The sequence below is a fragment of the Calliopsis andreniformis genome, chromosome 3 (assembly GCF_051401765.1).
Source record: "Calliopsis andreniformis isolate RMS-2024a chromosome 3, iyCalAndr_principal, whole genome shotgun sequence".
NCBI lineage: Eukaryota > Metazoa > Arthropoda > Insecta > Hymenoptera > Andrenidae > Calliopsis > Calliopsis andreniformis.
In genome coordinates this window covers 28,257,475-28,401,653 of record NC_135064.1, presented here as the reverse complement: position 1 = coordinate 28,401,653, position 144,179 = coordinate 28,257,475, and the positions used below count along the sequence as shown (strand labels likewise).

The 144,179-nt window shown below is 46.2% G+C and overlaps 1 protein-coding gene across 1 annotated transcript; it reads right to left on the bottom strand.

Annotated features, from left to right (window-relative positions):
• Positions 1-69,500: 69,500 nt before the first annotated feature.
• Positions 69,501-140,458, bottom strand: LOC143177372 (uncharacterized). Its single transcript, XM_076375246.1, has 4 exons — positions 139,769-140,458; positions 119,079-119,264; positions 69,665-69,767; positions 69,501-69,589 (listed from the first exon to the last, which is right to left on the bottom strand). Exons 1-4 carry the CDS (start codon positions 140,456-140,458, stop codon positions 69,501-69,503), a joined length of 1,068 nt encoding a protein of 355 aa, XP_076231361.1.
• Between the last annotated feature and the right edge of the window lie 3,721 nt (positions 140,459-144,179).

Sequence of the window (144,179 nt, the reverse complement as noted above, 5' to 3'; positions counted from 1 at the left end):
CTGGCGACGATATTACCGTGGGTAGCGGATCGATAGGCGTTCCAGCGCGATTCAGCGCGATTCAGCGGCGTTACAGGTCGGGCGCGGTAATTAACCGGTAGGGATCGCGGTGCCGCGTGGTCAAACGCCGATGCAGCCAGCCAGTCGCAACATTTTTGCCCTCGCGAAATTGTCGGCATTCGATCGGAATTCTGTCGAGAGCGAACGGCGTTCACGTGCACAGGAAGCCACCGCGATTGGAATCTTCCGCCGTTTCTGACTCCGTTTAATTTTCATATTTTCGTGTCCTGCTCGTTTTCTACCGCTCGTTATGTCGGCTTTCTCTGCCTCTATTGCGATTTCGATTTTTTCGACTTCGCGATTATTTAGATTTCATTTCCTTTCATTTGCTCTCTAATGGGAATCTGCCACTTCTACCTTAATTGCACAATTTTGGGGAAACTTCGCAGTATGACTGCTGTAGAATATGTCCAACTGAAAATGTTCTTCGTTAATTAAGAACACAATGGTTATCCTACACATCCCATGATAAAACGTTCGAGTCGCCCAAAAGCGGTGCGATAAAAACGACTCGGTTTGAAAGCAGAGGTCTTAAAAGAAATCACCGTGGTAAATGGTCAGTGGGAAGGGTCGAGGCAGGAAGAGCGTGGTCAAGGAGGAGACGTCGGCAATTAAACGAATCGCGTAGCAAGCACGCAGCGCCAGCAATTAAGCTCACGGATACTGCTCGTAGATTTTCGGCGGTCCCTAAAACACGCGATACACTATCCTGGCTCGGGTGCGCTGGTTGTCGCAGGAAGCCAAAAATTGCGATGCCAGGTTCGCTACGCTGGCGACGCTCAGCCTTCGTGCACGCTGCATGCCCAGAAATTTGCAATACGAATTAATTAGGGAAAAGGAGCCGGCGCTCCGGCACCGTCACGGCAATTAATCGAGTGAAAGGTATCTCGTACGGTTTCGCGCGGAAAGGCCAGAAAGGGTAATGACAATTTTGGACGAAGTTGCTCTCGGTGGAGGAATTTTCATTTTTCAGGGAGAAAATATGAAGAAACGACTGTTTATGTTGGTATTAGTATCAAACGATGAATTTTATCAAGATATGGAATGAAGCTTTACTGTACCGAATACGATTAGAGTTATAGATAATATTTTATTAGGGATGCCGGAAAGTAATGTCGCTTCGTAAATAAAGTTCGCTCAGAAAAAAGGGACATTACTTCCTGATACCTCTAATGTTGTATAATACGCTGATTGCCATGAGATAGATCTCAGAATTTATAGCAGACATTACAAATAATTGTAGTAAAAAATTTCATTAATTTCATAAAATTCGTACCCTTGTAGATTTCATTAAAAATGGTGAAATCTGTATATAAAGATGATCCTATATATTAAAAATAATAATAAGAGAGGATTCTTAATACGTCATTTGCTCGAGAGCACATCCGCCAGAGATTCGCGATCCGGGACCAACGCCATGGAGTGACCACTATATTAATTCGCATATTAACACTTTGCTACGGTAACTGCCGTACAAAATCACTTCCTCCTCGGCATGGGAACACCTGCCGAATGGCCCGTATCGTTCCATGCGTAACGTTCGATCTCACGTGAGCGGCAGACATTCGCCACCGTGCTCTGCAACCCGTTCATTATCGCGCCTTGGCCGCTCGTATCGAAAGAGAATGATACGCGAGGAATAAGCAAAAAAAAAAAAGCAATAGTTGCGTGCCGAGGAAGGATGTGGGGTGAATTAATTTCGCTACGTATACATGGAAAACTTATGATTTGCAATACTGTGTAAGGTTTGCTCCAAAGCTAATGAATTGTTTTATTTCGGAACTCAGATCGATCATCCTGGTCAAAAAACAAATACTCTATTTAAACAAAAGTAGGTGAACACGAAGTATATAACTCGCGTAAGATCTTCCTACATTTCTATAGAAAAACAAAGATATCTCACCTCGGGAGCTCCTCTTCTCAAGGAAACCAAAAGTTAAATGAAAAACAGAGCACAGGGTGTGCATGCAGCACAGGCAGGAAAACTCGACGCGATAAATGATGCATTAGCAGATCCAATAAGCCTCGCGCGTTCGGTAAGGGAACGAGGCGTAGCGAGGACACGCGAGAGCACGACTAAAACGAGTCTCCTGGTTACTTCTCGTAAGCAGTGGCTCCTTAACTCGCGGCAAGGTCGATAACGGTTCCCGCGCGCGTTCAAAGATCCCCCGGCCCGTCTCGAAAGGGGTGACTGCGTGTACACAGGGGTTCCCGAGGTCTACGCCCTCTTTGGCCGCACCCCTAGCCAGGATTAAGGGCTCCCTCTCTCTCCCAGCGGTCCGTGGCTGACGAGGGGCGGAGTGCCGCGAACGTTGGAATGTTTTCGGTGCGGCGTATCTGAATTTCATTATCGATAAATCGCTGGCTGGACAGCTAGAATTTTCTGCCCCTCGCGTGTCGTTTCACGGATTCCTCGCTATATCCCCGTTTCCGGGATCTACGCCTGTCGTTCTTCCCTCGCGCTTTTGTCGGCCCATTTTGCGTGCGTGCTTCCATCCTGCCGGGCACTTTAAATTTTCATTTAGCTTTCACTGCGTTACGTTCCCTTTAAAACTCATCAAAGAACTCTTTTAAACGAAAATTAAACTTCAACTAAATGCAAACTGTAACAAAATTCAATTAACAGATCTGTATATTCTGAATTAACAAGGCAAATTTCGTATACAATAATTCTTCAATGTTTTACGTTTCTCTTTCATTTATAGATTCTACACGATTTTCGAACAGTAACGTAACTTCATTAGATTTTAGTTTAGATTCCGCTGCTGAAATTGCCGACGTTATTACGCTTGTTTCCTCAGAAATTTTCGAATATTATGAAAAATATTTGCGATTCCATTTATTTCTTTTCTACTGTTTTTTACATTTTTTGGCCAATCGATCTACAATTTGGAAATTTTAATATACTTTGAGGTATTCATCGAAAATGCTGAAAATTCCTGGTCTTCTCATCGATTCGGATGCTGGGAATTCGTGAATGGTGAAAAATGCTGCACGGACGCTCGCGCGCAAGGCCACGGAGCTGATCGTTGACCGACCAAGTCCAGCTTCATCGTCGACGATCACGTTCGGTTAATTATTTACGTCTGCTCGTAAATTACGCTTGTCGAACGGTGGTTATTGATGAGATTGTTTCGTAAGTCGATTATAAGTTGCACGCGCGTTTACCAACGATTAAGTTCGCTCGTGTGTGTCGTGCAACAGCCTCGACTATTGGAATTCCCTGGGAAGAGACTCGAGACGGCTGATCGAATCGAGCATTTTCAATTTTTCTACGTCTGTAATTGCCGACTACTTGTTATTTCCTTCATTTCGAGAAATTCTGTAATCGAAAACTTATTTCCTTTTTGATTAAAAGGTAATGAGAGCAACTAACTCTTAATCACGGTTATTATTTCCATTCTGTTAATTTATTTTACTAAGTCTAGCCCACTACCGATAAAAAACTTACAGATTAATGCCATAAACTGCAAAATTGCTACTAAATTAGTAGCTAATTATTACTCGAACACATTGTTACATACACGCACACGTTTTTGCACCGTTTGGTAGCTATTAATAATCCCCTTCTCTTTTCAGCTGCATTCTCAACTTCATAGAGTGGGCCTCCGTTACAAAAATGTCTGCAATACTCTTATCAATCGAACGTTTCAATTTAAATTGCGGCGTTCCTCGTAAATGTCAATACCAATCAACTCCATGTGAAAAGAGGAGAAAAGAGTCCGTAAAAAAATCAAGCAGAAAAATTTAAAAACGAGTTCAAAGTTTACACTCGCACATCCATGGCGTCCTTTCAATCCCTAAAATTCACGCAACCTATCTGTTTACTAACTTCAAACGCGTGTCGACTTCAATCTCGTTGCGTACAGCAAGAATACACAGACAGGAACACTGGGCCACAAGTCAGCGGAACGCGTGGCACAGGGACGAGGGGGTAGTAAACGCGTAACCAGCCGATTACAGCCCCTCTACCTTCGAAGTCGATACTCGCTCGTCGACATCGACGTGCACCCACGGAAATGTTTTTTTTTTCCTCCCACGTGGCAATTCGGTCGGCTGCCCGTATCCAAGGGTGGCGATATTTCGGGGGTTCGCATTGTGGCCGCGAGCACCCGCGGATGACTCATTATTTTCGGCTAGCCATCCTCATCCTTCCAACTCCCACACCCCTTGGACGTCGAGGAACACGCACGCCAGCGAAAATACGGCCAGGACCCAGCGATAGGAGCAGAGGGAACGGAAAACACGATTGTGTGTTGGAATCTCGATACACGAGGACCACCCCCCACTCTCGATTTCACTTGGCCGCCGTATAATAATTTCAATAATCCCAGAACCCCACGATGCCCGGGATTAATACCTATCCCGACTGACGGAGAAACCCTGGGAGGGGGAGGGACGGACAAGTGGTTCGTATTGAAAGAAGGAGAGCGCCGATTAATTTCAACTCGTTGCACGGTCCACCTTTCCCTTCTGCCTCTTGTCTTCTCTGGAAAAAGAGCGGAATATCCTTGGTTCCTAGAGGGATCTTCCTTTCTGCGTTGCTTTTCTTTCGCCTTTGATTAAGGGCTGGGATGGAAGATAGTGAAGATGGTCCTTGGGAGGATTAATTGTAGGGGTGAGGGTTAATTGATTACAGGTGTTTGAGATGCTTTTGTTGCTGGGTTTTTGGGGGTGAATGATGAGGATGGCGCTAGTAGGAAACAGATGTCTAGGGTAACTTAACCCGAGTAATCAGTACCGATATAGGAAAAATATTTTTCAAAATGTGTCCTACAATTTTATTCACAGTAGGTAAGTAACTAGAGTAGAAGAGCAGAAGGAAGAAAAGAATTGTTTGAGAGAAAAGTATACCTATGTATAGGTACACCTGACTCTAGAACCTCGAACACACTCGACCAAACCCAAAGAGCACTCCGTTGCGATTGGCTTTCGACACACAGTAAAGACACCCTTGGAGCGTGGCAGAGAAAGGTGCCTCCCGATGAACGGGATGCAAAAAGGAAAAAAAAGTTACGTAAACAGGCGAGCGAATCAAGTAGGGATAAGGGAGCCTTTACGTGGATGAGATTCGATCCCACGTGGAAGAGGCGAATTTGGCTACCTAATTCGCGAAAGGGGATGGTAGCGTGAGCGGTAGGAGGTTTGTGCGCGTGTCCCTCGCTAGCCAGGATCTACGAAATGGGATTAAGCGTATCCTGCGCTTCAAACGCCGCTTTATTCACCCCTCCGCGTACGGCGACGAATTGACAATCGACGGAATTGATACAGAGAGCGCGGTGGGCCACGTGTAGCCACGAACCGCCCCCAGTCACCCCCTTCGACGCTGAAAATTGTATCTCGACGTCGCGCATCGACAAAATTCAGCCTCTTTTTTCACCCCATTACCAAATTTCCGGAAGAACGGGACGCAGAGGGGCAGGAGAAATTTATGCGCGTCGAATGTTCGATCGGTTGAAAGGGATGCTCTCTTCCTCTGGCTTAATCTTTAAATTGTGCCTCGTAAAAGTTTACGCGCCTTACGCGGCTGCGATTCGATTCTCGATGACTGCTTTCATCGCGATGCCAATCGTGCTGAGTGCTCGCGGCCAGTTGGAAATCATTGCGGGGGTGAGAACATCTGATAGGAAATTGTGCCCTGAAACTTTGACGTGACAGAAGCAGCGTATACGTAATTAATAGTCTTAGGGGAAGTTAGAAGTTAGCAATATAAAGAAATAAGAAGATATTGCAGAAGAAGGTAATTAAATAAAACTCTGCAAGATACAAAGGAAATACTCATTCTTGCTGGATAGGTAATATAATAGAGAGTGCGTGTTCAAGCCTCTGATAACTATTCCGATTAAATAAATAAAAATTAGCTATTATCATTTCAGCTCCATTACACAAAATAGCAACTTCATCTCAATTGCTCACATAAATACATCGATCGTTATTTCAATAGCCACTGTCTACTCCATTAGAAATTGCATAGGTAATAATCTTCAGAATAATGAGAACATTCTACGTATCTCGTGTTTGATTATGCTCCTGGTAGAACATCAACCTGCCAAGTAGAAGAGCTTTGAAGTCGAAAGCCAAGCAATTCGAGCAAAGTGAGAAACCGTTCTCTTGCGTTTGAAACGATAATGGGTGCCAATCTCGAACGACACCGGCTCTCGTGTGTCGTTGCATCACCTCGTCCGACGAACGCAGTAAAGATGACTCAATATCTCTGGCGATCAAGGTGTTTACGATTAAATGCAAATGAGAACGAGCGGTGAGAAATTAAGGACGAATCACGCTTTGCTCGAGCCGAGAATCCTTCTACGTCTGTTTACCTGTCGCAGATTCAGATACAAGGAATCGAGGAGATGCATTTGAAGTTGTGTCGAAATTGTATCTCTAACTTGTGTCTGTTCTAATACATAGAAGGTGAAAGAGTGATCCAATACTGTCTGAAACATTTCCTGCAGTTTTGTCTTAGCCGAACTGATTGTTTTTTATTCCAATTCGTATTTAAGGACATGACGACTGACAAGCCGTCACTGGAAGGTTCTCAACCCTCTCGTCTCACGTGAGTCCCTAATCTCGGAATAATTATCAGCGACCATGATGCGTAGAGGTCGAAATTGAGAAGGAATTGGATACGATAAAATCAACTCACACAATTCCGAAAGAGACATCGCTAATTGCATCCGTGATCTTGTTCCAAGGGCTCTCTTTCAGTAATTGCAATACAAAATGAGGAGATATCCTATTATAACAATCCTAAAGCAATCAGATCTTTAATTAAAATTAAACGGTTCGAACAAACGAGAATAACAATTATGAATTTTAGCTAGTTTGCGATAACAGTTTCAGTAAACCTTGCACGTATAATTGTTTCGACGTAATTAATGAAACCAAATTGTAATGAATACTTCCAATAATTATTGTGTAACTGGATATTGACTGTACCCGCAGAAATAATTTCTAAATTTTCAATAACTGTGTCATGTTGATTGAATTTATAGATAATATACGAACCGTTGACAGCCGTCTTGGTAGTTCGATTACCAATAACGTTTACTCACTAATCAGCAATCTCATAGAAAAGCGGTTAAAGATGCAGTCAAAATAAACTCATTCGTGCTGAAACCCATCGCAAGACCATTAAAAAATAATTAAATTACCTATAGGAGGTACTTCCTCGTGTCTCAGGTATGCGTCGATAGCGGATCTCAGACTCCTCTGTACGGTATATCGAGCAAGCTCGCGAGCGTTCTCCATCAGGAATGCCATAAAAAGGGGCCGTTTCAGAGTTTTTAAGTAATTCGAAGCGGATCTCTGTTCCCAGGGGCGGCTGAAAGCGATCTACGGTCGACGGAAAGGTCTCGCCGTAACAACTTCGTCGAGGACTCGAAAGGCTTTCATTCGTCGCGGGATTCGCGGATGCCCTCTTCGCCGTGGAAAAAGGGAGACGCCACTTAATTAAAGCGGCCAGCATCGTCTCGAAAGAATCGGCCAGAGTGCCACTCGCGGCGGTCCTACGTTCTCGAGGAATCCCTCCATTCAGCGACGAAGAAAGCACTGCGTTCTCCCGTGATTACTGAAACCACCGACAGCGGACTCATTCAGGACTCCCCTGAATAAATATCGTGCACGGTCGAGCTACCATGTACGTATGTGTTTCTTGCACATTTATCAGGGAAACCCATCTCTTCGCGATGCACGATTTCTCCAATTTTTTATCTATCTTGTTCGTGACAGTGAAGTTCTATGTAGGAAACAAATGTAGGGCAGATATGACAATTTTCTACGTTCAAGAATGTCTTTCAGAGTTAATTGGTTAATACTTTATGTTACAGTGTAAGATATAGTAATTACATATGCGGGCAAGACTTGACCTTCCTGTATATTCTGGGAATGCCACGAATAGTTGATATTTGATGAGGAAACAATGGTCTGCTGCTTTGTGAAGAACACTTCTCGCACACAAAGTGCTGCAACTTAACTACTTCCTCCATTAGTACACAATTATTCGTATTTCTAATTGCTAAGTTATGTAATATGCTCTTCTTGGAAGCGATTTAAAACATGCTTTTAATCAAACCTATAATGTCGTTTCCAGTAGCCATAAAGATGCTTGTGAAAGATCAAGCACAATACGAAACATGTTGAACTTTGACTTCAATAGACCAATAGCTTGCACTAATTGCTGTTATAAATATTCATATATCAATACAATTTAAATTAGAATTACAATGCCTTATTACGAAATTTCTCTCTCTCTCTCTCTCTCTCTCTCTCTCTCTCTCTCTCTCTCTCTCTCTCTCTCTCTCTCTCTTTCTTTCAGTTCTGGAAAAATGAAACTTATCCCACTAGAGAGGTACATTATCAATATGAGTACCAAGCGCCGCCACGTCGTAACGCCAGCGTTTAATCCACCGAAGGCCACGACCTGAAAGAAGATAATGAACTTCCACGAGAGAAGAGAGTGTTCCGCGGTGGTGGTGAGCAAACCGTTTTGGACAGTCGACCGATTGGATTCCGGGGGAATTGTGGTCCGCGAAGAGGGTACAAAGCGACCGAGAGAAAAAGAAGAGGAGGAGGAGGCCAGGCTTTTGATCGTCGTCGGTGATGGTGCGTCGCCGTGGCACGGTGAAAATCCGATTTGTCAGGCAATTTGTCCCGCGACAAAATTTAAATCGCAAAGCGCATTTCGCCAGGCTATGCGGCCTGGAGGACGCGGCAGGACGGGAGGCAAACGGGTGTCCTTGCCGTGTGAGGGGGACTCAAAGTGGATTCGAATAATACGCGGGTAAAACGTTGCCCACGAGGGTGAATCCGAAATTCGGCCGCGCGTAATCGCATTTCCTTGCGGACAGACACTTTCAGTGACAAAGCGATAGAAGAGGACCGTCGATATATTGCGTTACGGTGCCGTTTAATGTCGCCACTTTCGAAGGAGCCACTTTGACATGCAAAATTTCACTTCAGTGGCTGGTCAATAGACCTCTGTTGAATTTCGGGACCGAATGGTCTAATTCAGTCGATCTGATCTTTCATTTACCCTCAGTATTCAGATTAATGTATGTTGTGCGTATGTTCAAGTCCTAAGTCCTTTAGTATTTGTAGAAAACTGTAATTGTAAAATACCTTGTTGTACCATACTATGCTACGTTATACTATATCAGTCCTATTAACTAGAAACGCTAAGGAGTTTCTGTAGCTCCCCCTGCCGATAATAAATTCAAGATTGAATTTTTCGCATTTGTAATCTGACCTTGTGTATCCTAACTAGATACAAGACGTGCTGATTAGACGCGAAACAGTCCGTTTTCCTTGCCAGCGATGTGAACAATGAAGCAAAAAAGGCAGTCGTGGATTGCTAATGAACTACTTACCATGCTCGAATGTTGTCGGGACAGAGCGGTTCGGTGCTCGATCAACGATTAACTTAATCACCCGGTCGTCGCGATGATCCCACTCAGGGCTAAATGATTATCCGTAAAGTTACACCTGTTACGATTCATACGACGTCCGGTCACGAACGCGAAACGAAACGCGACTCGTTGTACGCTGACACCGTGTATATAAACTTGATTGCAATTATCGTTAAACCGGATGATTCTCGTTACAGAATAGTCGATGTCGATCAGTTTATGCTAATTACGATTCGACGCGCACTGGAGCTTTACTGCTTCGGAATAATTGTCCCTGATCCTTCGTCCCACTTATGATCTCTTCTCCACGTATTCTATTTTACCATTTCATAGTCTCCTCCCTCTCCATGGCTCTATTCCTGTCCCTGTTTTTACGTATTCGATTTGTGTCTCTGTCTCCGTCATGAACTTTTGTCGAAGCTCTCTGCCCCTTCGCGAGAGGATTTAATAAAGTACCTTCGAGGAATCATCGGGCAACTTAAATTATGACCAGGAGACGCGCCCTCTGGCCAGGGATTTATCCCTATTGTGCGCTGCCTCGCCATAATCCCTGGTCCTCTCGCTGTGACACTTGTCACCCGATTTTATCGTGTCGTTAAACGTCCTCTGGACCCGGAATCGACATCAACGCCGCTTAATTGTGTATTTATTGCCTCGATGGAATCCCATCGTTTGCAACGCGCTTCGTCCTCAGCCTCTTCCATTTACGATCGACGCCGATTGACTCTGTCTAACTCTGGATACCTTGGAACTTCTGGAAGGCGTTGAACAGCCCAAAAGATTTTAAAATCTTTTACACGATATCACAAATTTTTAGATAATTTTTCATTATTTTTCTCTGATTATTCTCTGATAAGTTAAGCATACACGTAGTGATGCACGAAAGACCGCTAGTCTCAGATGCAATCGTTCACAGGGAAGGCTCAAAATAAACTCTTAATGTCGGATTCCATGGCATTGCCAAGCGTGTAAACATCATGCTGCGCTGAATCTTATACTATGAACTTTCATTGTTCGTATTAAAAGCCGCGATAAAAATATTGCACTAGTGGATTCAGGAGAGAAGATTACTTATAGAAAAAAAATACGAAAAAGAAGCAAAACTCTTGGTATTCTTTAGCAAGGAACGTGTTTGAAACTCAAAAGCGAGACGACACTTAACTTTCGCCAGAAGCATCCACCCATTTAAATCCAGTTTCCCTCGTAAAATGAAAGGACGATCGCGGTCGCGCTAGATCGCCGATAAATCACTATAAGTTTCCCATTACAGTGGCAGGGAATAGTGGATACTTTCGACGGTTCGCTCCGGGGGCGGAACTTCATGGTCCCAGAGCGATCCTCGGCGGTACTCGCTGTCGCGGCGCTCGTTACACGACCGCTGTTCGTGATTTAACGATCGAAAATTGCGAGACGGCCGAAATTTTTGGCTGGTATCCCGTTACCGAGGCGAAATTTATTAAAGGGAGCGCGCACACCATGCTGGCCCCCATTGTGGACCGTGCTTCGTAATTAAGACCTTTCTCAAGGGGCCGTGCGCTAATTATGATTACTGGCGCGTGCGCGTGTACGCACGCTCACTCGATGAAAATCGAAACTGTTGACCCAGAAATGGTTTTTCGTTTCAGCGGTGATTCTGGGTAAAAGTGCTAAAATAAATGCACAGAAACTGCTGCCACAGAAGAAAAACGTTCTCTCGTCATGTTTTTCTTAATTAAATGTAAATATTCGTTTCTGAAAAACTACAAATCTATATTTCAATGAAATACGAGCATAAAAGAAGAGAGAAAATTTTACGTTGTGTGAAATTTTTTAATAATAAATGGAGCACATTAAAGAAGTCTACCTTTCTGAGAGCGCTTCGAAGAATCGTAACTGCAGGGAACGTTTGTCGAAGAACGTCGTGAAGTATTAATTTTTTACTCGAACCCGGCGGCGAGTCCTTAATTTCAACGTGCACCTTTAGTCCATTAATTATCGGGGACATACCTCGCCTAATGGCCTACATAAAAATCTTATGATGTCCTCGATTAAGGAAGGAGAGGCACGATAACAGCGCCGATACTGGTCCGATATAGGCGCTCACGCGATTATAGTCGCTGCTACCTCGGTCGTCATCGTCTCGCGGCCAAATTGCTTCGTACAAATTGATATTTACGGTTTATGTTAATGACATTTACGTGGAATCGAGCCTTTAATAAATTCTACAGTATTAATCCCTCTCTCCCGCTATATTTCTTCCTTTCGTTTTTTCTAGAGAACATTTGAGTGTGATTGTACAGATTCAAATGTTACCAGAACGATTCGATTGATTTGTTAACTTTTTATCGAACGATAACAGGCAAAAGCAATTAACATGTAGATCATGGATGTTCCGAATGATTCACTATGTAGTTGGTGAAAGAAGAAAAGTCGTAGAAGATGGGTCGTGCTGACAATGAGATAGAGAGTCAGCTGTCGTGAGAAAAATTTCAATAAAGATATCGGTGTCATAAACCAGCACTCAGGATCCTTTGACTCGACACAGAAGAAAGGGGAAGACAGAAAAAATTTGTGGGCAAACGAAACCACCTGTCGCATGGAGAATTTCATTAAAGATATTCGCCTCGTAAACAATTAATTTGGAACCTTCGAATTACTGGAATAAACGGGCAAGATGGATATTATTAGAGATATCAGTGAATTCACCTGTTCTATAAAAACTTTCATCTACGGACATCTAAGAAATCAGCAGAACGGATGTCGTTGCTAAATAAAGGCTGTTCAACGTAACTTTCATCTGGAGGCGCTGAAAGTTATCAAATTATGTAATCGTCACGGGCATCCTATTATTTCGCAATATTCCACAATACATTCTATTTTACGACAACTGTTGATACACACTTTTTATGGAACAACTTTTTCCAGGAACGGAAAGATAGCACAGAAGTAAGAGATATCTCGAGATTCCAGGGACACGGTTGTCTCATCTCCCCCGAAAAAGCGAGGCGAGAAACAAGGCAGAAGGAGTAGTCGAGCTGTTTCGCAAGCTCTGTTCGTGTCCCGAGCAACCGTGTTCGCGTTCGAGAACGTCTCTCGATTTTCATTCCGCTTCTTTCCGCTAATCGTGACTGAGAAGTCGTAAAAAGTAAGGTCACTTTACGAGTAGTCGGAGATGGGAGTGCGGATACGTTCGCAGAAGGGCCACCGGTACACTCCGCCGTGTCACGGAAGGTGGCGAGTTCATGAAAAATATGCATCACGCGAGCTGCCCTCCTCCGTTACACAGGTGCTCACAATCTCTCTCTCTTCTTCTCGCCCTTCCTTCCCTGACCCTCTCCTCTCTTGGAAATATACGTACTCCGAAGATCGTAAAACGAACGACCCAAATCTGTCCCGCGTGCCGCGAGACGATGCACCGTGCGATTTTAATACCCTTATTACTACAGCCAACCTGCCACCGTTGTCGATTCCTTTCTTCCGTGTCTTTCGTCGCGGCTGATCCAGATAGACATAACTGTCCATTACCTGCAAATAGGGAGATACGGTGTTCTTCGCGTAATTGAATGTTTTTTGACGGTAATGGGGGATATTTGACATTTTTCTACTGGGACAGGGTTAATTTAATATTTTGTATATCTCTACAAAAAGGAAAAGAAATCTTTTCACCAAATTTTCCTTCAAAAATATCTGAAAAATTGATGATTTCAGACTTTCACGGTCCAGCGTGAAACACAGTTCTGACTGTTGAGGTTCCTAGGTGAAAGCCGTGTCCTTTTGAAAGAATTATTCCAACGTTTCGCTAGCGTTGCAGCTAACTTCTTCATTAAGGGTCAAGAATCACACTGACACTCAATTAACGTTTTTTCAACGACAAGATATTCGACTAACCACGACCCTGCGTTGTCTGTTGTCGCTGCTTAGGGTCGCTTCGTGATTGAAGATCGTTGATTGGATTACGATGACCCAAGCTGATCGCGTGGCTGCGCGATAGAGACTTCAAAGGACCTTGATGGCACGTCTCGAGATCAGTTACGCATCTCTTTGCGTAAAAGCGTGAAATTCATCGATAACTCTTGAACACGGCATGCTTCGTCGAAGCTTAATCGATCGTCACGTTGCAATATGCCGTATGTTAGTGAACCTGTCCGACCAGTAGACATAGACACCAGAGGACGTACTCTTCGATAATACCACTTGCGCTGCCTATAGGAAGACCTTAGAGACAGCTTTTTGTTGAATCCTATGATGTAAGATGAATCGGGACAAAGGGAATAGTTAATTTATTTTGGAGACGCGGGATAGACTCTACAGGCTATAGCAATCACTAAAATTCGATTAGCCTGTGAAAATCCCTGATATTTCCCAGCAGTTTTATTATCGCCTCCGGAATGACTATCATCATCCAGGAGGAAGAGACAGCAAGAGGGTAATGATATAAATCCAGAAAGATAGAGAGAAAAAGGAAGGCGGAATTGCGTAGCTGTCGTGTCTCAAGATGGACGAAAAAGGAGCCCGTGTCGTCGGTACAGTTTTTGCCTCCATAAACTCGTTCTTTCTGCCGGATCACCTGGTGGTAGGGAACCCTACCGCCGCCGTAGCACCGTGCTACCCGGGTTTTACGACTTTTCCAGAATTTTAACGACCGCACTAAATGCCCTCTTATGAATTTTCTCTTCCCGATGTCGTGGAGTATATCGAACCATTAAAATACGGGGCTCTAAACGGTTCGTTTAAGAGCCGATAAACGGTCGGGAATAACGAAATCCTCCGTTTTCACGCGGAGATGATGTCTCCTCCTGGCTATCGACTTATTTCGAGAAGTATCTGTGTCACAGTAATTTTTCTCGATGCTTTCATTAACTTTATATAAGGGGAATATTCTTAAATGAAATTATAATAAACCGAAGGGGACCGAGTGCCTCTACTTTTCTCTGCTCTGTTTTATCGTGTTGCGGTAGACATCATTTTTTATAATCCCCATCAAATAATAATACACTCCTACATACATTATTAAATGACCAGCACGTTCGAGTTCACGATGACATAAAGTGGTCGAAAAGCCCCGAGCAGTAACCACAGTAACGAACCTCCGCATCGAGACTATCAAACGCACCCCCACTGACACAATGGAGAATAGAGAGTCACCCTCCGTCCGGCGTTTCGCATAAAAGGCGAAAAACCGAGGGGCGCGTCACTCGCGTGAACACGCGTGTCTCGGTGATGCGCACAGCCGTGACATCCGCGCGGATTCCACGCCGCGAATTCCACGTGCTTCTGTCTCTGCCGTTAAATTATTCATTTACGCGTGTCGCGGCCAGGGGGTTGAGCAGGCCCAGGAGGAGGGGGAGAAAAACAGCGGGGTGGAAAAAATGGACGGGAGGCCGTGGTGCGAGAGGAACGCGGTTCAAGGGAGGCATTTCACAAAAGGGGGGCGACGGAATAGTGTGTAATTGAGGCGAGTGGAACGAGATAAATAAAGAGAACATTTTCGAATGCTTAATGAAGTAAGTCCGCAGCAAGTTTGCTGTATAATGTGTCCTGAAAAGTAGAAGGAAAACATGAGGTTTAAGTACTTTAATACCTGGGCAACAAGTAAACCGCAATGGTGTTTACGACGTACATAATTCCCGTTCTATAATAAAATACTGCGAGTGTACTGTCTTTCCATTACAAAAGATTATTTGTATCCATACAGAAAATGTATAATTTGTCGCTTTGTCAATCATTAACTTCAGAAACGTATATTTTAGAATTACAAAAAAAGTTGGATACTCGATCGAGTCCTAGGAGGAAGAAAATGATTTGATAGTAAAAGGAAACCGGAATGTCGCGTGAAAGTCCCGGCAAGCGGGGATGAAAGGGCGAGCAGAGAGAAACGACACGAGAAAAAGAGGAAGAGGAGGCGACACCCCAACAATGGCAAGGCGGCACGCTCACGCGGTTCCGCACAATGCCAGAACGCGGCGCACTGTCAAAGCGGTGTCAACTGTCGACCCGTTCCATGGGGTGGCAGACCGTGGAGACACAGAACACGGGATACAAACGACGCCCTCGAGCCACGAGACGCGCCAACCGTGAACGCAAGAAAATCGTCCATCCGTTTCACCAGAGCCATCAGGAATTGCGAGAAGCCATGACTCGAGGAATATTTATGGCGAGCATAGTATTTCAAGGCGTTTACTTTTCATTTCTTGTAAACTGATAGACTGAAGAAGTTTATAGCTCTTACGAACTGATCTCAAATTTCGTAACACCAGTGTACTTATTGGTTACTGGTGAATTGACCAGTGAAATGCAGAAAGGCAAGGCGCGTAAGGCGAGATCCACTCGAGTGGCTTCGTTCTGGGCTATATCTTATTGGCCTCCACAGGACTCGCTGGTTCTCGTTTCAACAGCGCTGTTCTAGGATTCCAAAGAACTATTGTACATATTACTATTCCTGAGTCGTTCTTGAGAGCTTGATCTGTCACCAAAACACTCAGTGTTAAAGGCGTACAGTGAAGAACTTGAACCTTTGCTGTCTTTGCGAAGTGTCTCCCATTCAAAGAAAGGTCGATCATAGGAAACAACCATATTCCTTCCGCCATCCAACCTGCCACTATACCATCCACGCTCAGTACAATGGATGTTGCCTCCGTCCTGGGTGCCTGTGCTCCAGCCGAAAACGCGTCTTGGTTTCGACAAGTAAGAAGAGGGGTGGCAGCATCGGAGGGAGGCAAACGCTGATAGAGACGTCAAGGGGCGCCGCGACACGATCACGCTCGGTCTTGGGACGTGACGCTTGTATGCACGTCGGCTGAGTGGTCGCGCGAGCGCGGCCGCCCATGGATGCACCTCGCCGCGTCTGATAATGCATTAACGCCGGTGGATCGGGAATATTAGCATAGCATACGCCCATCGCATTTGAATTGAGAGGCAGAGCGGCCCCTCGACGTGGAAGCAGAAGCGAGGAGAAGGCGTCCCAGCGTCTCTTTGTCATGCTAATACCTGGGTTCGGGCATCCATCCCCAACTACACAGAGATGACTCTGCACCGTTTACGCTACTCCGCGACGGCGTCGAGAAGCAGGACCGAGCGGAGCTTCCGGTCGTCCGGAATTTCCTGCCGCGATGAGTTCGCGCGTTTCCTCGACCCTCCTGATACTGCGCGACTCGGTTGCTCGGTTCGTTCTCTTATCTTTAGAGACCTTGTATTTACGGATTGCATGGAAAACTTTCAATTCTGTTTATGTGGGACGAAAGTGTTACTAAAACTGGAAGAAAATGGATTGGTCTTTATGCTAGCTGGCGAGGGGTAGTGAGTGCGCGTATTCATTCTGGCCGAGTCGATTCATTAAGAGAGTACTGTAGCTAGAAGTGGAAGAGAGCAACAATGAGACTTCGAGAGCTGACCCTTCGAGAGAAAGAGAATAGTCAAAGGGTGAGGTAAGTTAACGAGTCAAATGGACAACTATACCACTTACAATCATTTTGAAATATTTTCTAGATGTCATTCGAACTATGTGTCTTGTTATACACCTATTCCGTATAGCGTAATAAATACACAAATGATCAATTAAATTTATAAATTACGTCGCGTGTCGTGATCCCATGATGGCATGTCGATCCTTACGATCGCAATTAATGGCGAGTAAATATCGTGGGATAGATGTCTCCGTATTGGTATGCATCGGAGGCGAAATTGCAGCTACGGGCTAAATGGGTGGCTCGCGAATCAGCGACCTTAGCAAGAAAGTTTCCTGTAGTCGTTCCCTAACAACGATGTATTCTTTCACACGCAGGGAGGGATCGATGGAAATATTGAGCTCGACAACGTGGGAATTTACAAAGCCACGAAAGAATATGCCAAGTTTGTATAGGAGTTGTATCTACCGTCCAAGGGAACTTGCGGCGATTTCAGATATTCTATACTTCAAAGGTGGAAACTCAAGATCAATTTCGAGTACTGCTTCGATAGGATCCTACAAATCGAGGGACAAAGTGAATCTATATCGTCAACTGTCTTGTCTGTGTGGGAGAAGATGAAATAGAGAAAGGGAGATAAGTGAATGAATAAAGTAGAACGAGTGAGAGTAAATGAAATGGGAAAATATTTCGTTCATTTAAGATACTAACAAGTGATAGTAAATTGAAGCGAGTATTCTCAATTTTGAAGAGTACTCTTGTGGATGTAGAAAAGTACAAAAAAAGGATACAAGAGGAATGTTTCATTTAAAGAGAGTTGTTGCATAATGAAACTTGAGACCTCGATACCAGCTTGAGTTTCGTCCCAACCAATTTATACACTGTCATTCAATAGATCCACTCTCTGCATAAAATTAATTACCTAGACATTAATCGAGGAATGCAAGGTAGAACTTGATGTGACGTGATATGACACAACGATTCTCTGTAATTATTACGCTGCGATTCGAAGTTATACTTAGGAAGCATAAACCATTACACCATGATTGCTGCTTGATTGAACACGTCTCGTTACTCTATCTCTCGAGAGAAGACCACGAGAAGCGATTATAAAAATATTCTAAATCCGATTAATTATAGAGGACAAACTTAAGCTAACGCATCTCTTCAACCTATCAATTTTTATCATAGGAAGCTTTTCTTTTCGCTGATAATCGTCGTAGGATTCCCAGAAATGATCGTAGATTAAATAACAAGGTAATTGAATGGAGGGGAAGTCGAGGAGGCGATACACACTCTACAGGTTGCATTTGAAGGTAATCGGTCGATGCGAGGCACGGTGACAGCCCCAGCGACTCGATCGGCCATGTGTTTTGATAAATTGCTTGTTCGCGCGTGCAGAAGCGAGGATGAGTCGCAGATACCTGCGTCCCGATAACGGCGAACGCGTAAACGCAGATAATTAGTCGATGTTGATGATAGGTCAACCCCCCCGGGATATGATGCATCCACGCTACCCGACCTTGGCCCACGAGCGACGACCCACGGGAACGACTGCGTTAACGATACCAGGGGAAAGGAGAAAAAGGAAAGTAATTGATTCCGCGCGAAAGGAAACAGTTACAACCGCGAACGTGCTCGGGATTGAGAAACGAGACGAGTTTTTTCCACCTGGGTAATTATATGCGACTCATTAACCAAGCTGCTCGACGCGTTTCCTCGCTCGATTTTGTAACGCTGATTTAATCCTCTTCAATCTTCAACTTTGTCAATCTTCCGACCGATAATCATCGTCGAGTTTAATTTTCAAATAAATCTATAAATAAATACCTATCTAAATGAGTACTTCAACTGCAATGAAAAATTGTTGCACGGCACATGCGTGAAGAGATTAATAATTAACTTGTACAGGCTGAGGCTCCAATCCTTTTTTCACAGCTCGTATATGTGATACATTGAATTGGTAATCTTCCAGAAATCCACATTTTTGGCCTAAACTTTCTATGCCTAAAATTGATGAGATTTCTAGAGAGCCTGCTCCATTTGCCTTTCCCTCCCTCGAAATTTGTCGATGAGAAAGATTCGAGAAGAAACTCAGGATATTAAGTACCTCGGGATTTCCAGGTGAACGATCCCGGTTGAGCGCGCGACTCGCTAAGGAATTGCCTCGCATCTCGAAAGGCGCCGCCGCAAAATGCCTGCCAGTCGAAAGGTTAATTAGCAAATAAATAATTATAACGGCGCGAGATTAAATCAGCGGCTCTCTGTCGGCGTGGCAAGTAGAAAGCGCGACACTCGGCTCTGATCAGGCGTGGCGAAGGGAGGAATAAAATAACAGCGGCGTGCATAAATAAACGGGACTGTCGCGTGGGTGCGGCGCTGTCGACGATGTCCGGTGATCCGCAAAGTTCACCGTTTTTCTATTCGAAGAGATTATACCCGCAATAATTCCCTCGTGAACGGATTCAAAGACCGCTCTTTCACTTTTCCCAGGTGGACGCCTCTCAAACACTCAAAGCGCTCTTGCTCGACACTTTCGCGACACTTTCGAAGCTGCACAGTTGTGGGGATACGAATAAAATGATCGCAAATGTAGAACGGATGAAGCTTCTTATGTAGAAAATCTAGCACAAATTCTCCAATAAAAATTGTATGAAATAAAAATAGGTGAAAATTGGTATTGCAGCTTTTAAAATAGGTAGGTATAGGATGAAGGAGGACCCGCAATAGAGGGCGGAGCAGGTCCCGTCATCGTCGCGCTCCACGGAGAACGCTTTCGAAAGGGCTTTTCCATAGGTGTATGGTATCAGAGCTCCTTATCTGCCAACGGAGGTGGCCAGTGGCGCGGCAAGGGCCAAACGACAAAATCAGATAACGAAAGAAGCGGAGACAAAGGAATGTGCATTAGCCAACCCGTCACTAATTAACCGATCTTCCATTTTCGAGGATAGGCGTGACTGGCGCGGCTGCCTCTCCTCGATCTTCCCGTAATGACAAATCCCGCATAAATTACGAGTGCCAAGGTCGGTCGTGATCGGTCACGCCTTCGTGTCTGCAAAGGTATTTGCCGATCGACCGTGCCAGATACTTCTCTCTGTTACGTAATAAACACTCGAACGTCTTCGTGAATTTTCTTTCCTCTTACAAGAGAATTAAACTTGACTAAATCTCTCCAAGTGTAACATTTCCTTTTTAATGAGTCATTACGGGATCTACCAGCTTGTAAAACATGTCAAACTGAACACGGTAGTAGATAGGTATGTACGAATTTCCTTCTGTAGTTATGATACTATATGAAAGTTTTGGAATGCTTTGAAAATTTTCAAATATTTAAATATTCAAATATTCAAATATTCAAATATTCAAATATTCAAATATAATGGAATTTTCTGTTTGAAAGTGTATGAAAATTCAGTGTGAAAACTTCCGGGTACGTACTACTTGGAAATCGCTTCTTTATGAACGTTCGCAACTGCAATTTTCTATGTAATTACGTCGGACTAAAAAAGTCCGACATAACGCACGTGCGCAAAGAAAGGTATTGGATTGAAGAACGAGTCATCAATCTGTACATCACCCTTTCCTTAAAAAAGCGCCTTAATAACTAGGTGTTGAAGGATCCCCACGTGATCTAGCTTCTGCATGGAAACACAGTAGTGTCGATAGTCTCGCGTGATGAATTTCGCGAAGGCGACGACGCTTCCCGGTTATATCAGGAAGACAGAAAAGCGGTAAAACGCCTTTGACGCGTTGCAGACGCGCAAGGTAAGAACGAAACTATGAATTACCATCGAGCAAACCTTCGACTCGTCAAAATTGAGATTTCTACGGCTGTATGAGTTCCCGAGCTTGTCACGATCGCTCTTAGTTAGTTCCGCTTACCTGAAACAGAAATAAGGGCAGAGACATTAGAGACAGAGGTTCGTGATGCAACGAGTAACGTAGGCGGCGGTCTGGTCGCGCGTTGAAACATTAATCTTCGCGAAACGCGCGCGTTTAATGAAATCTACGGTCACTTCTGTCGACGGAGAGCGAGCAGCCGACCCACGCGAACCTTCCGTGTTCACGCGCCTCGGTAATTTTACGCCGTGCCAAGCAATGACAGTTTCTCGACGGAGAAGAATGTCGAGGTGTGGGTGCTCCACCCTGAGAACACAAAAATACAACGTCTCCCTATTGCACTATCGTCAACAGTAGGCGTTTGAACGTTGACACTCTGGTGAAAACACTTGCAGGGACTGAAACAGTTTCTCAAAACTGACAATATTCAATGATCTTAGAAGGATGATTTCCGATGTAAGTGAACTAGAATTGTATTGTGGTTGTAAAATGAATCAATCAGTAAAATGAACATGGAGCATTAGTACAGGTGAAGTCACAGGAACATTGGAAAATGAAAGTTTCAGCTTCTTACAGGATCACGATTATTTATTTATATTAGACAACACTTTCACACGATGTCTCAATTGACCACACTATATTTCTAGTTTAATTGTAACTTGTTAGAACCGCGTACGCAGTGAATGCGTCGAATCCTGTCCCTTACATTGAGCTGGAGCGCGTGATCAGGTAAACGGACCACCCTCGTTTCGCGTCAGGTCGGTCCAATTGTTAACAGAAGAACGACACTTGTCGCTGGTTTGTGGGACAAGAGACACGCGCAGGCGGGCCAAAGCGCTTCGTGGACAAGTGCTCGTACCTGAACAGGTGACACCCCGTGACAGTTTCCGGGCCAGGGGATCTATAGAAGGATCGAGGGGACACGGACCGCTTTCAGCCGATTCGAGTCGAGTCACCGCGGCATTGTGAGCCCCGACAAGCCAGTGACATCTCACGTGCACGTCAACGATCCGCAAAAGCGTAACAGGATTATCCCCGGGGACTCGGAAAGTCGAGCGCTTTGTGGTGTCCCCGACGACACTTCCCTGCCCTGGAATGACAGAAGGACAGGAAGATTAAGGATTGCGCTGCTGTTGACGATTCCTATAATGGGGATCCTTGGGCTCCAGTGGTGCTGTGCAATCTGCTGCACCTCTACGAGTAAACCAACTTTTAAGTTTCTTTACATGTATTTAGAGTATTACATTTTCACAATATACATAAGTATCTTATTTCCGATTAATTCATCTCATTTTTATGAATCACCGTAGCTGATGAAATCTACAAATATTACGAGTCATCCTTTTTTTAGTCATTACTCCACGCGTTCAGATCGATCCCACTAGCGTCAATAGCAAAAGGCTCGTGCAACATTAGCACTCAAAATACTCTGAAAGAGAGTGTACGAGAGCACAGATGCTTCCTACGATTGCCGTCTGTTTTCGCGTGTGAACGCGTTTAATTGTGCGTGAGTCGAAGCGCAAGTATGAAATTGCCAAGAATGAGATAGTAGCAGGACGTCTTCCAGCAGGCGAACCTGAGCGCGGAACAACGCTCCATCGAGCGCGATCGTCGATCTTGTCGAAGGCTCGCTGCCGACCAGGCTAAGCGGATAATTATTTCAGCCTCCTCGAAAGCTCCTTTCCTCGGTCCCTTTTTTACTTCGAGGATAACGTTTTTGGTGGCATTCAAGCGAGAAAGCAAGCAGCAGGGACGATTCCCTGAAAACGCGGATGATTTGCTTTCCATGGGGATGATTTGATTTTGTTCATGGTTTTGACGAGTCCGATGTCATTTCTGAGACGGGTCGCTGGTATGGCCCGGAGCAAGTCCTGATGTTCTGTTGGTTTAACGTCGTTGTAAAAGTCGAGTGGAACTTGAGTAGATAGACAGCACAATTATGCTCTGTGAAGACTTCGATACTATGCGAGGCAAGGAAAATGTTAGGGTTTAGAGGCCATCGATCAGGAGCACTCGGTAAGAAAAATCACAGGAAGGACGCAACAGTAGACGTTCACCATAGTAATCGCAACCTTTTATTCGGAAGGGATGACGAAGCTGGATATCGACGAGTCGAAAAAAGGGAAGGAGAAACGGATCGAAAGACAGTGATGAAATCGGTCGGCCTAGCGATGACGGAGCGCAGGAGAAGAGTCCCGACAATTAACTTAAACGAACCGAGAGTGGCGTGACACGTACTTTGTCGCGCACGTCTTCTGACATCAGCCACCGTGGGAGAACACGTCCATGACGCCCGTCACTCGTGTCCACTTCGGTACACTTTACCGTTGATTCATACTGCTTCGCGCGTGAACGACCGCAACATGTGCATCGCCAACTACGAGCCTTTGAAATTTTCACTAGAAACGAAATAGGAATGGATCAAGAGAAGAGGAAATATGGAAATAGACCTTCCTTAATTGCTTCATGAAACTATATACTCGCAGCATTTCAAGTTATTACCAAATTAATTTCAACTGAACTTTTCAACTTCTACTCATAATTCCCACAGCTCCAATCGATTTTCAACAATAGCTCCGACAAAAGACAACGCGTCTGTAACCTCTCCCTTGTATCGTTTCATCTAAATTGAGTCACGATATCGATACGTCTTCTGCAAGACGAAGAAGGAGTCGAATGGGCGGAGGACGAGGGAAGGTCGAGGGTAATCGATCACTATCGAAATCAATGTATGCCCTTCGATCCTCGACGGCAGATCGAGTCTCTCAGATAACGCGAGCAGGCATGGAGATTTTAGCGGGAGACTTTAAAATTTTCGATGTCAGAAGATTCGATCGGCGCTGAGAACCTTCCGTGACTTTTTCGTCTCGTAAGTGGCGTTCGAACCGAAGAAGAAAAGATGCGATCAGGAAAACGTCTTCTGGTTTCTTCCTCGCGGTAGGACGCGATTGTTGGATAAAGTTAGGAGGATTAAAAGTCGCTGTTAAACACGGATTTCCAGAAAGCGAACTTCTTCACGGAGCTTCCCTGCCGTTATTTTCTCAAGACGAGTCGTCAACAAGATAGAAAATTTATACTTAGATCATAATGAATATTCATTCGACTGTTCATTAAAAATAACCACGGAACGTGCAGCATAAATTATTTAGTAGTTTCATCGGAGGAAGTTCACGGCGATATTTATTCGTCACGGAAAATTGTAAATTTTTGCGCTAGGCTTTCTGAATGCTTAATTTGTGATACTTTCCTCTTGTTAAAGAATGTAGAAAAAGTATAAAAGGGCGGTCTAATCTTATGTATACCTTCAACAATGAATGTGATAAATCCTATTTCCATTTAACAAGTCAGTTTATGTATACGCAACATTTTCTACTCATCAGCACATACCTTCAATTACTCTACCATTACGTCTAAATACAATTTTTCCCAGCTCGCGTCCCCATCGACAACCGCAAGTGTCGTTTCGTGGAATAATCCTATGGACTAAGAAATCTCGTAGGAGCCAATTCTACCCAGGACCCAGGTACGATAATCGATTATTTCGGGACGGAGCTACAAATCAAATTTGCATCCCTAATTGGTTACCGACTAGAGGTAGAGCGGGGGCAACGATTCGTAAAAAGGACACTATGTCACAGTCCCACAGTAATTTAAATCTCATTATATTGGCCCGCGGTTTGCGGTTTTTGCGCCAGCGGTTCTCATATCACAAGAATCAAAGAAGAATCCAAACGTTGATCGAGTGAAGAATGTTCATTCAAGGCGTAATTATTCCGAGTTTACTGTATTTTCACTACATTCGCGTGGAATACCGCAAATATTGAAGTTCCGTATCGTAAATATTGGCGAGTTTCGATCGCGTCTCGCCGCTTCGTACCAATCCAGAACTCCGATATAGTTTAATATCCCGTCCTTCCGCCGGCTTCCACCTCTTTTTCCGCGTTTTTTAGCGCCGTGAGAGACCCTGCCAGTTGCTATGTACGTATCCATTCCGACGTTATTGGTAATCAAGCCGGGGATCCGTGCGCACGTATAACGACAATATGAATTACGGTGGTTCCTGGCCGGCGAGGATTACACGGGAATAAGGCCCAGAACAACGTCGGGACGTCCCGAGCGACCCGCCGACAGGGAATGAAGGGTCAGAAGGGGGGAGAGATCGTGCTGCGACCAATCTTGCGAAATTTCGTGCCGAATGATGTAATTTCTGTGATGATCCGCACCACGCCTCGTTCCTCGCTACATCACTTGCCAAATTCCGATCGTAACAGGTACGAGGCCAACCAGGGGATCCCGCTGCTGTGCGATTATTTAATATATTAGACACTCCAAAGATTCTGTGTACTAAGTATTTATTTTCAATGTGTTATACCTGAAAGCCTCGTGAAAGTTGGACCATCAAAGCCTCAAATCTTTAGTAGTAGGTAGGTAAGTAGTTCGAACCGATGAACTAGGAATACAGTAAAGAATTTCAGCTCCGCCAAGAGTTTCCGTCTTGAGAAGCCACGAAATTCTAATTTTTTGTAACGACTCTAAAACCATAGATCAATACTACGTACAGAAAACAGGGGGCACGTAAATTGGCCGTGGGCACCACAATCGGTTGGATGGTCAGAGTCACTCGGAGAGTCGGGGCTGGCATCTGCATTTGGCAAATGAAAACTTAACGAGATTCGGTGGAAAATTTTTGCTCCACTATACCTCCTCTCCCCACGGACGTTCTTCAAAGTGACACGTGCCACCCGGCCCTCCGATGGACGCGAGGCTCGCGTCGTCTCCGATCGCCCCTTCCACCCTCCACCCCCTATGTCCAGCCACTTTTGACATCGGATACATTTGGTTGGAACAACAGACCCGAGGCATTTTCGTTCCCGATTAGCGAGCCGCGAGCCCTGCGGGCCATCCCCCCTACCAATCGACAGAGGCATTCCCACGTAATTGGTTTTTACGTAATGCTAAGCAGCCAGGAATTGCACGCGGATTTGTTTTCCGTCGGGGTGAGCTCGCGATATTCTGATCAAAGCCTCGATCTCGAATTAATTAAATGCCTCCTCTCCTCGGTAGGGTGGCTCCTTTTCTTTTTTCGACGTCCACTGAGCACACCATCCCATTGCCGCGCGGGAGCTTCTACTCAGGGCAGAATCGAAAGTTGCGAAGTAGAATTTTGAAAAGTTCACGAGAATGAAACGCGGAGCTATCGTTGTTTTTGCTTGTTCCGTTGGAAAATTGTTGGAGGAAATCAATTGCTGTTAGAGAATCCAATCGAACGTTGATTCGATTCGAAAATATTCGCAGCGTTTCTTGGATATTTTTCTTAATATCAGATGCTATAGAATTTAATTGATACAGTTAGGCTGATGACATCAACCCAATTAGAAAGAAATGGTAACTGTTTTATGAACAGAGAAAGAATAAGCTTTTTATTTGTTGAGAAGATTACAGCAGGCGGTAGACATCGAAATTTGAGGGAGAAAAAGAGGGTGAGAAGAAAAAAAGGTGGAAGCACCCCGATAAAATTCTATTGTGTTGCTGAGGAGCGTTTAAGCCTCTTGGTTCTCTCTACTTCACCCTCGATTCCTCTCCTTCCAGTCACGGCAGCAACCCCTCTTGTCGCTTGTTGTCGCAGGCCTTTATTAGCCTTCCCACCCCCTCCCTGGTTAGGGATAAGGGTGATTTTTTATTTCCCCACGACTTGACATCCGTCGATCTCTCTTTTCGTGTCTGCCACTTGTTGCTCCGGTGTCCCAATGCTTCTTGTCGCAACACCGACCAGCCCCTGCTTCTTTTTCGTCTCCACCCCTTATCCTGATCCCTTCGCCAGCGCGGAATAATATTTGTACTCGCAAACGTGTCGTTCTCTGGTAGATCCATTATATTTACCTTCCGATTAACCTTCGACTCGGCAATTATCGATATTCAAACACTCGGCTACATTCGAAGAGTATATTGAGGGTGTTGATATCCAGGGTGTTTACTAGGGGCAGAGGATCTAGCAAACGACTTAATAGATTACAAAAATTCACCTTTTCCACGCTAATACTTACACCACAGCAGACTATCTGGGCACCATTTTATGAGGAAAAAATTCAAGCATGTGCAATCCTCTGTCGAAAATTCCGACACAGGACAATCGAAGGGCCCGCGGCGGGCCCACACAAAGCTCCGTGGAAGCCGGTTGGAAGCACTGCGATGCGCTTCCGGCGAGCAAGAGAGGAGGGTGAAAGAGAGCAGGAACGAGGGTGGCGCGTCTACAGACGCACAAAGTATGTGGCCTGAACGTAAACGGAGTTCGGATGCGGAGCAACCCCCGCGGGGCGACTTCTGTGATCGGCGTTCCGTGTAATCGGCAAGTATGCAGATGATTAAATTTGCAACATCATCGCGGCAGCTAGAAAGCGGATAAAGGGCTCGGACTTGGGGCCTCCTGATACGCGTCTGCATCACGGCCGTTTGACTCGCGGTTTGCCAAAGGAACATCTTCCGGTACTAGGCTTAAGATTTCTAGACTTGGCGCAGCTCTGGCCCGGTCAGGGAACTGTTTCCGAGAGGCAAACGAGCTGTAAGCATACGGATAATCGGAAGCAACCTTCGCGACCCTAAGATTTGCAGGTTCGTAGCTAGGTGGGCGGGATGCACGCTTTGGGACATGATTGAGTTTTAGTTCGAGGCAGTGGCTGACTTAGTGGTTTCGTGACCATCTCGATGCTCTTCTAGTGATTTGTGATGCGATACTGTTTCCCACGGGGAAGTTATTGGGTAACATTTCTCTTATACATACCAAATAATAGCTGTTCAACAGATATGCATTAGCCCAATCAGTATCACTGTTTACCAATTTTTTCACTCGACGAATCTCAGAAGGAGAGTTTGCCATGTGCTGGACTCCCATGAAAGCATCGCAAAACCCATAACATGGATCCATCAAACCGGAATACCGAAGCGAGGAACAACGTCCGTATGATGCAGCGACGCCACTCGAAAATCAAACATCGCGGCTAAAACGCGCACCCGTAATACCCGAGACCCAATCCCCCTGCTGGAACATGTCGAACTTCATCATCCTCAAGATTTTCCCGATCCCATTCCGAGCGTCCCTTTGTCCGTGCGTCATATGAAATTCCAGAGACACGTTGCGCACCGACCGAGAAAATATGATATTCTCTAACCCACGGCGGTCGACGGCAGAGAAGGATGAGGAAAGGACCTAGAAGGACCTAGTTTCAGCGAGCTGTTCCGCTGTCTCTCCCCATTGTCTAGGTGCTCTTTCTCCCCGTGGCCTCGCGGACTCCAGGTAACGTCATATTCAATGGCCCACCAATCACAATATTTTTGACGAGTTATGTCGGCGCATAATGGCCCCGAAAGAAGGGGAAGTTTTTCCAGGATGAAAGTTGCGGGCCGCATTCATCGGCGTTTGGAAGAACACATGCGGCTTCCAGGGCGATTCGTGGCCCGGGGAGGAGGCCACAATGGGTCCTTGAGCCCTTAAAAGCACAAAGACACGCGCGTCCCTCTCTCTCCGCCGCCGTCTCGGACCTTTCCCCTCGTTTCGTCTCTGTTCCGACGCATCCTGCTTATCCTGCCAGCCACCCGTACGTCCCTCGGGATATAGACGCTGCGGAGCGTGCGTAACGCGCTCACCGGCCCGTGAGTTATGAGGGAAACGCGCGCAATATTAATATTTTGTATCATCCTTGCAGAGCCGCCTGCAAGCGGCGTCCTTCGACCGGGATGCAACCAGGACCCTCGTCTACTTTTCGTCCTTTGTCGTATCCCGATGTCCCGTGCCAGTACTGTTTGGGGCATCTTGCGCTCTGGATTTGCTCTTTGAACTGTTCTCGGATCTCTGCAGGTTATTGCTGCCTCTGTGGTCCTTTCATTGCATAAGTTGGACAAGGAAAGTAATTTTAATCGAAGTAGTGAACATCTAAAGGATTGGAGGAATTATTATTTCGGCAAAATATGTTACTGCTACAGGCAACACAACTTTCCAAGTTTAAATTTGCCTCGTTTCGGTGAAACTTCGTTCACATTCGACTCGGCAGCATCGATTTCCTGCAGAGGAGACCGGTCACGCCGCTGCCTTGTTTCCCCCAGGGCAGGGGCGGCAACGATGACATCAGACTTTCCTCGCAAAAACAATGCACAGAGGATGACTGTGTCAGTCTGGCCGATCGTAGGAAATCGCGCCCCCTCCCCACCACCGTCTTCTCTTCGTTATTCCGTGGCCAGCTGAAAAATGAGCGAGAAGGTGGTGGACGGGGAAAGAGCGTGGAAGGTGTGACCGTGCCCCGCCTTCCGACGTGCTCGCCACGAAAGGAAATTACGGGCTAAACAGTACTTTCACCCAGGGCCGGTTATTTGTATTATTTCTGACACCCTGGGTGCCATTGTTTCCGCCGGGGTCGGAGGGGCGCGCGCTCGCCGCCTAATGACGAGCATGCTGGCCCGCAAATCGGCAAAACGAGCCGATAATTGCGGCTTTCGTTATTTTTCCGGGGGCCCGGCTGAAAACTCGCACCGTCATCGCATTCCCAATTTGTATCGATTGGATTCCTCGTTCTTATTCTCCTGCCAACTTCCTTGCACCTTTCCTCCGAGGGGTTCCTCCTCTTTCTTCTTGTCTTCCACTCGTCTTCGTTACGGTGGACTAGGTGGAACTACTGCTCAGGCGTTTGTCGGCTTCAAATATTTCCACCGGAACGGACCGTCGCGCTTTTGTCGCGGAATCGAATGCTGGGACAGGAATCTCTGCCTTCGATGTTCTGCTCCAATAGGGAACACCTCCTGATCTTTTTCTGTACACTTAGAGTTTCATTCCGTTTAGTATTAGAGTTTAATTATTAAACAGAATTTATGCCGAACCCTCTTCGGTACACCTGTGTTCCCAACCTTACGAACCCCATGTAACAGATGTTCCTCAACACCAGAACCAAAATACACATATGTACACCATTTTTGACGAATTCGCGAGGGCTCGACATCTTGCGTGCTCCGTTTCCAATCGGTAAATCCACGAATCGTAAGAGGAAAACTGCAGTACGCAAAAAAACGCCCTGCGTACCATTGTCTGGGCGGAAATGAAGACAATCCCAGACGAACATATCACAAAGGAAAGAAATATGACGCTCAGCAAGCACGAAGGCCGTGACACAATTTCGATCGAATCTCACATTTTTCAGAAACGCTTTCCTTACACAGTTTTTCAATATACGTGTAATCTATTGCGTTAAATTTTGTATTGCTATTTCAGCGGATCCTAGTTGTATATAAAAAACGAACTCACTGACTGATCTTCAAACTTGTTTGAAGTCCCCAAGTCTAGGAGGATCTTCCAAATCGTCCAACGATCGCGAAGTCTGATCATGCCAAGGCAACGAAAAAAGTGTTGGATCGTTTCTGCGCGTCATCCGCAGAGGTTGAGGCCTTGAGGTGGACAAAACCAGCGGTGGTCGGGACCACAGTAAACGATCGTTCCGTTGCGGATCGATACGAGCTCCTCTGGGGCTAGCGAAAAGTGGAACGAAATAATTCAGCGGCGACGGCTACGTGTTCTGGGCGCAGCGCGAAAGAAGAGGGAAAGGAGAAGCGGTGAGTGGACTCGGGGGTGGGGAAAGTCGTCGGAATAGCAAGAATGCGGCCCCTGATCCTCGACTTCTGACAAAATTGCTCTGCTCCGGGTGACACCGCGTCGCGTAATAGTCGGTTTAAGTCGCATGCCTGCACGCAAGCCCGCCAGGCGACACTTTGCCTAACGATAGGTTGCGACTACGAGTGCAAAGACGACAAAACCGAGGCAGGACTCACCGCTGAGCACGCTCGCGATCACGCGACACCGGTCTTTTAATAAATCGGTACACCACCATCGGTCACGTTCGATTTCGCCGCGTTTGGGAAATATTATGGTTTCCTTTGACCAGCTGTCGTTTGGTCAGCCCCGCGTAAAGGGATTTAATTTTGGGTTTCGTCCTACACGGACGACTCCAGCCTAAAACGGACGAGGGACTTAATTTTGGGTTTCTTCTTTACCTGGGATCGTCGAAAATGGGGAGGGTTTCGATGTTCGGATGCCACGTCGAAATGGGAGAAGAACGAGCTGAGAATGTATGTAAATTGAATGATACAGTGCTTTCGAATCGGTTAAAGTTCGATGCTTAAAGTACGTCAAGTGATAGAGCAGTAAGTTAATGGCTTAGAAGAAATTTAATTTATCGGTGACACTAATTTATATAAAATTCTAGTGTCTCGAGATTAAGTAGATAATATAAGTAAGACGCTGCACACAAATATTTACTTTCACTGTCTCTGAATACTGCATGTCTCTCTGGTTCCTTTAAGTCTTCAGAAAACACCATAAATGTAAGATGATCTCCTTTAAACATAGCATACATCACTCCAAATTAGTTACAATCAACCTACAGACCCAACTCGGTTCGTTCAACATTTCTCATGACAAAGGCACATCGTCTGATTTTCTAACAGAGTCAATTAGTCTCGAATTTCCCTTAAAATGCAACAGGGCTCACCCTTTCAACGTAGCATCCAAGACAGCTCGCGCGAGATACACATGGGTGGTCGAGAGCGGCGGGCGGCTTCAAGGAAGTGTCTCTGGCCGCTGTCAACTTGGTTACCTATGAGAAAATCGAGCGAGAAAGCGGTTGTCACGGGGCTGTCAGCCGCGTAATCGCGCAGCACGTGGCGAAAATACCCGCCAACGTGACCGACCACGACGTCTGCAGGTTTATCGTGACAGATGTTTCGCGTCCCAGCGACACTCTTGTATTTCTGTCCCGGCCAGAGTAAACAAGCGCGACCAAAGATCGTTGTACAGAAATAAATCTCGCCACGATGAAGACAGAGCGAGTTCGTCGATCGAGGATCAATCTAGGGCCACATACTTTAACATTTCAGAGATTATTTTTGGTGGGTATTATTCGCTGATTAGTTTAGCTGTCTTCGCAGTTTTCTTTCCTCCAGTAAAAAATGCGTATGTATCGTGAGGAAAAAATCGCTTCGAGATTGGTCGCCTTCTCGGAGCAAGATTCCCTGTTCGTTTACGTTATCGTTTCATAGAGGCGTGGAGCTCTTTAGAATCGCGGCCCCTCGGCGTCTATTTCTGTGTCATCGGTACACAAACCTACGGGCGCGACGAGGGACGGGCCGGGAGGGACTCGAAAAAACAAATTACAAATGATTCTTGACGGGAGGGCTCGATTCGAGTCGCCCTCGAAAGTGGATATTTCCGAGAGGCTGAACGGGGAGCGACGCAAGCACGTTCCCCTTCACCAGGATATCTCGAGGACTCTATTTCCGTGTCATTGATATTACAATGCTCGAAAGCGCGGACCAACGGAACACGAGCCGAGAACACGAATTATAATGACACTACATCGGCTGCGGCTGTCGGATTCTTTCGAAGCAGACACGATGTCTTGAGCCACCCCACGGATACTTTCTTCCACTCGATCCACTTCATTCAACTGTTGTCTGTGCTCTGCGCCCAGATTTCAAATATACAAAGTTGTCAGTTGCACGTGAAATCGATAGTAGCTGATATCGAAAACTAAGTCAAAGTTGACTCGAAAATCAAAGCTTCATTTCAATTCAATTTTGTTCAGATGCTACAATACTGTTAGTATGGATGACAAAACTGATGGAAAAATAAAAGAATTGGAAGAAGCCTATCGATTTCAAGAAACCTGAAGCGTTTCAGTGTCTCTATCGCATCACTCACTGTTCAGCCGTCGAAATCTGGCGGACTCCGAGTTATTTGATCCAAGGATCACTGAGAATACTGACCATGCTGAATGGTTCAGAAGCTGGTTTACATGCGGCGACTCGTAATCCTTGTAGCGAGACCTCTCGAGGACTCTTCGCTGGTTCCACGAGAATGTTTACATTTGTCTCTCTGGTAGCGAAGCGCGCGGCCTCGGTTACACCGTGAACACAAAGAAGGTTTTATAGTCTGGCTCCGTCTCCCGATCCCCTCCCCCACCCCTCGGCTCAATGGACGTAGAAATTCCACCCTCGTCACGGCGTGTCGCGACTGGCGACAAAACACCACAAAGCGAGCCTTGTTAATTACAGTCGGCGTGACCGGCCCCCATCTGCATCCGCCGAGGACCGTTTTCCGAATACCGCAAAAAGTCCCTCATTGAACGAGCATCGTGATCCTATCGGTACCCTGTAAACCTTGGCGGAAATCAATTGCAGTTCCTCCCTTCTTAACGCAAGAAGCCATCTTGGTTATATTAAGAATTCAACATTAATTGGAATTGCTTTTTTCCTCTAAATAGAGTGGTTTTCATGAATACTGAAACGAATAAAAAATTGGGTTCTCTAAACGAATGGACTGATGAGAGAAGAAAAGGAAAGTCAAAGTAGGGCGGAGTACGAGACGAACTGACGTTGCACGAGCGTTGTCCCACGATAAAGACCTCGTTCCCAGCGTGGTAATTATTAGGATCGTGGGGTGGGCGGCGGCCACCCGCCGCGTCGGACACGAATTCCAAAAGCTGATCGGCATACGTCTCTCGGAAACGGGAGGTACGAGTGAGACAGTGGCTCGAGGGAGGCAAGGTCGGCGGCGTGGCTTTGCTCCGGTTTGAGACAATGCGCCTCCTGCGGCGACGATCTATATAAATCGTTTTTGGGGGCGGCAGTTTGTGGTTATGCGACAGTATGCACGACCTGCCGCATAACTGATCGACAAAGGGATAGAAAATGAAAGCATTTTGTGGATTGAAGGAAGTAACACTTTACATTTATCTTGAAAAACCTGTGTTTATGGAGACTTTTGGATATTAAATTGAAAGGAGTATACAATTTCTTTAGAATTTTTGTATAAACAGAAAACAGCTGAAATTTAACATTTTTAGGACTGTGGGGTAAAAGAAGACTATTGAATAGAGTAGCCACCCACCTTAGGCGCCTAGCAGGGCCACCACTTTCTCCAAAACGAATTTCAGAATATTTAGCCTCCACAGTGGTACCAGCGCCCTCCACAGAGCAAAGCTAACGCAGAGACAGAGAATAATTCATCGCGGACTGAAAAGGGCATTCTGGAGCAGACATTCGATCATCCAGGGGCAGGGGGTCTGGCGGCTCGATTTTTCGAAACGAATAAACCGGAGCATTGAAAATCCAGTGAATTGCGTCTGCGGCAGCGGCGACAGAGGTCGAAAGGGAGAGGCCGCCGAGTCGGTAGCCATTTGTCAGGCGACTTGGTCGGGCTACCCTCGGCCACGCGGCATCCCCTTCAGCAGGGGCGCGACGATTAAAAGACAAAAGGTTCTCGCCGTGGTGTTCTTTCCGTTCTCTTCGCCCCGCGTGTCGGTCCATTCAGCCGCAGAAAAGGGCGAGCGCGGGTTTTGTCCGGGACAATGCTCGACTCGCCGCCGCTGCTCGCTTCAACCTCCGTGTTTTAACAGTGTTTCCAAACACTCCCACGCTGCCCCTCGCGCCACAGGATACGCTTAACAATCCGATATTTGCACGACGCGAGCGGGCTTTCCTGGCGACTGGTTCGTTGGAGAACTCTGCATAGAAATTCTCTGCGAAATCTCTGCATTTCACCTTCTAGTTCCTACTGGTTTCGTTGTCAAAGGGAAACAATTACACGTATACTTTGCCTAGCATGGAGAGACCGTCTATCGAAGTCCTATGGGCCAAAGCGAGCGCACTCGCCACGCCACGAGACTGTTTCGTAACGGGACAGGCCATGTGCGGCAGCGAGATGGAAAGCGGCGAGATTAATCTAAATAGCCGGCAAAAGGGAAAAGAAAACTGCTGAAGAAATGATTAGAATAATAGCCAGGGAGAGGTTCGGGAAAGGCTGGCAGCCAGCTGAAGCTATGGTAATGCGCTAGAGGACACGGGCTTGCACGGATCCACCGGGATAAGCGTTCACGGGAGATGGCGCCCGAGGCCCACGGGCCCTGCGAGAGTACGGTCCGCGCCAAAAGAGACCCCGCCACCTACGAGACAGAAATGCACGCGCGATGGAAATTCCTGGGAATCGCACCGAGGGCCCGAGGTGCATGCAGCCTGATTGCTGGTTCTCTGCGCGTGGCGATGCATTCCACTGTCCCTGCTCTTCCTCTGAATCAGAAGAAGATGTATGGCCTTTCACATTGATTGCAATGTGTCTTTGCTGTAATCATTGCTAGGTACAATTGCTGGTTTGCGTGGGTTAGATTTTTTCAAAGGAAATCGCAGGCAGTAGGGCTACGGGATTAAAAAGTGATCGTGGAGAGCCTCCACCAAAGAAAGTGGAGATGGAGGATTCTTCATTTGTCTTCAAAAAATGATAGTGGATAGTTTAGAAAGTGTTCAGAAGAGAAACTACAGTGATGGAAAATGTGTTGAAGCTAATACTCCGTCTACGTCTATAAAAGATGAATTACTGAGCTGCTTATTGTGCTGCAAACCTTCCGAACGTCTTCCCCCGATTCGAAGCGATTCTTCTCCACCCACGCACTTCTAATCTAAACGAGACATTACCTATTTTCCCTATCCCATTTACTCCTTGTCAGCTTCAAGTCAGTTGTTCCATTACTTCTGCCATCACTCATGTCAAAGCCTCTCCCAGCAACCCTAACCTCTCGACGCAAAGACAAAACATTGAGCAAAGTCGTCTAATCGAGCTTCCTGTGGTGTTAGCAATTGGTCGAGTTTCACCTAACCCTCGCGACCGAGGGAAAAAGAACAGAAGTAATGAATTCAGCAATCTCGGGGAATCTGCGGAGCGACTCGCGGAGGAATCTAGAAGCAGGGTGGCACGGTGCATCAGAGACTCTTGTGGGTGGCTGTACGCCGAGAAGAAGGTGGACAAGTTGAGTCCTGGGTCTCTGAAAGCGTGGGCGGGGCGGAGCACGCATAGCTCCCGGCCTCTTCTCTCTTCTCTTCTCTTCGTTTCCCTCCGCCTTCCACCTCGTCCACCTTCACTCCCGACATACCACCTCCTTCCTCGAGCTGGATGTTATATGTGCTCTCTCCGCTCCGCGTTCGTGCCCCTTTCTCTCCCCCGCGGCCACCCTCTTTCTCGCTCCTTTTATTTCCACCTTGTATCCGGGGCTTCCACTACCGTTTTTCTCTCTTTGTTGTCTTCGCCCGTCCGCTAGGATCGAGGATGACGTCGGGACTTTAATGCTTCTAGGGCATACACCAGCTCGCGGAGGACGTGCATGAAGCGTCGCGAGGGTGTGCGTGCCGTACATGGAAATGCGCGCCTGTGGGACTCAAGGGGAGATTACCCGTTCCAGCCCAGCCGTCTCCCTGGAACGCGGATCCTACTGAGAAAACCGAGAATGTCCGGTGGGTCCTGCGGCTCCGTACCCTGTCTTCTGACGTTTCTACGACTGCTTGATGGGTAGTCAAGCGTAAGTGGATATTTATGCTGACAATCTATGAAACAACTTCCAGTTTCTTCTTTTCGTTTAACCGAGGCAACAATGTTCGCCTTCTGAGGGAGGAAAGGGGTACTTGTACAAACGGTGCTCGTGAGTTCGTGACACCGGTGATCCTTATTACAGACTGGAACTGTCGAAACAGCCAGGACAAGCCTGAAATTGACGCAACTTCGTTGCATCCGTGCGCCAGAGATTGCTCAAGTTCGAGTTACTGCCCACCATTTCGCTTTATTAACTCGATCACCCGAACCTGAAAAGGTCACATCTTATCCGGCGATATCTATTAATTCCAGTGCATTTTTTCGATCGAGAAAAGGCCCGACGTCACGACTTTTTCTAAGTTACGACTTCGTGACGACGAACACAGAAGTAATAATCTTAAGAAATAGAGGAAACGGTGTAACCAGATGCAAAGAGCTCAAACACGTGGTTCCTTCTTTTACTTCTTACAATCTGCCACAGAGAAACAATCGAGAATTATTTGAAACAAAAGGACAAAACTCTACACATCCTCTTACAGTACTTTACACCGCTTAACATCCCAAACAGGCACTTGTTCTCTCTAGCAATCCCTTTACTTATCAGCCCACCTTTCGTATTACTGAAAGGTGAGCAGAAGGAAGGAAGCGAGACGACTGTTCACAGCAGGAAGCTATTACCACAGGAATACGGAGAGCCAAGTCGAAGGAACAGAGCGGTGTTCAGCGGCGGGAACGCGGAAAGCTGCGATCCACCGCGGCGCAGTTACCGTGTATATAAATATAATAAATGAGCGCAAAACTGGTCAGGTGTTTGCTGGCTAACGAGAAGCAACACGAGAAGGCAGACTTCCGCGAGGTTTCTGAGGTACGAGCTGCTGGCGATGACCGGGGCAACGGGCGGACCCGTTGCCTACCCGTTAAGCTCCGCGAACTGGTAATTAAACCGAATGTTAATTGCGTAATCGCAGACCGCGCGAGCGCGAGCTCGGCACGCAAGGTAGCCACGATCGAGCGATCAGCTGTTTGCCGCGCGCTTGCTTCTTCCCTCTTCGATTCGTGAGCCACGGCGCAGCCGATACCATCGCACCGCTAGTGTTGTGCCCAATTCAGCTGGGGAATCTCCTAGGATGTAGCTCTTATCCTAAACTTATCGTCGATAGTCTCTTATTGACGTATCCATTACTACCTCTCTTATTCTACTCTCCAGGGCTTCCACAAAGAAGCAAGACGCAAGATGGAAACAGTGTTACAGTTGCTTGAGCGGCGCGAAGCGGTATGAAACGACCAAGAAGCAGCCGAGGGGAGGCGAGCAGTGTGGCGGAACAAAATCGAAGCAGAGCACGAGCAGAGGAGTCGAGGCAATGAAGGAGCAGCCACCTTCAGGCCTGGCGAACCTCCCTTCCTTCGGGGCTCTCTGACGTAATCGAAGAAGCCCAGGCCAGCAGATCACAGATTAAACAACACTCGAGTCCTTCTCCTCGATAATTACCTAGGCCAGGGTAATTGCTGCAATCCGGGAACGGCACGCAGTTACCGGGCAGATAATTCAGCCAACGGGTGATTTCGAGTCAGATTGCCCCGGCCAGAAGTTACGTTATACGCGCGAGCCTCCACCAAAGTTGGAATTGGTTGTGGCAGAAATTGAGAGAGCGAGTGAGACAGGCAACCCTGGCCGCCGTTCTCACACCCCCGTTCGCGAATGCAATCCTCGAGAAATCGCCGTGGATTACGCGTTCGCACCTGCGTGCAACCGATGTCGATTCGTCACGAAATCGTCTTTCTAGGAGGGATGCACGCTCGCGTGTGTGCGTCTTGATGCTATCGGCGAGGGTGAGGGAACGTTAATGTCGAAATCGTCGCGAATGAGGAACAATATCTCAGGCTGAGTCGTGGGATCGTTCCCTGGCGAGGTGTCTGTTGAAGCTAATTTAAAATTAAGAAATTTAAATAAATATTAAATAGTGTACGCAATTGCATCTGGTTTCCAAATATTAAATTGAAATAAAAGTATTGCTACACATATAGCGCTTTGAATAGGGCCAGAGTTATTAAAGATTGAATCTCGTAATTATTTCAGATAGCGTAGGATAGCTGACGATAAATATAAAGGCTGGTTGACAGGGCCGCGCGAAAAAGGGCCCTAAATAAATAATGGATCGCACTTGGTCGAAACAACAACGCGCCGATCGATCTTTGCGCTAATATATTCAGCCTCTCAAGGCTACGACCCAGCCGAAGACAATATTTTTAGGTTTGGCTTGGTCATCAGTTTGTAATTAAAAGTTCCCCCGATGGGACCGCGGCCGGGGCCCGTGTCATTATTTTGAACCGCGCGGCGCCAGGACCCAGTATCTCATCCTTCCCCTAAAATACAGCGTGGACCAGAGAACTGTCTAACGGGTGTCAAAAATATTCCACTCGCAAATTACGTTCAGTCTAAAATATTTCATGAGCTTTAAAGCTTGAGTTCCATACCCCATTACACTTTTATATCGAAGACCATCTACCTCACCCTAGTGAGTCAATTAATCTCATTTATATTTTATTAAAAATGAAGGTAGCTGCACAGAGACATATTTCTCTTGCGTTACTTGGACTGGCTTACGAAACAGTTTATAAAAGCATTTCTCATTCCGAAAAGAGTGAACGATTTGGCTGCATTGAAGTCTGACTCGAAAATGTTCAGCACCCGATATAAGGATAGCTCAGGGTGCGTGTCCAGAGGCCTTCTTTAAAAAGCGTGCACAGAGATGGTCGGAATGCCGGCGAACGCTTTATTTACGGCCAGTGGGACAGTTTTTAATTTGTTCTCCCTCGGGCGAACGGGGGATGTCGGTGAAAGGAAGAGGAACGAGTGCAACGTAGGGGACGGAGGAGCGAGAAAGGGACAGGTAGAGGGAACGAGGTCCGCGGCTCGATGTTCGAAGAGTTTTCGACCTGTTAGTCGTTAGAAACCGAAGAGAAGGCGTTTCTACGATGCTGCGGCGCGACCTGAAGGTTTGGGGTCTGAGAGGCGGCGGCAGACGCTAATAAATCCTTAATTATAATTGCGCGGACGCGTGACGAGAATAACTCTCTGATTTAATTATCGGAATCGGTGGTCGTTATAGGCGCCCGACCATCGACTTTTCGATGCGACGCATAGGGTCAGCGGGTCGCTAGTTTCCGCGGGAGAGGGGGCCTTATCTCATCTTTATGTTTGTTTAATTTGCCCAAAGTGTCGACCCGTCGACCGCCTCGATAACTTCACAGGAGACCACGACGTTATCGGTCACGGTCCCGCGGACGGTGCATGGAAATTAATCCGTGTCACGCGATTATCGCACTGTCCAACTTAATTTTAACGAGCTGTCGCATCGATTGTCGCAATCGTGTCGTATCAGCTGTTTTTCGACGCGCGGTCTGTCCGAGTAAACAGATACGAGGCACGTGAAACTCTGCGCTCGAGGAAAATCCGAAACTCCTCGGATGATTTTTAAGTCTTGAAAATTGCCAGCATTTTTGAAACAGAATCTAAATAAATGTACCTCAATTAAAATCAAGCAGAGTAACCTATTTATGTAGAACACTTATTATTTGGAGGAGGTTGATGATGTACCAATAGTGCCACCTTATTTTTGTCGAAACAGAATAAGTGAAAACCTAAGCAACCCTCGAATTTAACGACAAGGATCGTAACCCAAAACAGAGGAAGCGTTCTCCATAGTAGAAGGAGGCTGCACGGGGCCCATCCGTCCGCGGCCCGTAATTAAAGCCGCCCCGTCGTCGAAATCGCTCCAGTTCGATTTCTACTCGCAGCCGGTCGTCGTAAATCAGCGGAGACAGAAAAGGTCAGACCAGGTCGTCGGAGAGACGTCGTGGCCGATCGTTCTGCTCGGTGAATTGCCCGAAGCGCGACTCGATCGAGAGTGGGCCTCTCGATTCTGGGGAACGAGCCGCAATTAGGCGCATTAGTTTTTGCGAAATCGTCCAGTCGCGCGGCAAGTAGATTGACAGCGAGCGCAATCTACGTATCGGAGGGGAAAGAGGCGGGAGACGAAGAAAAATAATAATTACTCGCGTCGCTGTCACTCGAGGGAGATCGAGCCGAGGTACGATACCGAAAGGACCTCGGCTATCCGTCTCTAGCCACGACAGGGCTACGGATGGGCCGAGGGGAGGCGTGTCCCCTGATTATTATAATTATTCCAGCGCTGGCGAGGGGCCCAGGGACCGTAATTAACGCAACCGCGGTCTCGGGACATCTTGACAGATCCGAATTCCCGGTAATGATAAAAAATAGCGGTCCGTGGGCCACGGGCCTGTTCTCAATTACCTCTAGGAGGACGCTGGTGGAATTGACGAGGCTGGAAAACAATTCGCGCGGTATTTGGTCCCAGACTCGATCCTCGAAGGGAGGAATCTAGTTTCGGTCGGCCCGTCCGCCTGCCGGCCTGGCAATTAACCGGCCCGACCCGACCAGCATCATCTCTGGGATCGTTTCGATCCACGCGTAAAAAAGGTGTCGCCTAATGATCTAGAAAATAACTCGGAATGGGCTTAGGGAATGACTGCTAGAGAAACGTTCCATCGTGAGAGGACTTTCTTTTTCTTCTCAAGAAGATGTAGCTGGTCATTGTAACTTATCGTTCTATTGACCTACTGTTTATTAAATTGATAGAATATTTCACCATCTCTATATTGAGATTTACTCAAACAGTGCCTGTGCCTCATCGCTTACTTATCAACTGTTTTCTAATTGATCATTAATAAACTAAAAAGTTTCCTCCTGCCGTTGGGCCTTCAACTCTCATTTCACGCAATCAGGGGCCTCCACAGGCATTCAGAGGCGAACGAGCGTCACCATCGAAGAAACTGACGTTGACCAACTTCGCTCGCGACGACCTTAATGAAAACCACTGGGCCCACTGTCATTAAGGGGACTCCGTTCCCTTTCCCTTCGTGCCGCGGTCTTTGTTTCATTGGCTGGTGTCGGGGTCCGGGAGCGCGCGGACCGAGGGGGAGGAGCTGCGGGGGTCCGAAATCGTCTGTCATCTCCGAACGACTAATGGTCGCTTCACGCTGCTTCATTATATTTTCTAAATGTAAATTCGTACACGGTCCCAGGGTCTCTCTGTCTTTCCAGTACAGCGCCCCCAGGGCCGAGAAGGGGGCTGGGGACCTTATAAAACTTTTGGGACTCTGCTGTTCGCGTTCGCAGCGAGACGGGGGTGAGAGGCTGGGTCCACCCGCGGGCTAGAGTCGCGCATCGTTGATTGCAGGCGACAGTTTATGGTCCTGTCTCGTCCCGCGGACCAATTAGCCCCCTAGCTTCCAAGAACAGGCTCGTGGACCCCCCTTTTCTTCCTCACTGTGCAGTCACGAAGCTCGTTTTTTCATTTTACGACCCCGACGTTAGCGCGACCACCGTCTCGAGCCTTTTTACGCTTCGAGAACGTTACTTTGGAAGAGTTCGCATTCGGTTACACGCAAATTACACCGTTCTGCATCCATTAACCAGTTACCGTAAGAGAAGGAGATAATTCGTCACGAGAGTTCAACGATTACAGTCCGTACAAATTAGTTACTTTGTCAAAAATTAAGGAACAATCGTTTCAAATATGAAGATCCACCATTCAATCAATTCGTCAATGTCATTGAATTCCAACCCCATGTGACTTACAATTAGAAGAAGGTAAAAGATTGCACCAGATATTCACAAGGTTTTGGAACCGTTTTGTCTTCTCGATAACACCGTTGACTCTTCGGGTTCGTAGAGCGTCGCCAGCGAGCAGGAGGAATTCGCCAGAGGGGGAGAAGAAAAATAAAAGAGGACCGAGGGTGGGAGAAGAAGAAAAGGAGGGAGACGAATCGCCCGAAGCGTGGTGGACGATGCGTCGCGGCTATTATCGGGCCCCGGTCTTTTTGCGAAGCGGACCGATCGGTGGGCCATTGTCTCGAGATGATTGCAACACGTTCGGGGCTGCTTAAAATATAGGGACCGAGCCTCCCCCTCCTCTAACCCCCTGTCTCTCTGTCCCCTTTTCATCCAATTCGACCTCCCCCTCTTTTCGGGCCCGTCGAGCTGCAGCAGAAGCGGGTCCCGACCGGGCCACAGAGACACACATGGAAGGGCGGGCACCTGTGCCCCTCCCTCCGCCAACATCACGGAGAATATGGGCCCTGGTTAATGGAATCGTCTTGGATCGTAATGTCGATTCCTCGATTTCTTGTCATTCTTTCAAGGTCCACCTTTACCATCTACTTACGTACGTACGCTTCAAGATTACTGTTGCGTCTTATGGATCTTCTTTATCTGTTTTAAATTTAAATTTGAATTTGCATTTCGAAGTATGGAATATTATAAAGTTTGAGCTGCAATATACAAAGCAGAATTCAAATCTGATAATATGAACCATCTGTTGCCTGGTTGCGTAAGGAAGATACTAAAATCAATCTAAGCGTGGTACGCGGACAACGAAAGCGATAGAGACTGAAAGAAAAAAGGAGAGCAGCAGGAAGAATATCCATCTCTTTCTGTTATTATTCTTAGAGGATGTTCGGTTCCGTAAAAAGGGTCTGATTCTCGATCAGGGCACAGGGACACGCAGAATGGAGGGCGGTACCTTTCCAATACTCTCTTTGCTCCTTGCCCTTTTCTTCAGGAGACCGGGAGATCTAAGTTAATGAGGTCGCTGTTAGCAATGGGCTCGACGCGTCACGAATTCCCTTCAATTTCTTCAATATCTATTCAGAATTGTTCTTCATTGTTTTCATCAGGTCGATAATGGAAAAATTTCAATTTTAGCTAGAATCATGGAGCGGGAAACCATTCTCTGCTATCGCTACATCTTTCTCTTCCCCAATTCCTTTTCGGGCCCTTCGAGACTCGATTACTCTTTTCTTCGCTTCTCGATTCCGCTCGTACGGGTCCCTGGGAGAGTCTCGCGGGCTATCTCGACGACAACACCCAATGAACGACCGCAGAAAAACTCAAGCAATTTGAGTCCCTCCGTTGCTTATTACCAATCGCCTCGTCAGTCACAAATTGGCTTGCCGGGCCCTGCTCTCGGCGTACGCGCCCCTTTGGTCAGCCTCTCTCCACCTTTTTCGTTCCCTCATACCGCTGCTTCGTCTTCGTCTTCTTCTTCTTCTTCTTCTTCTTCTTCTTCTTCTTCTTCTTTCTGTCCGCCCTGCCTCGTGCTCCGTTCTTCCTTCTTTCGGTTGTTTGAACGAAGAAAGTGGCTACCACACACGCGGCTTTGGGCCCCAGGAACCACATTTGCAAGTGAGATTGAGTACGGCAAGGTTGACGAGACGTTTGCACGTTCTTCCTCGCCGAAAAGCTCATGGGGAAATCGCTCTATCCCGAGAAACTCCCTTTGCCTTTTAAATTTGTGCTTAGGCACTCGTTCCTCTTTATCTTCTTTTCGAACACTTCCCTCAATGTTTTAGTAGAAAAATCGTGATACTATCTATTGTATTTCGTGCACATTTGAGTCACGAAAATTGACGTTTCTGGGACTGGCAACTGTATTCTTGAAGTCATTCGTTAAAAAGCCAGAGTGGAACATAAAGCCTTAAACTTCCTTTAAAAGGCCACCAAATTGTTCATGTGTCCTCTTTATTGGCACAAACGGCTCAATCAATTACTGAAGCCGCGTAATGGACGAAGTTGTAACGTAAATTCGCCACAATGTAGAGCGTGAGCATCCCCTCGCACGCGGCTGCCACGCACCGAGTTAGTTTATCGGGCCTGGCGGGACCGGCAAGATGACAAACCACGGATTGGCCAACTTATTATTGGTTATCGATCGCTTATTTATTCAAATGAATGCAGATTACCGTGGCGGGTTTTCAATGCGCGACCAGTTAGCGGGCGCAATGAATAAATTGCTACCGGGCGCTCGCGCGCGCCACTACTTAGCGTCGTGCCCCTTCAAGGTCCAACGAAGACCTACCGATATCCAGCTACACGTACACAAATTGACGTCAATCAACCTCAAATTTCATTTCCTAGACTACCTCACACTCACTCTCGGTATTACCGAAGCAATTAGTTGAAGTGTTCAAGAATATATGTTGCTTAAACCTCGCGAAGTTGTGAAATGCATTATCGAGCAGCATGATTCAGACTTAGAAGAGACTTTTGCTGCAGCTTTGGTGTAGCAACTTCCTTTTAACGGGATAACCTTTCGATGCAAGGTTGCTCGTGTTCTGTGGTCCTCGATTTTTTCATTTCATATTTCGTATACCTTCTGCAGGTGACAATGGCCCATTCTTGAAGGGGATTGACGTGGAGACAAGCGTATTAAGAAGAGAGGCGCGAATTCTTGTGCTCTTGGAAGGTCCATTCCTCATCCAGCGGTCGCATCAACGTCCCAATACCCTTCCCCGCCCCCTTGTCGAATCTCGGCGAAGTCAGGCACAGAAGTATCGTTCGGATGCGCATCCCACGCGCATGAATTAAAGGCCGCGCTCGGCTGGTTAGTCTTGATTTATCCCCGAGCATCGGTCTTCCCTGGTTCTTTTGTTTCGTCGCCGGCCTAACCCCGTCCCCTCGCGCTCGTCTATCCACCGATGCCCTCCACCCCTGTCCGTAATAATCCCGCGAGAACTCGGCCCTAACAAATGCGCTGTTTTCAGTATACCGTCCAGCCAGTCATCCCGCAGGACCTCACGACGTGCCAGCCATTAGTCTGACCAGGAAACGTGATGGAAAGGTTCGCTGCGTGCCGGCCTAACGCCAGCTAACAAACATTGTTGTGACTTCCACGGGGTGAAACCGGGTATCCGTCATCTTCCTGATCTCACCTGGCTCCCACTGCCTCCTTTCTTTTCTTCGCGAGTCGCTCCTTCCCCTATCCTCCTCTGCATCCATATCTTCCTTCGGTTACCCATCCTTCCCTCCTTTTCTTCGACGTGTTCCCGCGTCGTCCTCGTCCACAATCACCGACGCATTGTCAGCCTTAAGAGATTGCCCTCTGTGCCCGAGAGTTATGCGGCTGGAATGGTTACGCCTCTTTCCAGGCGCGCCGAGACGCTTCTGCTAGTCGGTAACCTGTTGTTTCTTCGGATCTCGAACCTTGCTTCAGGAATGTCGTCTTTTTGGAGGACGATTCTCCTGCGACCCTTAGGGCAAATAGGCGGGTTTGGAGAATGACAGTCTTGCCAGATCAAACTCTAGAAGGCAGAATTGAGCACGCGACTTGAACACCAGGTGAACAGGTGAAGAATATTTTATAGTTGCCTGTTGCTGATTTACTAGTTCCTTTTGCTCGCCTTCGTAAATAATTCTGTGACCTTCTAATGGATAAGATCCACTTTTCACTGAAATCCACGAAATTTTCAGGTTTCGATAACGTTACATAAACAGAAGCTGGAAACAACAGTGCTTGAAAGAGAAATAGAGATTGCTGATCGCGTATGGAGGAAAGGGGAAAACAGTCAATAAAGCTTGAGGACGCTAATTAGAGAGCCATTAAAACGATAAACGATGACACGCGGTTGACGCAGCTTGAACGACATGCAGTTAGTTGTGTCTTCTGGGATAACCCCGGCCGATAAACCTCAACGATACTCCCCGCTGCACGTCGAATGGGCAACGTTTCGCGAACAACGACGGTAGTGTCAACGCACGTGTCTCGCATCAGAGCGAATCTCAATCCGCCTTTGCGGCGCAGCGTTCCATGCTTTTTGCTTGTCCTCGCAGACCTCGCAGACCTCGCAGTCTCTTTACTGTTTCTTGTCCAGCGGAACTCGGCAACTACTGTCCTTGGCTTGGGGCCACGCAAATGACACCAGCACATTAAGCTCTCTGAATCGCATGTCGTCACACGATATTTATTATTTCATGGCTTCATAATTGCAGAGAGATAACTATAACTTCGATTATCCAGAGGAGCGTAAAGATTAAACCTGAAGTTTGAACTTTAGACGTCTAAGAGTTTTTCTAATATTACGATTAAGATAATGGAGTCTGATAGAATACTCTGCTTGTCGATATCCACTTCCACCCTTTTGGTTCCGTTTCTCACGCCGCTGTCGGAAGACACTAAGCAAGTGATAGCTTCGAGTCGAATGACTCTGCCGATTATTGAAATCTCCAGCGATCACACGGCACACCGAAGGCGCCGCAATTGTTTCGGAGCGAGAGCAGGCCGGTCACTCTCATCAATATGGAGTAGCAGAGTACCCAATCCGGCGGCAGCCCTTGGCCAGCCCTTTTGAAGGTTACGAGGCGGGCAGCGGACTGTCATTCCTTTGATTGGCTTTTAGAGAGGGCCACCTTCTTCCCTCGGTCCTTTTGTTTCTTCTCCCTCTCGTTCCACCGACTTCTCAGCCGCCCTTTCGCTGCTTCTTTTTACTTTCAATCTGGCGACCACTTTCGGCCGAACAAGGGACAGCGGCCTTTTTGCTCCGATACTCTCGTCCTCTGTGTCCATCACGCGAGATCTTGCAGCACTGCTGAAGAAGGGGTTGGTTAATGATACTTGTCGAAGCTGAGTAAATGCTGAATATTTCTCATGAAATGGTGGGAGACTTAATGAAACTAAACTAGAGATGAAACTGTTATTCGGAACAAAGGACTTTTATCGAAAAAGATCAGTGATTTGTGTCTAAACATTTGAGGTGTTCCAGCAACGCATTTTGGAGGTCGACTAGTCGAGGTGAAACACCACCATCTGGCAGGCCTCCATCGCATTCGATCAGCGTGGCGCCGCGCCGCACCAGACGCACACGCGTTTCTTTTCTTCGACTGTCAGGATTCCGTGTAATCGCGTAACGGGCGCGTGCTACGAAACAGATAGGGATCTCCGTGGCCATCTCGTTCTAGGGGCACGGGCCAACCTTCCCACACCTTCCGATCTACCTGACCTACCTACCAGGTACCTATGCTAACCTTGATAACCCTGGCTAGCTCCACGCAGTTGCGTCTACCAGTTCGGCCTTTTGTCCTCTGGTCGTCAAACACGTGTACGCTTCAACGAAGGACGGGTGTTAAAAAGAAATATGGATCTCTTCAGATCTATTCGTGTTCTCTTTTCAGGGGTTCCTACAACCGCTTAGAATTTTATTTTCTTCACCTTAAGCTTGCGCTGTACACGTGGAACACTTAACATTGATAACTCAAAAAAATAAAATGTACAATTTTAAACTACTAATTAGATATGCTAATCGAGATTTCGCGTGAAAATATTATAGCAAGGGTTTCTTAACCTGTAGTGAAAATTACAAGTGAAAACTTCCGAGAATCCCTACAGCTATGTTAGGATCCTCGAAGATCCCAAAAGAGCATACCGTAACTGCAAGGAGGAAGAGAAAGAAGGACCAGTCGTCAGACAATCAGGATCGCGCCTCGATAATGCCACGCTAAAAATCAAGTGGCAGGCTGGGTAGCAGATGTTGAGCCGAGGGACGAAAAAAGGAGTGCCTCCTTTCAGCGCTTCGCGCACACGGACAGTAGCTCCGAAAGCCGTTTCTCGCGAGATAATTACTTCATCGACGCTGAAAGGAGGAAAGAAAGGAGCAACGAAACCAGCCAGGTGACAACTCGATCCCCTTCCGCGCAGTCATGCCTCTGCTTTGCGAGGAAGAGAGGAGCGGCGCGTGAAAGTCCAGCTTCGATGCACTCGAGCCTTTTTCTCCCTCCCGATCGCGGGACGGGAACGTTTCCATCGGCTGAGAGAAGTATGCGTTCACGTCGACGGGACGACTAATGACGCCACGAGAATGATCCAACCCCATGTGGCTCGAGCGTGTTGCGCAGTCGTCGGCTCGAACAAAAAGAAACGAGGTTGACTCGACCTGGAGGAAGGTCCGCGCCCCCTGGTGACATTTCCCATTCTTCTCGGCACGCCATTACCGGGTCAAAGCTGCCGCCCCCGCGGGACGTCCCGCGCCCACTCCACACCCCACCCCTGCATCCCCTACCAGGCCCACTTTTCACCTTTTCTACGAGAATACTCTTGTCTCTGTTTCGACGGTCTAGCTTTCGATGGCCCCGCGGGTCATCGATATTCCACAGGCGGGCCGATCGTTTTTCGGCTCCCCTTTGTATTCTTTTTGTCCCTTGCTTTTTGCTGTTTCTTTCTCTTCTTTCGGGAAGAGGATCTCGCGACGATGTTCGTATTGAGAGGAACGATTTTTTGTAAGGAACCTCATCCGAAGAGTCACCTGAGGGTACGAGTCCATTAGAGTCCTTATGTGATAGAAGGAGTAACTATTTCAGAATTAGCTTCTTTCCACGAGGACAAATGAAGAAGGTCTAAATACGTCCCTGGAATAGAGAACTTTGACAAACCGAGAAAATCTGAATAGGTACGTTTTGCCATTTAAAGTCATACCTCTCTCGCCTCCCATTTCCATAACTACCAGGGTTGTTCCCTCGGCCGCAGGCCTCGATTAACCCCGCCACGCTATTTACCATTCACCTGTCACAATGCGCATCGATCAGCGTTAACCGGGGCGGAGAAAATGCTTTTATCATCGCGCCGTATCGAGTAGCGGGAATCACTTGAACGAAGCAGCTTCGAATGTCGAGGAATCAAGCGAATACGCGACGTACGCGCGCATCCGCAGGGTGGAGATGCGGCGTGGCGCGGCGCACAAGGGGATGGCCCTTCATTCTCGTTCGTCGGCATAATAATACAGACGGCAGCGAGCCGCTGGCTCGAAAAGCGAAAACCGCGAGCGAATCGCCGCCAGTGCGGAGAGGAGAGGGTTGTAATGCATGGGATTATGCGGATCAATGAGCTGTGGCCCTATTTATGGCTCTATCAGCAAGGACCTCGATCCCAACTCCACTTCAAGCCCTTTTTTTCCCTGCGTTGATGCTTCTTGCGTGACTATTCGCGGATTCGAAATCGAACGACTAATGCTGCGATAACGTGATCCTGGAGAATAGTAAACACCAACTTTTCGGTATTTATTAGTATATTTAGATTAAAGTAATTTGTGAAATGTCTATGACAGTGATTAATGTTTAACATTTGAACAGATTAGAACATATTAGCATTTTGACATTCGACAAAAAATTATTCTAGCGAGAAATACAATTCCTCAAGCCTGAGAGAAGATTATAAAAAAGAAAAATAGAAGTTTGGATAAAGACGTCCATCTTCCAGAGAGAAGATCAATTTTCGAAATGTGTAATTTCAATATATCTTCTGCCAGTTTCTTTCTCTTCCTTTCCGAGTACTCGGGACACATCACCTTCTTGTTAGAAAGTCAAAAATCAAGTGAGTCTCCCCTTACAACGCGGGACCAGAGTCTCTTAATACCTTTATTATACGAACGATCCTAATATCTTAATACTGACCAGGCAGGGAGGTATACGTGAGTTACACGAGGGTCTAATGGTCGACTCAATTAAGACACCATTAGACCAGCGGCATTTACATGTTAACGATAATAGCCGTCATGATACATACCCCTGGAATAATGTTCCGTGTGTACGCGGTCTGCTCACCGTCCGGAAGTGTACGCGTCGCCGTATAATTTCTTTTAATGGCCGACCTGAAACCCTTCCGGGCACCGATACCCGACCGTCAATTTGCGAATCTTGTCTCTCGCGGCGGTATTAGCGGAACACTTTGTTGGTTCTCTTAATTGTCGAGCAGTCAAGCGCGCTTTTACGACCTAGAGCGCACGATGTTCCATCAAGCTGGAACGAAAGACCCCCTTGCTCTTAGCTTGCGGTAATTGGTAATTTCTGTAACCCGAAGCTACTGTGTTCCTCAGTTCCTGAGGATTGCAGAATTTCGAAAAAATTTACTGATTGAAACGCGGAACATTTACGTCATTGATGCCCACTTATAGGCGTGTATGAAACATGTGTCCAGAACTCAGAGAAACCCTACTTCGTTGTGAAGCGAAACAGCATAGGTCAGAACCTTTTTCGATTCAATCTTCTAATGCAGGAAATATAAATTCTGCATTATAGATTTGGATGAACGTGTAACCTAAAATTTTTGAAGTTTTGAAATGTTGAATTTTTAAATGTTTTGCCTCACAGACTCGTTCGATAATATATCTGTTAATTGTTAACGATATCATTATGCCGATATTAGCCCGTAACACAGTAAGAGGTTCTTCGAACAACCCCCGAATAAAAGCCTCGCGACTAGCATGAAAAGAAATTGATGAAGCCACAATTTATCGAAGCGAAAAAATCACATTACCCGTGGATCAATCGAGGGCTTAACGATCTCGCTCTTCTGCCGATGGCCAATAATTTCCAACGACCCTTAACGAGCCGCTCGACTCGCTGCCGTGTCCGTCAGGTGCAACGTAGGTGTCGTCCTTCCCTTTTTGCGCAACAAAAGCGACTGCGCTTTGTTAAGGCTCGGCATCGGCCCACGCAGGCTCGCGGAGATTATTGTCGATGGCGAACAATGGCCATCGGGACGTTGTCTCCTGCTAATCAAGCGTCGCCGCGCTAATTATCGAGTGCTAATTGAGTTGCGGCCGGCTCACGACCGCCGACGGCGTTCTGCGTGCTCGAGCCTTGAGGAATCGCCTCGGCTGGCCATCGCGTGATGATCGGGTATTTAGTGAGAAATAATTGAACGTCTCTCTTTGTACAGTTTGAAAAATTCAGGACTGCTGTCTCTGACTTACGAAGCGACTGTGACGATTGAATCCATGGACTTCGAGGGGCTACCTTTTATGCGACTATAATGAGAAAACGAAGACGCTGGACCTGTTAGAACTTTCATCTTGAGCTGTCTCCTGCAAAAGTGAGAAGCATTGCTGGTTTTGTAATATATGGCTTATTAGCGAAAAAGGCGGAGGCTTGGAAAAATTTGCCTGAGGCGATTATGACACCAGGATGCAGAGGGTTGGCAATCGATGAATGCGAATCGGAAACGCGTGGGTGCAGTTTTCCTCGTCAGCGCTTATGCAAAGCCGGTCTCTCGCGGTGGTGCAGCCAGTCTCCGTGGTCCTTGAATAATGCATGCGATATTCGCACGGCCGAATGAAATACACGCTCGCGTACACAGGTACACGCGCGTGTGCATGTCTGCGCAGGTTTTGGCGAGTCCGCAGGTGGAACCGCACGGTTATTAGGATGATTTATACGAGGTGGACTGTCGGCTGGAACTCGAGGAGTCGTCCAGCCGAGTCTTACTTCGGGGTGGCGTGTCCTGCCTTCAACGTCGTCCGCCTCCCGGTGCTCTTCGATCCTTTTCCCCTCCGGGACATGCTAAGTCTTTTATACACACCTTTCGCGCCTAATTCTCGTTTAATTCATGGTGCTTCTTTTTGCGGTCATTTGCGACGCGTGGATTCTTACAGGCTGAAATTTTCAGCAACGTCTTTCTTAAGGGCTGGCTGTCAAGATCGACTTCTATGCAATGTGCAATTCATCTGGCGTCCAACGTATCATTTAAATCCAATTTCGCACTTATTGAAACGTAGCTCGATGAAAATAGTATGCTAAGAGAACTTGAATATTTATACGCTGATAAATACATTGGGGGTTTTCATATTTCTGGAGCAAACGTCCCTTGAATTTAATGGACGAAGTGTGTGTACTGAGAACAGGAGAAAGTAACAGTCGTCACGGAAGCAGACGAAGAAGAATATGGGAGACAAGAGGGGTTGAAGTATGGTTGGGTGGATGGGGTGGTAGGTAGAAGAACGCTATCATTAGAGACACTCGCAAAGGCGGAATGGAAATAACAGTATATGGTAATACCGATGACGGTTACGCACGCTTATTGCCATAATACTCGATAATAATTGCCAGGTATGCCACCGTGTATCAAACGACGTCCGGGTATGGCGTGAACGTCGAAATGAAACGTCCACTTTGCAACGTTGTAACAGTGAGCCAACCCTCGACATTACTGTGAAGATCTTTACGCGAGATTAAAATGAAATGTATCCCTTCATAAACGTAATTACCTTCAATGTAATTGTTTCAATTTTGATCATTAAGAAGTTTAAATAGGAATCATGGGTCAACCAGATCTCTAATTTCTTTAGTATTGGTATTTACTACGTGTCCTCAAATTTTCAAACTTTTAAATTTTCGAATTTTCAAATTTTCGAATTTTTAAATTTTCGAATTTTTAAATTTTCAAATTTTCAAATTTTCGAATTTTTAAATTTTCAAATTTAAAAATTTTTAAAAGCTAAACTTTCAGATACCTTTTTAAGCTTACAATTCGCTTGGGGCAACTTGACTCACAAAATTTTCGTTAAATTTGGAAAACTGTCCTAACCAAATCGAAATCATAAACAGTGTGACAAACACCAGTGCAGAAAATAGTAAAATCAGGACGTTTCTACTGAACAGAACCGAGCTCTAATCAAACCCGACACAGATATGTTCCATCATCGGATTTGAAAATGCCAGAGGCGTGCAGAACATATGCCGCATGGTGTTGTTAATCCTAGAAAGTCTGAGTTAAGCAGCTTGAGAGTTTGGAGAGTTGGAACGCGTAAAATTGCACAGGGATTTGACCGGGTGAAGTTATTAATGCTCGCAATATCGTTACGTGGTTATTTAAGGGATTCGCGGTTCGCCCGCTAACGAATCGCCGTTCCCTTTTTATATGGGAAATTAAAATATTCTGTTAAACCGTTTGAAAAACTCGAATGCAGTAGCTACGTACCTTCAAACACGATAGAGGAACGTAATTTTCCAGTGAAAATCAACGGATCGAAACCCTTGAAACAACTTCACTCTGTGAAGTAGTAAAATAATAAATATTTCCTAGTGTACTGATACGTTACACAATTGCGTTTACGTAACACACGTTATAAACCTTTTATAGTAACAACAGAGTTCTAAACAGTTTTTCGTAATTTCTGTTTTAAAGGGTTTAATAGATACTACAGAAATATTCGAAATAACTGAAACAATAGGCAGATCTGCAGCAAGTTAGAAGCAGAAAAAAATGGTGGTGCAGAAAGCAAAGTTTGCCATTGAATGGGGGCGAGGAGGTCGCGAAATCACGGCCACCGACAAACCGAGACGGTTTGCTGGAAATTTTTTAGCTGGCCCTGGTGCAGAAGGACTGGTCCGCCGGTCTAGAGTGGAGTGTTAGCGCGATCGGGAATTTTCGCGAAGGATCGTTACAAAACTTTTAACGGGTTCGAGAGGAGGCACTCGAGAGCTCGCGCGGCAGTCTCGGCTTTTCGCCGCAAGTTTTGCGTTACCGTGGCCGACCTACCCCTCGCCACTCCCTCCTGGACTGCATGCCAACTTTCGAAGAACAAAATCAATTATGGAACGGCCGTTTTTATGCGCCGCCAAGTAGTGTGGGGAGAACTCGGAAGGACGGGGCGGAAAAAGGAGAAGAAGGAGGGGCGAGCCCGCGTGATTATCGGCCGAACTTGCTCAACTAAAGTAATTCGCCCTTGGCGAGTCGACGCGTATTTGGGATTACCGGAGGATTATGCTCGCTCGCGGTTTTATTTTTCTCCGCGAGGAATAATAGACTTCGACTGGACGAACGGTTTCATCGATGCTAGCTTATCGGGCTGCGATTATCTCGTACCGTCTCATCACCGCGAACGTATGCTTCGATGAGAACAGTTCCTTTCCAGCTGGATTTTCATCTTCCTCTAACATTTTTCCTCCACTGATATTCGAGGACCACGATAATTATCTACTCATTTTTCAAGTTCGAGTAGGTACCTATCTATATTTTGGAAGCTGGGTATTCGGAGCAAAGCGAATCTAATTTCGTTCAATTGATCCATTTTCAAGTAATCATCGAAGAGGAGCTTCAACGCCGCGCTAATTATTGAGCCAGAGTTCTGGATCCAATTTGCGAGCGTCTTAGATCGGTCGATTTACCAGCGGATATGCACTGTGGACAGCATGTGCTGGGAGTAGATAAGAGAAATTATCGTTAAAAACACGCCAGCGTGTCCGCTCTCCGCTGTCGGCTCCCTCGTTGCTCCGGCTCATCCTCAGAGGCCCTATAAGCGGTCCCACTTACGTTTTTACTGGCCATAGGATGCGCTCGAATCAAACTCCGTCAGCTATTATCCGAATAGACGAGGAGAATTGAAGATAATTTGTTCGCGTATGGAATTGAATACCGTAAAGGTGAGTCATGAAAGGTGACCTTGTTTTTGTCCCTCAAGAATAGCGATTACAGTACAGAAAAAAATTGTCTAGGTCGTGACCCATTCCTCTGGCTAGACCTGAAGTAGCGTACAAGTTCTGCATAATGACAATTTAAAGCGCGACACGCTGGTAGCCTTTTGACTTCCGCCCTGGTGAATCGATTCATAGAAACGCGAGAGTGATAACGACTGCTAAGCATGCCGCAGTAAGTCGTGTCGCAACAAGCTACTAATTACTGGCTGCACAGTCCACGACAGAAACGGTACCATCGTTACCAGACAGTTATTAACTGCGATTGACGGTACACTACTCAACGTTCTCCTTTATGCCCGTCTCATGGCGAAATTACGTGTCTTCTCATAGGCGTAAGTATTATTAACTACTATTTTTGTCAGAAAATAATTTCAATAGAGAAATTTGCCACCTCAAGAAATGGAAGGTATTAGGAGGTACCATTTTCGCCTCGTTGCGTGCGTCTAATTGCTACGGCAAGTTTCGTAGTGGAAGAAGATGGATGCAGCTTCGATTTAGAACGACGCCTACGCCAGTGTGCGATGATAATGCGAGCACAAACGGATCTCTGTCCGAGCCCATCCATAATACATCGCTCCGGGCACGTTCTCCCGTTTTTTGTCACTGAATACGTTGACGGATGCGTGAAAGGAGCGGCGAGCCCGAAAGACCCAGAGTTCCTCTTCTTTGCGCGCGGAGAACGCGGATTCGACGACTGTTCACCAGAGATCATTATGTCGAGAATATCGAAACGATGTCATATTCGAATTTTAATCTTGTACTTGAGACATCCTGGAGACGTTCATTAGGAAATTTTTATGATTTTAATATATATAATAAATTGGAAACTCTCTTTTTTAGAAGGCAATAATTGGTATGTCCTATATACCAGGTATATAATAGTTGACTGGTTGCTTAAACGTGTTGGTGCACGAGATACTCTAAATTATTTACCGACACCGACATATAAATCGCGATAAGTTACACCAAATGAAACGATAAGGTGTAATAACTGTTGCAATATCACCGTTAATGATCAGTTTCCCCATCTGGTCGGCCGCATCAATGAAATTTAACGCAATCGAACGATTAAGCAGGTAGACCGTTAAACCGGATCGTATTGCAAACGAATTATCTCCAATATTATTTAGATATCTGACAGGCTAGTGGATGGCCAACACGCTCGTAATCCGATAGAATCTTCAGGTTGCAAAATCGCATATTTCACAGTCTGCTCGAACTGGAACGATCCAACAGTAATGGTATTATCTACACCTCGTATCAATTGTAAATATTGAAACACACATTTGCTATTTCTGATTTAACCTCTTCAAACTTCATTCATTAACCCTCGTACTAGAAACTTCAATCCTATCGACAAGAAACGAATCCTATATAAGCACACCCAAGTCATCCAGAAGCATCACTCCTCGATATCCTTCCAGGATGAATAGGTACATAGTCTCACAGACGGGGCACTGTCTTCTTCACAGCCCACTCTTTTGTTATCCTTGATCATCCTTCGAGAAGAGCTTAAATTTCTCGGTTATCTAGAGGGTCGAAATTCGTCTGTGTCTCTTGTAACACGAGGATAGTGTAGCAATTGCACCCTAGCTGTTGTGTTTGTTCCAGAGCGTATTGCTCGCTGGTGAACACCCCTAAGGCCAGCAAACCGCGCGTAACTAACCTCACGCACGCTTCGCGTATCGACGCAACCGTACACTGGCTCCATTCATAAACAGCGATCATACATAAACGAGCTCTTACGCTAGACGCGACGGGATAGTGCTGCATTTCAAGAATTTTATTTTACAGCAAAGAAAAAACGATACATTCATACTTTCCAAGTATTTCAAATACTTAATTGAAATTTCATCCTACTGTATATCAATGTAATTGAAAAGACTTCTTTTTAACAAAATACTTCATTGTAAATCTCCGGCCATAGGAACGTGTTCTCACTTAAAAAATCATCAAAGACAAGGGCTATTTTTGTTATGAGCTCCTCAATTGTCTCCAGATGAAATCCTTCTTGACAGTAGCAAGTCCCCTGAGCTTTGTCAAACGTTGGGTCAATTTTTCCTAGAGTTCTGTGAGATCTCCATTTGGGGTATGGCCAGAGGGCCATCGCGTCCTCTCGAAGACTTGACTGGAAAGCTGATATCTCGGTCGTTCGCGTTTTTTTCTTCCCGTTGGAATGTCAGAGAAAAGGGATTCTCTGTTGTCGACGGGTGGCGGGATTTTCGTTGGCGGGTATTTCCTGGGGGACCTGCACTCTGTCAAGACGAGTTTATCCGCGAAGCGACGGGCCGCGGCAGCGGTCTGTTTACACCATAAAGCTGGTCGCGCGATCGAACGGCCGTGTTATATTAGGTGCTGCGAAGTAGGCCGGTTTCGAGACTACCGGCTTCGGCCGAGATCAACTCCGACCACGCCGATTATGTACCTTCTCCGCGCTGACAGAGTTTATTTGGTTATCGCTTGTCGAGGTATTTCCTATTTGGTGTTCTTGGGACTACCAATCGCAAATAGCGCGAGATTCCAGAGTCTCTCTCAACAAACTCGCTCGCTGCGGAATTTAGCTTCGGATTCACCTGGTTTGAATATCCAGTGGCAAGAGGCTTGAGATTGGCTGCTCCCTTGAGGAATGCCTCAAGCAAATTGCCCACTGAGAATAAACGTGGCATCTGGAAATTTATACATGTGGTATCGCACTTCCGTATTCCTCTTTCATTTACTCTGTATCAGAGCAGAGAATTAATGTCGCTGAGAGATATTTATTATTGCAGAAGAACGTACAAAACGATTTCACAGTCGAGAAAAAGCCTCTAAAAAACATTAGATAATATAAAATAATTTCCACCGCTCGTTGAATACGGTTAGAAGCTGCTTGAGTTCACTTTGCAGGTCATTCTCGCTGTCTAAATCGCCTCAAGAGAAATCAGTAGAAGCCAGAGCGTTCACGCGGTCAAAACGACAGACATCTGGGAGAAATTGTTCCACTTTAGCAGGTGATAACCGTACAGCGGAGCCGATAGTCGAGCTTGGTTCGGGGAAAGATAACCATCAGATTTACGACATTTCGCGCAAGCGTGCTCCCCGTCCTCTGACGCAAGCAGCGTCAGTATCTATTGTGACCGAGGAGCCTGTGCAACAATGAGCTCCAGGGTTGGTTCAGCCCTGATTTTCGTAATGCTTTCGGAGTTGAGCCTCGTCGTCCGTGTCGAGGATTATCGTGGTTATCGCGGCGTACACGACGCGTTGCGACGCGCGCGTCTGCCGCCACCGTCGCTTCAAAAGTGTCGAGCAGGCAATAATAATTAATGTTAGCGCGATACCGGGTTCATCGAGCGACACAGAGTGATCGATGTCATAGGCCGGTTGCCTCCGACCGATAACCCCTTCTCGTGACATCGCCATGCTCGCTTATCGTTTCTACGAACTCTCGTTGCATACCGAATTCTTTTCTCCCCGTCACGACTTTCTACGACTGAGATAGCAGCCTTTTCTGACCGACCGAGCGTTACGGAAGCTCCCCTTCGATTGACAGCCTGCCTGCTTTCCGTCTCGGAAGCTCTACGTGATTTCCAACGCTGATAGGTGGGAAGAGTTGCGACGGCAGTGCTCCGTGACCCTTGGTCCTTCGCGGATATTGGTCACAGATGCAGAGAAGCTTGTTATCTCGTGCAGCTTATAGCCATTAGAAAAAGTGATCGTCTTGTAGTCATACGCTATGACGCTTATACTTTGGAATATAAGTTAATAAACGATGCGTTTTACTGCATTACAATCTATACCCAGAAATACGTCCGCGATAAGGTGTGACAGAGATGTGCTCGCAGCGATGACTGCAAAGAAATTGAGAGTTCCTCGAAAAGTAAACGACCTGAAATCTTCTTTAATCGGTCGCTTTGATGGGTTACGACATTGCTTGACGTTTCGTAATTGATAACAATTAATAGAGAGATATTGACGTTCGAGTATAAATGCTGCATCATATTGTGAGTATGTGTTATTTAATAAAAGTTGCTTTTCCTCCTTTCCTCGGATGAAAAATGACATTAAGGTTCAACAACTTATCGATGTTTGCTTACATTACTAAAGGAAAGAATAGACAGAGGAACCGCAATCCACGAGAAGTTCACTATTCGACAATCCATCAAGCAGGCAAGTTCGCCGAAAGACCCCTTTGCCTCGGGTTCTTCCGGTGATATCTGTTTACAGGAAGACGATATTCTATTAAACGGGGCCAAGTAGTGTCACGTCGGCGCAAGGTCCCAGGAGGATCAACCCTTTGGCCTGGCCCCTGCATAATCCACGAGCCCGTGGAGACGCAGGAAATTAGAGGCCCCTCTCTTGAATCCGGCGCTCGTCGAACCGCCGACAGGGCAAGAGGGATGATTTAGGGCAGAATTATCAGGAGGAATCCAATAACGAGGACCGCGGAATATGTACCGCAATGAATTAAGATTCGGACCATCCCCTACCGAGTTATGAAGAGAAACGAACGAGAACGTCGATGAATGGCCCGAGGCGATCGCGCGTTACTCCAACGCGAAGAACCACTGATGATATTAAAGAGGAGAGGGGCTCTTCAATGTTCTGCGTCATGAGTGGTGGGGGTCCAAGGGAGGAATACTACACAAGGAAACCTTGATATTTGCTCCGATGACTATATCCACTTTATGTCAAGTTTGTCTCCAATTATCAAAGTTCTGTTGCCAGCTCCTTATGAAGGTTTGAATACTTATGAGATGTATTATTCTGAGAATCAATAAATCCAGGACCTCATGCAGGGACACTTGTATGTTCGTTCAATCATGAACCTACGTTCCTGAGATCAATAACGAATGTGGAGATCGTCGGTTCGAGGCAGGCATCGGGAAATAAAAGGACCCGAAGTTGTTATGACAGTCAGCAGCGGGCAATCCATCACCGAGATTTGGTCTCCACGGGCCGACCGCGGACCAACTTATCCAATATTTAAGGTTTTGTCCCTCGCGGCCAGCCTGATATATCACTCGCATTAATATATATTTGCGGGGGAGATAACTTCGACTAGAGTGTTAGGGAGGGAGGAACGAACGGTCAGTCGCATAAACGCCATCCAAGATTCGCAGCTCCTTTGCGAATAATAAATAGGACGTTATTTATTGCTCATAGTCTGGAAAAATGAAACTTAGGTTCTCTTAGCTGTGACAGAAGAAAAGGCACATAAAAATCGGCACCTTACAATTCAGTGTACGAAACATTGATCGAAGTCTAATTGAATAACAGGAGTTTATGTAAAAAAGAAATGCCCCGTCGATTGACGCCCAATACATAAATCACGATTAAAGTTCTATCGCAAGATCAACACGCTCCTCAGTCTTATGAATTGTTTCGTAAACACTGTCGTGTTTCGGGGAAAGCTATTATGTATCCGTTTTCGTGAATCTTCGAGGATGATGGGATCCGAGGGAGGGAACGGTGATCTCCGGAAGTCGGTGTAATTGCAGGGTATCGTAATTACAGGTCGTCCGGAGTGATACGGCGCGGCGCACGAATGAAACAGTAGTTTTCGGGTTGACAAGAGACGGCAGCGGTGCAAAAAGAGCGCACACACGCACGACACGGTTAGGCCTACATTATCGAATGGCCAGCCAGGGCAGCCGGTGAAATTGCGACCGCGCAAGGAATTCCTCTGGGCAATTAGGTTGTCTGAGAAACGATAAAATGCAAATCGGTGGCAATACTGCCCTTCCGTTTACGAGACCCTCTCTTCCTGTCGCTCCTTTTTCTCCGTTGTCGTTCCTGCTTTCCAACGACTTGAATTTTATTGACCGAGGAACACGAGCGACGAGACAGTGAAATTGCTAAGTTGACGTAACGAACATTAACGGGGGTCGTGATTGAAATTGGTCTAATCGTAGGAAGCGATTGTGGAGAAACAGCTTATTACTTGCTGGGCGATCGACGCTACCGCGGCGAATCCATAAATCTATCATCACGGACTTAAATATTCCGCGGAGAAACGGTCGGTCCGAAATTCATAAGCAAATCGACGCGACGATCGTAAACTTTCTTTCGCGTTTCGCGCTGCTGCCACGGCGACTCGGTTTACAGTTGACGCGCGCGCCGAGTTGCCGTAACGAACTCCGTAATAAAACATAAATGATCTCCGAAGTAGTTTATTTGGGGAACGTAACATTTCCAGAATTTTATAGACTTCTTCGATCGTTAAATCGAAACGAGGCGCTATCTGTCTATTCAAGATGAACTTCTCCCTCTCTCGTCTATGATTCCATCTTTCAAAGACTGTCTATTTTTTCGTTGGACATCTGCGTACCATAATCTACTCTAACGATCGACGTTGCAACTTTTATCGCGTCTTCCTCTGGCTCATCGAATAGCACTGATACTCGGACCACACGCGATACGAGGAATACCGATGGGAACGATCTATACTTCATGGAAACGTTCACTCGCCGAGCAGGACATACCTTTACTGCTCGTTAACGTAACTTAATTACCTGGACGATAATGACGCGAGTATCAGAACGTAGCACTTCGCCGGTGGATTTTCGGACTTGGCTACATTTTCGTTCGTTTTGAGTTCGTCGAAAGGGCTCGACGGGCGTTGAACACGCGAAGGTGTTTCTTTTTTATGAAATTGTACGGGCTAAGCTAAATTGTTGGTTTAAAACTTCGAATGCGTGTGGTATTCGGGTGAACAAGGAACGATTATGTAGCAAGAACGGCTGACTTTGCACGACCACACGCGAACTAGCGTCTGCCAGGTTGCCGTTCGTGCGAAAGTGGACCAGTGAAACCAGAGACACGTACTCATGCAAAACTACGTATTTGTTGTACCTATATTTGGCACAGCTAGATTACGAATACCTACTTGAGGAACGAATTTTTAGCCTTACTCGACAATTTTAAAGAACCGACAATTATCTCGGCATCGAGGAACAATTTCCACTTTGATCCCTAACTGGTGAAAGGGTTAGAGACGACGAAAGGAAAAAAAATGGAAGGAGCTAGCGGGAAAATTCTTTGGAGTCCTGACATAGCCCCGAACTCGTTAAGATCGCCGGCAAAAGGGCTGCGTGTAGCTCGAAAAGCACCGGACATAACGCTAACGCGGCGCATACAAACGGCCGCTAATGGCGCGGATGGCTTTTGTTGTTTTTAATTAACCCTTTCTTTTAAGACGACCGAAGGGAGCGGTGAAGCCGCGGAAAAAGGGGTTGAAGGCGCTCGTCCCGTCTTCTCCTTTCCCCTAACCCTTCCCGTCCCACGGGGGGTGTAAATATGCGGGAAATTGCACCTAGGAGACAGCCACTGGCTGCCTGCAATTAAACCTTCATCTAATTAGCCCAACTGATTGCTGCTGGACCCGCGGGATCGACCGGAACCTAGGTCGACGTGTTTTTCTCGAACAATTTCACAACGAGTGTTCGCTGAACTTCATTGCGAAACAGAATAAGTATCATTTTTCTCGATTGACATTCCTTTTACAGGTTGGAGGAGGGAAGGACGCTGCATTTGTTTGTCATACGTGCCAGCGATACGCTTCGAGTGGAATTATTGCGAGAAATGTACCGAAACGGTGCTCCGATTGATAAGCTTATTTTAACTCTCTGGTAATTAATTCTTTCGATGCTCGATGAGTGTCAGGGAAATTTTATCTCACACGCTGGACGGATTGCGCCACTTCTCTGACGACAGAGCAAAGACATCGCGTCGAGTGGTTCGCAGTTTTATAGCTTGAAGAATATTGGACTTAACTTTATGGTACAATAGAAAAATATTCAAACTCTGTTTTATCCTGATACGCAAAGGACAACTTGGAATCATGATCAAAAAGTCCCAAAGTAATGCAACCATATCTAGTATCTTTTAGTATAGAGACAATAGCGAAGCTAGCCTGCATTTTAATACCTGGCGGAGTTGTCGAACGGCGCCAGAGGATCCGAGAAGCGGTCGCGGCGTCCTCGAAATGGTTTCAGAGTTGATGGTAAAAGGATGAAGAAGAATCGCGTTAGGAGTCGGCGCTTTGTCGTGGTCACGGGACTGTCAATCACCGGTGATAGGAGGCGACACATTAATCTCAAGAAGAGCCCGTTGACCGCACATCGCCCTCTCCCCTTCTGCGGTCAAATAGGCCCCGCGACCTCGCCTCTCGCAGCCACACTTCTTTTTGCTTCTCACAGGAATCATCTACACTTGTTTTCTGACGCTTTGTCGTATCCGAAGTCCATGAAAGCCTATGTAACTTCAGAATACTGGAGCCTCTGAAAACTCCGAGGGAATATTATACCGATGCCCCTACTGTAGGAACTTCATCCACGTTATGGTTCGCTTCTCGAGGTCTCCCTCATTCGCTCGTGGGATTCTCTCGGGCCATACGCAAGAAGAATATCCGATCGCGTAACAGCGACGTTTGCAAAAACTGACCGGGCCTGACAAATGCGGTGGGAGGCGTAGCCGGACGTCTTTACGGATGAGAAACGGACGGAGGGGTTATCCGCGTTATTAAGTGCCACGTTTCCAGCAGGAATAGCGCCATTTGTTTGGCCAGATATCGCTCAGACTAATTCGCATTTCGCTAGACTAGCCGAGACAAGAGGAAGGTGTTACCGCCGCTTTCTTGGCATCGTTGATGCACGAACGAGTGCCTCGGCGAATGAGCTGTTACCTTCTTTGACGGGTAAAGGCAACATTTTCTCAGCGAATTCGCTTTTGAAATATTCCCAGTTTTTAAGTCAGCGAAGCCTGCTCAAAGATCTTCTCAGAATGGAGCTCCCTCTCCTGGAGGCAGAGTTGACGTTCAGAACTATCAAACAAGCTATCTTTGGAACGGAACTTCAAACTATCTATCTTGGGAATGACGAAGGTCACTTAGCGCTAACGTTGAAAGAAAGAATTAATAGTCTCGAGAAGAGATCACGCAACTGGTCCAGGTCGAGTGGAAGCCTTCGATGAAACGAGAACTAGAAAATAGAAGTTGACGTAGTTTGAAGTAGGTATGATACCTACTATAAGAAAAAGATAGAACATTCAGAAAATAAGGATTTTGATGGGTAAACTGTGTAAGCAAGAGCTATTTAGCGCTTGAACTCAGGAGGAAGAGTGAAGAAGCGAAAAGGAAACAAAGTGGAAGAGATTTATCGGTCCAGCGTGTCGTGGGCCGCGAATACAGCCGGTTGGGTCCGAAGGCAGACGCGCGCGATTCGGGCCACCCATCCGGTAGATCGCACCGCGATAAACGCATTATTTAATTACCGTGAGTAATTACCGATTATTACACGCTGCGGCCTGTCCCGGCGCGCTCTCTGCCATTAATTACACGAACGATCGGACGAAACGCTCGTTACGCAGCACTCTTTAATCGGCTGGACTTCGCGTGGCCTTCGTGCGCCACCGATCGCGATTGGCCCCACTCGGTTCTCCTTTTGGGTCCTTCGCGCGACAGCCACGATACCTTCGTCCATCTTTTCCTTCGGGGAGCGGAATTAGAGGGCTGCTGGGGTTTATAAATCATACGTGAAAGCATTAATCCACCGTCGACCTTGGGAGCTAAGAGATTCTGCTTGCGACTGGTTGAAAGGCGATCTCCAAGGGGCGGAAATTTCAAATTAAATTAAAATTAACGCGTCTTTTGCTTTTTTCCCAGGCACTCGGGATTAGAAGATCGTTTAAATGCCGAAGGAAAAAAATTACAAGACATTGTAGACGTATTAACTACAGAAGGGGTAGTTACTCCAAAGCAATTGCAATTCATATGTCAACCTATTTTATCAAAACCTACTACAAACTCCAAGGAAATATATTACAGTCTATCCTTCCAATCAGAGAGGTCGCCTAGACTAGAGTTGCGAACGATCTCAAGGACCACGCAGCAATTCTCGGGATTAGGATTAAATATTGATGGGTAGCTTGATACAGATTAATGTGGATTCGCCTGGAGCTCGATCTTCTCGCGCAACCCGAGAGTGATTTGTCTCTCGTCTCCGTTGCTCGCCAAAAGGAGCGACACAGGCCTATCCACCCCTCGATCGTTCGTTCCCGACCGAAGGAGAAAGAGGAATGTCTGATTGCCACCTCCGGACGGTCTACAGATCGTCGAGTCCTCTTATCTGCTCCATTTCTCTCTTTATCTTCTGATCCACCGTGGCCTTCACAGCTCTCTTCCGACCTCATCCTACCACTTGGCCTGTTATGATGAACAGTGTCGCTAGGGAGGGCATTTATTCCGAGATATACCCTCCTAGGGGAATCTATTAGCGTGCCGGGATATGGATGCTGGCTTATTTACCCTCGCGATAACGTCGAATTACTTTGAAAGGAAATATGCTGGAGTGAATGAGCAATGTTTATTGAAGAAATAAATCGGACAAGGCGGATTAATCCCCAGGCTTTGAATGTGAAAGAGTTGCAAAGTGTAATTAATATCTTTTCTGTTTCCAGTTCGTCTAAATATTTTTAGGTATTTCCACTATTCAAATTATAGTGCACTGTTCAAAAGTAGAATCGAGCCTACATTAGGTATTTATGCAGTAAATCCTCCTTTGAAGAAACGAACGTGCTTGAGTCCCCGCAATTTCAAGAATCTTGTTTCTCTTCAACCCCTTCTTTCAAGTCCAACAATGAAGTGTAGAATTCTAATGACAACGTTCATGCAGAAACTCAGAGGAATCGCAAAACGACCGTTTGACGCGAGGAATGCGTGGAAGCGTCGCGTCGCAGGTTCTCAAGCGGCTGACGGTTTACGGAAGGCGTCGTGGCGCTATGGGGAGGACGTGGGGGCGCGGAGGCGCGGGCACGGGTCGACGCGCGTGTCGTCGCTCGAAGCAGGCAGTGAAAATGGTTTGTGCCAGAAAGTCTCGGATAAGTTAAACACGGGCCGCGGTCCGGGGGCGTCGTAAAGCGCCGCGGCGCCTTCGTGTTTACGCGGAGACGTCGAGGCCCACCAACCGCGTCATCCCTTTCCATCGACACTCGCTGGCCGTCTCTCTCGCGCGACCGCCGACTCCCATCGCCCCGATTCACTCTACTTATTCCGCGTCTATTTTCGACCGCGTGACAAATCTCTATGCCGGCCGGATTTATCGAGCGACATTCTGGCCCGTGCCGTGCCCATATGGTAGCCACGCGAGCTATTTCGGGCGGCGAGGTGCGATCTCTGCCTCCCTTCGACAAGTGTAGCCACTCCGATCGCTAGCGGGAAACGGTCAGGTGCGGATGTTATCCTGGAACTGGCCAAATTGTTTCCCAAACTTGTCAGCTACAAAATTCTACAGCGCCTTCGAGACGATTCTGGACGAGGTTTAAGAATACGTCAGAGTCGATAGGAGCAGAATCAAGCAGGAAAAACAACCAAGGGAAATATCAGTCGACGGGTCTAACGGTTCTCAAAAGACTTAGAGGGAGTTCTTCCTAGTCAACGAATCGGACAATGATTTACGAGCGTCCATTCCGTCGCTGGAATTTGTCAGTGGATGACCATAGGTGTTCCTTTGACCTTTCAATATCGATCTTCCTTTGTATGCTCTGGTATCCATGTATCTACGTATCAAAATCATAGGAGAGAGACTGGAAAAGGGCGAAAGAGAGAACAGTCCGAGGCGGCGTGGAAACCACGTACCCTTCGCACGAAGAAAAACTAAGTCTTAATAAAGCTGAGCCAAGATAAATTGGTACATTAGCATCTCGACCATGATTCATGGTGACGTTCTGTGGATGGTGGGACGGGGCCGAAGGGAGCATGAAATATTGTCATTAGCATTGGTTTCATATTAGAACATATAGGGACGCGTTTTAAGCCTTAAAAAGTGCGACGCGACCAAGTCCTTAATGGGGTGAAATACACCCCGAGGAATCTTTCGCGGTGACTTGTACTTTTGTTTCCCATCTGTCCGAACATTGTTTCTCGTCAGCCGTGAATAATAGAGGAAATGAAGGACGTAGAACTAATAGACATAGTTAAATTTTTCGAAGAACAATTTCCAGATGGTGTAATTTTCATTTCAAAGATTGAACTTTATGTGCCTGTAATCTACCGAAACCCAGCCTTATTTCCATATAATTATTTCCCAGAAAGTTCCTGTCAGTCCTCAAAAAATAATCAAATCCCCGAAATGATTTCCGTCCACAAATCACCAAAATCCCTTGCGATTATCTAAACAACGTTTGTGTCCCGCTAAAGGAGGCAATTACAGGCAAATTTATTCGGCGTTTTCGTGTAAACGTGCGAGACGAAGATTCGATGTTTCGATATTAAGCGTGGCGAGCACGCGGCCGCCTCGACCAGCAGGCGAAACAAAGGGCGCGACAGGGGGTGAGCAACCCCTGATCCAGTGTAATTCACGGTTTGCCGGTGCATTTATTAACGGCGCGCCGTGTCACTCCGGGCGACGCCTTTTTAATGATTTATCGTGCACGCGCCGAGACGCGTAAATCCCTTTCGCAGGGCGAGACTTCGGTCAGGGCGTCTTGGTTCGCCCGCGGCCGCCCTTCCTTCATCTTCCAGCTGCCGAACGCCCGATGCAGATGGAAACGCAGATGCTGCCTTTCAACCCTGTCACTGGTTGCCTTGTCTGCGCACCGCTCCGGGCAAACCCTCTTCGAATCGCTAAGTATAAATTTTGGTAATGTATCTGATATGCGAGGGGAGCTATTGTACTAGAATCGGTGAGTCGAAGAACAGAACAACTCCAAAATTAGCCATTTTCAAATAATATCAAAACTGTATCTGGACCTCAGTGTCAAAGTGTATTAAGTTATACAGAAAACAGATGGACTTAATACACTCTGGTTTTGGGATCCAGATATATGATTTTTGGACTTGTACTGTTCTTCAACTCAGCGATTCAATACTAGCGTACTTTCATTCAAGATTTCGTTGCCACGTATTCAGACTTCTTGCACGCGAAGCACATGAGGGTAGAAGTAAAACTCAGGCGGATCGTACGTGCATCTAATAAATAGTTGCAGCCGATGTAGACGATTAACCGTCCAGGCGCACGGCAGAATTTCTTTCTGCTCCTATATAACCTTGGACGCGAGCGGATACGCATACTTTAAATTCCGATGCCCTTCCTAGTAATATACAGAGAGGGAGCAATTTAGCGTGGCCGGGCAAGGAAAATTTCCCGAAGTTACCGTCCAATACTTTACGTGCCTCGCAACCGGTCATCTACGTCCCCCGTTCGCGATCCACCATCCACTATACCAATTAAACGTTTTTCACCGTCTTGTCAGGCATTAGGGCTCATCTGTGACCCTTTGAACCGAACTATCCACGAACCTCTACTCATCGATTACGTTTCATCGTTAATGACCGCTACTTTTCATATTGGGAGGATGAATCCGAGGAGGTCGTAGCCTTTGCTTCAATTTGCTAAACAGTGGAAGGTGAGATAACTTGGAATCGATGTTGAAACAGGAAATAAGCGCTTTCAGGAGCGATGTGACAGTGTTGATGGAGGAAAGGATCATTAGCGGTGAACAGGGTTGTGATACGTGGATTTCTGATGAAAACTGCATTGAAACGACCCTTTCGAGGAGACAGATACGTCCCATCGACATAAATAAAGTATCAGGGGATAGAGAGAGAGAGTCAGCGGCTGACACAACGACGGGGCAAATGAAAAATGCCGAGACGAACGATCAATGTAAATATATTCATGACGTGGGGTGAGCCGAGCGGCATAGCACGGGGATGCCAGATATGTATACGGACTTTTATAGGATGGGGTTCGTCGAGGACTCGATGGCACTTGGACGGCACATAATTCACTCTTTGGCAGCTCATTACAATTTAAAAAGGCCTTTGTCAGTATGCCCTGGCCGTGATTTCTTACGAGCTCAGGAACTGCTCGCGCCTCACTGTCCTGTCACTTTTGCGACAGCGAAACGAGCGCTCCCCGAGGACTCATCGACTATCGTGTCTTTCCAAGAAAGCCAACCGACCTCTTTAATTTGTCACCTAATAGGGACTGTCGTCCATTTTATTCGGTGCCATTGCTTACTCGTTTTGGAAACTGGTACAGCTCACGGCGAGTCTTTTTTTCGCACCCTGCGTCACTCATGGGTCTCCCCGACTGATCGCTCGAGAATCGACAGCAAAGGTTTTTTGTCCGAGCAAACAGAACCTGTCTGGGTCAAGAACAAAAGGAGCAACGACGAGCAAAGGGATTTCTAGTTCCAGTCGCCCGAACGGCCATGTCGAAAGAGAAATGATTCCGTCGACGTTTTCGAGACCGATTCCCGAGCAATTACCGGGATCGTCTTTTGTACCAGCGATTTTGATGAATGGTACTACTGGCCCGATCTCTGTCGACATAGTCATCATCCCAAACTATGGGTCGTTTCGAGCTACGAAGCAATTGGAACGAAGGGGAATTTGTGTCTGATTTCGCAACGTAATGTCTGTCTTTCAGTCTCTCATGCCTTTATGTTAAATTTGCAAACATTAATTTAGAATACTATTTCTGGAAAATGTCACGATAATTATAGGAATCGACGGAAAATCGGATTTTCTAAGACGTACCTTCGTTTCTTAACCACTAGAATAGCTTCGAACAAGAAGAAAAGGAAGCTGTCTTGAAGGAAAATGCAACTGCGTCCCAGTGGGACCAAAATTGATATGTATTCAGCAGCGCGGTGCGTCCAATCTAGCGTGGGTCAAGCAGTCAGAATTTTAAGCGCGATACACACTGCCGTACATCCACGATTTCCCTCCACTCCGACTCGAGGGTGCTTTTTGTTCGTGATATACAAGGTGTCCAGGTCAATTCTGAGTTAACGCCTCGTGCTACTGCTAAGTTAATTCATAACCATTCGTCATAATTTAATATGTACCTGCATAATATCACAGAACATGATGATGTTGATTTACCCTGAAAAATAAGAACCTAACGTATACATATATGATATTACTACCATTTCTTGCTCACAGCACTTAAATAACAAACAAAATAAGCTACCAGTGCATCTCATGACTACGTTTACTACGGGTAAAATAGAAGAAAATATGCCGAGAAATTCTTCTCAAGGCAGAATTTCAAAAAAGTCAGATGCACCACCCAGTACATTTGGAAACGTTGTGGCTCGAGTGGCCAATTGCCTCATCCATACATTCGAAAACTTACGAGGGCATAAAGTGCGCCCTCCTACATTTCTATATCGCCGATACGTATGCATACATGCGCGCGTGGCCAAGAACGGATCGCGTGCGCGACCACCGAGAAGGGTGGAGCGAAGGGACGGCACTGGTCATCGTCGGAAAATTGAATTTCGTCCCTGAGGGCCAGTCGGATGAAGTATGCTGACAGTTGGAAAATTTGCGTTTAACCGTGTGCACGCGACCCCTCGCTACCACTGGCTCGGAAAATCTTCGACAGTCTCTTCCGTGGATTCTTAAATCCGTGTGAGTCGTCTTCAATTTTTTCAAATCTTATTCACTCGCTATTATGCTATATGTAGTATTTGTACTTTAATTTAAAGCACTCACCGTGAGGCACCCATCCATGGTGACACTTCTCGCAATACCGAATATGCCGCTTCCCTGGGGTGAAGGAGTCACAAGTGCACCCATTGATCGTACACCTGATGGACTGAAACCAAAAATAGAAATAATGACTAAAAACACTGTATTTATATTTGGAATCAATTTTCCATTAAATAACTTTCGCTTTCTTTTTCGAACACCAAGCTTAAGCAACTTAATGCTTGGAAATCGAATGGGGCTCAAATCCTCACCAAACGATACCTATATAGGTTACAGTGAACCCAGCAAAGATTAAACACATACTACATGAATCGCCGCCTTTGGAAGGTGACCTCTTATTAAGCTGGTAGAAAAAGGTGCAAAGTGGGGGGAAAATTTGTATTCGTCGGCTTTTCACTTGGGGAGGGGGGAAATAACCTGGACAGTTTGGCGCGGATTAAAGGATCGTTGCCGCAGGCAAGTTGGAAAAAAGGGGGTGTGGTATTTTGAGTGACCGTTTGGCATAATGCCACCCCAGAGGAAGCTCGTAAGAGACGAGGACCGGTAGGATTTTAAGGAACCGTGAATATTTTCCGAGCTTCGGCACGAAATTAACCCCTTGGGAACCACCGTCCAATCTTGCCCCCGGGGCGGGAACGAGCCGAGCAAGCCTTCTGGATCGAGTATTACTTTACGTACGCGGCAGAGAAGTTTATTTTGCGCTGGGTATCCCTTCACCTGCCGGTAGCGAAAAAAATCTTAATTTCTTCCTCCTTCAGCATTCGCGCGCTAAAAAGTTCCCCGTCCACTGACACGAATCTGCACTTCAAATAAAAATTCTTTATCGATAAATGTCATTTTTATTACCATAGGTTTTTTGTCCCACAATTGACAGGCAAGATATCTAGAAGGGGGAGAGAAAAGTAAATTCTAGCAGACTCACAAGTGTTATATATTATCATTCAGCAAAATAACAACAGTCACTTCTTGTCTAAGGGGTTGAATAGGAAATCCCTTATTGCTCCACTGAAAAAGAAGACCCATGCACGGAGCATCGTGCCTCGCAAGAGGGGAAGATATTTTCGCGTGAATGTGTCGTGATGGCAGAACAGAAGCGGGGGTGGCACGCCGTTATAGCGTTTTTGCGGTGCGTACCGCCGATATAAAGACAAATGAAGCAACGCGCGAGCTACCTTAGTTGGCCATGTGTCTTTATACAGACAGCATCCCGTGCCACCGTGGAAGCTCATTCGCGGGAAATCTTCTGTCGCGAGTAAACGTCGACGTTCACAACGGCCTCGCCGACAAAATTTCGCAGCCGGCGAATTTTATTAGCCGCACAGCGGGTTATTTATTCGAAACAGCGACAGATTATATGGCGATATTAGCGGTTGCTTGCTAAGGCGGAGAGGGGATATGCCCGCATAAAACAACCTTCCCGTTTCGCGTTTTATATTCTGACTCTGAGTTAATTGACCCTATCTTCAGGACTGAACACCGTGGACTTGTAACGTTGTGCTTCTGGAAGCTTTGTAGAAACAATTTTAAGCAAAGGAGATAGGAATTCTAGATATCGAAAATGTATAATAAGAAGATAATAATACGATAATGTTACTATCAATTTTAATACTGTCATGGTATAAACCGACTCTTGGTCGGTTCCCCCTGTTCCCTGTACGGATCGAGAGGCAAACGACTTGCACCACATGGCCGCATTTTCAGCGCGAGGAGACAACACCCCGTTTGTCCCCTCGTTTCTTTGCATACCCTTCACTTTCGCGGACTGTCTTCCGCTATCGTGGCGGACGAAAAGCAATAACATTTTTACGAGCCACGAAACATTTATTGCCAGCTCGGTGCCGCCGTTGCGGCGTTTTATCATCGCCGTTCCTCCCGTTTAATACTTACTCCCCGCTTAAGGACGCCACGAGCAGCTTCTGTATATTTTTCGCGGTTGTATATCTTCCGATTAGACACCGGCCAACGACGCTGTCTGCCAGCCTGCCGACGAGTTCATCAATTTGCCGTTCCTTTCTTTTCGAAAACTACACGCACGCACACAGTCTGGGTGATTAATCGGCTCGTTCCGTTCAGCTAATGAAACGCGTTTGCGTCGCTGTGCTCGCGTGCTGCTCGCGAACACAGGTACATACCACTTGTCCATGCAGCGAGCACAGTGGCCTGCGTTCGCGAACATTGTTCTTTAAGGAATTAAATTTACCAACAAACAGTCGAATAGAAATCATTTCTGTAGGTATGCAAATTTTGAATATTCTTTTTTGTCGAAGGAATGATAAATATTCGCTTATGATAATGAATGTACAAGGAATGAAAGAGACATTAAGTGCGGAAATTTCATTGCATCGAGCCACTGAAAAGGTCTCGTGGCCGAAAGTAGTACTAGAACACCCTGCTAGCTGAACTCCGCCAAAATAGGGAACATCGATTGTAGCTGTCACTTTCAAAAGAGACCCCTCCCCGATTATCACCCTCGACTTTACCATTCAACATGTTCTGGTTTCCAAACGAAGAAGGTAGATGAACTCTGCAATAGTGCAACATCTGAATTTAATTTTGAAGCAAATCGAAGAATAATCTAAAAACTTTCTCAAATCAATACAAATTTGTTTTACTGATAAGCTGAATTTTTTAAAATTCATGTTGGACAAATGAACATATAGGATTTCGATATACCTACAGATACGGTAGGTACTTTAACAATGAAACCGAAGAGCAAAACTGAACAAAGCATAAGTACATGTATCTCGAACCAATGATGGACATTACAGCATATCAGGGAGCGGTAATTAATTACGCGGATATGGATTACATACAGAAATTGCGCGAACATGTATTCCCAATCAATAGTAGCGTGGATCAGAGTAGCGAAGACGATTATCATTGTAATTGCGATCGCAAAACCATCGTGCAACATACACGCGTGTTGTTAAACATGTTACTTGACTAAAATACGAATATCCGTTACAATCTGTTAACGCGAGAATGGAATTACATTGCAAAACAGTAACTGTTGGAGAAACTTGTCATTCGATTATAATTGCTTTACCGTTCGATATTCGATGGTTTAACAATTTCTATTAAATATTGAATTTCAGTTTCAAATTACACAACTCAGAGACACAATATTTTTAGTTCCTTCTTGAGATTAAAAAAGTTAGGAATTATGAAAACTACAAATTCTCTCATTACTCGAGACTAAGGTATACGCAATAAAAATACACAGTATCGATTTCTTTTAAAAATCATCAGATAAGTTTTTCTGAGGTTCGTTAAATCTCTTTCAATTAATTAGTAACAAAGTTGGGTTAATAATAAAACAATGGAACAAGTTATAGTCTTACAGTCATTATTGGGGTATAAAGATAAAATAGCATGATAATAAGAGCCTCTAATTGCATTACATTAATGGCATCAAAAAACGTAACTTCCTTTTCCGTATTATGGAACACAGACTACTTTCTCGGAACGTAATGAAGCTCGATCCATAGAAAAATAAATGTTTTTTGCAAGCTAATTCTCAACACCATTTTCTATCGAATCGCATTTGCTAGCAGAATCGCAGGAAACAGTTGTTTTCAAGAGACTTCCCGTCGAAGTTGATCAGCCTGATGTCCAGAAACGCGTTGGTCGAATTCTAGCCGATTGCGGGGTTGATTACAGAGGATGTGGGGGCGAGAGGGATGGAACTGGGACAGGAAAGTAGGAAAATTCGGCTGCGCTCGAGGACGATGACGTCGATGCGATATGCCGCGGGCAAATCCGCTGGTGGATGTACTGCGTTCGTGTTTAATGAACGGGGCTAATCTCTCACCCCCCCGCCCCCGCCACCGCCCTGCCCCCTCTGCTCGAAATGCAACGTTAACAACGTGTGAGAGCACGACCGGCAACTCGTTCATCGTTCGCAAATTAATTTGACCAGTGCGAATTAAACCTCAAGTATAAAGCTGGCGAGCAAAGCGTGTAGAGCGAGCGACCGGCCGAGTCTACAGCCCCATTAATGAGTTGGAGGGTTTAAGCTGGTCTACGCGTTTCGCTGATCAAATCTCCCTCGTCCCCGTTTCGTCGTGTCCGAACAGTCCGAACTTCGCTCGTTTCTACCCATTGGCCTCTTCCTCGCGCTCAGGACGCGTAGCGATCCGATTCCATGAAATATGCGTGGTGATCTTCCCCAGCTGCCGCACACAATGCTGAAAAGCTTCGGAATAAGGTGGAAACTGATTTTCGACTCTGTGATCATTTCTCTGGAAGTTTAATACAACTTATTAATTCAAATACTCATCGTGTAAGCTTCTAATTGTCCCCTTCGTTAACCCTTTCACTGTTGGGCATTACAATTCTTTTCAGACGTGTGAAGATACACATTTTAATTGCAGTTCATTATCTGTGTGCTTAGCAATCAAAAAATTATTCTATCTGTTATCTCCACTTCATATTTATGACACCAGTCTTTCCTTCAACTTTCTTCTATGTCAGTCTTTTCGACACGTTGGCTATGGAAATAAGCAATTGGCACCTCCCCTCGACCAGAAAACTGCACGGCCACGTGTTCATGTCAGGGAAAACGCAACAGAATAGAAAAGAGAAGAGTAGAGTGAGGTCGTTCTTTATCCCGATGCGTTTTATGTGTGGCGGAATAATGAAATGCTAACAGTCTGGCTACGTTTAGCATATTGTCGCGGCCACAATGGCAATTTGCGTGATATATCTGCCCGTTTTCCTCGGGTCGTGTTCAAATGTAGCGGAATTAACCGGCCGAACAGCCATGAAAGACCCGCGTATTTTGTGGGAGAGGAAAGCTTGCCAAAAACCGAAGAATATATAATTCTTCGGGATCTCTGAAATCGGTAAAAACCTCTGTGAATCTTCAGGAACACAAATATTATAAATCTTCGACTGAGATTGTGTTGTATATTCTATCTTCAATTGTATAATAATTAAAAATATTAATACCCCCAAAACAACTCTAATTCTACTTCTAGGAATTCATCTTAATTGACAGAAGACTTCATAGTTTTATTTTTCATGCTGAATTTATCGCGACACCGTAAATTAATTGTACCACAACGCCAAGCAATTCGTCATAAAAGTGTTCCAAAGGAATTGAAAAATTCAGAGCAGGTCGATTAGTCCCCTTCGAGAGCGGAGCGCAAAGATTATTTCGTATCGCAGACCAGGCTATAACAAGGGAGAAAAAGAGAGGGCAGGGTCCTGCGTGGACGATAAATATCGCGGCGGCGACGACAAAATATCGCAAAATAAGAAAGGTTCGCCAGACCCGGGGGTGACAGACGGCACCCTCAGGAGCACTAAGTCACGGCCTATGCTAACTTTCGCTCTGACCGCCACCCTACCCCATTTCCGACCGATGAAATAATATCGCCCCGATTGCCGTCGCGCTTGATCCATGTAGCGTGAAACGTCCCGACGTTCTTCAAGACAGAGCACGCAGAGGGATTCTTCGAGAACAAGTCGACCACGAAAATCGCAAAGGGATGCAGGCGTTCCTTTGCCCTAAAATCTTGTGCTCCGATGCATGGCTTTTGGCGGAGAATTTTTTATAACTTTTCTTAAATCATATGTGATATACCTACATGTATAGAGCGAAGAGATAACAGGTAAATTATTCACAAGTAGATAAAGAAAAAAGGGGAAAGGTAACGAGGGTGAAACGAAGAGGAAAAGGGGAATTGGATTAGCACTGTGAAGCCAGGACAAGCATCCAGGAAACGTTTACTCGCCGTTGGCCTCCGTAAGTCTCAATTATTTAGGAAAATTGTTAAAAGCCGCAGATCAGGGGATTTCAAGCCCGTGGGAAATGGCCCATCGTTCAGCTGAAAATTACTCGATCCTTCCTTTTCTACCTTTTTGTTTCCGGTACTCGTCGTCCCCGCGTGCTTACGCAGTTGTGCACGTTCGAACAGGTAGCCGAAAGCCGGGCAGAGGGTGCTTTTTAAATCTCATTATTACAGCTGGTGGGCAATGGGAAAAATAACTGAGGGTCGTGTCGAACAAACGGGGGTAGAGAACTTAATCCTACGGGTTCTCCCGTGAAACGACGATCGCGCCAGCGTGCAGTTCAGCTTCCAACCTAGCCACGCGCTTGGGATTTCTTTTTTAATGCGATAAGAAGAACAATGCCACGTTATTTCGTGACTCCATCCCTGTCACGCCCTCCGAGATTTAATAACTCGCCTGCGTTCATTCGTGGAGTGAGATTGGGTACGTATATAGAATACCGAGTAACTTGTCTTCGACAAGGTGATTTTAATTCCTTTTCGATCTTCTTGTTCCGCTCAAGGAGAGCAGGACTAGCAATATGCTACCAGAAACAGATCCCAAGATTTCTAATGAAAATACAACGAAAAGTGGAATAAAGACACCAAGGGACCATCGTTATTTGGCAAAGGAATGCCATAATAATAACAGTAATAATCGTAACGCGATATCGAAGGAAATCTTTGCTGCGAGATGGGGGATAGGCAGCCGCCTACGGCAAGGATCGAGATCTCGCGGCCCATCTTGGCCAACGGTCGGGGCGAAAGCGGCCAAAAAAATGACTAGACGTTTTAATAGACCGAGTTTCCATCTATCGTCCCTATTCATCGGCAATTTCCGATTGAGTCGCCCGTCCCCAGGGGATCGATCGCTATTGTCTCGGCTCGAGACTTGACTTTTCATCCTGACACGGCCACACCTTGCGATCGTCGGCTGTTCAACGAAAATGAACCATAATAGCGTAATGGCTGATGGAAGCTATTTCTCCTAAGGGAGTCCGTTCGGGAAATGCCGCCGTCACATGCGACACGTGACAGTTCCACTATAATAGCCTTGTCTGCTTTAATATTTGAACGTTGAATATTTAAAAATGTGAAAACTTGAGCATTTGAAAATTGGAATACATTTTTTGCAAAACTGACAGCTAGAAATTCAAATATTTGAAAATTTGAAATTTCACACCTGATTTAATGCACTCACGATTCGCTACTTCAAACTTTGCCCGTTTCATCACCGTAATTCTCACTACTAGGAGAATGTGTGCCCGATGACAGTTCACGTTTCGTCGATTCCAGCAAGTAGCACTCAAGTCAGACCCCGATAGCTGATGGCACTTTGACACGGGACGCTCTTTCCTGGTAAACGTGCCCCCTGTCTCGCGAACAAATCGTGACTACGAACCTTTCTCCACGTCGATTGGTTACGCCCATTGTGGATGATTAAATGACGATGAATCTCGCAAAGGACAACTGTTCGTATCAACTCCAGTCGTTCAAGGGATAATATGTACCTGGGGGCGTTGTGAACTTAAGAATAAGCCAGGATTGTCATAGTTTGAAAAACCCTTGCCAAAAGCAATTGAGTTATATCACCTTTGACGTGAACACGTTGCAGCCCACTTAATAGTTACATAAAAGAGACATAAAGCAAATGAGATATATGATTTGAACCCCTCAGGAAGTTCAAAAGGCAAATAAGCTGAAATATTACTTACTGTACATGAACCAACTCTGAGAAACGTTTACTCAATACTGAGTAAACTTTCATTCTTTGCGCTCCATAAACCATAAACCAACGCCGCGGTGAATTGAACGACGTGTTAACAGGACAGCAATGCGAAGAATGTATTCCCCGGGAAGTAAAAAAAATGTTAATGACGCTAAGCGGTCGGTCGGCGGCCAAACGATCGAGCAAGTAGACGGACATCGATCCCGGACCAACGATCGCGCGGAATTCTCGCGAGGAGAAAGGTCCCCGATCGAAAGGAACACGCCCGCGCGCGTGTCAGCCGCGGCAAATAAATAATAACCCGTGCCAATTATGGAATTCCACCGCGCGACGGCTTGCATCCGCGGAATTTCCGCGGGTGGAGCAAGGACTCGAAGAACCACGCGAAAGGTCGTCGATACACCGCACGCAGCGATGCTCGTTTCTCGTGCGGCCACGCCAAGGAGTGTCCTAAAAGGAAAAAACGAGTTGGAGGCAGAAAATCGATAAGTGAACCGGTTGGTCAGCGACGCCGTTTCGAGGATCGCTTTGAACGTCTCGAGGGTTCACTACGGTCTGTGATCCTTTTGAATCTAGACGGATGCTACATAGTTGCCAAACGAAAGAAAAAATGGGATCGTATATCTACATTTTGTGCAGCTGTCGAGGATGATTCTTTGATAGCGCGTGAAACCTCTGAAGGAAGATCAGATCGCGATCCACGTCATTCTCGGTCCTCCAGAGGATCGATCGCGAGCGTGAGTAAGCTGAGACAGTGCGGTTCTCAGGAGAGTCGCTCGCTCCAGAGGGAGTTGGCTTTTCTCAAATAAATCGGAATTTCAAAAAGATATTAAGGTAAGATATTAAGGATGCGACGCGGCCAATAAGTCCCGCGGCTCGTGTTCGCTAAGGGGACCCGAGCACCGTCCCCTCCCATGAATTATGAACGTCCCGCGGTCTTGTCTTTCGCGCGCATTGCACGCACACGCGAGACTGGACGCGGCGCGCACGTGTGCCGCGCTAAACGAATAATAAACACGTGTACCGTCTATGCGTAATAGTCCTGCTCGTGTATACTTCAATGGGTGGAGGTCGAGTCGCATAACTCGTTTCTACGACTACATATAGCCTGTTCCGCGATTCTTCAGAGTACTTTCAGATCTACGACCAATCGACTTGCTCCAGCTCAAGCTTAAAGCTTATATGCGATTTCAGAGAATCTCGCTGGAATTACTCTCGATAGCTATTCAAGAGAATTACCTTTGGAATTGAAAATTTCAATACACTTAAATAGAACTTTGAGATTTGAATTTTGACCAAATTGTTTCTTCTCTTGTTTCTTCTTACAGCTTAGAACGCAAGGTATTATGTATCACAAGTCGATGTCCATTCAGATGCCTCGGTGTTCAGTTCTCTTGGTCCCTCGAAATGAAGAAACAAGAAGCAGAATGGCAGAGGTACCTCCAGCGCATTCTGCTCGAACCACAGCTTACACGATATTAATTTATCGCAAACGCGGCGCGCTCACAGCGAGGGAAGATTGGTCCACGAATCCGCGCCCCGTCGTAGGGGTCAGAAGGGCGAGGAGAGTCGCACCCTGGCCCTTTTCGGGCCGCTGCGAACGAGTGTAACGGCAACCCCGACGGGGCCCGGTCGATGCGTGATATATCGGCTCGTAAAAATCCTCCGAGAATAAAATATCTCGGGTGGATCTCGGGGCGAAGGTCGGCGTCGCCGAAAGGCCCCTCGCCGCGGTGCACCGCGTTTATGGGTGACCAGGTACACGTATGCATCGGGCCTCGCACACGGGCCCGTAGGTGCGAACATTGTTAACAAGTCCCGTATTTTATACACTCCCGCTGAAACAACGAGCTGGCTGCTGGTAAGGGGATCATTTCGGCCAGGGGTGCTCCGTCACCCTCTTCTTTCACTCTCTACACTCTACTGCCAAAATACAACTCAATTTACTTTCTTATTAGACGAGTATCGAGTTAGTGATCTAGGCTGTGGCCCACCTTCGAGGTACTGAAGATTCTTTTTTCGTGAATCTGTGTCACTGGAATGGAATTTGCTTGGCGATGACCACACCGCCGTTTGAGAAATTATTGTACACCTATGACAAGAGAAATTGAAATAAGACTCTGAAGGTTTGCCTGATTGCCTGTATTGATCGCGTTAGAACGGCGAATACCGTCACGTAGCGATTGATCGATAGGATAGGCCGCGCGAGAAACTTCGAAACGCAGAAACGCATCCAGGTCAGTCGGCGCATAAATCGCGCGATCGCGTCGTGCATGAGGTTTGAGTTGAATAATCGTAACATAAATAAAAGATCCTGTGGTATCGCTGAACGACGCCGTCCATTAACGCGTGTTAGAATGACGGTAATCCGCTGAAACGTATTTAAATTTTCCCGCTTACGTCGCGTCGTGACGCCGTATAATATAAATAATTCTTGATCGATCGAATATCGATTGCCAGCGCGAGTGGACGATCGTGCATTTACATATAGATAGTGCTGTCAATGTAAATTATTACGGCAATAACCGACAGGTATATCAATTTATCCTCGTTTCGAGTCCTTTGTTTCTCTTTTTTATAAGCGCCTATCTCTTCTTCCACAGGGTGAAGCGTGAATCCGCGGGCGCGAGACGCGACAGAAAAAAATCGACAGGCACAATGAGCACGCGCGGGAATTGAGAACCCTCGTCGGTCGGCGACGATATTTCCAAAGGCTGTTACTCGACCGGTCATAATTTTAAGCATAAACACTGATTTGGCACGAGCACCGTGTCCAACGCGAACCCGCGCTCTTTTTATCTGCGCCGTTACGGAACAATGAAGTCTGTTTACCCTGATTAACTCCTCGCGCAAACGAGAGCGAAAAGCCAGCCGCAGCCATCGATTTACACTTGGCGAGGAGCGAAGTTTAAAAACTGGCTGGCTGACTCACGACGACGAGAGCTTCGACTCGCTAAAGAGACGACCACTGCGTCGATTTTAGCGATCGACGCAAACGTTAACGTACCGCGAAGCAACTTGAACGTGTCTCACCGTCAGAGATCCCTATCTCCAGCGCTCTTTTCTCCAGAAGCTCTCGCCTTCCCCAGCTCCGCCATCGAACAGTTTCAAAACGCAATTACAGTGTTCGTAACGATCGCTCTCGTTACCGACCACCAACTATGATATCGAGTTCCCCGCCAAGTCGAAGGTATCTGGAGTCCATCGGTATCGAAAAACGAGGAAAAAGGTTCATGATCAGCGTCAGGGTGAGCCGGGAGGAAGAGAAGGAGGAGAAGAGGGGAGGCATGTCCAGCGAGACGAAGGCCACGGGTACAAGAGGATTCGCGGCACTTACCGTCGATTCGCTTTATTTTATCCAAGTGCTTCCGGATATTCCCCGCGTGTGGTGTTCGGTCAGGAGGCTAGGTTAAGGAGCAGCAGAGGCACTCGTTCGCCCCCTCCTTCTCCAAGGGTCCACCCCGGGGATGGAAAAGGGTTTCGCGGAGCGAGCAAACGAGTTCGGTTCTGTTCGGTCTACTCGGTTCCTGGGATGGGGGTGGCAGAAAGTAGGAGGACGAGAGAGAGTGGAACGGAGCAGAGGACGGTGAGGCGCGGCGCGGCAGAGAAGAGGCCAGAAGAGGAGGAAGAGGAGGAAGAGGATGGAGAGGGTCGAAAGGGGATCGCTGCCTCCTGCACACTGGCCCCCGGGGGCGGCGTATTGATCCAGAGGCGGCGGCGGTCATCCGGCCGCTAATTAAATGCCAATCGCCATCCTCACCCCCGTCAACCACCCCTGCCACCCTCTGTCTCACCACACTCCCCTCCTTCAACCGCCAGGCTGCCTCGTCGACACCCCACCCTCTCAACACTCGATTCACCCTCTACTTGCTCCGCACCGGTCGGTCTCCTGCGGCTCCGTCCCCTTTGAACCCACGCACCACCGCCATATCCTGTGATATCGCCATATCCTGAACCCAACGCTCCCGCTCCCCTCCTATACCTACGCCTGCACGCGTTGTTTCATCCTCGCTGATTGTGATACGCGACACGGCTAACCTTTATTGTACCGTAAACACACCCTCTTTACGCGACCACCGAATCCTCCTGATTGGGCGAGCCGAATGGGTTGCCACCCTTTCGGAGTTCCTTTCGATGCTAAATCTGTGGATTCTAAGCTTCTAGGTAAGTCCCTAGAAAAAAGCTACTTGGGGGTAGAAGGCGCGTGTTTCGGAAAAAATGCACAGCACTTCGTCAGCACTGTATCCAAGTTCCCATGTTTATGTCCCAAGACTATCTTACAATCACGCCTTTTAGGGAAGAATATGTTTATCTAGCCCATAAGTTTATACCTACTCAGGTCTACGAAATGTGACCTCTGCCGCGTGTCTCGCGATAGCGACCCATATAGCGCCGGCCATGCATCATGCGCGAGAAGATACTGGAAAAAATATGAGAGGGTCGCTGGGCTGTTAATCTGAGACGTCTACGAGGACGAAGCGTTGCGCGATTGCCACTAGATATAAGCTTTTCGTCTCGTGATTTACTCGAGCAGTCGTCGTGACCAGCAACCAAGTATACCAGACACGTCCGAATGAAGTTCGGCGGACTCCGAAAAGATCGAGGGAGAGTGCGAGAGATTGGGGGATGGGTCCGGATAGCCAGGAGGGATCAGCTGTGTTCTTCGAAGAGCGGAGTCCCATGGGAAGTCAATCAACCGGGTTTTCTTCCTGCGCCGCGAAGGGGTGACTCGCGATTCGGATCCCACAGAAAATTCCGTTTCACTAAACTCGTCGATGCTCGCTTCTGCGCCATCAGCTTTATAGCTTCCGAGCTATCGATCCCCAAGTTGACAATTATTTCCTCGCGAGTTCGCAAAGTCTTTCGAAACCAATTAAAGATTACTTTATATCATAAGTTATCGTCTTCTCCTTCAAGTAATTCCCATATTCGTGTGTTATAGCCAATGCAAATGATAGTATCCCCTAAAAAATCAATCACCGATTACCACACCTCACTTGAGCGCAATAGAAGCTCTCGAAACTGTCGATCGGCCCTCTTAACCGGCATGAAACGAACAGCAGGCCATTTTAATCGGCCATTAGACGCGCGAATCCGCGACGTGGAGGAGGCAAGTCACCGACAATCATCGATTCCGCGAAAGTGACCGACCACTCCTCTGCACACAGTCGTGCACACACGTGCGCCAGCAGGCCACTATATTAAATCGAAAGCGAGTGCTTCCGAGGCAACCGGCTTTTTCAGCAGCGAACTCCCATTGGCGGTCGAGTAGCCCCTTCTTTATTCGAGGCAGTGTTAATTGGCGCGGAAGTAATTAAGAGATGGCCACCCCCGGGGTCCCCGACCATCCCCCTTCTCCACCCTTGTGTCCTAACCCCGCCAACCCCTTGGCTAACGAGCGAGCGTTGCTCTGGGAGATGGCAGCGTCGTGATTAATAACAAGGTCCTCTCCAAACCTTGACGCGCAGCCTCCGCGTGGAAAGGTTGTAGGTGAAATTCCTGGCGGTGCGCGCGAGCCAGAACCTCGCGTACGCCGTGGCCACTATGAGAAAGGATTTTTTCCTCTTTCTGCTCGCTCCTCTCTCCTGCCTCTTGCCGTTCTTCTCGCGCGATGAACGCTCGTTCCCAGTATCCGTGAAACGATCAGTAATCTACCCATCGATCACCCTTCAGTTAACGTGTCGGCACGTTGCCTTTGGAATCGATCGCTGGAAAAATGCGCTCGAGCTTCGGTCCTAATGGGCAGAGTTAAGATTCGTGGCTTCTGGTCTCTGAACCATTGAATTTCTAATTCAACACTTTCTAAGCTTCCAATAAAAATACCTCTGTCGATATTGCCAAATTTTGACTCCAAAAATTCCTCCTCACCTATTCCTGCTCTAAAATCAATGGGCAACCCAAGGGAGTCCACTGTCCTTAACATTCTTCCGAGAATAAAGAGACGCTAGGAACGATCTGCCTGGTTCTAATCTATACATCGAACGAAATTGTGGCCCCGGTTGTTTCGTCGATCGAAGGAATCGATCGAAACCTGGAGGGCGGTCGAGCGCGGGAGTCCGATCTCGGGAATAGGATCTCGAAAAAACGAGAGCTAGCCCGAGCCCTGAGGCGAGCTGTAGACACATTTATATATCGATCGGATATTTATGAAGATTCGGGAAGAAGGAACGCGATGATCCGCATCTGCCGCGCCATTAGGTTAAGCCAGGCCCGTAGCTGGGGGCGCCAGGTGTGACCTCGGCGGCTCTCTAATGACGAAGAGCCGCGATAATCCGAGCAGCCCCGTCGATCCCCGCACGGATACGCGGAAGAGATTGATACGGGTCGATGGAAACCGAGCGGAACCCCCGGCACTTGCTACCCGAATATTCTACACGCAGTTTGCGTACTTCCTTCGTAACAGTGCGACGCAAGCTAGCTTCAGAGCTTGCAATAGATGAAGGATCTCTGCTGTTGCACGTTCGTTGCTGCGATGTTGGAATATTCGTTGGAACTTCGGAAGGGAATTAGACAATGTAGATAAAGTTGATGCTTTTCTCTTTTCGTTTTTTACTTATCACCAGAGAGTTTCTATTCGGCAAGCAGTAATTAGCTACTCCAGGTTGGCCGAGGTCATCCAGCAATTGATCGAAGGAAGTGTCTGAAGCTTGTAAACACGCGTCCATTTCCGAGAAAGCTAAAACCGGGTCAAGAATTTCCTTGTTAAACGCAGCCCGTAATTTTCGTCCGAAGTTATCAAGGCGGCCGAGACAGGGTAGGTGTCCGACGCAACACAGGAAGCGACCCAGTTACATCGCATAGCGAAAAGATTTGTCGAGGTAACGGCATAATTTAACCGGCTTATCGACGAGCAGCTTACAAAATAGCCCTGTTGTAGGTACGCCATGCGGGTCCCCCCGAGGCGATCCGACGATCGAAGTCACTTGCACGCAACAGGCAAAGAGGTGCCTCGAGTAGAGCCTCTCGAAGGAATCAGTGACGTTAAGAGTGGCGACTGGTTGTTGGAAAACCGAGATCACTCGTCGCGGTGTCGTCATAATTCGACGCTGATTGGTCGTCGTTGTCGTTCCACGGTAATTGATCATTTGCTTGTCAGAATAATCGTCGTCACGCCTCAGCAGCGGCTCTTCCTTGACCACGACAAACGTACAGCTCCGAAACAAAGCGAATGCGCGCATATGTCGATTTATTGGCATTTTATTTGACTTGCTGAAAAGTCATTAAAAGTATACCCATTAGATACGGAGCCTTTAGCTTTTGTGAGCGGCTGTTAATGGTTTGGCGTGACTACTCGCACGTGTACGTAAGATTTACGTAGTTTGCAACGATTAATTATCGTGTTTAAAATGGAAAGTATCTTCTGGAGTAATCTTTCGAATAATCTGCTTTAATACTTGCTGATGAAATTACTCGAAATGAGTTCTCGATCCGGTTACACCTACTAATGATTCCTTCGTTACGTGGCTTCGTAAATTTTACGAGATCCCTTTCAGAGTCGGGTCCAATGGCAACCGGAAATTGTTGTATAACGAAATTCAAGGGATCCAAGAGGATAAGTGATCCAAGCGAAGAGAAAGGACGCATCACCGAAGAAAGAGTGATTATACGATCCCGAATGCTTCTTTACCATCTTCCTTCACTCTTCACCTTTGTTCCCTTTTCCATCTCCGTCTTTCTTCCTGCTCGTCCCTGCAACCTCTTCTTCGCGAAGTCATTCGAAGATTCTGACACGTCATTTCCCGTAATGCGATATATACTCACGAAATCTCGAGGATCACTCACTGGCTATTAATCTATTGGCAGGACTCCAAGGCCAATGCACTTTACGATATACATATTCAGTGACAGTATCGTACATAAAGGCGTTCTTTCTGTCTTTTTCAGGAAATAGTAAATTGTATAACAAGCATGTAAGTATATGAGGTAGGTGCTCAGTTTCTTCAGATAACAAAAATAAGAATTCAAGTCTTGATCAAGGAATCCAGTCAATAGTCTTCTTCACATTTTTCTTGCTTCTCGATTCTATTGTGAAACATGAACTTTGACATAGTGTTGGAAGTCCTCACCGGTCAAGGAACAGTAGCTTACAATCGTTTTATAAAATCTATAACTCTGTTCACTTTCTCCAAGAATAGGTTACTCCTTGCACCAGAAAATTGCTTGCAGGAAGCAGTCACGATGGCTAGCCCAGTTTCCAGCAGAGGCCTAGCATCGAATGGCATCGTGGTTGTGAATCGTTCAATTCCCCGCAGCAACCCCTCAAATGGGAGACGGGTCTCGTGACCGATTCACCCTTAGGACGGATGCTTACGAAGCAGACGTCAAAACATTCGTGAAATATGAGGGTGCGAGCCGCGGAAGATCGATTCGCCGGGACCCTTGGATGAAGAGGCGAGCGGTGGCCGCGTCGGCGAGGTGGTTCGCATTGTTAAAAGCCCGTAATAGATTATGCATTAAACGCGAGGCAGAATGGGAGAGATAGCGTAACAATGGATGAACCGCTGCTGGGTCCCCTCGGGGACTCCGTCCTACGTCATCCGTCGATCCTGAGATCATTATTATCCAGGGAGTACACTGTTTCCTTCCTTCCTCCCTCCCGATACTCTTCCGTCTCTCCTTCCTTCCTGCATTTCAGCGCGATCAAAAGAGTCGCGTCACGTTCCACGATCCGTTTCGACGTTTCGACCACCCTTCGACAACTATCCGACTGTTCGACTGACGCGGGTGGAAACGGGTTTAAGGAATTTTCCTGCTGCTTGAACGTACTTGAAGAATTTTGATTGCACATTATTTACACGGAAATGAGTTTCAGCGTAACCGACATAGCGCGCTGCGCAACGGTAATCCAGTTAACGTCGAGCTCAGCGTTAAATAATCGTTACTTCACCCTTATTAGCTCGAAGATTGAAAAAAGAATACTGTCCCAAGGAGTTACTTCATATAACAGTCTCTTAATGCTCCGATGCGCTCCAACAATGGTATTCGCACTTTCGACCAACACCAGCGAAAGTGAGAGTACCTCCACTGAAGCTTATCGAAGCACGTTCGATTGCGCTACGGTTAAACGTGTATTGAAAAATTACTGAGAACTCGTACGATGGACTTTCAAGTGCTTATCGTGAATATGGTGAAGGATTTTGCGTCGATCTGCACGCCTGTCGCGACAGATTGTCTCTAAATCTGTTTATGGCAAGAGGAACGAAAGAGGATCCCGGTCCCGCTCGAATTACCGGTCATTTCATCGTCGCGGAGAAAGAGAGCGTGGTCGAGCGCAAAAATAATGCATGTAATCTGGCTGGTAAAGCCGTTTGACCTCTCGGTCCCGGGTATAAAGACTAACCCTAGCATTACCAAAATCTCGGTTGGACCGTCGAGGGGACAGGACGAGTGCAAGCTCGAGAGGGCTGAACGATGGAGAAGGAAGAGCAGAGCGGCGCGATCAGGAGGATTACGGGAGAGACGACGTGACTCCATATGTGAGATATTACGCGAACGTGTAATTTCACTATTACAGCTAATCTGTTGACATTAGAGAACAGTCGAGCGAAATTGTTGGGTCTCCGAATCGGAGCGATGTCCAGTGCATGGCTGCGCTAGCTATTATGTTAAACAGTTTAAACTATTCTCTCTAAAACGGCCCAAACGACCACCGCCACTCACCACGACCACCATTATTCTAATCTTGTCTTTCTCCATTCCTCGAGGATATCGCTCCTAGTAGATGATGTGTGTCTTTAAACGGCGTCCTAATCATCGTTCTGCTCACCCCACCTAGGCTTGTCCTAGATGGACGATCGATCCGCGACTGATCACGCAAAATTGTGAACGTCGCGTCTAGAAGGACGTGTCCGCGCCCAAATCTCCAGCTTTCATGGTAATTTTCTTCTGTCTTGGATTTTAATGGAACGTTCCGACGTAATTTGTGGCGAGACTTGACGAATTCAAAGTGGCGATCCTGTGCCCGATTTTAAGGCCCTCTTACGAAGGAACTACTGTATTTAGAAAATCCTTCAAATTCTCTCCAATGAAACAATATTTTATAAAACCTTGAATTTATGAAAGCTCGTCTCCTTCAAATTGCAGGTACCAGACCACACTTGTAATCGAAAAAGAAATTCGTTGTTTTCAGCGATACGACATTGAACGAGCGAAGATCGCGTGATGAGATTAGGCAGAGGTTATTCAAGTAACTGGTTAAGGTCGATCGGTTCAGAGAAGAGGAGGTCGCGGCGTCAAGTCGACGTGTTCTGTCGCACGAAATCGGAAAGGTCAGCCGCGGAAGGAGAGGAAGAGGAGGGACAGTCGTAATAATAAGAATGAGAATAAGAAATCGTGAACCGATCGGCGTTTCGAAAGGAGGCAGTCGTGGAGGACGGTCGACAGCTGGAAGACGGACACGAAACCACGCGATCCACGGGATCCTGCACCGCATTTCTCTCCCTCTCCTTCTCCCTTTCCTCCTGCTAGGTTTCATTGTCAGAGTCGTTACGTCACTCTTGTCGCTTCTACGAGGACGCGCGTCACAGTAACATCCGATTGTCGACAGTCATCGGGGACGATTGAGCAGCCGAAGCGCGACCTTCGCGCAATTAAAACCCCTTGAAGTTTCAGCCGTCACGATGAAAACGGTTGACAATGTCGACACACGATGAATAAGCTTTTAATGTAACGGAGCTGAGAGACTTATCCGACGGTTCCTCGGCCGGATGTCAGTTCGCTACAGGAACATGCAAAACTAAAATTCCCTGCTGAAATTCCTGTTAGACGATGACAACTGTTTAAAGTGTTCTACGATTACGAGTAGAAATATCTTTGCTGTCTCTATTTTACTATTTTCATGTTTCTGTGACAGCTTCTTAGACACCAAAAAAGATCAATTTTTCAAAATAAAACTCCGCGATCCTCCTTGACCATGAATTCTTGAATCAACCAGTATGTACCTATTGAAGGAAGCGTTGAACGTGTCGTCCGATGCACCGAGCGTCGACAAGGTAAAAGGAATTGGTGATTAATGATTACCAAAGGATCGCCAACGAGACAACCGGGTATTTTCAATGTCACGTAGTCAGCGACAGTTGCTGGAGAACGTTTCGCTGCTCCTAATAACTGTTCCCTGCAACCGGCTATCGGTATCCAGCATAATCCCAAAGTTAATCGAGGAGGTGAGTAACGGAAATGCGACCCAATCAATGATTTCGCGGAAAACAGACTTGACGTGGACGCGGCGACGGCTGTGACTAGCGGATCGACGTTTATGAAGATGCTTTGACGTTCCCCGAAGGCGATATTTCGCAGATGGCATTTATTAACTTCTCGTACGTTATTTCTAGACGTGCAGCTGTTTTCGGGCTGTTTTGCCGACCGCCAATGGCCGTCCAGTGAAGGGAACGAGACAGAGACGCGGTTTAGGAAGCGGACGTTTTCGCGATGGCAAGAAGTTTCGCGGCTCTTTTGAAGTTTTTAGCGAGGTAATCAAGATTTGATGAATACGCTTGATGTATGAATCAAGCCTTCTCGTATTCACATAGGACCCTATTCTACTATTCGCTATAAAGAAAAAGTGTGTCAGATACTGTGACGTCTAGACAAACGTTTCAAAGATCATCAGTGTCTGATGGATCCATCAATTCTTATTCCTTGAGGAGAGTATAGCAACTACTTGTGACGCTATAAGAACAGTCATGGGAAAAGAAAAGAGACAAATGCACCTTCCTTAATAGCGTCGCACTCAAAAGTAAAGATCTCGAATTTGAAATGAGTTGTCCGTTAAAAATTTCGAAAGACGCGCGGCGCGTAAAAATACGTGGCCCATTGAAGCGCAGCCGTTAACAACGCAGCTCCTGAGCATCGATTCATCGTGGACGTGCTCCATTATCTCGACAGTGCCGACATAATCGTTTCAAATTATCCCGAGCTGGCTGCGTAATCGCGTATTCTCCTACCCCGCACTCGGTGCCCCGCCACAAAAGTCCCTCACAAAAGGAGTCTCCGATCGATCCCGTTCGATCGAACGTATCATTTTTATCTGCCGAGCAGGACGACCATCCACCTTCGATCCAGGGGATACGTCTCGAAGGTGAATTTAGAAAAGACGTGTCTCCGGCGTCGGCGCGTGTGCGTGCGCGTCGAAAGGATTCGGGATAGGACAACAATGAACGCCATCGATGTCGGCCGAGGCGCAAATTACAGGCGATTGCTGGTCGGGCATCCCTCGAAACCACCGGCGTTCCACAAGGTGACAAGCTTCGCCGAGGATTCTTTCTCGATCGAGCAGAAGCAATGGCGCCAGATACGTCCACACGGCAATTTTGCCCTGCTACTTTTGCGGTCGCGAAGAATTCTCTGGCTACACGCGATAATTCCATTTTCCTGTCGCTGCTACCTTTCTGTCCCTTTGCTGTTTCTTTTGTGGCTCCTCAACGATGCAGTCGCGGTTAAGCGGTGGGACTGTGGGTCCAACTCGAGCACGCATGGAACTTTGGGTCTTCGGTGGAGTGATTGGATTCGAGATGTTATCGAAAAGGTAAATGCGAATTTATTGTCGACAAAAAAGCTTCAAGCCCAGGTTCTTAGTGTCACTGTAGACTGCATCTTATGCGAAGTATAGACCATTGAAGTGTTAATATGGAATATAAGCAGAGGCAATGAATTCTCAAATTTTCGGAATTATAAATTTATGATCCAAACGTGTCTCAGAGCACAAAGATACCTCGAGGTTCGAAGGACCGACGCGACGCATTCCTCTGCATTCTACGCCACTGGGAGGAAGACGCAGAGAATAGACAGAGCGAGGAGAGTGTGAAGTGTGAAGACGGTTAGGGACTCGTTAGCTCGAATGATAAGTCGGAGCAATTTCACAGCTTGAAGTGCCGACAAAACAGACGAGCGGATGCCACGGGAGGAGACTCCAAAGAGAGATTCCTCTGAAACCTTATTCTTTGCCACCGTTCCGAGTCGAAATGGAAGCGTCGATGGGACGGCCACTTACACAGAGAAACGCCGCGCCGAGGCTTGATGAAACGCGATTAATCAGAAATGATTTTTGGTCGGGAGAATGGAAAGTGTTCTTTCTGAATTCGAACAGACCTGTGACGTCAGTTTAACGTAACCAAGATACACATTTCATTTATGGGTTAACGGAGACGCTTCCCTTGAGCTGAGGAGGCAAGTAAGGTTGTCGAGTGAGAGTTCTAAGCACTCGAAACGCAAGAGACTTGGTAACGTCACGTTCGAGAAAGTAAAAATGCTTCGAATGAAATTGGGAGTGATCGGTATCTTACTTAACGTTTTATTACTCGTGACGAATGATTCGCACAATTCCCTATCGACATTTTCGCTCAGCAGAAATCCTCCATTGTTTCCCTATGTGATGAATAGCTGTACTCACTTTGCTTCAGACAGTTCGTGATCTTGGAGTGATATTTGACTAGCCGTTAACCTTTAACAAGCATTACTCATGTATTACAAGCAAATCTTACGGGACATTAGAGCACTTGTTCAGAGTCATGACTAATATCAGAAACTGTTGCTTTTTAAGAACGTTGTTACCACACCTCGAGCATGCTCTAGTAATTCAGTTTCCAGTTTTGCGTTCTACTCTCGTAAGTTCAGCATAAATTTCCGTGAATAATTTTCCTCGCGTATACAGCTGGAGAAATACTCGCAGTCTTGATCGCGTCCATCGAAGCATCTCTGGAAGTCTTGTCGGAATCGAGGATTCTGATAAGGCAGACCAGGATAGAGTCACAGAAGTCTAAGGAAAAAGGAAAAGCCAAGATAGGTGGGAGAAAAAGGTGGATAGTACTGGGATGAAAAGTAAGAGAGGAGCGACTGAAACGGAGTAAAGTGCAGATCGTACTCGTCGTTCGGTTGCCAGGCAACGCGCTAATTAGCCCACCCAGCTCTTTCGAGTGGATACTCGACGGTACTTGCTAACCTCTCTCTCCTCTTCCTCTTTCCTGTCTCTCGCTGCTCTCTTTGTCCGTCTCTCGAGCATGCCAGTGACATCCAGCAGGATCATTAATGCGGCAGTCAACGCTGATGGATCGAGAATCAGCGCGAAATGGCCGATTTTCCAAGCCCGTCCCCTGGATCCCGCGTAAATCAATCCGAGGGCCATAAAACTCCCTCCTGAGAGCGGTTCTCTTCTGAACCGCAAGGAAACTTCTTCCCATCCACTGTTACTCGCTCGCCTTAATGCGGTTTATTTGTTTATGTGGAATATCGGTGCCTCGCCTAATTATGGGACGGAAATTGAACGCACACGATGATCAACGCGTAATACGGCGAGCTTTCAGTCGGCCGGAGTGGCAGCAATACATACTGATTGGAAATTATCGTTATTAGCTGGTACTACCGTGGAAAAATCTACGATGAACTCGTGCTGCCACGATTTATGGTTTCTATCAAAAGAAACTGCGTGGTATACCAAGGGATCGTTATTCCACAACATAATTTTGTATTGCCGCTGTCTGAGCAACGGCTTAATCGATGGGAGACTCTGAATGTAATCAGTCGGCTCGATTATTGCTTAATTCTAGCGCAACGTACGAGAGAGTTCGATCTGCGAGACTGGAAACGCGTCCACACGAACGCCACTCGATCCCATCCTAGAACCTTTCCCACGAAACGTCTCAGAAACTGTCACCTGTTTCGGGCCTTTCAATTCGCACCTTACAATATTACATCCTTATTATGCAATGATACTTATATGCCTATTCCGGATATTGAGGCTTTGCCCGATCCATACTGCAAACTCGACTTCCTTTCAATCTTAACGACTCCCCGAAGAACGAGTCCGAATATTTCTCACGGTAACCCACTGCTTGAGAATTCGAGTTATTGTTACAATCGCAAATCGGAGTACGGAGCGGAACTAGTCCCGCGTAGGAACCCTGAGGGTCGTCAAAGGGCTGAAAAATCGAAACGATAAGAAGAGAATGGGTTCCGAGGGCGGATAACGAGAAAGGAGAAAATAAAGCCGCTTAGACGTCGGCCGAGGTGGAGAAACAAAGCGAGGGAGGCGGTGGAAGTGACTAGAGAGACGGAGGAGCGTCGGTTGAACCAGGTTAAAGCATCGCCCGAAGACAGACATCGGTCGTTCTGTGGTGGTCGTACAGGTGCGGCCACGAGAACGCAGCCAGCTCGTAAAGATGCAAATACTCTCGGCTGATGGACTCGTCAGCGACTGTCAAAGCGCGATTGCAAAGAGGATAGGGCGTCCGCACCAACCTGCCTCTCGCGAAAGAATATTCTGTTGCGGCTTCGAAGATAAACAATGAACCGCGGCAGCCCTTCCGAGGAGAAGGAGAAGGAGAAGGATCCGAGCGAGCGTCTTCCTTGTTTTCGACTCGCGGCCCTTTCCGCATCGACCGACGCCTCGCGCTCGCATTTTCTGTTTGCTCCACAAATAAACCCTTCTCCAGCCACCTTCTGTCCTTGTCCCAGGACTTTTCTTTGAACAAGTTGAAGGCGAAGTCGAGATTCTTCGCGAGAATCAATGGAGATCTCGAGCAGCGAACCGTTCTATCGCTAGGGTGTTTCGTATTTTCTCGGTGGACATAAATAGCTTGGATTGCATTGCTAAAGTTGGCAGGGCAAACAGAGCTCGTGGGGTGGTTCAACAAACACATCTATTACTCGTACACTTTTACTTGTAGTGTACATTATATACTCTAGTTTCCAATTTTCTATTCTGGAATGAAGAAGAACCTTTAATTTATGACGATGTCTCAGCATCATATATTTTAGTAACGATTGATCAGGCATTTGCTTAGAAACTTTTTCCACGAGCCAAATAAAGAAATTGACCAAAATTAAAGAGCTCATTTTCAGACGAAACTGTCTAACCTAACAGGTCGTTCCCTTTACTATTCCTCCCTATGTTTCTCTACGTCACCCCTGTCGACACATTCCCGATCCCTTCCGCCACGACTTTACTCCAATGACATGGATGATCTTTATTCAGGGTTGCCAGAGTAAACACAGCACCTGAATGGACGATTCCTGGCTTTCTGGCGTCCACGGTCAATCCGTTGCCTCGTTCCTAGGCAAATAAATAAATAAATCGACGATTTTTCGGACTCTGGCAAGCCGATGGAGAGTGGTAAATGACGCAGAGTGCGGCCGAGCTCCCTTCGTCCCGCTCGACGAGTAATCCTGCCGGGTCAACGCCAATTGTTGTTTTAAGGGTGTGAAACATGACAGGTGCACAATGAACGGTGATGCTGCAGGTGCGAATGGGACGACTAACGATGGATCCGTAAAAGCGAGGAATCCTCGACCTCGCGAGGCTTCTCTTTCTCTCCTGACGAGAACGACGCGTGTAACAGGAGACAATTTGTGATCCGTCGCGGAACAAAGATTTGGAGAACCGCCGAATCACTGTCCAACAGGGGAGCTCCTCATCTCGTCATAAATGACGACCCTAGTCTTTTCGAAGGGAACCAAAGAAGCTTAAATATCGCGTGGTTTGGAGAGCTGTAATGTTATACTTCATCTAATCAATCCTTTTTAGAAGCATGCACAGCTTTTTGTATTCAAGGGAGTTTTTGCATATTTAAGTAGTTTTATGAACGAATTTCTGAAGGAAAGGAATGTCCCGCGATACGGGATCTGGAAGACGAAAAGACTTCGTCTTGGTCCACGAAGCGCGACACCTTATCGGGCTAGAGTGTCGTGCTCGCGTAGTAGACGCCGAATGCTGAATGCGACTGACGCGGCAATGATAATTAATCAAGTCGAGCGCCATGGTGGCGCCCTTCGTGCGGCGTAATAACAGCGCGAGTTGTGTGGTCCATCCTTGTTCTTCCTCTTCGCGGTCTTCTACGGAACAGTTCTTTGACCACGTTGACACTCGATCATTACCATTTCCTTCACGAGAGAAATTGTAAAGAGGAGATTCTCGTTTCCGTCAACAGACCTGCCTAGAAGCCCCTTTCTTTTCGTCGTGTCGCGTGTTCAACTAAGAATCTTCTTTTAAGTAACTGGTCTGCGAAGCTTGAATGGTGGATTAAGCTACTTAAACGGACCTACCAGAGAAGAGAGGATACAGTGTACTCTTGTGTATAATTAGGTCAATGATGCCCCGCAACTCATTTTTTAGGCTTGCGGTTGACGTACAGGCGGTGCATCTTTTAATTTCGCAAAAAAGACTGTCGACGTTGGGCTCCTTCTTTCGTGGAGGTCTCTCATGAAAGACACGTTCTCGAATTGCAGAAGAAAAAGTATGAGCACCAAAGTGATTGATATTAAACAACCCTTCCAAAAATGTACGTATATCAGTGAATAAGTAGCTTTGATACATCTTTATATGTATTCCCAAAAGAGACACTTCTTGAACTCTACCAGTAAACAAGTGTAATTCAACGAAAAAGGTCGATGACAAACGTTAAATATGACACAAGTTATAAGGCTGTAGTTGTGACTGGAAACAAAGCTCATTTCTTTATTGACTTCGCAGGTTAGTCCTTGTCGCGCAAGCGAAGTGCAGTCGACTTGCAGATTGACGCATGCCCAAGGCAGAGTCGAGCGTTGCACCGAGTTTCAATTCAATTCGCTGGGAGAAAGGTACCGTTCGAGGCTACAGGTGAAAAGAGGGAGAGAGCAAAGTAAACGAGGAGAGGGAGAACGAGTTACTCGTAAAATTCCTCAGGACTAATTACCTCTGCGAGAGTTGAATACGCAGGCGGACACTGCAGCGCGTCATCGCTGTTAATCGCGAGGCAATTAATAGACGATCTTTCGCTAATTGCGCGATTGGATCTCAAGGATCTTAATGGTGCCCGACGTTCGCCGATTCCCATTGCCTCGACTTGCGCGTGAAACTTGCGTGCATCCATTTTCCTCTTCAAACTTACTTTTAAGTAGCTACAAATTTTCGAGTGCTAGATAGTATTTTCTAACAATTTACTAACTTGATTTAACGTATAACTGCCGCACCTATGAAGGAAATCTGAAATTTTCTAAGCTTCGATGACCTATTGAAAAAGTTTCCGCAAAGTAGAGGTTGCAGCAAAGTTACAAGCCGGGAAGGGAAAGAGCAGAGTTGATGCAGGCCAAGATACATGACGGCAGGGAAGAACGAAGGTGGAAAATGAACAAAACGGCATGGAGAGAAGGGTTGCTGGGAGGTGAGGCCGAGAATAAGACCGTGGTAGTGTGGGAGGACGCAGATTACGAGCCTGTCATTCCCCGTATGAGGCGTGAAAGGAAGAAGCGGCTGCACCGATGCAAATTTCGCCATCGGCCTCCGCCGTGACAGTCAGTTCCGTTGACAGTCGTACGGTCGGCTGCATTTCAGCCCTCCTGTACGCGTTCCTCCGATGACAGCTCGTTTAAACGTACGTGCAAAATTTAACGTTGCATCGGGAAACAACACCGCTGGATTTGCATTTACATGTATCTAGACTCCAGAGGCGTTGCACTTATGGTATTTCCAGGGCGAACTTTATCGATTCGCGATAACAGTTGAATTCCTGTTTGCATCCTCGTACAATGTACAATTTCTAATGAATTTAACGTAGTGATCAAAATGGTAATGGAGCTAATTTGGATTACAATGTTTAATTGGAGTAATTAGTAGAGTAAAAAAGGACCGCTATTCTTTATAAAGACGTTTACCTAGCTTGTTGCTAATACGACAATACAACACCCGCATTTCAAGTACTAGCTCGACAAGGACAATAGGCATGGACGACCGAGGCACAGGCATCGCGAAGCAAGCGTCTTCGAGGGAAGAAGCGTGTAAAAGGGCGAGGAATCGTGTGTGGCTCGCTCGTCCTTATCGATAACGTGACCGAGCGTAATGCGCGAACACAGCGGCGGTATACGCGGGATCGCATTATCTGGAATGCACAGCTGCCGTCTCCCACACGGGTCCTTCGGGCGAGGCATGGAAAAACAAAACTCCGAAGCGCGATACTGGCTCGCGTGATCACACACGTGTGGCATGTTAATACACAATAAGAAATTAAGAACGTCCGCCTCGGTTCGCGGCATGAAAATCCCCGACGAATGGATGCGATTCACGTGTTTAAACACTCGTCTGAGAACAAGGCGGCCCTGGCTGCCTCGATAAAAAAGGACCAACCGACGTTAATTTAGTAATTAAGATAATTCAGTAAGTGGACTTACCCGTTTCCTTGCGTTACCATTTTCGTCTGCTCGTTAGACGCGCAGGTTGAATGAAATTATTAAAACACTATCTGTGTCTTGTTCATTTTTTTTAAAGCTTCTCTCATTTATTTTCGCAATAGCCTTTATCCTTTTCATGTGACCTCTTGAACTCTACAATTCTTAAGAAAAGAAACAGACTGGAATTGGACGATTGAAATATTTCCATAAACTGGACTTACTTAAAATAAACTTTAGAGGCGAATACTGAATATAAAGTGTTACGCCAGAGATAAAAATCCAGGGCACAAATAAACAAAATGTCTAGTTGAAGCGCAGACATTCCTACTCCAACGAAGGCGTCAAGATTCCCTGGGAGGCCAGTTGATTGCTCGTGTAAACGTCGGCCGGAAATCTCGATAATGAATAATAGATAAGAAGAAGGACGCTTCCACGGATGCAGGTTGGAAAAGCTGTTCGGCATAATGAGTCCGAGAAAAAGGTTCTCGGCAAACAGAGAATCGTTTAGCGCGGTTGGGACAGCTACCGGTTCGATCAAACAGCCACCGATGGACAATGAAGCGCTTTTCGGTCGTAGATCCGAGTCGAAACGTTCGGGGAAAAAGAAAGGAAAAAAAGAGGTAAAGAAGAAACGCGGCCGAAAAGGCAAAGCCCGGGAGCTCGAGACACGTTAACGACCCTGCAGGTGCTAATTGCGATGGCGGCGAGCCGAGACTCCGTCGTTTTCTGGACGACGATTCGGGGACAACCGAGCTAAACGTTTCAGCAAACAGTACAGGACCCGCGGGACCTTCTGCGTGCCATCTAAAAGGGAAAACTCTTAACGCGCACCCTTTAATAAACGGCCGAAAATCATCGTGATCCCTTCTGAGTCCTCGAAGAACAGGTCTTGATTGAGGCTATCGAGGCAACATTTCTTAGAGAAGACATCCGAGTCCATGATTTGACAAATTACTAGTCAGATGATTTGCTGGTGTTAAGTATCAATTAAGCGAACACGGGAATGCGAGATTTCAGGTACTGAGGGTAGTACTTTGGGAAAATGTCTTGTGTCACTTCTAAGACATTTCTGCGCTTCAAATGACTCGATGATTTTCAGTATTTCTATTTAGCAATAGAAATATTTTGAAAGCTGTCAACTTAGAACACCTGATACATTCTACGAACGTAAGATAACAGAGTGACACATCACGAATTACTCTTGCTTGATGAAGCAGGTTTATTAATTATCACTAAATGATCGTACTGCTGAATTATTGCGTCTATTAATCAGTCATTAATCCAGCGGGCAAGCAACCGGTATCTATCCGTTCGTTTCCCCATCAAATTAAGGGAACCTTCGGCCAAGTGAAGCTACACTTGCAACCCGTTACACTGGCGAGCCCGTTACATGTGATTTTAACTTAATTAATCTTCCACTTAATGACCAACCACGTAATCGGCTCAACGAAAGATATAAACGATTAACTATATCGCTCGTACATTTAGAAACAGCGACGATATCATCGATAAAACCTAGCCGATGATCGCACAACTGTTTAAGGATAGAAAGTAGAGTTAATGAAGAGGCAGTTTCTTGGGTTTCGTTCGTTATTTAGTGAAACATTTTTTTAGCCTTTACGTAATCGAGGGAACAGAATCTTGGAACGATAGTGAAATTAAAATCCCTTTGAGCAGACTACTGACACAAAACATTTACGACGCGAAGAAGAATTTGAAGAGAGACGCCTCTGTGAACAGCGGGGCGTTTTCCACGAGTCGTTTTCGATTTTTCCAAGTGCTAAGAGCCGAGTGGTGGGCACAAGCGACAAAAGAAACCACCCACCACCGTCATGAATATTCAAGGCAAGTTTTGCATTTATTAAAACAACACAGGGAAACAGTTTTATTCATGCAGCTCGCATAATTACCGCCTCTATCTAAACACATCTCTGCGTTGTTGGTATCGAGCAGACGATGGACGCGAAAACGTAGCCGTCGGACATTTTCGAGAGGATGCACTCTGAATTTTGACGCAAGAAATGAAATATGACTGACAGAAGTCATTAATAGAGAAAATTACACATTCGAAACTCTCGAGATTAAGACAGTTTAGTTTTAAAGAAAGGAGCTATTCGTACATGTATTCGACATTTGGCGGTGATACATGCAGAAATTGGTACTCGTCATTCGCTAACGATTTTAAACTTCCATTACTCGTTGCCGAAGTCGATCTTGATAAAGAAAATTACAGTGTCTGTAAGGCTTGCAATCATTTTACTTCTGTCTACATGGAGCATAAAATCAACACCGGTAGCTGGGGCTTAATATAAAAGGCTACTCAGAATTTATGCATTCTCAATTTTATCGGTATTACCGATATCGTCAGCATTTAGAAATTCCTTCGAAATTAGTTTAAGAGGAAACTCAGGCACTAATATCGCGATGAGCAAAGGATTTAACAACTGCAACTATCAGTTCGAATAGCGAAGTCTAAGCTGAAAAATGACAGCGAGGATTACGTCGTGAGTCGCGACAAGTAGGAACGCAGCAGGCCAAGCGAAGAGGAAAAACGGGACCCAAGAAATAATCTGTGTGGCAGCTTAATATTCTCCGGTCGTAATCGGCCGCGTGACACACCTATGTAATATATACCTATCGCAGTTCTCGCAGTATTATGACTCGGAGAGATTGCTGTCGCGATTCTAATCTCACGGCAGTTTGTTTTATTTCCCACTGAAACGTTATAGAAATCGACGGCCTGTGGATAAATTTTCGCGCCGCCTCTCTACCAATACCGTAAAAATGATTAGTTTATTGGGTGTGTGGTATGAGCGAACCTTGGAAAGGAGCACGAAGGAGGTTACTCCCATAGAAGTGGTACGAAAAGGAATGAGGTAGTACGATAGACGAGGTGCAACAGTAAACTTATCATCGTCTATATTTTTATGACCTGATTTTCCGGAGCTTCAGAGACCCATTACCATTTCTCCCTTATTCAATCAAATAGATCATGGCACTCAGAAAATTTTATTGGTAAGGCATAGCTGACTCTTATGTATAAACTGAAAAGTGGACCTACAAACCCTCAGATTAATGATGTAAGTATCATCTTATGTTGGACTATATCAGCTAGTACCTAATATCAAAGTTCCAAGACACTAAAATTTTCCAAATACCATAAGTGATTTCATTGATTCCACTTACCCTAGTATACCCCAAACTGTTACTCACCTGTCGAAGCCACCCAAATCGCCTCGCAGGTCAGACTTACGTAACATCCGTCTACATATCTGTCGCCATCCCGTCACGGTTTAGAAATCGCTCCTAGCTCGTTTCTCCTGGCATTTAATTCGATAATTAACCGTTCAGGATCAAAGTTCATGAAATAGCAACACGGTAACGAGCGGCGGGCATTAATTTAGGCATCGCGATGTTGGTGTCGATGTCGGCGTCGGTCGACCGAGTCGCCTCGATTCGCGTCATTTCCAAGCTGCCCGATCCGTGAGAAAGTACGCGCCGACCACCGATCGGTCGACCGATAATACCGATGATCGAAATGCATCGGCATGTACGCGTATTTCCGCGTCAGCTTCTGATGCAAGTAATCCAACGAGTAGTAAAGCTCTATCGAAGAAAAGTACTCGCGATGACCATCGAGCTCCTAGGTATTTTCATCAAACGATTTCCAACATTTAACTCTGAGCATGTACGCAAACAATCTGGGTGTACAAAGCGGAGGATAGCTGTTTGTTAAGACTCATAGAAGAAAGCGTTCTAATTTAACCCTTTCATCGAGTCTACGATAAAACGAAAAGTATCTGAAAGAAGAGGTACTCGAGGATGGAGGCGATTCTAGGCGCTAGGTCGATTAATCGCAGAAGGACGGGCGATCACGCGAATCGCGCATCTAAGCGCGATCTGGGCACGTCGCGGGGCGGAAGAGCGGCGAGACATGGAGCAGGTAGCAGAAATCGGTTGGCGAGCCAGCAAACGAACGAATGGACGAACGAATGGGCGAACGAACGTATGACGGCCGATCCCGATGCGGTAATTATCCCAGGAGCAGAGAAGTCGTGCGAGCGAGAGCTCGACCAGCTGCTCGAGTGCACCTAATTACGAGCAAGAACACTAAACTGCAATTAACAAGCCTCCCTGGCGGCGCGCGCCATTTTGTCTTATTGCCAGCGCGCGGTGGCTTCGTTCTTTTTAGTAGGTCCCGTGAACGTGCTCGCTGGATCGACGGCTGACCTCGGCAAGGATGGATCGGCTCGAGCAGGAAATCGACTACCCATCATGTCGAAGGATGCCGTCGATCCTCTGTCAGGTCATCCCGTAAGTAACCGTGTCTGTTATTTTAATATTAAGGGAGAGGATAGAGACCCCTACAGAAGGTTCAACGAGACGATTTTTTCATGTTTTTTGTTAAGTATGCAGACTGTGTGAAAATGCTTCGAAAGGTACGAGAAACTGGTGGTCAGAAGTTACTTCTGGGGTCGCTAACATCTATATCTGATAAGAATGGAACTATCTATGCACCAACTATAAGTCAAGAAATTGCTCAGGGACACCCGCGTTGTTCGAAAATGAGTCACTACGCAATATCGCGGGATCCTGATAACGGATAATAGTAATATCGTGGTTTCCGCTTCCACGGTAAAAGGTAAGTCACGATAGGGCCCATTGTTCGCGGTAAAAGTGAAAAATGCTAATGTATAGCCAGGGTGGCGCAGGTGTGAAGTCGCATATTTAAACATCTTATTATATCCCCGCGATCGGGTAATGTAAGACCACATTAATTTCCACCCACGGAGTCAAACAATGACCTAAGGTCGGCCGCCGCGGTAGAGTGGCTCATTAAAACCCGGGTGGTACCGTTTCTCCGTATGTTACACCACGATCAGATACTATACTTTCGATCCTTTCTCCTTCGCTCTTTCTCCCGTGGCCGATCAAGAAATATTCCCCCTGCCGCTTATTTCGCAGCCGACTTATCCCACAACGACTGAAAAATGCCTGTGAGAGCCTGATCGTTCGAACGAACCGCGGTACCGCGCGTCCTGTTGGGATAATCGGCTATAAGCGAGCCGCTTCACCCATTCAGTTATTAAGAAATGAATGTCGCTGTCGAGGAGAGTGAAAGCTTGCCAGACGAAGGTGTAAACTTTTAGACGCACCAGGGATTGTGCAAAGGCTGTTTGCTCTTCAACTTTGCATCATTTCGATTGATTAACTTAATGACACCTTCTACCTTTTCTTTGCTCTTTTCACTTAATACTACATATGTACTGAAACGAGAGATGTGAATACACTGACTGGTAACCTTGGTTGTTGTCAACATAACGGCAAATCATTTCTATGACATCGTCAAACAGAGCTCTGACATTTGGAAAACCGAGCTTACCTAGAACAGAACAGAAGCAATGTCATAAAATTACTGCGCGGTAGTGAACGGTCTATTTTGAAGTATAACATTAATTATCGCGCGATTAACGAGGCATCGTTCAGGGAGTCGTATTTCTTCGACAGGTTTCGAAACCGGGAGGTAAAATCTCGGAAGAGCGAGCGGCATAAATCCTAAAATGCTGTTCACCGCTGCTTCCTCCGTCAGAAATTTATCCAGTCGATCAGCCAAGGAAACATTAACTCTCCACGCGTCAAAATCCCGCAGAAATTCCAACCGCGACGGCCGCGAGCCGAGCTACGCTCGACTATTAAACCATGTTTAAGTTAATGGTTCCCACGAGAGGTGTCAGTCCTCTGGGCTTGATTGATCGATCGAAGGAATAAAACAAAGCCGTGCCGACGGCCTTTTTTCCAGCACCAGATACCGTCGAGCAGGGCAAAACGAATGAATCAAGTCGTAGGTGAGACATTAGGGGGTTGTGAATGAAAAAGTGAGGCGGAAAAAAGGAACGTAAAGGAGTGTTTAGGTTATTGAACACGTGCCAATTATAGGATACCTTCATATGTTGTTTGACGATTCTTATCACAGCGTTATATGTAATTGTAGCTTAGAAAAAGTGCAACTGCACTGTGCAAGTCCGTTGTTGCGTGTGCAAGGTACGCATAAACTGTAAATTTCATAACATAGACACACGGTTTCAACAAAAGGGTGACTTAAACTTTGAGTGATCCTATAGACTTTTTCAGGAATATCTAAATCTACTAACAAATTTTTCGCAATTGATATCTTCAGCTATTTAATATACTCGCAGTATTCTGAACAAAGAGGGGACAATAATCCTTTGGCTCTACTCGTGGTAGCCTGGACGCGTGTCCCAGTGGTTCGAAATAATTGCTCGCCTCCAAACGACCCATGAAACGATCGCGCGTCTAGCATCGTTACCACGCAGTCCTTCGCGTTAATCTTTTGAAAAGAGCCGGACGATCGGCCGGCTGTTAAGTCGCCGCGGCTAATGCCCGGAGATCTATTAAACCGTCCGTAACCAGCGAGCTCGCTGCGCGATTAAATTAAAGAATTACAGGGAACGAAGGACTGATGTTCGTGAAAAATCGAGAGTCGTCAGGAGCTGGCGTTGAAGTATGCTCAGCGAAGACTGTAGTTAAGCCTTTGCGAGATTTTCGAGTTTCATGATCTCCACTGCGACTTAGAGATAACAATTTATTGCTGAAGAGAGAAAAATTTCTGTGCTTCGGTTGCAAATGCATCGGGGTACTTGGGACATCGCGGAAATTGCAACATGCTGGAAGACACAGAGCCAAAGATTCACCGCGGAAAGTGGTTGCACAACTACTTGTACTGTACAAAAGATAATAGTCACGCTATCAATAGTTACGTTGCATAGAAATCACCTGTTCTCGTGGATTTACGAAACTAATCCTGAGACGAAATTTGGCGTGACCCAAAATACTAGATAACAGCAAAATATTTTGAAACTTCAGTGTTACAACCATGTACGTAGCTTTATCAGCGCGCCTTCGGACATCTGATTAATAAGATTTGCTCCAAGTTAACAAGCACTGTCTACGATTCACTCAGAAACGTCCGACTGGAAGTAGCTTCTCCGTTCACGTCTAAATGATTTCACACCGTTCCACGCAACATACGTAAATGTTGGAACAGCAGCTTGATCGTGACGAATATAGGACTTTCCCTGAGACTGGCGCTCGAAGACGTTAAACGCAGCTGAAAGAAGTCGTAACAGTATTTGCACGATGTATGTGTAACGACGTTATTAACGAGGCAAATAAAAACCGTTCGGAGGAGACTTGGAACGAGCATTTGTCAGAGGAAGGTCGGGAAAAAATGAGATCGGACAAGTCGGGCTGGGTGCCTCGTTGCCGTTTACACAGCGTTCGACAGTCCACGGACGATCTTGTGGCTCGACGGACAGGTCGGGCCACGTGCAATTTAGCAGCGGCGCCATTACTCTTCGCGCGTCCCTCCGTCCAACGGGACAGAGTCTAATTGCGTCGAGCTGTAGAAAAAAAATTTGACGTTGCTCGTTAAGCACCCTGCAGTATCTCCTAGCCTCAGGGCCTCGGATCTCCTCCGGTGCCTTCTCGACACCGAGCCGCGTCCTCTACGACGATCATGCGTTTCCCACGCGGAACTTGCCGCTCGTTAGATACCCTTTCTGATCATAGCGATCGAGGAGGACGGTGGAGTTTCAGTTTCGTCCCTGACCGAGTGCCGATATACTGGTAACGTTGCATCTTGTACAATAGGCATGGTACACAGCGGTTCAACAATTATGAAAGAACTTGCAACTTCGTACAAGAGTAGGAAAAGTTCAGAGATTTCACCTCATAAGCTTGTCGTTCGCTGGAACCTGCAAGTTCCTATTCAGCCTCGCAGCTACTCTTCTCATCTTTACGAGACGAAGGGGAAAAGGTAACATTCTCACCGCACTTGTGACGAGTGAACAATGACCGTATTGTGCATGATCGTCTAAGGGCGTAACTCGACGCGCGCGGCGGAAATTAGAAATCCGCGTTAGCATGTTTTCGTTCGGCGAACGAATCGATCCCACGAGTCGATTAACGGCGCGTATCGGGCAAAAGGTCGTCTTCGGCGTGCGTGTTGCCCTCCCCCGTCGAATCTGTCCCGCGTTAACGAATAGAACAACCACGCCCTGCCTCGCCACGAACGTACACCTGCGCCTTCGCTGCATCCTTCGTTGCACCTCGTTAAAGACAAATGCCGAATTGCCCTGAGGCCATCGCCTCTTTCCTCCCTCTCTAGCGGTCTAGCCGACTCAACGTAGGCGGTACGCCTACGACGCGATATGGATTGCCGCGATCCACCCTCGGCCAGTGTTGTTTTTGCAAGCCGATACGCTAATTTGCGTATTGTTCCCCGTCATTTCGACCGGGTTCCTGATCAGCGACGGTTGCCTCACCCTGTCAGTTCAGCGATTTCTTATTGAGAGCAAGAGGATTTGCTCGGTTACAGGACTGTATCCTCCTGATCTTATCGTGCGCATTGTGCCTCGACTGTGACTGACAGCGAAGGAAGTCGGGAGGGGACAATCGTGTAATACTTTCGATTGCTCTACCCAATGATAACACTACTAGGAGGTGATTGGTTTGATTGGGATCGAAAGGCGAGCCTATGGCTGCCACGAAGGAAGGAGAAAAGATTATAGCCTATTGTACTATTTACCGTGTATGTGATTATATATGTTAGGATATGTTTGAAACTATAAGAAATAAATCGTGAAATGTGACGCTTCTAAAAATAGGAGTTCGGTATTCCTTAAGCCGCGCGAAAACGCTTGCAGTTTCCAGATCCCAGAAATGGGAAGCGTCGAACGGAGTTAAAAGCCGATTCCAGCGTCGAACGATAATTGCGAGCGGGCCGCTATCAAACGAGGAAGTATCCCCCATGAATTTTCCCAGGCGCACGCGGCATCGGTTACAATGTAACGACGGCATTGCCGATTCATTCCGGGCGAATGCCAGGCATTCTAACCACCGTTCGGATCCGTGCTCGCGGTTCACTAAATTCGCCGCGTATCGAAAGCAGAATCGCGCGATGCCTCGTCACGGATCGTCCAGGTTAAACTGGGTTATCCGGCAGCCCCGAGAGCGTGTTTATTCGCGTACCAGAACCCGATCACCGTTGGATTATCCGCGGACTTTTCTAGATCTAGCCAGAGATATAGCCGAGCGAGTTTCATTAAGAGGTTCGTAGCCAATTAGCGTCGGTTCGGGCCGAGTGATACGAAGCCGCGGCCGAAGTCCGGTAGGAAGTCGTGGCCGCGCAGCAATGCGGAGGAAATCCACGTAATTGATATTTAGGATATTACACTTAAGAGGCACGGAGACGTGTAATCAGCGGATAACTGTATCCGCCAATGAGCGTAACTTTGAAATTACACGTGGGATCGCTGCTCGCTGTGCCGCACCGCGCTGCTTCCACTTAGCTTTTAAAGAAACGGCTACCACTGTGCATTCGTATTATGAACTATATAATTTATATAGGTATATACGTGCTTTTGATTGCGACGCATATTTAACGAACGGAGGAAAACCCAATGGATTCTTCTTCTTTGCAAATCCAAGCTGTGGATTTGGCTGTTTGAGTTATCGATAAGAGGCAGCAACGATCACGATCCTTTCATTAACGCTATTCACTCGTCAAAACTTTATACAGATTGTTTAGGTAATAAAAAACTTTGCCCCCACACTTCCGTTGGCGAAGGTGTAGGGAGCCTAAAAATGGCGAGGAAAGAAGATGGAACAGAAAGAAACGGTCCCCACCGAGATCCTCGAGGCTTTAGATAGTCCTCCTTAACTTTCCTCACGACAGCCAACGCGGGGTCTGAGTGTCTTGAAAGCGCAAACGTTTCGATAGCTCGATAAAAGTTTACAAACTCCCACCTCTCGCCGGTTCCTCGAGTATCATCGATACCCGATGGAAATCCTTTTAAATTCCTTCGAAAGGAGCGAAGGAGAAGAGGCACGAGGAGTATCGAGGGCCGATCGAGACCCTCTCGAAGAAAAGTACGGTACACGAGGTGAATACAGAGCCTTCGAGTTCACGGTTCGAATAAATATCGATATCAATGCCACGTCTTCCGCTTCTGGATTTACTCTAGTTCATTCGTGGCGCGGAAATTACGATTTAAATAAATACATTCTGTTTACAAAGTATTTTATTATTTCGAGGAGGGCATTTCTGAATCAATATTATATGAAGCAAACATAAAAGGAATTAGAGTAAATGTGATACAATAAGTCAATGAGCGGATGGCATGTCTGACTATTGCTTGCCCAATCTACTTCGCAGCTTTCAGAAACAAGATTACAAAATTGAATGGAACATTTTTCTTTTCTTAGCAGCGACAAGTCTTGCCAAAAATACAATATTTTTTTAATCAAGATATTTGTCGCTAGCTTCGCTATGGAACGGCGGTGACCAGCACTATGGTATCTCCATCGATTCACGGGCGCAGCAAAACGGCCAAAAAATATGGAGAAACATGAAACGGGCCGATGGTGCTTATGCTCATCCCGAGGGCCAACGCGAAACAATGAACTCTGTAATTTTCTCGAGCAACGACGCTCGCCAGGACCCTTTTCACGCGCCACTATAGCCCTGGGCTTCCAGTTTTTCTGTCAGATACAAAGGTATCCGCGTCGATCGCTGCGGGATTGAGCGATCAGAGATCTATTCCCTGGTCGATCGACGCATCGATCACCTGAAACTTCGTCCCTAAAATACCTGAAAAGGAACACAGAAAGTAAAAGACGCGTACCTCTAAGACTGGCAAATATTTTGAAATTAATGTCTCTATAAGAGAAACGTACAAAATTTGGCTACAAATTGTTTGCAACTTCAGTTACAAATGATGATGATATCAAGCTAACTAAACGATAGAAAATATTTTCTAAGCCAGGATACCATAGTTCACGATTTTTACTGTGCACTACAAATCGCTGTTTCTCGTGCTCAATTTTCGAAAACAAATCAATCGCGCTCGATTCCATTCTCGGTTGCTCTCAATACGTATTAAATATCGTTATCGGCGCAGCGCGGATCTATTTCTACAAAGCTTGCAATATTTTACTCTCTCTACGAAAATCCTCGGTAAATAAATCAAGGGGCTTGAAACACTATCCGCTTCCATTTACTTGCCGTGTTAACCTGCGACTCCATATCTTCAAAATATCTGCGCCAAGCACCGATACGATTAATAAAACAATGAAAACTATGTAAAAAATTGCTCGCCAGTTCTACCCGTGTTTTCTTCTCGTCAATGTGACGGATCACGGCCCTTAGTGACGTACCTTGTGATAATTTCAATATTTTACCTTACCTTATCCGAGCTTCCTATCTAATACATTTTAATTAATCCCCGTTCAACAAGGTACCGTTTAAGTACACGAGACATGAATGATTTATACATGTGTATGTATAAATACGATGCCATCAGGGACACGGAACCTGCGATAATTTCACTACCGCTTGGGACTAATTACAGAAAATTGGAGCGGCTAATTGCACCGCCCCTTGGGGAGAGGCGATCGAGATTTAATCGATAAACGATGCGGACGTTGATGCTGAAGCATTGGACACTGAAGCATTTCACAAAAATTGGAAACTTGTTTAATATCCCTATGCTAGAAAATCTGCATAATCCTCAAGTTTAACATGCCTGATTTTAGTCACGCTTTAGCCGATAAGAGTCCATTTACCAACTTAACACAGTCACAAACACTGAATACCTCCCACAACTCTCATAAAAGACGGACAGAAAAAGTGTATCGCAGTTCGATATTTATTATTATTGGCGCGCGAAACAGGATCTCAGTTAATTGCAGGATTGAGAAAAATCAACATGGGATATAAATACAAGGACTAATATCGAAGGACACTGCTCATGACGTTCAAAACGCTTTGCGAGAAATTGGCGGAGGTGCAACAGAGAGGAGAGGAGTCAAGAATGGGTAAATCTTCGGTATATCAACCTTCCGCGAGACGAACAGGCTGCTGGGCTAATAATGGCTATCGCAGTATGTATCGAACTCTCCTCTACACGGACGCCAAGTCACGACCTACTAATGAATGATTATGCTACAATTTGCCCCAGGACGGCAGCTCTCGTAATTTATTAAATTACAGTGATCCGTGGTTGAGCTCCGGGCATCCGGTAGTCGCGAGTCCCCGTTCGCGGCCATCGTTTCCCGCCCGTCGCTTTTTCATTTCGATTACGAGATCGCGACCGATTATCAGCGTGAAAATTAAATGAACGCCGCCGACGCTCCGGGGGAATAGTCCCTGACCGCCGAATTCCCGTATTTTCAACGAGACTGGATATTTTCATTCATTTCTTCAATGCGTCTGTTTCTACAGAATGCTCCATTATTGATGGTGTAATTGCAGAAGAATGGTGCAGCTTTATAGAAGTAGATTCAAAGGAGTAAAAATAACTTTTTACGGTATTGCATACGAAATTTTAGACTGAAAAGTAGTAACCATGAACGGAAAAGTAGTAGTGAAAAATGATCAGAAGATATCAAATTGCCAGAAAATGAAAGCACTGAATGAAATAGTAAATGCATACACGCGCTATGTTACATGGCATAAATATTTTTATTTATTAATTTTCATGTTATTCTCTTTCCCTTATGCATTATTTTATATAAACTTCGCCTTGTCTGTGCGCTGTTCGAAACTACAGAGCACTTTACCTCAAACGAGTTAAATAGATAAATAAATAAAATGATATACAGCAAAGAAATCTATTTCGGTCCTTCATAGATCCGAGAACGAGCTACAAATTGAAAGCCGAGAAAACTACTCTAAGAGAGGGAGGTGTGGGAATCGACGACGGCGCGCGATTCCATCTGACACAGTGGCGGGAGCCGACGCAAAAACGAGAGGGAAGAACCAGACAAGAGGAGAAACAGACAAAGGAGTGTACAAGGGGCGAGAGGGAGAAGGATAGTCGCATTATTATCGGGGGTATTTACGGGAATTCGCGACGGAATCGTTGCGTGTCCGGTGCCGATGCAGTCATAAACAAGGGGCCATTAATTTAGCCACGAAGAATGCCCAATATCCTTCGAAAGCTTTTGCGGCGATCCACCGATAGGCAGCTAACGCGCGGATAAAATAAGTTTAGGGCCGTGAAATTGGCAGTAATTTTACAAGCCATAACGATCTACTAAATCTGTAAAATAATTAAGGGCGCAGATGTTCCCGGCGGAGCACCAGTCGAGCACAGTATCCTCCTCCCCTGCCGCCCTCGCTACTGCACAGACTGTTCCATTCGCCCTTCCCGTTCCGTATTTCGCCCACGGTCCTCGTCGTCATTTTTCTGCAACCCCGTCTACATCTCCTCCGTCAGAGCGGTCTGACCAGTCTCCTTTTCGCTCCTCTACTGATCGACATTACGAATTTCATTTGTGTCAGAGGTTCACTCGTGTCAAAATTATAACTTCCGAATGAAACTTCGGAACTCTAGTTGTCGCGTACCTATTCATATCTAAATCGCGTGAATTTTCACATACCACGTTAAGTCTTTCGCTTAGAACCTGGTCACGTCACACCGCACACGTCGAACTAACTTTATGCGAGGTGATTAGTAAAACAATTTTGTTTCAAATTAATATTGCTATATAACTGCTGGACTGACCCCGTCGTTCTTCGAAGATCAGGTTCACTGTTTCAATATTTGGGAAAAATTGCCTCCTCAACCCTCTTGAGGTGTTTTTGAGAGAAACTTGGGTAGTGTCGTCTGTCTGTGAGAGGATCACGCGTGGGAAACAACCGTTCAGGGCGTTTGGGCCTGAAGACCCACGGCAATATGAACGTCTAGCGATGGAAATGCGTCGATTCATTTCTTACATCCCACCCATCCGAGAACCATTGGTCTGCTTTATTATCACAAGGCCATATCATAAAACTATTATCGCCACCAACCCCAACCTCTCTCCTTATATCGGTCGCGATATATTATATCTTGATCTTTGCCCTCTTTGACGTTATACTACCCACATTTTTTCTACTTTGCGCGAGAGAGTTTGCCCGTACCTAGATGACTTTGTCTCCGTACAAGCACAACATTCAAACGACAAGATATGCCTGCAACAAAACTGTAGCCACATGAACAATGACTTTGCACATTTAGTGTACAACTAGCCAGGATAGATGTCTCGTAGAAGGGCCTCTTGAATTGAGGCGACAATAGGTCTTCGGTATCGAAGAAATCGTCGTCGTCAGTTTTCCAAGGTCCACGTGTGACCGCGAAGCGAAAACCGGTCACGGTTTCCGGCGCAGCGCTTTAATCGAGCGGCACCCAGGCTCCCTATCGGCTGCGTATCGGTGCTTACCGATCTTTTCCACGACGAGGCAAAGCAGGAGCGGAGAGAAGGAGGCGGGGGTCGGTCGGTTTTTTCGCAACACGCGGCGTATTATTAATGGTGTCACGTAGATGCCGGTGCGTGCACACCGTCTCATCATGGACAGTAACCCAAGGCACAGGTAGATGGCGAGATTCCGCGGGAGTAGCATTCTTTCCGCTGATAAGGAACCGTGGATACCGGTCTCTCGGTGCCGGGCGAAATTACGGGGGTCGCGGGCAAATTTAATAAAGCCCGAATTAATGTATCGCTGTTAGCTAAGAGCGTCGTTTCCCTGTACGAGATCCGCTCCACGATTCGCTTTCTCTCGTCCCAAAACTACGGGGGATGCATCGTGGCCCCGTTAAATTACGCAATATCCCGTATTATTATACGCACGACCTCGATACACCAGAGAAAAGGTTATTAACTAAAAGCAGCCTATTAATTCGAGGCTTATCGGTGCATAAACATGGCCGCGCGTGACCGCCATGCAAATGCGTCCGCGTTGTCACGCGATCTCACGCTGGATTTACTCGACCTTTATACCACTCACCAGTCCTAACTCGCGTCTTTATTCGCTTTCAAGAAGAATTAGGTTCAGACGCCTGTTGAATGAACTTGAATCGTTATATTGTTCTGTAAGCTCTTTCGAATCGTTTTCGCATTGTAGAGCGTATTATTGCCGACCCATGCCTAGAGTATCGCGCGTACCAATCATGCTAATATGTAATGGAAGTTCTTCTTTGATACAAAACATATTGCTGTGTGTTTATTAACAAATTACAATGGTTTCGAAGCTTACACGGTTTCTGTATAAATGTTCTACATATGAATATTGCGTCACGTCATTTTTACAACCGTATGTATAGCTACAATCTTATCGAAAAAATGTTCTATCTGTTCATAATCATTCAGTCATCTACTGTAATTATAAATTATTTAAATATTATGGTACTAGCTATTAAATAAATACTCTTTGTATTAAAAATTAGCAAACGAATAAACAGACGGAAGAACATATTTACAATGGCATTGAACTGAAAAATGTCAACGATAAAAGAAGTTATAAATTTTGTTGCATCCCGTAAATTAACAATAATAATTATTAATAATTCATACGACACGACGCAGAATATTTTTATTAATAATATCGGAAATGTAAATCGTTGCTCTGACTGTTACTTTATTAAAAATACTAATTTATCATAAATTGCCCCCCTTTGAAAACACTGTTTGCCCGTTTTTCTACCTGACCGAGTTATAAATTGTCGGCGCGACCCACGATTTCGTCAGTCGCTCCTCAGCCTTCTATCGGGTCGGATCGGTCTGCCGATCCCCCGATCGTCGACTGAGGGGAGACTCGACCACCCCTAACCCATCCACCCTGTGACCAACTACTACTGGTCAGTCTCCATCCTTGACCAGCTTCCACTGGTCAACTCTGATTCTTGACCAGCTCCCACTGGTCAACCTTGATCCTTTACCAGCTCCCACTGGTCAATTTTGATCCTTGACCAGCTCCCAATGGTCAATCCTGATCCTTGACCAGCTCCCACTGGTCAACCCTGATCCTTGACCAGCTCCCACTGGTCAACCCTGATCTTTGACCAGCTCCCACTGGTCAATCCTGATCCTTGACCAGCTCCCATTGGTTAACCCTGATCCTTGCCCAGCTCCCACTGGCCAACCCTGATCCTTGACCAGCCCCCACTGGTCAACTCTGACCATATACCACCGATGATCTTCGATGGATGCATCGATTTCCCTCCATGGGTTTCCAGTCGCAGCAACCTCCCTGTGGTGAGACCTAGGAAATCGGTAATTGCCGAGCTAATGGCTGCGAATTGTTAACACACAATTTCAGTTATATTTACAGGTGGAACTTGGAACACTTCATAGAATTACAGGAACAGGTAAGACTAACAATATTCTGAGTGTTTCAGTTTCTCATGTTCAAGAGAGGAAGATCAGTGAGAAGAAAATGAAGAGACCGAGAGGGGAAGGCACTGGAACCGGCCGCACCATCCTTTTCCGGAGACTCGATACACCACGGGATGAAATTATAAGTGGTACTGTGACTTAAATGATAGTGAACAGTGTTTTGTGTAATCAGTGCGCAACAAGATGGATATTTGTGACAAACTACTTAAGTACTCTGTGCTGCCGTTGATCATGCACGAGTGCGACATAATTGTTGGTTCATAAATCTATAAATAGATTTATAGTACGTGTGTACATGCATATTACATACGCTGAAACATATGCAAGCAATTATGCCTACGCTATGCGAAGGGTGACGTGATGAAATACTCATAACGTAATAAGTTTGCGTGTTTCAATACGTTTGAGAACTATTGGGTGAGTAATGTTGGTGTAAGTAAATCTTTGAAACAAGAAAAAATGCATGGTTTCGAGGCAGTTGTCAACTGCTAGTTGTAGAGATTAATTCGTGGCATTGTTTGCTAAATAGTATTGTTTTATATTAAATATACAGAATAAATGTACTTAAAACAAAAATTATAGAAGTTCTAAAATCGTTGCAATTTGACGTTCATATTTTTTAATAAACGATATTTTAGGTTTTATTTTTGCCTAACCCTCGAATAAATGATAACTTTGTCGTATTTGTAATAACTTGATCATCCTTGTACTTTCTCAGATATACTCGCATCGGATGCACACGATTGCGCTCGCTGGGTTCGGGGCGGTCGAGAATCCTCATTTTCCAGGTTCGCCTCGCAAAACAGTACAATTAACTTAGAAGACGACCACACGCGAGCCTCGTAAAAGCGGCGTCTTCGTCAGCGCTACGTTTCTCATGGCAATCAGCGCGCTTCTTCGCGCTGCGCCGCGACGATTAAGCGCAGAAGGACAAGCAAGTGGACAAGGATGAGCAACGCAAAGGTGAACGAGGAGAAGCAAAAACGTAACGGCCAACGATTCGCGACTACCATACTTTAATGTCCGCTCTCGTAAATTTGGCCTGAGAACGTTTCTGACTTCCAGGAGCTCGACTCGAAACTTTTGCTAGAACTTCTGCCGATAACTTCGCTCGCGATGCCCCGCCGTGCTTCCTCGTCGCGCGCGTGGAAGAATAGACGCTGTGTCCGTCGATAACTTTCGAGAAGGAGAAGAGAAAAAGATAAGAAATCTGGGAGCGGCTAGTAGCGAGGAGAACCGAGGAATCGACTATAAAGTTTACGGCCTCTTTCTCTCGCCTATTTCCCAGAAATAATTAGCGCGCCACGATAAGGTGTCCTCGGCATATGAAGCGTCGTTCTGTGCGCTCCGTGAAGGGACGCGTTCACGAGGAGACAGCGACATCCGAGGGTCTGCGGAATGACTGATTGACCTAGGCGGTTTTCAGGCTCGCGAGAAAGAGGACAACAAGATCGAGGGGTTATTAGTCCCGGGTTCTTCGTCTTCGAATGACGGCGACTCTGATTAGCGAGAGTGGCTGATGAACATTGGCGAGCACGTTGCTTCATTCGTCACCGTATTAGCTCCTTAAAGAACATGAATTTCAAAAATTATGTTGAAGTCAGGACCTACCGGAGTATACTCAGTCTTTAATCGTCGATTTACGGTATCATCGAGGAGGCTGCTTATTAGGAAGCTACTAAATAGAAAGGCCAGTGACAATTTGATAGATTGAGCTTTTTGTCGAGCGCGTCGTTAGGGCTGGCACCGCTAATATTATTGGGTTTTTTATCAAGGACCGGTCGAATAGTTAATTTAGCGCGACTCATACAGTCTCGACGATAGACAGTTTACTCAAACGTGACTGTGGAATAAAAGTTCTTGGATCAAAATATTTAGACCGAGGTTATTGACCCTTGAATAGACCAAGGGAGTACTTTGTTAAAATTAATTAGAATTTGGAAGAAATCGCCAGATATTATCCTGAACGAGTATTAAATAATGGAGAAATCTCTCGTTCGATCGAAAGAGCGAGGACACTAATTACGTACAGCGAAAGAGACAAGGAATCAAAGTCAACGATAAGTCAGTTGACGCAATCTCTGAAAGACGGTCGCGCGAGCAGCGTATCGTGCTCACCCACACTTTGATCGCGTTTATGAGAGGGAACAATCGTGGGTGCACGAAACAATCAATGTAAGAGTTATATATATAGAGGAGCGCGTGCGTAGAGTCGATGCGCTAAATTAACGGGCGCGCTAATTTTAGCGTTGTTTCGCAGCGTGGCGCCCGCAGAAGCGGGATTAATACCGCAGACGAACCAGTGAATTAAGGCTGATCCGTATCGTTAAGGACAGGCCAAGTTTGATGATACGTAGGCCAGAACACGGGACCGTGGGTGCAAACGATCTAATTAAACGTCGGCGCAATTAGGTTCCTCGGGCGCGCGCGCGATCGCTCGTTCACTCGCTCATCCACTTGCGCGATACGACAGTCCAACGAAACTTTCGAAACCGCTAATTACTTCGTTTCTACTTTACTCATTTTCGAACGCGAAAGAAGCCCGCTTTAAACTACCGCAGTCCCCTCGCGTCGCTGTTGCGAATTCAACGTCGATGTGTCGGTTTCGCGCCGCAGCAAACGCTTTTACTGCAGTGCACGACTTCGACGTACGAAATATAACATAGGTATACTGTGGAGAATATTCTTAATTGGTTAAACGAGGAAGATGAGTTGTACTAGTTAGGTGAAAATTCCCATTATATTTGGTAATACAAATCTATTTATCACGAAAGTGTGCCTACTAGGTGATTAATAAATTTATATAATTCGACTTTTCGACGATTTTTTAACACGCAATTATAGAAGTTCTCGATCAACTATGTTTCTTCTTTCCAATTGAAAGTTTTGAAATAATAATCAATTAAACTGACGTTTGATTCAGCAATTAAAGCCGAACAAATGACTCGGGCAGAAAGCACGAAAGATCGGTAATTCGAACAGAATGATTTCCTTGCCTTGATCCAGCCTCTTTGCGCGGCTAATGAAAAAGGAGCATAAACGGCGACGCGGCTCGACTAGGAGACGGTCGTATAAACCGCGCGTAAAAAATACGGAAGCGCCGATCGTCCGGAGAAATATTTTCGTAATAACCGTAATTAGAGATTGCGTCGGGGACGGAGGCGCTCCTTTGGCCGAGGCGTGCAGCGAGAAGTGGCCGCTCGGTAAAAGAAATTCGACAAAAAGTCATCGTCATTAGCCGTTGGTCACCGGTCGTCGTTGCCTCGTCACCGCGTCGGCCCCCCTTTGAATCTCTCGTCGCGCGGTGAAACGGTTACAGTTAACGATTAGTTAATGATTTTTTCCCTTTCATTAGCCGGTAGCGGGATTCCTCTCGGTGCATGCCGCAGTACATGTGAATCGCTGCCTGTGAAATCGTAATTGACATTGGGTAACGTGAATTTACGCGGCAATCAGCCGACAACGCTCGAACCTGCACGATACACGGAATTTCTTACGGATTTCACTGCTCTTAATGTCACCGTCAATAAATGAAAGACTTCAGCCCAAGTATAAGCAACGTATTATGACGTCATCGCCTTCGAATGTTGCCTTATTCACATTATGCTATTATTCTTTAATTTCAACGTTCTATAACTGACGCAGTTTAACCGACGAGGATTAGCTTCCTTTGCAGCAGGCTTTCCACGCGCCACCTACAATTAACCGTTGCCAAAAGGAAGCAGTTGTTGGGTAATATCAAATTTATGCGATGCCATCTTTCGCAACGCACTATTCGCGGACAGGAACAAGAGCGAACGAGTGGGCGTTGATCGCGGAACGAGGGAGAAAACGATGGAATAAGTTGTGAAATTGGTCGCGAGCCAATTACTGGATTTCTAACTTGCTATCAAACTGTGGCTAAAATCTGACAGAGTCGCGCCATTAGAACTGAGATACCTTTCTACATAGTTCTGAAAAATTGTTTATAAAAGTGGGTTAGTGTCCGAAACAAAAGTGATGAAAGTGTGGCTGCGTGTATGTGGGCTAAAAAGGGAAGGGGCAAGCGCGCGGAATATAGGGACAAATTGAAGACGTCGAAATGAAAACGAGTTACCTGGAAGAGCTTGAAGGAACGCGCGATTTGTTCGTTAATGTACGCGTTTCACGCGAACTGAGATCGAACGGCGAACAGTGAAGCGAGCTTCGACGTAATTCCTCTCACGCGCTCGCTAATAAACAACCGCGGCGAGGATAAACGGTAGGCGCATAAGCATAGGTAAATGAATTATTGGGAAAAATAAAACTAGATGCACCTAAGTATCATAAACATACCAACAGGAGTAAGTAATAAAGCCAAGGAAAAATGCATATTTTACGACTTACACTGCGTCATCGACGGGTCGATTTTTTAAACAGTATTTTCAATGGTCGACAGAACAGTAATAAATGAGCCTTTAAAGTAGCTCCGAAGGAAAGGTGTTAAGGCAACTCAGTTGCGCATAAATGAACATAGATAAAACAGGCCATAGCATGAAGTTCATATTCGTAAGTTAAAGACAATTTCAGTTAATATATCAAAAGTGATACGGTTTGAAACGATACCGCGCGGGACAAGAGTTGATCGCTCGTAAATCACTGGCAAATTAGAGGCAAAGGAGAAACACGTCGATTAAAAGCTGCCGTGCGAGTACACGGTAAGCGAATGAAGGATTATGCGTGCCTATTAAACGTATACTTGAGATGGAAAGGTTAAGATCGATCATACAACACGCTTTAACTCATAACCGATCTACTTTTTCCCGAAATTAATTACCTGCCCTATCGATTACGCTCGCACGCGATTCTAAGCCGCGATATTTGCAATGGCCAAACGTTCAACGGAAACCCCTCACGGGTGTTCATTTTAATTTTCAATTACATCCATAAACAAGCATAAATAAAATCCGAACGAGCCTGGCCCATCGGGATACGATTAATCTGGAAGTGAATTTCTGCGAAAGCTATCTTGCGATTAATCAAAACTAGAGAGGAGGTAGTGTAAACGAAAAATAGAAACATGGCAAACTATCGTCATTACTCACAGATTTCGATCCAGTGCGCAAATAAATTTGTGGGAATCTTTCCGTGAGCAGGAATTACAAAATCGTTGACGTAAAAGGAAGTTGAAGAAGTTAAATGTTTCGGTTACTCGAGGAACGAAACGTTGACAGCCGTTGCAGTCGATCTCGATCCGGCAGTTGCACAAGTTCAGTCCTTCACGTGGGTTGCCGGATATAAATTATTCTTCGGCTAGTCGGAGCGGGCGCATTTAATTGTGACAACGAGATTGATCGCTGCCGCGACTGCTCGCCCCGTATGCGCCATTAATATCGCGGGACACGATTTACGCGTCGGGATAATGCATAATCGAGAAACAAAAGTCATCGCGTTGAATCGGGCGCGGGACGTGTGGCATTATTAAGTATTATATTTAAATCATTTGTTGGCGGCGCATCGGTGCTAACGAGGGGCCACGACAGCGGTCTAACGAGCCAAGCACGCCCACGCGGTTTTATCGTTTCAGGGTAAGCAGCGTTTCGATCTTAACGAATGACTACTTCGGCCCCTCTGCTCCCACGACCCTCCGCAGAGCCTAGCCTTCCACGAACTGCAACGCCATTGTGACAAAACTGTAAATTGAATATCGATCGAGTGCAGGCTTTTCTGTGTCATGTCGTCGCCCATTAAACCCACCCCCAGTGGGATCTCGCCCCTGTTTCTGCAACTTCAAAATGAGTTTCTTGGGCGACACGACTCGTCCTCAGTCGATCGACCTTCGATACCTGTCGCGGACCCCTTCGTGTCACCTGAGTCCCTCGACGTTCACGCTGTGCCACACATCGCTGGAATGCAACCCGATTTCCTCGGAACAATTTTGCACCGGTGAAGAACTGAAAGCCTATATTCTTCATATTTCACGAAAATAACTGCCGATCGATCAGTCGATAATTTCAGCGCAAATGACAGCAATCTGGCGTGGAATGTTAATAACGGTCACCATAACGAGGTTAGGATACCTGCTTTTTTCCATTGAAGATCATAGGTGGCAGCTCTTAGGCAGCCGTTATCGATCACGAAATCGCGTTCAGTGCAACGCTTTAATCTGTTCTTTTCCAGCTCCGCCCGACAACTTAATTTCTCGTTTAACAGGCCAGCGTACGCGACATCGACCAAGTTATACTTTGTCAAAGGGGACATTGGAAGGCGAGGGAAGCCAAGCACATGTTTCTGGCTCGTTGTTCCGAAGAACGATACTGTGACGCCCGGACACGTACACAACAGTCCAATATTTCGTGTCACGCACGAATTTCTAGCTGTCGACCGTTCACTCTGATTACCTCCTAACTTGCCAGCGACCCCGATAGCGTCGCGAATATTACACTCCTGGTCTTTCAAAACTAATCAACCTGCACCTCGTGGTGCCTTTTCTCTTGAAGGATCAAGTCGAACGCGAACTTGCGGTTTATTCTCTCTGATTTATCATCTTGAAGAAGAATGAAGCTTATGAGACTCATCTTACCGTGCTTATCGTCGGAGTTTGCCCGTGTATCTTGCTGCTGTCGAGGAAATCTGAAGTCTCTGGCAAGTCTGCGAGTGTCCTGGAGGACAGAGATGAGGAGGTAGGAACAGTGCTGGCATTTGACACGTGACTCGTGGGCAGCGGCGTGCCGAGTGGAAGATCCGGTCGGAAGAACCACTTTGGCATCTGTAACATTAAGCATCCAATGTGTTAATCAACTGTCTAATATTCTGATAAGCTTTTAAGTAATTTAATGAACGACAAGAGTAATTTAAGAAAAAACATAAGATATTTAATTGTAAAAAGAATTTATCAAAAAGATAACAAATTGGGGATTATAAACGCTATCGGTATCTTTTAGATGATCAACAAATTTTTTTCAAAACAAATGGATCCTCTGCCTGTCATCGAGCGGTTTGCTTACGCAAAAAATAAACTCCATTACGGAATTCTCTGCATACCAACAAGCAGATAAAGCTCTTCCTATGACCAAGGACCAGGCATTAGTGTCACCGAGAGAATATGAAGCTCTCTAAGATAGATGACACGGGGCCCTGACCCTGTAAGAAGCGCACTCGCTTCGAGGTCACCGTGCGTGTGGTCCATTGTAAGTGTTCTTATGGAGAGGAACCTGAGGGAGAGGATGAAAAGAAGCCACGGTGTTCCGTTCAACCGTGGTACGTAAAGACCTTTTGATCGTCTTGCCAGACGACACGAATTCTCCGCGATTATTCTATTGATGTCTCTCTGGCTTGGAAATCCAAACGCATTAACATTGCAATTGTGACTTATCTTTCGAGAAAGCTCGTGTCGATTAAGGCGATATCCTCTTGTAATAAAAATACCTGGAGTTAGTATACAAAATAATAAAGGAAAAAATTCTGAAGATCAGTAGATGTAGATAATAAAAAGTATCATTAGTCTAGTCTATCACGAGGAAATACTGCACGTTTTGCCAATTCTAGCGATGTCTTACGTCACAGAGTGCCATAATATCGCAAGTTTCGGTTATTTTGGAGCACAGAGATAGCGGAGGCTCGATTGGTCACGACACAGCGGAAAGTTAGTTGCGCGGGCGGAGATGGGATCAGTTTCGGGGTGGTCTGGCGAATGTCTCTTGTCGTTGGCTCGCGGGAGTTAACGCCAAAACCGAAATAACAAACTCCTAAACTCGGTGAGTTAACGCCGCCTCGTCGAGGTTTCGACGCTCTGTTATTTTCTGTTTATCACGGCCATTCTGTGCACCCGTCGAACAGTTTACCATAGACACGTCGCGCAACGGAAATCGTTTGCTACGACCTTGGTAAAAATGTATCCGCGGCGTAAGAACGTGCTCGAACATTTCTGACGTGATTCGACTGCATCGTAATGTCCCACTTTCGCCCTCCTTTTGCCAACATCCAGTAGCTCTTTCGTAGTTCACATTTTTCTGAGCTTAACTCACCTTCGATTCGTACACTTGTATACCTTATCTTGGAAGAATAAAAGTTTATAGAGCTACTTCATTATATTACGTAGGTATCTAGCTGTAGTTAAAATATTTTATGCTTTTTCGTAATGACCGATTTCGTTATTCGAAAACAATTTCTTCGACGTGAAAACTTTTTCAAATTCGTACGAAAGTTGGTTATTGCCAAGCTTGAACGAAAATATCTACGTAGACACGCCACGTGTAATATCTGCGGACTATTTTTGTGCGAGTTAGGAGAAACGTGGCGCGGAATTTTTCAAATTCCATCCTTCCGAGTCATCGAACAGTCAGCTGTAACCAAAGTAGTCCGGCTCATATGGATCTTATCGAAACAAAGAACAATATTTGCGTTGTAATTAATCACTGGAACCCTCTGCGACGCTTCCACGACAGAGTTCTTTATCGTGATTATAATAGTGATCTACGAAGGAAGCTCGCGTTTTTACTGTACGAGTAAACAGACTGAGAATAGCAAATAACAACGTAACTCTTCTAGAATTACTGTGCTTTTGTTAATGTTTACTCATCTTAATTCAAAATAAGACAATGTAGAAGGAGTTTCACATATTTTTAGAGCATTATCGCGACATAGTAAAAGGTAGAGAGTCTAACGAATTTCACTGAATAATAAAACAAAATATCTGTCGCGGCACAGTACAAAGAAACAAGTCATGATTACCATCGATAAGATCCATACATCGCTTACTCTTCAATTTGACCAAGAGGACCCGCACTTTGTACATAATCAGTAATCGTCGCTTAAGAATCATTAAACAGGCCCACAACGTAATTACACAGCAGGACAGATTGCACGTTGACGAAACGGTGTAGTTATCGATTGCGATCGACGATATTGATTCGCGAGGCCGAACAGTTATCGTTCACATCAGAAAACTGAAACTGTGAAGTGGATCGACCAAATTTATGCGCGATTCCTTAGAAATGATACGGAGTTCCAATAAGAGGCATTCAAAGACTAAAATTATGAGCACACGTTGTCTGAATCAAGAAACATACCAATCTCTGAAAACAAGTAGGTACTGTATAATATATTTCCAATGCATGATAAATTTGAAAATTAAAAGGTGTGAAAATTTGAAGATTTAAAAATTTAAAAATTTGAAATTTTGAAGATTTAAAAATTTTAAAATTTGAAATTTTGAAAATTTAAAAATTTGAAATTTTGAAGATTTAAAAATTTGAAAATATGAAAATTTTGACCGCTAGAAATTTTTTAATTTTGGTCATCACACAAGAGTGACATACCTACTTAAATAGACATAAATTTTCTCCTATCTCTGTTGTATTATTATATATCGATTGACAATTTCATCGAAATTAGTACTAGAGTCTTTGAAAAAGAAGCACTATTGCGTGTTGTGACTGAGGAATTCAAAGACAATTCCTCCTAAGTGAAAATTATGCTTCATAAGCGAAGAAACTGACGTGCTAGAGTGTCGTTACATCCCCCAAGGGAGAGCGCGTGTCTCCTGTGAGACGAAGAGGGCTGATGATGCGTTTTACCAAACATTACGCTTACGACGATGCAATTTCGCGACAGGCATCAATTTCAAGAGGACACGCTACCACGATCAAAAGCGTCGAGGTTCAGGCTCGTGTTCGACCTATGCAAATCCCCCTGAACCTACCTACGCGGTGCTTATGCACCGGCTCATCTTCGACCTCCGGCACGAGGTGAACACCAAAACCTCGATCGATCCTGCTCCTCGATAATGTCGCGGGTACCTCATTGCGCAGATCGCCAGGATATTTTTCCTGTCAAGCCATGCGGCGATCACACGCACGATACCACAGATTTCTTTCTTTGCTTTTACGTTTTACAAGCTGGTCGTGTAATGGCGTGTTGGTTAGACATTTTCAAGTACTTTTACGCGGAACTTCCCGAATGTAGATAGTGCCTAATCATTATGTTCGAGGAAGTCTCGCCAGTCTGTAGTATTCCAAGAATTTATGCATCATTTGGTGAATGAACTAAGCAAGCTGAGAATGCGCAGTCCCTGCTTCGACACTTTCAGCAGTTTTAATATTTTTTCCTAAATAAATATCTACGTTGCAAATGACTTCTATATAACAAATGCCTTCGTTTTCGTACACAATGGATAACCCACGAATATCTCGATGATCAGGAAGCAGCGACTCAGACAGCTGTGATAATTAGTTCGAGAGCTGTGTACGGTATGGAGCGACGAGGAGGCGACCGAGCGTGGTACATGCAAGTCGACGATCATTGCGTTGCTCCATCATTCGCGTCATTAATAGGTTGCCGGTGACGGGAAGCGTTAATCTTGGCTGCCACGAAAAACAATCGACTGGCTTCATTGCAAGTTTCAATGCGACTCTGCGTCGTTGAACATCACGATGCATTCAAAGCTACACATACACAGGATATCTATTTTCGACTCCTTCTTCTCCTCGAAACAGAATATTTCTTGGCAAATACCGTGAGACGACGCCTACTCTTTTCTCTCTGTATACTCGTATATCTTCAAGGATCCTTTCTAGGAAACAAATACTCGACTAATCTCTACCCTCTTGTACCCAAACACAATATCAAGTAATTATCAGTTAATTACTATACCTAGTGGAAATTTACAAAACCCTATGACCCAGCCTAGAAGACCCTCCTTTTACCAAGCAAGTATTCCGAAAAATAATTTCACTCGCGAAACATCCCTCAGACAGCGGACATTCGAACAACGAAGGTTAAACGTGGCTAACAAGCATGAAATCCTAGGGGACAAAGGAGAGACAAGGGTTTTTAACGACGCGTGACACGCGCATCACGCGCAGACGCACGCTGTCGGGTACGGTTTTCAATTCTAACCAGTTAAATGGCCAGTTAACCAGCTTTATCTGATGGTGTCTGGGCAGTTGGTGTGACACCGGCGCAGCGCGTCATACAGCGCGCGTCACACTCTCGTAACTCTGCGCCGCGACATCCGCGACAGCAGCGCGTGTCCACGCTCGCGCAATCCGCCTTAAAGTTCCTACATACGTGCGCGTGCGACACGCTACGCACCGCCCACTTCGTGTCTCGTAATTACCGACGACAAAACGACCAGACCATCAGCGTAACGTGACAACAGAACGAGCACTCTGTCGTGCGATCCGCCACGTATCACGACGACGAATTAATTTGCGCGAGGCCGCGTGTCTAGCGACGACGATAACATCGCAGCAACATTTCTTTTTTCCCCTTGAGAAGCAGTCTTTCAGTAGGCGTGAGTAAGATTCAATTCAATGAGCTCTATGAGTAATCGATAATACTCGAACATCGATTCGAGCGCGTTGCTGAATATAATTGAATTCTTTTGATGAAAGGAAACTGAAAAAAGAAACGTAGCTCTCATGATGTAGCCAGTGAAATGTTGATTGGAAATTCATAAACGAGCAGAGGAACTAACCATTGAAGGCAGCGTATCGATTAAAGACAATTCAACGCGGTAAATCTCGGTGCAGGTGCAGAAGGAGCGGCTGACGTTCCCCGACGCGAAGCATAATTATGATCTTTCATCTGAGGAGACCGTATGGGAAAATCCTAGCGCCAGCGCCAACACTGTCCCGTCACTTATGAACGTAATCAATCGAGTGAATGTGAGTCATAGATCGGAGTTTATCTCGTAATGCATCGTGTCGTTGATAGTGGCAGTCGCCTCGATTACTTTGTATCGCCATGGTGACGGGGAAAACAAGAATTTTCTCCACCGGGGGCAAATGGGACCTCGCGTACACAGCCTCGGTTATTAGCTATTAACGCGCTGCTCGCTGGATATATTGCAGCTATTATAGGCACTAAGCATATAAATGACCGCTTACACAAGAAAGGTAATAATACGGAGTTCAATGTTGTATTACAAATCGTACGCATTTAGTCCACTTTACGGCTGCCCGATAAAAGTAGTCTCCAGAGAATTCTCAGCTTCCGCTTCCGCAATGTTCTACGACGCCGTGGGTCGTGTTCGATACAACGACCTTCGCGAGCAAATCAGGTTTAATGAGATTCAAATTGCCTGCGCGCGAAATATTGCGATTATGACGCTATATTTTTTGAATTTCAATCAAGCCTTTCCTCCTCGCTAATATCCGCAAACTTGTCAAGCTGTCGCGTGGTAGGTCTACCGTTCAAAACTCACTTTGTATTCAAACATTATAAATCACGTTGCTCATTATTTAATTACAGTATTTCAACTTTTAAAGAAAGACCATGATCTTTTTGGCATTCATTTGGAGATTAATGTACCTACATAGCAATTTGCAGCCATGTTTTGAATTTTATCTGTATAACATTTGATATATCTGCTCCAGTGGGTTTGTTCAGTCCTACACAGACTCTTGAAATGAACTCGTAAGGCGACTGGTCGTCACTATTTCGGCAGAAATTAGTTATATATTATCTTCTTCACATCTTCAGTGACTGACTTCTTTTAACAATGTATCAGACATGGTGCATTGCAGGGTTGCGTGGTGTGGAGACCCTAGGCGTAAATAAGAAATGTGATAATACCGTAGAAGAAACCGGGAAAATGGACTGAAAGGAAAATAGAAGAGACGGATACGATCATCGACGAGCCTCCCCTCGTATAGTTATTTAACATTTTATTTATTACCGTTTTCACGACGCGAACGCGTACATTTGCGCGCATAGGGTGCAACGTTTCGCGAGAATTTTCTCTCTGTTTATAACGCGCTCGATGTGAATTAATATTGTAGAGTGTACGCAAAAAACGCGGCACGGAGTAAAACACGTTGGTAGTTGCGGTATGAATTAGCAAAATGATATTAATGACGGTTTCCTCTATTAGAAGGTATTTTCTTCGCAAAGAACTAGAAGCGTATAGTTTGTCTAAGATAACCTGTCGTTTCCTCTTGCTTTTTGTGCAATTTCACTATTTCTCCTCTCAATTCTCTAGACATCACCGTAAAAATTTCAAACATAGAATCTAGATTTCATAGAAAAATTCGACGTCTAGTATAACTAGAAAATTTTCCTCAATTTCGCTGTTTGCAAAAGCAAGCAAGGACGTTGCTTTTCTCGTATGCAAAAACGCTGTAAATACGACGATGGTTCAATTTTAAAAATTTTCTCTCCATGACAAAATTCTTGACTAAGGAATTTCACCGAGAGCCACGCTGTATAAAAATTGACAAGAAAATGGATATAGTGATGCGCATAGAAAACCGAAACTAATCATTGAACCTCGTTATTCTGCTCGAGTTGTTGCGATTTTTTTACATAGATAAATAAAAATATATCCTTCAAAGCTTTTCTGAATATCTTCGAATGAAACACTCTACCCATCCGCCAATGACGTTTACCTACCAGTATCACGAACCCTATTTATTAATCAAGCAACCTCTCATTTTAAACAGTAAGAAAATTATCTTATCCCTAGACGTCTAATTATCTTAGGTATTTTCTACATCAACGCAAGAACTCTATATCCCATGAAATGTTAAGTTGCAGCATTAACATCTTTGTACCTACCTATCGTAAACGCTATCAAAGAATATCTCGCGAGATGAGCACTGATTAATGCACCAAAGCGTAATTCACGCAGAATCTGTTAACGATAAAGACCGAAGAGATTATTTGAAACAGGCATGAAGGGCCGACAGAGCCATTTCAAAGACGTCACAAGCCGTCCTTTGAGTTCAATTAGTTGTACGCACGAATTATGCGCGGACAATGCTATCGCGGATCTCGCGAGCCCACCCCCTGGGGTGCGTAAGCTGACCACACACAACACGCATTAATTCTCCTATTACGGGCATTGTGCTACGCGTATCAGGCATTATTGGCATTGTACATACGCCGTGAACGCCCACGGATGTCCGTTATCGGGTATCGGGCGTCGCGACGTCGCTGCAACCCCAACCGTGGCGCTAACGAGCTGTCGTCGCTGTTATCTATCCACCAGTCTCCTGATACCGATGCATCCCTCTGTAATCAACGCCCTGTCTCCCCTTCTGATACGAGGTACCGTCAGCTGGCTCGTTTAGGAACATATATGTACATACATATTTTCGAACGAAAGCTTATCTACTCCAAATCCGATGGAGATGAGATGAATGTTTCATTATTACAAAAACTGATACACGTTTTTTGTTCTTTTTAAAATCGAATTAAATTCTATTTTTTGCTTGTACAGTGATAGAATGTGGTACGATCTGAAAATTCCCCAAATGTACAGACTGATCTAGAAACAAGCAACCTGTTGAGAGAAGACGCGAGGGAGAGATCCACGCGAAGAACAAACTGGCGAGCATGGACAGCTGAGAGGGAACCTAATTAAAGCACCGAACGCGTCCTAATTAACTCTGCAATTACGCGGTTCCCCTCTAATTTCGGGGCAAACAAAGAAGGCAAGCCCGTTTGAAGAAGCAGGGTCACCGGCAACATCGACAATACGTCCTTCTCCCCCTTCTGACCCGACCTCCAGAATCATCCCCCAGGGCTCTGAGTACACATTATAATTGCGCATATTAAAATGGCGTCACGACTCCGCCATCCATCCATCGAGCCAACCAGCCAGCCATCTTTAATCAATAATGGAGCAGCAGGGACCATGACAACAGATACCCTTTTCCCAGGGAGCTACTGTCTCGTGGACCCTTCCTTCCCCTCCCCTCGACCCCCGGCAAGGGTTGCTGCCTTTCTACTCGAGTTTGGATACTCTGGCGTCAAGTTACGTCAACGATGTCCTGTCCGTCTATCTATGAAATTCTGCCCGTCGATACTGAGATATCCTAGGCTTCACAGTGGAATACTTTGAGAAAGGAAAACATAAGGGAAGGCTACAAGGAGACATCGTAAAAGAGTTTCCTTCTGGATTCTTTGCGACAGTAAAAATAAAATCGAATTGCAATCCTGATTCTCCACGAAAACGACCCACTGTGGCCGTTTAATCAGCCATACGTCCGGTCTCGGCTCAGGCAAACGTTCCATTCGAAGACTCGCTCAATAGCCAGAGCAAAACGGGAAGCAAGTCGCGCGTAGACGGACAATCGAGTGGCGACGGAGGCCGTTGGTGGAAGGTTTCGAAGCGTAACGGCGTGCGTGGCACGTGCGAACCGTGCACACGCATTTCCTCGCACGCATTCGTCGGCCGGTTTTACGTGCGTGTCGGTGCGCTCGGACACAAATGGACGTCGATCAGCCGAGCTACACACCTGTCAACGTGCCATTATACGTCCGGTACTTCTGTTTTGTCCGCGTCGCGTCGCGTCGCGGAAATAATGGGCTTGCGGTGATGTACGAGGTTCTCCGTTCTGCCGCGCTCGTCCGCAGAACCGTGCGGTAATAAAACCGCTCGCTATCTCTGCCACCGTTTACGACGCGCGCGGATTTCGCCAGCGGAAAAAATCTATACCGATGCGAGTTTTATATTTACGACTCGACGCTGCAAAACGTTCTTAAAAACCTGGACTTCCCCCTTGTAACATCTTTGCGAACTCATCGAGGGATCGATGGAACGACGTGTGCGAGGCAGAGAAAGTGCTTATCGGTTCAAGGTTGTTTACCTTAGTCTAAAGTATAAAAACACCCTCAAAACCTAGAGTAGTCTAGTGTTCATCCTAAATCGATGCGTCGTAATGAGGTTTGCAATCATAAAGTTAGCTCTTAAGAATTCTGGGCGCTGAGCCGTCAGATGGAGGAGTCCTCAAACCCACATACACACCCAATGACAAGTTTTCAATATCAAACTTAAAGATCTACTTATAAAACAAGAAATGGTTTCTCTTGGAAATTCTTTAATTTCACGTAAAAAATCGAAGCATATGGCTTAGTGTAAGCTAGCAGCGAGAAGGTGGTTCCCCGCGAAGAAAACGACTCTGTCCCGCGCAACCTGTAGCGCTCGACGAATTAATTTCCCATCGAGGGTTCTAATTACAGCGAAATCAGCGGAAAGCAAGATAAACGAGTGGCTCGAAAAACACGAGAAGGCGGCGCGGTGAGCGACATGAAATTAATAGTATCCATGCCCGAGAACAAGACCAACACCGAGAGATTATCGCTGGCCGTTTAGGCACAGGCTTACCGTCGTCACACGCAACGCCGCGATCTTTTCACATATAATTATGTACCGTTCTCGATATGGTAGGAGTAGCGCGAGCTTCATCTCGGCAAAGCGTATCATGCAACATTATTAATGGAATTTATTGCCCGGGCAAAAGGCAGCCGACCGAATGGAAACTTTAATCTATCCGCGTTAACGGGCAAGGTGGACGAGCTCTGGGAGATACAAAATTAATTATCCTCGAGCATTTTTATATATCGAATTATATTATCTCGACGACTATCGGTGGAGCTCGCGCGACATTAATCACCGGATGTGGCGCACGAGCTACGTACCACAGCACCGGCTGGAACTTATTAAAAGATGCTGCTGAAGCGGGAACTCGAGTCTCGGTAACTCGAGAAACGGGTAAACTACAGTGTTGAAATTAATTATCGTCCCTTCAAACTTTAAAGGTATTGGAGATCGCGTTTCACCGACACTAACTCTCACTGAATATCCCTACTGTCACGATACCTGTATGTACATGCATGTCTGTACTTGTACTATCCAAGAACTGCATCACCACACTGTTCAATTGCACGCAGCTAGACGAGTACGAAACTAGTACGACAATGGAGAAGGAGGTCTCTTATCACATAATAACGAAGAAATGTGCGAAGAGGACAGGACCAAAGCACCGATTATTCGAGTAATCGCAGGAGAAGGCATAGCCCATCTACGACCGAAATTACCCCGCATTACGTACGCAATTTTCAGCGCTTAATGGGAAAGAGATAGAGGTAATAGGGTAAGGCGAGATCGAACAGGAGGACGTAAAAAGGCAGGGCATATGACGGTGGAGGCGAACGAGTCAATCGAAGAGGCCGACACGGCGCGGCGCGGCGTGAGCCACAAGACGGGACGTGCGCTCGCGCGCGGTAAGGGATACGAAATTAATAGTGTCTATGCGCGGGAACAAGACGAGAGCGAGGCATTATCGTCCCTCGTTTGGGCATTGGGAGCGTGTAAAGGCATGATGCAGAGCCGAAGCGGCGCGGTCCAGCTCAAAGCGACGATCCACCATTGCCGGACACGCCAGGGGCGCAACAGCTTGATACATCGTTACACGCTGTTCCTTCCATGTGCCCTTCCATTCTCCCTCTCTCTCCAGCCTCCTGCCTTTCTCTACCGTTCGATCCATTCCTCCGTCTCTCCCATTAACTGTATATTTCTCTTTATTTCTCCCTTTTCCCCTCTCTGTTCATTGCAGAGACGGCCACTCGGCCTCTCTCCCTCCCGTTTGCTCGCTCAACCCTCGGCCGTCGAAGCAGCTGAGGAACGGCGCGGTTCCTCTGCCCCTCGACACCCTCGACCTAAGCCAAACTCGGCGCCGACGCGCCGCTCTAATACGATCTCACGATCGACGGGGCCACGAGTGCCGTAAAGCTCGGTTTACACCGGGAACGCGGCCGCCTACGCGATCACCCGCTCTTTAAATCCTCAGGCTACACCGTGCCTCCGTAGGGTAGACAATGTCGCGACGAACATCGGCCCGGGGAGGATGAAGTCGTTCCGCGAGTCCCGCGAGTCCCGCGAGTCCCGCGAGAATCACGAATTATTATTCCCCCGACGAAGCGCGAAACACGATGGGGTGAACCGTTTAAGGCGGTACACGGCCTAACTTCGTTTTTCGCTTATCTGTGCTGCACTGTTTCTGTCTTGCTGCTACGTTTTTATTATTGCAGGTACATTGCGTATGACTCGTGGCACGGGAACCTCGTGTTTGGACAACTTGGAGATTCAGTGAATGCAGGTAAGTGGTGCTGGGTTAGGTGACCATGGTTTGGGAGATCTGACCATGTATCTCGGGAGGTCTAGTTTCAGGAATTTCCAGGTGTTTCCTTACTCCGTGTCACTCGCCTCAAAATGGGTGGATAGATGGAGTTATGAGTCACATGCAGGACACTCCGCGAAGCCAATTAGAAAAATTGGTAGGGGTATCGACGGCAAGAGTCCGGCCAGCTAACCTGACACTATTACGAAAGTTATCGGTTCCACTCCCCCACTGTTCAATCGTACCTAACCCATTAAATCGGAGAGTCCAGGTCCTCGAGGCAAAAGGGCCGACAGAGACACGGAGGACGTGCCGCTGTTTCATACTTTATGGTGGCATCGATTACTTTAATATTCGAGCTCGTAATACCTGGTCACGTCGAGCGAGCGTCCACGCGCGATGGACGGGCGCGCGGCGTAGCGAAGTCTGCGGTTCGCTTTGGCTCTCGGCGAGGTGTCAGTGCTCGTAAAGCGGAATCGCGACCCTAAAGCAGTCGTTCCGTGCCTTTGTGAAGTAATCGGCACGGCCCTGGTACACTAGTCGGATTATAATAATGTTTACCGTGCGACTATGACTCCGCGCGCTTTTAATGGCCCCATAAAGAATCACCGGGTCGTGTTTGACCAGCCACCATATCTGCTCGTTATGGCGGCAAAGGGAACGTCGTGCCGGAGAGACTCGAGATCCTGCTCCAGCACGCTGAAAAACAGGAATTGTTGGTTGCCACTGTCCCCTCGCCGTTTGCTTTTATTCCGGGAGTAAATTTTCTTTTACAGTTACTCGCGGAACACCCTATATAAATTCCTTTACACGCAATCATCCTGGTCCGTAAGTGGATAGGGGTCAAAGTCGGTGTCCTCATCAGAGGAACATGCGGACAGAGTAATTCGACGTTAAAATTGTTTAAATCGGGATTATTCACGCGACGGTTAAGGATGTCACGGGGGTCAGCGTATGAGAAGCGTATCTGCCTCTAAATAGCATCGATTACTTTAATGGCCGCGGTCATAATGCCAGCGATCATCGAGCGGTCTCGCGGGTCGGCTAGGTGTCAGCGATCGTAAAGCGTAGTGGCGGCTGTTCCGTGTCTTTGTAACATAATCGGCTAAGTGTGGAACGTTAGCCGCATTACAATACGCTATGCTCGCACCTATAAGCTCCAGCAAGTATCTAAGTGGCCTCATAAAGAATCAATGTATCGCGCATTGTCCACGGTGCTTGACGCGTAACCTTTCTTCAAGACGAAAAGCGTTTCGCGGAAGAAGATAAGGCTCTATTAAAGACGGATGACCGACCGTACACGTTGAAAAGGATCAGGGTACTTAACAGAGACTCGATCAAAGCGTGAAGCTTTATTTTTAAATAGAGGCAGAAGTAAGTAGATAGTATTAGATATAAATAGAATTATATCTATTGTGAGCTTCTTGACTTTAATTTTAAAGCCACAGCCAAAGCCAATTAACTCCTGCACGCAACTGATGATAGGTAATCATAAAAGAATTAGGCTACGATAGAAATAGCTATCAGACATATTTCTATTTTTAAACCATGTAGATACAGATGGTTGAAGGCATCACGAGTGTTCATTCATTAACCTTTAACATTTTCTTATAATAGGTCAATCCACTTCTCACAAATAGAAATCCACAGTCTATAAAACTTAATAGACCCAGACTACTACGCATACATTTGTAGAATGGGATATGGGAAGCTAATATGCCTATTATTTATCGTAGCTTTCAATACGTAATTGGCTATAAACGAAGGCAAACGATCACAGGACCTCTATCATTGATCCCAAATAAAGATTCACAATTTTGCTTTAGAATAGTATTCCGCTGCGAAGTCGAAATGAAACTTACTCTATACCACAAGTTGTCGAAGGAAGAACTCGAGGAGAACAGGTGAAGTCATCTCTGATCTCGGAGACGCGCGTCCACATGACCAGATAATCGTCTAAGACGCATGGATGGTCGGAGATCGTGTTCTGTGACGTCAAGATCGCGCTGATGGACAGGCACGGGAGCATTTGATTGTGTGAAAATATTTGCGACGTGCGTGATGCCCGATCGAGAAAGAATGTGTGTGCGTGCCACACGATCAGTCTCCACGGAATTTCTGCGAGATTTAAACGTCCGGCAGTAAGACGGGTTTCGCATGGAAAAAGGAAATGAAATAATCAAGACGATATATGAGAAAATGTGCTCGCAATCGTATCGACGCGTTCCTCGCGTTCCGCTTCTGGGACCTCTCACGTATCAGGAACTCGGAAACAAAACCTTAATTACTATTTGCCACATATGAATAAATGGCAATTACTCGACGGAATAATAGCGCGTAAAGATGTCTTAAATATGTTGAAATTGAATTCGATAATATTGATGTAATTATGCATAAGACTTCCTTGCAATATAAAGACTAAATTAAAGTCGTGCAGTTAAATTAGCGAAAACAATCTGCGCTAAGTCGACTGGAGATATTTACAATGTAACGACGATGCATTTACATATATTATATTATACTATTTTTCTTGTAATCCCATCTGCAAGGTCTTTGTTAATACAAGGAGCGAAGAAGAGCGCATTACCATCATAAATTAGATCCCTGAATACAACAAAATAGTAAATAGCGTAATGAGTTCTCTCGGATTTTGAAGGCACACATGTTTTTACTCGAGAGCATTACCATAAAAACAATTTACAATGTGCAAAAAGAACGGAAGAGGGTCACCTTTATTGGTAATCTCGGTTGAAGCAGGGACGAAAGGAGGGAAGCGGTCAGGCAAAAACAACGAAGTCGAAAAGAGGGGCAATCGAATGATACATGCATATGTGGCGACAGGGGACACAGAATCGTCACGCCACGTCAACAGGAAGGCATAACGAAGAGTAAATAATTAGCGTGCGGCTTCGAAGCTGCGGTTTCGGCGCGCACGCGCCTCGTCCTGCGGCTGTCGACGACTGACGGTACCGTCCTTTAATAATAACGCGAAGGGCTGTTGCCTGCCCTTTCCTTTTTTCGCCGCTCGCCGCTAGCCGCGGCGAATTGCAGGCTGAAGAACGCGTAACGGATGATTTCCCTTCGAGAGGGCCCGCCCGCGTCTTCTCCGAGGATCGCCCCCGTTTTTTAATTAACCCCTCTCGTTCCGCGACCGCTTATTTGCAGAAAGGGTGGCGGTGACCTTTCGACTTGGAGTCGTGACCGTCTTATAAACTGCATTGTTTTTAAATCTAATTTATTTGTTTTCTTTTCTACAGGGTCGCAATGAGATATCCGTCGATGTCATAGAATTACTTTCGACCGCAATTAAACGAAGTCGTAAAAGAGTTATCGGAGACTGTTGCGCTCGCAGTCCTTTCGCTCGAGTTTATAATTCGCTGATATCGTTATCTTCCAGGCCGACGTTTACGACAGATGAGCTCGATTGTCGGTTAAATTCCCGGTAATTAAGAGAACGGTACACTTTTAGTACTTTCACTCAACGTCGAACATGCAGCCCCCTTCACCTAACTCGCTATCCCGCCTTTCAGTCTCATTTCAATTATCCTAAATGGAGCTTCTGGATTTGAGCGATTCGATGGGTTCAGCGGCACGCGTTTCTAATTCGATTCGTTAATGGAATTGATCCTTTTTTCCAACACAGAAGAAGCAATTCGCATAATAGGTAGGTAGTATCGGCAGTAATATAGACTGATCTGAAGAGGCTAAAGAACTGAGAAATATAAATCTACAGAGTCATAACAGGTTACGGATAATTACGTAATTTGCTAGCAGACTATCTTATTATACTAAAAGGAAAATTTCGATAGTGACAGATAAAATGATTCCATTAATTTCATGCTATTTGATTTGACATATCGAACGGAGTAGTGGAAAGAGACGGCCGCGAAACAGAGCAGTAATGCAACACTGCAGCCGTTTCCTCGATAAAGGAGGTAATCGTGACAATTACGGGAGTGCAATGAGCCGTGTCGTCCGCGTCCTTTTTACTCCTCATCCGCGGAAACGCGTCAATCGATTGCGTGCGCGTCGAAATCGGGGAAACAAAATGAAAAAATACGGCCGTAAAGCGAGTAGAGATATAAGCGCAGCCATTAATTATTCATGGGCTACAAAGTGACACGTAAAGCCACGTGATTACCTACGCTGCGTATCGAAGGGAGTCCCCATGCGAACGCCAGCCACAAACACCAGTCTGCGTGCACTGCTGGCTATCATCGAGATGCTCCGTTTCGCGGTAATAACGCCTGCAACATTTTTTGTCATGCACCGGTTCTGTCGTTAGCTCGATGATCACCGATGGAAGCGAGGCAATACCAACGATGCTTTCACAATGAGGCTTGCACGCTGTGTGCACCTTTAGATGTAAAGTATGTAACCGATTTCTACATAAGCAATTAAATAGGCATGTAGCATGCATACATATGAAATTTTATACAGCGAAATTTTGATAAAACTATTATTTGGTGAAATAAAATTAGAAATTTCGTTAGTAGATCATTTTCAATTTTTAAAGGAATTAAACAAATTGAACTGTAGTGAATATAACTAATTGCAGCTTAGAGTCTCTAACAGAAGACTTTTAAGTGCAAAATATCAAGGAAGAAGTAAAATGTTAATTACGTTGGTTTCCACAGAGGACTATACGCGTGAGTGACTGCGTCGACGTTCACCAACCTTGTAGTGCGCACTTAAATCGCTTTACGATCCAGAAAACTCGAGTGGTCCACGATTCCGGATTCCTTCAACAGTCGTTAGGGCAGAAAAGTTCTACAATGTGCTTCGAAGGTCTATGTCAGAAAACAAACATTGTCTAGCATGCTTGTTAACAATGAAAAGCGCGTAGCCTTTGCGAGCAACAAGTACAATAGGGTCCAAGTCGATACGGTATAGCCATGGTCTTTCATAGCAAAATCACGTTCCATTTTGGATTGATGAATGTGAGCTAGAGTACCCTATTTAGATACCTTTAAGAAGAAGTATATTCCTCGTTAAATACTTTCCTAATTTTCTGTCAGAAGAAAAAATTGGCTCAAGTGACAAAAACGTATCGACAAGAGAGAGTGATCGAAGTCGTTCGAATCGAACGCTCCACCACGTGTGCGCCTCGAAAACTACTTTCTCGTTTACTCTTCATTTTTTCCAAAGCCACCGTATCCCCCAACCACGAATGGACTTTTTTCGCTCTGTGACCCGATCAAAGCTCGTCCGCTGTCTGTCCCGAAAAATACACCGCATAGATGGGCTGAACTTGTTTGCGCGAGTATACGAGACGAGACGAATCGGTGGCGAGCGCAGGGCACCACGCAGGGCACCGCGCAGCGCCATGTGTTGCGCTCAATTGGACGCCCTTCAGGTAGAAAAACGCATCGGTGGCCCTCGCTTGCAAACGCATCTGGCGAGCGGATTCCCTTCGAGGCCCTGCGACGCGGCTTGTCCGGAGGCGTTGCGAACCGTGTTTCTTTCTTTCGTCGTCTCTTCCTTTCGACGGTGTTATTTGCAAATCGACGCGGTTTTGTATTAAATAACGCGTCATCCAGACTGGGCAGGTTATACTTATATGCGTCCGTTTAGTACCTCTCTTCCAACTCGTTCCTTTTCACGCACCTCAGGCGACCACAGTGAAGTTTTTCTTCGGTCACACGCGCGTACACAAGTGCGATCTATAGGGAAAAGCGTCAGTAAGACGCATTCGAGTGACAAATCATAGGAAATTTCTTATCAGAAGATTAAATCCAACGAAATCAGTTTTTCTTCTTTGACAATCAACTAAGAGTTGATAATATTATAATTAAAGGTAATTGCCAGTTGATCGTTAAGTAGAGCACAGGACATTCCGTTTTTCTCTTATAATACAATCAAAACCACGTGGAAATTGCATATTGACAGGTACACGAAGATTATATGAGATAATTATGCGTATCGAATGATGAATAGGAGCACGCTACGCAACGTTTACAGTTACTTGCATAATTAAATACACTTAATTATGAAAATAAGGTGGTAAATTAGACGGAGGAAGAGAGAGCAAATTGTCGTGACCGTAAACAGGTGCCCGCTAACTTCCGTACTCTGCTTTATTGACGGCACAATAGTTGAGATCGAAGGTAATGCTGGTTCTTGTTAGTAACGAAATTATTAAATGGGCGTCCTGTACCCCCGCGTAACGGGATCGATAAGGAACGATGGTAACAGTCGTCGAAAGTGATCGATTCCGATTGACTGTATAACTCATCTTCAGGAAGCTTTAACCTTTTCCAAGCCGCGAAGTCTGACAAGCTGTTGCACCAGCTGCACGATTCCCTTTAATGGTTATACAAAATCTACACCATGTAACTGAATCGTAATGTTATCTACAAAAGTTGATAAAAAGTATTTCGAAAAATGTGTCTGCGTTCCAATAATAGTGCACTATCTTTGTCAAATTATTATTTGAAAAAAATGTAAAGCATAAAATGAACAGCATACACGTACAGTTGACTCGGCGTTCATTGAAGAGAGTACTGGAGCTTCTGCCGCAAAACGAGCAGAGAATCTTCCGACAGGATCTCGAAATCGATTTGGCGGTTCGGGTTTACCCGCAGGTGCGCGATTTCCCGACGCAAAATTTATAGACTGATTCGCGCCCCGGAGTTATCCGCGAGCGCGACTGAAGCCCGAGGAAAAGGCAGGCACACGAGAAGGGATCGGCGTCGATTCAATGCCCTTATTCGCCACGAGTATACGTTACGTCGCGTTATCTCGATACAGGTGCGTAACGTCCTACCGCGGAAGATGAACGGTCGTTAGAGAGAGGAAACGGTATGCAGATGAGAGGCTACGCTGCAGCCAACCGATCCAGACCAGGACACTTTCGGCGCAGAAGCAAGTTCCCGCGGATCGAGTCGCGCCTCGACCCGTTTTGGCGCGATTCAAGGTGCCGATTACGGCTCTGCGGGTTAGGTTTCATTCTCGATTGCAGAACTGTCCAACAGGAACACTGGATCGTTCATCTTGTGCCCTCGTAGAGTTGAATATGCAAGACTGATTGGGAACGAAATGAGTTCATTCGTCTTTAGCGATGTTTGATAGAGCAGCAGTCAGTTTTGTCAGGGATCACGATCTTATTTGCCAACAGAATTATGAGTAATACTTAGTTACTCTAATATTTAGAATATTCCTATTGACATCTATTAAAACGAAGGAAACAGGCACCTACATAATGCGAAAGTAGAGAAAGGATTCATAATTGCTGAGCAATGTCTGATACGAACTCATACGCAAGTAGATACTAAAGGCCTCCTAAGTCCCAAGGGTCCTACACTGAAAATTAACCTCCTCAGCTAACGTAGCCAAAGCTCGCCAACACTGGGACCACAACATTGTCCCGTATTCGCAAGCTGCGAATTAAAGCGTATCGCTTTCATCGCATCACGCATCCGCTCGCCGTGAAGATTAATAATTTCGGTAGCGCGACATCGATGTCACGCCTCGTCGCGACCTACTTTACTCCACTTGTGCCTCCTGAAATTATGCGTTCCACCGGTTGCAATTAGGTAAGAAGAAAAAAAGGTAAAAAGCGACTAATTTATGCGTAACAGTGAGAGGTACGGAGAAGTACACACACATCGTGGCGAGGGGCAATTTGAATTAATCGAACCTCGCCCCAGCAGCCTGGCTGCAGGCGTAATTTGTAAAGTAACCACATTACACCAAGCGTTATTCGTAACAGCGCATTATATAACCATAGAATACGTAATGCGTTTGGTGGCGCTGCACGCTGCGGAGATCCAGAAGTCGCGTTCGAAGGTGAGCGATGGAAACAGCACGCGCATCTATTTTAATACTCGGATATTATTATAATAATCGTCGAGGGAACCGACTGGGCATTGGCCGTTTCCCGGTGGTAATCGGACCAGGGTGGCTCTGAATGGGCCTGCATCGGGCCTGCATCGGGCCTGCATCGGGCCTGCATCGGGCCTGCATCGGGCTGAACCGCGGCACCGACCGAGACGCCAGCAGAGTCCTCCCCCGAGGGGCCAAACCGACACGCTCGCGCCTGTAATCACTGTAATTTCGGTCACGGACCGGCGTAATTTTTCACCGAACGATCGCGAACTTTCATTCGATTTCATTAATACGGAACGGTGGACTAGGGGCGGTGTTCGCAAGTCTTGTGACGATAACGCGACGTGACCAGGAACAACGATTCCCCAAGGACCCGAGTTACACGCCACTTTTGCCTTAGCCCCTACCCCGCTTTTAACCACTGTGATTTCAAGCGGGCCGAGGATCGCGATGATTTACAAAAATCCTAGCCCTTCGAGCGCCTTCGGGCTCTCCCTTGCTTCACGAAACCACCGCGAAAGTTGGACAAGCGCCAGCGGACCTCGCGCTCCATCAACGTAAAATACAGTGGAATCAGTAAAATATATGGTGGATTCAATTAATACGCACGCTCTTACATAATGCATACCCTTTCGTTTACAATGTAGACTAGATCGGACAAAAGAAAGTGGCGTTCAATACATCATTAACGGAGAATACAATTAAAAATAATCTGCAAGTAAAATCACGGTGTTTGCTTCCGCGTATGGAAACAAAGGGGTATTCTTCGCGTACGTGTCGATATTAACGAGTTAGAATTGAAAACGCGCCGCAACGAAAGGCAACATGCACTTCGGGGGGAACTGAACTGAGAAACCTAGGCATCTGTGTTTCGATTTCTCACGTAATAACCGCGTTATGAGTAAAAGGGGCACACGCATCCTGCGTCGAACGAGTAGGACTCCCACCACGCCAGTGAATTAAAGATCGATTCGAATGTATATTACGCTTACTTTATGCACACTACTGAGGAGGTGATAAAACTATTGGAGCGCGCAATACGATACTGCATCTAAGGAGCACGTTTATTTAACTTCGAACTGTACTAAGTGCGATTAACATTTCAATTTTTCAAGGATGAGGTGTTGAAATCTTAATTAGATAATAAAGCTAACTTAATGTTAGATGTAAATGTAATTAGACTACTGAGACTTCAAGTAGGTGATCCACCGGCAAGCTAAGTTAAGCTGTGCTATGCTATCGTATGTACGTATGTTGTATTGAAGCAAATATTTTTAAATTTAGTTTACCATAGCGTAGCGTAGCTTAGTTTAGCTGTCCTGTGGATTCTCGGCTTCATTGAAGTTGAGTGATTGAAAATAATACAAAAATATACTTCCACCTCTGTCGACTACAAAATAAATTCTATCTCGTTGTTTCATTTGAAACGATATTTATCTACTAGCTACTCGGCGGGACTTAAATAAAGCAACAAGCTTGAATAAAGGAGGTTCAAGGTCAAAATGAAATTCAACCGAATTAAAATGATTCTACTGACCGGCATAGAGGGATGCATTCCACGCAGAGCGCCGCTCCATTTCCTGTTTCTGTACTTATATGGCGGGATGGCCCTGTAGGCACAATTGTTTTGATGCCCCCCGTACGCGGAACGATGGTGCATCGAAGGCCTGAATGAGCCGTAAGGCATTCCAGGATATCCAGCTGGCTTGCCATGATGATAGTCACTAGTCTCAAACCGATGAGGTTCATGATGAAAAAACGCACCATCACCAGCGACACTGGACACTCTATATCGTTCTTGATCGTGATCGTGCTCCTCGATCTTCCCCATGGAGCGGTCTGGGGAGGGCCTCGCGTTGGAAAAGGAAGGTGGTAGCATGGTCGGTGGTCCGTAGAAGTGTGGGAACGCGTACGAATTTGGCAAACCCCCGGTCATCGGCCTGTATGGTTGGTGCTGCACTTGACAGTGGCCAGGAATCTCGAAACTCCCGTCTATCTTCGCCGAAACGATCGGCTTTCTATCGTACTGATATTCCTGCGGCGGATGGCACTCGTCCTCGGGCTCTCGCTTCACTTCGAACGCCTCCGTGGACTCTGCGGCCTCGACTTTGACTTTAACACGGCCGTCGGCGTCGCTCGAGTTTCTGTCGTTCGCGATGAAATTCTTCGACGATGGACTCGACGAGACCGAGTCCCCGTCGCAGCCGCCCACGCTGCCCTGCTGCATTCTCGGGATGTTCACGCGCGACGCCCCTTGCACGGCCTCATCTCACGCCGACCAGCGAAACTCGCGTCAGAACTCGGCACCGCTGCTGTGGAACTCTGGAGGAATCTCCAGTGAAGCGACGGTTGTGTTATCGAGCGCGCGGTTCACTCGAATGCACATTATTCCAGACGAACGGACCAGTCCTACCGAATGTCACGGGCATCGACTAACGCGAATGCCAACGAACGCCTTGTATCTTCGAGAGGAAGCGACTAGGAAATATTCTCATAGTACCCACTGCTTATCCTTAGCTTCAGCTACGCGAACGGAAAGAAAGCAGCCAGAATTGGTTTCGAGGGGTTTCGAAATATTCCGGTTTTTCGCTCTCGCCGAAAGGTATGAGAAACGCGAGAGTCAGTAGGCTCCATAGCACAACGTCCTTATCTCCTCATCCTTTCTTCTTTCCGTTCCGAACACGCTGGAAAAGGGACGCAGCACGTCACTGGCAAAATTCAAAGCATAAAAGAGGAAAAAAGGGGATGGGCGTTCGCGAGGGAGCATACGAGTCCTCGCGCAAACACAATTGTCATTGGCAGCATGTGGTGCATTTTGATGAAAATGTAGCCGCTCGATCGAGGCAGAGGAGGCTTCGTTGGCAGCTCGAGCGAGCGGACAGAAGCGTTCGGCGGCACGCAGTCGGTATAGCCGGCTGGCTGGCTGCTTTTCGGTCGAGTGGAGGGGGTGAAGGAGGGGAGGACAAGGGCGGCGTGACAGTTTCCGTGTCACGTGTCCCCGACCTTAGGCCCCGCCTACGACTCCGATTTTCCTTCGCCGTTCGGATCGTTACCTGGCCCTATCGGGGGCCCTTTCCTCGGCCCTTTCCTCGGCCCTTTCCTCGGCCCTTTCCTCGGCCCTTTCCTCCTCGGTCATTCGTCGGGAGCAGCCTGTCCGTGCCGCGCGTGGCTAGAAGAGGCTTTTCCACGGAGGGTTGTCACTTGCGAACAACGAACAGGGGAATGTCACCGTGGCTTCCGTTTCTCCCTCCAATTCTGCCAGCAGCGCCTCCTCCTTCGCCACGGCGAGACGTCATCGAGCGTGAAGCACCGTAACGCGTTTTCACCGTCTTCCGCGAACTTTTTACGGTACACTGCCTCCGAGAATCCAGTGACGAACGACTGCCTCGAGACGACGCGGCGAGACGGAGAAAACGGGGGTTGAGCGGACACGACTCGCGGTTCACCGATTACGAGGACGATTTCGCGAACGATCCCCGCGATTTTCCTGGGGGAAAAGACACTGAAATCGGTGAGAACGCAGCGGCCATACGTATAAGGATGCCGGATTGCCTCGGTCGAGCTGATCGCGTACGAGTTTCGTTCCACGCAGCGTGAAACTCTTGGCGGAGGTGCGCGGCCACCACCAGCCAGCGAGAACGCACGAGGCTGCCCGAATCCGCCCGAGCGCCGATATATCTCCTCTGTACTTACCAAGTCGGCCGGCTGTGCCTCCCGCCTTCCTTCCGCGGACCTACACGGCCAGACCCACTTTGTGGGCTCACCTTTTGTCGGGATCCACCGACCTGCGCTTCTATTCACGGCTTACCTCTTAACGATACAAGTCTACGCGTTCTCTTACCTCTTACGAGTCTTCGTCCAGGTTACTGTCCTCCGACATCCCCTATCGCGTCGAACCAACGTTTTTCGAACGCCTCTAACCTCTTCGTCGATCGATTCTTCTCGCCGCTTTCTATTTCGAGTTCTCTGCTTGCTTCTGGACAGAATTCCTTCAGTATCTGTCACTTAGGACTCTTCGTTTCACGATTCTTGCGCGTGCACGCGCGTGTCACAACCTAGGGCGCGAACACGAATCATTCGGTTTGTTAGTTCTCTTTTCGAGCGGGAAACTGGCGCCACTTTCTTGCGGCCACTTATGGCGACTTGTCGTGACCATGTGACATGTTTCGATGTGGATCAGCATAAACTCGATATCCAAGTCGATCAAAATTTGAAAATGTAAAAAGTTATAGTCATTTTTTCAGTTTTTCATTAGAAAAATGTATAAAATATTTTATTAAAAAAATTCACCGGAATAATAAAACTTGTATGATGTCACGCATAGAGTTGGTAACAGTAGCTATGCCAATTGCCTACTGCAGCGCTACCTATTCACCAACTGCAGAAATTATCGATCTATGTTTCCAAAAAGCAGTGCATGATTATCCCTACAGAAGTTTATCTAGTATTCGTATATCTAAACTCAGGTGCAACTTTGTTCGAAACTTGAGAACGAAAGTATGATTGGTGTTTCTTCATTTCGTGATATTCCAGTACATTTTCTCCGAGCTCACACAGGTTTATCGTTCTGTCTCTTTTACTGTGCCGATTCGAAGTATTTGGTGAGTGCATTATTTCGTTTTTTTTATAACACGTGTTTACTATGTGTCAACAAAATCGGCATTTACTTTCCATTTCGTTTACACTTCCCACATTCGATTACTTCTGTTCTTTATCGACTTCAGCTTAGTTAATCTCTAACTCGAGACATGTTCATAACGACATGAGAAATCAATTGAGACGTTGACATTTCTGATAGATCGATATTTGGCGGTAACAACTAAATTCTATCGGTTACTTCATTTGACGAATACATCGAGTGTAATTACTTGCTCTGGCAACTTAACGGAAAGAAATATCGAGTAGGAAAGGTTGAAGAACACTCCCATTCCATTAAAGTATCATTAATATACGGCAAATATGTTGCGCGAGAAGAAAACAGCAATTTACATGAAAGAAACGAGACATATGCGGTTCCTTTGAACTTCGTAACCGCCAACGTCGCTTATTACTGCCTCGAAATGACATGTCGTTCTTCTGTGAAACGTAACCGCATTAAAGAATGACGTTGCGGTAAGAAGTCGATAAAGAAAGTATCTACATTTTGCGGCGGGTGAAAGGGGAAATTTATCATTTCCGATTCTGCGTTACCCTGGGCGTCGGTTCCGATGAGAACCTTCATTCGCGGTTCTGTACGCGCCGTTACACGATATATCAGATTACATATCCATTGCGTCATGTAAATTGATACTCGTACACGACTGAACACCACGGCCATACATTTATTTGAGTGATAAATTATCGTAATGTCGAACGGTCACGCTTTCAATTCCAATTTCACTAACTAGTTCACCAAACATCCCTTGACTCTGGCTAGATAGAAACAAAACGTGCGTTAAATAGCTGCTAAGACTCTGGGGCATTGTATAATAGAACAAAGAGGTAGTTTCGATACTGAATTACCTATTATACAGTTTAAACGTTTTTTAACGTTCAGATTGTTCATGAACGTAAAAGATTAGAAAAATATTCTCGAAAAAATATTCCTAAGTCCTGTTAATTCGTGATGTGCAAAAACTACCTACTTCATCTGGTTCCATCTACATTTAGAAGTAGGAACCCTGCGTCTACCTGTGCACCGGTTTCGACACAAAAGGGACAGGGACCCTTCGACTCCCTTCGTTCAATAGTCGAGCTGTGATTGGTCGAGGAATCGCACGGTGTACATGCACTTTCGCAGCAGGGATGACTGGTGAGAGAATTCAATTTCCACCGTCGTTATCGTGCCTCCATCTTCCACCCGGCTTGTTCCTCGTTTTTCTCTGGACGGACATCGAATCTCCTGCACCACTGTGCTATCGCCGATGGGAAGGAGAGCAAAGGGGGAGAGGATGTCGACGGGACTCTAT

Excerpts from the sequence above, each read along its gene's own strand:
- LOC143177372 (XM_076375246.1), bottom strand. The coding sequence starts at position 140,458 with ATGCAGCAGGGCAGCGTGGGCGGCTGCGACGGGGACTCGGTCTCGTCG. Across the intron at positions 69,768-119,078 it reads AAACTCCGACGATAAGCACG|TCCATCAGGTGTACGATCAA; the intron begins GTAAGATGAGTC and ends TTTTGGTTTCAG. Across the intron at positions 69,590-69,664 it reads CCATGGATGGGTGCCTCACG|ACGACTCACACGGATTTAAG; the intron begins GTGAGTGCTTTA and ends AAAAAATTGAAG.